This window comes from Nicotiana tabacum, chromosome 18 (genome assembly GCF_000715075.1).
Source record: "Nicotiana tabacum cultivar K326 chromosome 18, ASM71507v2, whole genome shotgun sequence".
Classification (NCBI taxonomy): Eukaryota; Viridiplantae; Streptophyta; class Magnoliopsida; order Solanales; family Solanaceae; genus Nicotiana; species Nicotiana tabacum.
Window position 1 is genome coordinate 142,261,789 of NC_134097.1, and position 144,179 is coordinate 142,405,967.

Here is a 144,179-nt window from a genome sequence, read left to right on the forward strand (position 1 = left end):
AAACTGACCTAAGGAACAATAGTCATCTCTTCGCCATGGTCGTTCCTCGTTTGATGGCGTTTTAGAGTCATAAATAGGAATTCTGCACGATTCCCGGTTTTTCGTGTGGTATAGTCTACACCATCTGCATAAATTCAGGCAACTGGCCCCCAACTCTCCTAAAATTTTGCGGGCCCATCAAAAAAGACCTAAGGAACAATAGTCATTGCTTCTCCATGATCATTCCTCATTTTTTGGCGCTTTAAGGCCATAAACAGGAATTCCGTATGATTCCTAGATTTTCGTATCCTATAGTCTACACCATCTACATGGGCCATAAAACCGATCTACACGATTCTAGATTTTTGTGTGCTATAGTCCATGCCATCTGCATAAAATAGGGGTGATCGTCCCCAGATCTCCTAAAATTTTATGGGACCATCAAAAATGACCTAAGGAACAATAGTCATCGTTGTGCCATGACCATTACTCATTTTTGGCATTTTAAGTCCATACACTAGGAATTTAGCACGATTCCCAAATTTTCGCATGTTATAGTCCATGCTATTTACATGTATTCGGGCGACTGGCCCAAAATCTCCTAAATTTTATGGGCCATAAAATGACCTAAAGAATAATAGTCATCGCTTCGTCGTGACCGTTCCTAATTTTTTTGGCGTTTTAGGGCCAAGATTCCGCGCGATTCATTGATTTGATGTGCTATAATCAACACCATCTGCATGAATTCGTGCGACCAGCCCCGAATTTCCTAATGTTTTGCGAACCCGTCAAAAATGACCTATGTAACAATAGTCATCGCTTTTTCATGGTCATTCCTCGTTTTTTGACATTTTAGGGCCAAAAAACATGAATTCCGCACATATTCCCAATTTTTCGTGTGTTATAGTCCACACCATCTGCATGAATTCAGGTGACTGACCCCGGATCTCCTAAAATTTTGCGAGTCCATCAAAAAGGACCTAAGGAACAATAGGCATCGCTTTGCCATGATTGTTCCTCATTTGGCGTTTTAGGGCCATAAACTAGAAATTCAACACGATTTCCAGATTTTTGTGTGCTATAGTCCACGCTATCCACATGAATTCGGTCAATCGTCCCCTAATATCTACAAAATTTACAGGCTCATAAAAACGACATAAGGACCAATTTCCGTGTGCTAATAGTCCCTAACATCCCCATGAATTTCGGCGATCGGCCTCGAATATCCTAAAATTTTGCGGGCCCATAAGAAATGACCTAAGGAACAATAGTCTTCGTTTTGCCATGATCATTCATCATTTTTTGATATTTTAGGGCTATAAAAGAGGAATTCAGCACGATTCCCAGATTTTCGTATGTTATAGGCCATGCCATCTGCATGAACTCAGACGACCAGCCCCGAATCTACTAAATTTTGGGCGCCCATCAAAAATGACCAAAGAAATAATAGTCATCACTTCGCCATGACTATTCCTCATTTTAGGGGTATAAAATAGGAATTCTGCACGATTCCTAGATTTTTGTGTGCTATATATGTCCATGTCATTTGCATGAATTCGGGCAACTTGCCCCGGATCTTCTAAAGTTTTATGGGCCCATAAAAAATGACTTAAGGAACAAATTCCATTGCTTTGCCTTAACAATTCCTCATATTTTGGCGTTCTAGGGCCAAAAAATAGGAATTCCGCATGATTTCTAGATTTTCGTGTGCTATTCCCCATGTCATCTGCATAAATTCGGCGCGACCAGCCACGAATCTCCCGAAATTTTGCGGGCCCATCAAAAACGACCTAAGGAACTATAGTCTTTGCTTCGCCATGAACATTCTTTATTTTTTAGCATTTAAGGGACCTAAAATAGGAATTCCGAACGATTCACAGATTTTCATGTGGCATAGTCCACGCCATCTGCATGAATTCGAGCGAGCAACCCCTAATCTCTTAAAATTTTGTGGGCCCATAATAAACAATCTAAGGAATAATAGTCATCACTTCGCCATGACCGTTCCTCATTTATTAATATTTCATGACCATAAAATTGGAATTCATCATGATTCCCAGATTTTCATGTGCTATAATCCACGCCATCTGCATAAATTCTGACAACTGGCTCCGAATCTCCTAAAATGTTGCATTCTGATCGCTGCTAACTTTGCACTACTACAAAGTAGGAAGAGAGGGTCGCAATAGCTTTTACCCGATATGAGGGTCGGGATCGAATTCCTCAGGGAGCTAGGAAGGGAGTTGAGTATCTGTCTAAACTAGAGTCGTGTAATTGTTCCAAATGTCACTTCCAAACATCTTTTAATTTTTCCTTAACAAACTAATATTATCAACTAATAATTAGAACTAAATTATGCTAATGAGAAAATTGCTAGAGTTGTATCAAATGGGTAGAAAGGCACTAGGGTAGTGACTTTCATCTAGGTGGCTAATTGACCGGTAAATGCTTCTAAGGTTCGATTGACATGGTTGGGGAAATATGCTATAACCGTTGTACAATTTTACCCACTCTCACACTTCTCGGTAGAGAGAGTGATTTTGCCCAATTGACTCTCTCGAGACCAAATGGGTAGGCAAATTAGCTCAAGCAACTAGGGTTCAAGTCAGGTAATTACTCTCTCGAGGTTTAACCCTTTAATTGGGACTATCAATTCTCTTGAGTCCATCCCAATTCCTTGTTGGGTCAATTTTGGAGACTTAGGATCTCTTTCTCAAGAAGAGCCAAGTCAACTTAGCACAAACCAGTGTTTGCAACCACCAATTCATAGATTAAACCATAAAATTGTCCCAAATAGCAAACACCCATAGTCAATCTAACCCTAGATGGCAACACCCATCAATTACCCATACTAGGATTGAGCCACAACCCTAGCTAATGGGTTTAGCTACTCATGCTTGAAGAAGAAAATAGAGAAATAGATAAAGAACAAGACATATTAATTAAAAGCTGATGTAAATACAGAGAATCTATCGTTAAATCTAAGTTAAGATGCCAAAAATGGCTACACAATAGCTTCTCACGAGTGCAGCCTTGTTCAGAAATTAACTGATACCCTAAAAATGGAAAAATGTTTTATTTATACTAAGCTGGAAAAACTGGACAAAAATTCCCATGCGGGGTCAGTGCGAACCGCACAGAATGGACCGCGGCCGCACTAGGCCCTTGGACTTGAAGTTTTGGCTCTCTGAACTCAGGCTCCACGGACCACGCAGAATGGACCGCGGCCGCGGAGGCAACTAGCGCGGTCCGCACAAACATGATCGCGGACCGCATGGGTTTGAAGTTGGCACTGGACATCTCTCTGATCTTCTCCTCCGCGGACCGCACAAAATGGTAGTGCGGCTGCGGAGCCTTCAGTGCGGACTACGCAAGATCGATTGCGGCCGCACTAGGCTTGTTTGTCCTTAGTTTGCCTTGTCTTTGGTACTTGAGTAGGTTTCACTCCTTTTGAGCCGATCTTTGACATTCTGTCACTTTGTCGATAAAACCTACAATCAAGCACAACTTATGAGCCTTTTGAGAGTATTTTGTAAGAATTTATGATCAAAGCGTAAGCAAGAAGGAGCATCAAACACGTCAAAATCCCTCGTTATCACGGTCCCATCAAAAACGACCTAAGAAATAATAGTCGTCGCTTTTCCATGGTCATTCATTATTTTTTGGTGTTTTAGGGGCATAATACAGGAATTCGGCATGATTTCCAAATTTTCGTGTGTTGTAGTCCACGCCATCTGCATGAACTCGGTCGACCGGCCCCAAATCTCCTAAAACTTGCGGGCGCATAAAAAATGAGCTAAAAACTAATAGTCATTGCTTATACATGGTCGTTCCTCGTCTTTTGGTGTTTTAGGACCATAAAATAAGAATTTCACACGATTTTGAGATTTTCATCTGCTATTGTTCACGCCATCTGCCTGAATTCAAATGGCTAACCTCGAATCTCCTAAAACTTTGTGGGCCCATCAAAAACAACGTAAGGAACAATAGTCATTGATTCTCCATGACCATTCTCTTTTTTTGACGTTTTAGGGCCATAAAACAAGAATTTCGCACGATTTCTAGATTGTCATGTGCTATTATGCACGCCATCTACATGAATTCAGGTGGTCAGCCCCGAATCTCCTAAAATTTTGTGGGTCCATCAAAAACGACCTAAGGAACAATAGTCATTATAGTGTCATGGTTGTTCCTCATTTTTATCGTTTTAGGGCCATAAAATAGGACTTCTACATGATTCCTAGATTTTTGTGTGCTATAGTCCACGCCATCTACATGAACTCGGGAGACCGGCCCCAAATCTTCTAAAAAATTGGGTAAATGACCGAAGGAACAATAGTTAGTGATTCGCCATCATCGTTCCTCGTTTATGGCCATAAAACAGGAATTACATACGATATCTTGATTTTTGTTTGTTATAGTCCACGCTATCTGCACAAATTCAGGCGACTGGTCCCGAATCTCCGTAAATTTTGTGGGCTCATCAAAAACGATCTAAGAAATAATAGTCATCGCTTCTCCATGATCGTTCCTTATTTTTTGGCGATTTAGGGCTACTAAACAGGAATTCAGTACGACTCCCACATTTTTATATGCTATAGTGCATGCCATCCACATTAATTTGGGAAACCGACCCTTAATCTCCTAAATTTTGCAGGCCAATCAAAAATGACCTAAGAAACAATAATTATCGCTTTGCCATGACTGTTCCTCGTTTTGCCATTTTAGGGTCATAAAATAGGAATTTCGCATGATTCCCGGATTTTCATGTGCTATAATCCACGTTATTTGCATGAATTCGGGAGACCGGCCCCGAATCTCCTAAAATTTTGCATGCCCATAAAAACGATCTGAGGAACAATAGTCATTATTTCAACATGATTGTCCCTCGCTTTTTGGTGTTTTAGGACCATTAAACAGGAATTTAACACGGTTCCTAGATTTTCGTGTGCTATAGTCCACGCCATTTGAAATAATTTGGACGACCGGCACTGAATCTCTTAAAATTTTATGGGCCCATCATAATTAACTTAAGGAACAATAGTCATCGCTTCGACATGACCGTTCCTTATTTTTTGGCATTTTAGGGCCATAAAACAGGAATTTCGTATGATTCCCAAATTTTTGTTTGTTATAGTTCACGTCATCTGCATGAATTCGGACAACCGGTCCCGAATCTCCTAAAATATCATGGGCCTTCAAAAAAGACCTAAGGAACAACAATCTTTGCTTTTTGGCATTTTAGAGCCATACAACATAAATTCAGCATGATTCCCAAATTTTTGTGGGCTAATGTTCACGTCATCTACATGAATTCGGCGACCGACCCCAATCTCCTAAGATTTTGTGTGCCCATCAAAAATTACCTAAGGAACAAGAGTCATCGTTTCGCCATAATCGTTCCTTGTTTTTTGGCATTTTATGGCCATAAAACAGGAATTTCAACTGTTCTTAAATTTTTGTCTGCAATTGTCCAAGCCATCTGCATTAATTTGGGAGACTGACCTTGAATCTCTTAAAATTTTACGGGCCCATCAAAAATGACTTAAGTAATAATATTAATCACTTTTCCATGATTTTTCCATATTTTTTAGCGTTTTAGGGCAATAAAATAGGAATTCCGCATGATTCCTAGTTTTTTGTGTGTTATAATTCACGCCATCTGCATGAATTAGGGCGAACGTCCCCGAATCTCCTAAAATTTTGTAGGCCCATCCAAATTGGCGTAAGGAACAATAGTCACTATTTTGTGAAGACCGTTCCTCATCTTTTTGCATTTTAGGACCATAAAACAGGATATCAGCACGATTCCCAGATTTTCGTGTGCTATAGTCCACGCCATCAACATGAATTCGAGTGACCAGGCCCGAATCTCCTAAAATTTTGTGGGTCCATCAAAAATGACCTTAGTAATAATAATCATCATTGTGACATGACCATTTCTCATTTTTGGCATTAGGCGATTCAGAGTCTGTAGCTCGAATTCACGAAGATGACGTGGACATTTAGCACGTGAAGAATTGGAAATCATCCTAAATTCTAATTTTATGGCCCTAAAATACCAAAAATACAGGAACGGTCATGGAGAAATAATGACTATTGTTCATTAGGTCATTTTTTGTATGCCTACAAAATTTTAGGCGAGTCAAAGCCTGTTACATGAATTAATGAAGATGGTGTTGACATTAGCATACGAAAAATTAAAAATCATCTTGAATTCCCATTTTATGGTCCTAAAACACAAAATAAAAAATATATGATCATGGTGAAGCAATGAGTATTGCTCATTAGATCGTTTCTTATGACCCACAAGATTACAAGCGATTCGGAGCCCATCGCCCAAACTTATGAAGATGGCGTGGACATTAGCACACGAAAAATTAAAAATCGTTCTGAATTCTTATTGTATGGCCCTAAAACACTACAAATGAGGAACAATCATGGCAAAGCAATGACTATTGTTCATTAAGTCACTTCTGATAAACCCACAAAATATTGGGCGAATACGAACCTGTCGCCCGAATTCATGAAGATTGACACGCGAAAAATTGAGAATTATCGTAAATTCCTATTTTATTGCCTTAAAATTCCCAAAGACAAGCAACGATCATGGTGAAGCGATAACTATTATTCATTAGGTTATTTCTGATAATCTCACAAAATTTTAGGCGATTCAAAGCCAGTTGTCCGAATTCATGAAAACGACGTGGACTAAAGCACACGAAAAATTAGAAATCATCTCGAATCTATTTTATTGGCCTAAAGCATAAAAATGATAAAAAAAATCATGTAGAAGCGATGACTATTATTTATTCGATCAATATTATGGTCCCAATCGGATCCCGTCACCCGAATTCAAAAGGATGGTGTCGACATTAGCAAAGGAAAATTAAAAAGCATCTTGAATTCATGTTTTATGGCTCTAAAACACCAAAGAATGAGGACCAGTTATGATGAAGCAATGACTATTGTTCATTAGATTATTTTTTTATGGTCCCATAAAATATTATGCAATTCGGAGTTCGTCGCCCGAATTCATGAATATTGCATGACGAACGCACACGAAAAATTAGGAATCGTCTTGAATTCCTGTTTTATGGCCCTAAAACATCAAAAAATGAGGAACGGTCATGGAAAAGCAATGATTATTATTCATAAGTCGCTCTTTATGGGCCCACAAAATTTTAGGCCATTCGGAGCCCACCGCCTGAATTCATGAAGATGTCGTGGACATTAGCACACAAATAATTGGAAATTGTCTTGAATTCCTAGTTTATGGCCCTAAAATGCCAAAACAAAAAATGAGAAGTGGTCATGGAGAAGCAATGACTATTATTCATTAGGATATTTTTGATGGGCCCGCAAAATTTTAGGCGATTCAGAACTCGTAGCTCGAATTCATGAAGATAGCATCGACATTAGCACACGAAAAATTAGAAATCATCCAAAACTCCTGTTTTATAGCCCTAAAATACAAAAAACAAGTAACGATCATGGCGAAATAACAACTATTTTCATTAGGCCGTTTCTGATGGGCCCGTAGAATTTTAGGCGATTCGAAACTCGTATCCCGAATTCATGAAGATGGCGTGGAGTTAGCGCACGAAAAATTAAAAATCATGTTGAATTAGTATTTTATGGCCCTAAAACACCAAAAAATGAGGAACGGTCATGGCGAAGCAATGATGATTATTCATTAGGTCGTTTTTTATGAGGCCACAAAATTTTAGGCAATTCAGAGTCCGTTACCTAAATTCATGAACATTAGCGCACGAAAAATTTAAAATCGTACTAAATTCCTGTGTTACATCCTTAAAATGCCAAAAATCAAGGATCGATTGTGGCGAAATAATGGATATTATTCATTAGGTCGTTTCTGACGGGCACCTAAAATTTTAAGCGATTCGGAGCCCGTTGCCCGAATTCATGAAAAGGGTATGGATATTAGCACACGAAAAATTAGAAATCGTTATGAATTTCTGTTTTATGGCCCTAAAATGCCAAATAACAAGGAACACTCATAGCGAAGCATTGACTATTATTTATTAGATTATTTTTTTATGGGCCCACAAAACTTTAGGCGATTCAAAGCCCGTAGCCTGAATTCATGAAGATGTCGTGGAGTTTAGCACATAAAAAATTGAAAATCATGTTAAATTCCTGTTTTATGACTCTAAAATACCAAAAAGTGAGGAACGGTCAAGAAAAAGCATTAATTATTGTTCATTAGGTCAGACCATGAGCGTAATATACACTACCATCGGAGAGATTTTAGCCACTTCTTAACCCATGGTTGAAGAATGAGGCGATCAAGGAAGTCCTCCTCTGGAAAAAATATCTAAAGATCTTCCCTCAGTTTCTGCTCTCCTTGCTTAACTAAAGAACTACCTTTAACTTTAAGTAGGACTCTAAGAGTTTTACCTTATAATGAGTTAGATTTTCTGTATTAACAAGAAGGAATGGCAAGACACTAAGGAGATGGCTGATGGGCTCACAAAAAAGTTTAGGCGATTCGGAGCCCGTTTCCGAATTATTGAAGATAGTGTGGACATTGGCATATGAAAAATTAGAAATCATTGTGAATTCTCATTTCATGGCCTTAAACGCCTAAAGACGAGCAACGGTCGGAGCGAAGCAATGATTATTGTTCATTAGATCATTTCTAATGGGCCAATAAAAATTTTTAGGCAATTCGGAGTCCGTCACCCCAATTCATGATGATGGCGTGGAATTCATAAAAATTGGAATTCGCCTTGAATTCCTATGTTACGGCTCTAAAATGCCAAAAAATGAGGAACGGTTATGGCGAAGTGATGATCATTTTCAATAGGTCATTTCTGATGGTCCCACAAAATTTTAGGCGATGTGGAGCCCGTCGCCCGAATTCATGAAGAACGTGTGAAAATTAATACACAAAAAATTAGAAATCATCCTGAATTCTTGTTTTATGGCCCTAAAATTTCAAAAAAATGAGAGAGGATCGTGGCAAAGCAATGATTATTGTTCATTAAATTGTTTGTGATGGCCCCACAAACTTTTAGGCGATTCGGAGGCCATAACCTGAATTCATGAAGATGGCATGGAATTTAGCACACAAAAATTTGAAAATCATGTTGAATTCCTATTTTATGGCCCTAAAACACCAAAAAATAAGGAAAAGTCATTAGCGAATCGATTTTTATTGTTCATTAGGTCATTTCTGTTGGACTTACAAATTTTAGGCGATTCGAAACCCTCGCCCAAATTTTTGAAAATGGCGTAAATATTAGCACATGAAAAATTAGAAATCATCATGAATTCTCATTTTATGCCCTAAAACGCAAAAAAAAAAAAAAAAAAAAGATGAACATTCATGGAGAAGCAATGACTATTGTTCATTAGGTCATTTTTGCGCCCACAAAATTTTAGGCGATACGAGGTCCATCACCTGAATTCATAAAGAAGGCGTAGACTAAAGCAAACTAAAAATTTGAAATCATCCTGAACTTCTCTTTTATGGCAATAAATGCCAAAAAACGAAGAACAGTCATGGTGAAGCAATGATTACTGTTCATTAGATTATTTTTTATAAGCCCACAAAAATTTTAGGTGATTCGAAGCTCATCACCCAAATTCATGAAGATAGCGCGAATATTAGCACATGAAAAATTTGAAATCATTGTGAACTCCTGTTTTATGGCATTAAACACCAAAAAACGAAGAACAGTCAAGGCGAAGCAATGACTGTTCTTCATTAGATTACTTTTTATGGGCCCAAAAAAATTTAGGCGATTCGAAGCTCATCGCTTGAATTCTTGAAAATGGTGTGAATATTAGCACACAAAAAATTTAAAATCGTTTTGAATTCCTATTTTATATCCTTAAATTGATACGGAGTCCATCACCCGAATTCGTAAGTCATTGGAATACAGTGACAAATGTCTTTTTATGGCGAATCATCCTGAATTGCTTTTTTATGGCCCCTAATATGCCCAAAAACGAGGAACAATCGACAAAACTATGACTATCGTTCATTAGGTTATTTCTAACGGGCCCACAATATTTTAGGCAATTCAAAGCCGTCGACCTAATTCATGAAAATAGAGGGGGAAATTAGCACACAAAAAAGTAAAAATCATCCTGAATTCCTACTTTATGGACCGGTCATGGCGAAACAATGACTATTGTGCAACAGATCAGTTTGATGAGGGCAGGTTCCTACACATTAATTTTAATTGATTGATTGGGAAAGCTGGTTCTGCAGCACTAGAAGCTTAAGTATTCGGAAAGGAGGAATGAGGATGTGGAAAAGAAGAGACGGTCTTAAACCTTATCTTTGCTGTTTAAATAAAGCAGGGGCTAAGTCTCTATCCATGGCTTCGACGGTCCCCATACCCCCGGCCTGCCTGCCCGCTCTGAAGAATTCATGATTTGTATATGTTTCAGGCCAGTGAGAGGGAGTGTGAAAAAAAGATTGATTTCACTGTATCCATTATAGCCCACGCCATCTACCTTGTGGGCCCACAAAATTTTAGTCGATTCGAAGCATGTCGCCCGAGCTTTTCAAATTCCATTCGGTAAGACACATGTCCTACTATTATACAGCAAAAAGTATTTATTTATTTTTTCGGTGTAATTCAGAATGAATGATATAACTAAAACCAGAAAAGAAGTGGAAGAAACAAAAGGGTACATCTGGTAGTACATAAAGTACATGAGAGAGTTATATGCTATGATACAGAGGATGTACAAATGCTGAGATATCGGCTGCTTCCCTTCACGTGCCTCGTACAAAAATTTTAGTCAGTTCCATGACGGAGATGAAGGTTTGTACATAAAGTCTTGAGATGTTGATCCATAGTTTAAGTCGAGGTTATGGAGTTGCTCCATGAGCTGTGACCGTCTTTCTTTGAAGAAGTCCAGACGCGTTGTTAATTCTACCAAAGTGGAAGATGCAGCTGAGGGATGTTGGCTATAATCCATCGCCTGCTAAATTCATCGTCAAAGATCATCACAACATAACAGTGAAGTTCAAAATAATCGTATCTGCACAATCATCATATAGATCAATGTATTGAAGCTAGATCTAACACAAGTTCGACTAAATCCAGATTCATGCCATAGAAAACCCACTATAGGAGGTTTTAGTGCTCTCTCAAAGACGACTCCATTCTTAGAGCTCGAATTCGAGACCTCTAGTTAAGGATGATCTAACAAAGTTACTAAACAACAAGCCTGATGTTGCTAAATCAAAAAGTGATAAGAGAAAACCATGCTGGCTGAATTCCTATATAAGGAATCCTGCCAAATTATGTTATATCATTTCTATAGCGTTGGAGTCATCCAAGTGTGCATGAGTTTGCATTGTAGCCTATAGTGTGACCGCTTGCTCATGAGCTGTTGAGAACGAGAAACAGCAGAAGCTTTTATTTATGTTACCTCAGCGGTCCTTGAAGTAGAATGCACGGAAGGAGAATCAATGGCACCGAGTTCATCCAAGGATAAACTAGTTGAAGCCTCAGTACTCTTGGAATCACTTAAGGTTGTATCAAGAAATAGCTTTCGAGCAGGTTGTCTACTGCTGGGGCCAGATTTCAGTACTTGTCCTTTAACATTCCTCATATCTGCACCCAGAAATTCCTGCATTAATTTCAGAAGTTTTAGCATTTATGAAAATTTATACACAACTGAAGAATATTGGATGAAAATAGTGATTTACTACCTTGAGGTCAGAATTTCAAGAAGATATGCATCTATCCTTTTTACAAATAATTTTCATTGACAAAAGGAAAAAAAAAGAGGCTTTTTTGGCCCAACAGTTCAGCTCTAACAGCATTAGTTTAAATGCTTAAAAACCTTTTAAGTTTCCTGCAGATTCTAGTGGTTACTAGAGATAATAAATACGCCTGAATATCTGTCATTAGGTGATGAACTTCAATATATAAACCTCACACCCACAGAATATACGAGGCTATCATTGTTTCAGCTCCTAAGTCTAATCTCGGCATAAGACATGTGCATGGATCTAACAAGCTATAAAACTATAGCATGGAACAAAGTAAGAAGTTATTCCACCAATTACAAGAGAGTAATTTCTCACAGCTTGTAGGTGGATATCTGCACAAATGGGAAGAGAGTTGACATTCACATCTTCAGGTACGAAAAGAAGAGGAACTGATGCAATAGCGGTAAAGGTCGAAAGAGCTTTTGAGTGAATCGAAGTATATATTTATGTAAAGATTGATCTTCCATGGTTTTTCAGCGAATCCCATGGTTACTAGCTGTACGTTCTCAAATTATAGCTCATGTAGCACTAAAAGTAAAGCACTCATAAAATATACGGGGCAGGGGTTTAAAATTTGCTCCCTTATAGACAAAAAAAGCAGTGTCTCCAACTCAAAATCCTTAAAACAATGAAGATATGAGATTAAGCAAAAAAGAAGCAAGAGGGAGGGACAAGTTAGGGAGTAGCAGAAGTAAGAAGCCAACTACAGAGTGCTTATCATACAAAATTACAGGAAGAAGCAAGATATATAGCTTAAGAGCACAGATAAGAAGATGTAACGCCAATTACAGCGTGATTAAGAATTCTGAGATCCAGGTCGAGACACAGATATGATGCTGCAAGTTAACCTCTATGTATGAGCCAATATTGTGTAATAAAATGTGTATACCCATCACTATGCTTATTAAACTACAAATGATAAAAATCACCTCACTTCTTTGTCTTCTTTCATGATTACAGAAAGCAAGTGTTGCGTCAAAATCTTGCTGAAAATACTTCCTGCAGATAAAAACACACTTCATAAGGAAAAATTTATCAACAACGTGTTAGATGAAAGATGATTTCACTTCAATCTCCCCCCAATTCTTTCAAATATGCATGCCCAAAGATGAAATGTAATTCCAACATCTCATGCTGAACACTTTCTAAATTTCTATGACGAGGGAAAAAACAATGTGTTGCGGTGTTGTAACATGGAGGCAGTACCCACAACCAGATGCTAAATATCCAAGCTTAAATAATAGGCACATATCCAACTGTTCCATCTCAGAAGAAAACTATTGCCTGTTTTTATTTCCGTAATGCCTAATAATGGCTTAGTTGTTGGACACCAAAAGAAACCCAACTTCCACAGCTGAATAAATTGTTCCTCCCTCCACCCCAGCTAAAACTTATCTACATTTGCAGCTACAAGTCAAAGAACAATCACTTCTCAGCCGGATTATTACTTATCTATCCCAATTTGCAAGACACTTGTTTCCATTTTGGGATTTCTAACGTATTTGATCCTATCTAGTCATAATATTATCTCATACAAATTTCAGAACATTAGATTCATTTAACAATTAAAATTTAAACTTTGATGTTGTATTTTCTCTTCCAAGCAAATCTTTCAAGTACTATATAATTATTTTCTGACATCATTACTTATATGAAAAGATTAACATATAAGACTGTGCTCAGTTAAATAGTGTAACAGAAAAGGGAACAGACAGTGCAATAAAATGACACAGAGTACATTAAACCATAATGCTTCACTAGCTTAAAACTTGCTCAAGCCGTCACTGTAATTAACATGAGGTTATTCCTTGATCCACAACAAAATCACACATTTTCACTAATTAAGACACATCGATCCTCTTTTCCTAAAAATAGACCAAATTATTCCTTCTTTTGCCGTTTTCTCCACCATCTTCTGCTATAGTACATGAGAAAAAAGGCACTATCACTAGCACTTGCAGTGGTGTTAAGTTATTCCTTGCTTGGAACAAAAATACATGGACAAAATTTTTTTTTCGTTCGTTTTAATAGCTTAGATCATCATTTAAATGTTTAATCAAACTGAAATGCACATGATGAAAAGTTGGAAATCCATTGAAGAAATCTTCATAAATAATAAGTATTCCCTCCATCCCAATTTATGTGGTAGTGTGAGACTAGGCACGGAGTTTAGGGAAAAAATAGACTTTTGAAACTTGTGGTCTAAAACAAACCATAGATATTTGTGTGGCCATAAATCAAGTCATTAAGGCTAAAGTAGAAATTCTAAAAATAATTTTTTTCTAAATAAGGAAAGATTTGGGACTGACTAAAAAGAAAAGAGTGCCACATAGAATGACGGAGGGAGTACATTGTTAATGGCTGCATGCAACCAAGAAGTACATGAAATTGAAGCAAGGGGCCTGAAAACATTCAAGACTATTCCAAAACTTACAGTTGAGAATTATGGTTTTGCCCATGTTGAAGTCGATCACAAGCATCAGATAGTGAGCCATAGTGATGCTGCCGTTGCTGATTAAGTTGATGATGCAACTCAGCAACTTTCTGCTTTAATCTAGCCACATCTGCTTCTGCCAGGGCTATCTCTTCGAGCTCAGCCCTAGTCTTTAAGAAAGTACAAGTCCTTTCAGAAACATAACAAAATCAACCAAAACAGGAACAATATAAAACTACCGAATCATCAATACAAACCTTGGAATCCATAGCACGAGAGCCCGACAATTGTCCGGAAGACATGCTCAAACCAACTTCCAGTGCAGCTCTTAGATCCCTCTCAGCTTGTAGCTGTTCTTGTAGTCTTGCAACCTTCAACAAAATCACACAGTATCTCACACATTCGAAGATGCATAGAAGCTTGTGGAACAAAGAGTTTCATCAACTACAAGTGCACAGCACATCCTAAATTAGAATGAACACATAGAAGGAGAAGTAGAAATTTTATCAACGAGAAACCAGCTATATTTTCTATAGTGACCAAATGACTAAGAAAAGTTAGATCAAATAGAAAGGAATGAAATTGTATGGGAAAGGTTAAATAATCACCCCCAAAAAAGGGTATAAATGACAAAAAAGAAAGAGGTCGCCAAGTGTATGGTTTTGTAGTAGTATATATGTATGTAAATCTAGTGCAGCCACTACATATTTAAACAGAGACCCTCCTGGAAAAAGGAAGAAGTTAGCTTGAAAATACACAATTATTTGTAGGCTTTCTAGGAATTTATTACACGGGAAATAAATCATACATCTTGCTCAAGAGCCAAGCGGCGCTCATGCAAGGCTTGCTTCCGTCTCTCCAAGCTCGCCTGCAGAATTGCATTTCCTCTTGCCTAGCAAAAGTTTAAGGTAAATGGTCTCAGAAAAAAGGAATGATAAGATGAATTAAGAGGTCAAGGCCTACTGATGTAACTTACTTCCTTCGCAATCCTATGGCGCAAGTCATTTTTGGTAATCTCAAGTCTCTGTATAGCGAGCCTATCGACAAGTCATCATGGCCCACATTAGAAAGGACAACAACAACAACAACAACAACGACCCAGTATAATCCCACAAGTGGGGTCTGGGGAGGGTAATATGTACGCAGACCTTACCTCTACCCCGAAGGGTAGAGAGACTGTTTCCAGGAGACCCTCGGCTCAAAAAAGCAATAGGAGATGATATATTAGTACCATAAAAATGCGTAATAAAAATAACAACAATATATAAGAGATATAAAATATGAAATACAGAATACGAAATACAAAATATGAAATAGATGGCTGGTATAGTACAACTATAATGGAATGGACATTGAATAATAATGGAATGACAAAAGATTTAAACTAACTCATTAATGTAATAGAATCTGAAAGTGATAAAGCATTTTATCTTTCAGTATTGAATGTATGATCTGAATCCAGAAAAATGTGAATCATACAAATATAGAGAGGCGCACACACATATAAGGACATCACATCCAAAACAAAGAACAAGTTTGTCATAGAACATTAATGACGAATATTTGGACACTTCACGAGAGCACAAGTTTGTACAGAACAATCCTAACACCCAAAACAAAAAACAATAAGGAAGTAAATATCCAAATTGATGCCACAGAGAGATCTGTTAATCATCAATCTTCAATTATCTAATTTAAGTAAAAGGAAGTTGTCATATTCCCCACTTATGGGATTACACTGGGTTTGTTGTTGTTGTTAAAAAGGAAGTTCTCGTATTAACACTCAATTAGATGGAACAAGTTTCTCTAGACCCCACGGGAGATAGAGAGAGAGGGGGAGGGAGGGAGTGAGTGGGAGTGGGGGGGGGGGGAAGAGAGTGAATAATAGAAGAAGCCGTACTCTTCCTCTCCAGAGGAATCAATTGATTCCGTTGATGGCGTTTTTCTGGCCTGTGCAAAAGAAAACAAACAAAAGATCAGATTCCCAATGTCGGCTGTCATCATAAGGGTAACAGACACAACCCTTTCTTTTGTTGTATACTTTCTAGCAAAGTAAGCTAACTAAGCTTTCATGCTACTGATCAATAGTTCTCCCAAGCTTGATTACATATTTAAGGAAAATAGAGCGAATTGTTGTTTTTGTCCGACATATTTAAAGTTCTATTAATATGATTATCTTATCCCAATCAGCAATATCATTTAGCTGTGGTCTCCACAGGTACAGCATGCAATGACTAAGCCTGATGTTTCAAGCCTAAGAAGTTTCCTAATTGCAAGATCTATGTATGCAAAAGGTAACACAGATAATTCTCAAAAATACAAAAGTTTCAAAATTCAATTGTTGTAGACACTAGAGAAACCCCACAGATTTGCAGATTAATGCCCACATAAGTTAAACTAAACACGTGATCGGGAAAAAAAAGCTCCATGTGTTTAAGAAAAGAAACTACGCAACTAACTACAACTGAAAAGGTGTTTAAGCAACAAAAACTAAATAGTTCAAGTGAAATCAGTCGACAAAAGTCAAAACTCACACTGCTTCTCCCCCAAAAGGTTGATCTTTTGACATTCAGGTTAGAAGGAGTTAGCTTGCTGCTAGTCTTGTCTGCATGTGAATCAGGTCCGGAGACACCATGAGGTGGCCCAGGATCCTTAGATGAGAGTATTTCACCCATAGACCGCTGAGACTCACTACTAGCTAATTCACAAGGAACATCAACCTCATTTCCACATCTTTCCAGCTGTTCGCTGAATGGAACATTAGAACCTGCAAGGGGCTGAGTATCTACAGTTGGTTTTAACGTCACTCCTTGTACACGACTATCCCTAGGCGATCCAACATCTGAATCATCACCGCCGAAACCCTGCATATCAAATTAATGCACACCCTAAATAAATATCTGCAGAAATCTAATACACCAAGGGCAGGAAATTCTAGTTGCCAACGGTCCATATAAGAAATTAGCAGAATTCAGGCTGACACAAACCAGAGTAATTATATCCTCGTACAGAAAGAGCCGTAGGACGAATTGACTGCAATAAATGCAGTAGTAGCTAATTTTTAAATAGTTGGCAGACATATATGCACCAAACTTCTTCATTTATTATGTTGGTTTGACTATAACAAATATAAACAAATCATGTACTGCACATATTCCAACACAAATTATCCTAATAAGACTATTCATAGTTAAATCATTTTATCACAATTTACTGAGTAGGGAGATACCTCTTGCCTACTCTTAGATTTGGTCCTAGAGCACCTATAAATGTCTACTTTTAGCTTGGATAGCAACGAGAGAAGCCACACTCATAGCCGAGGATTTGAGAATGAGGACGGTACTCCATGCCACTTAGTGCTCTATGCGGAAGAGACTGGAAGGATGCATTTGTGAAACACAGTTTGGAATATGTTGTCAAACATTTGATGTCAGCTACTGTCAAACAATTGAGGAAGAGGAAGGTAATCCATGCTAATTGGTGCTTTATGTGCAGGAGATTGGGAAGGCTGTATTCTGGAGCAGAGTATGAAATATGTTTAGTATTTAATTGGTAATGCCAGCTACTATCAAACATTTGACGTCAGGCTAGATATTTAGAAGGAAGAGGAGAAGAAGTAAAGTATGGGAAGTGGTCACTGACAATTATGTGTACGAGTTGAAAAGAGAGGAACAACGGAACAGAATTTTTCGAGCACCTACGAGATTTGATTATCAAGGATAAGTGGGTGTGTTTTTCACAGAATTATATTTGTCTCCAGATTCTTTATTTTTGCATGCATATCATCCACAATCATATTAATGGAATAATTGCTCTCAGAAAAATAAAAAAGGTAGTCATAACAGTTCAGATTCAGTAAATAATACAACTCCAAATAATAATAAATGAAGAAGATGGAGAAAGAGAAAAGAAGAAATCAGTAAGTGCAGTGGAAAACGGAAACACTTTATTCATGTCTCAGGAAAGAGGAAGAGAGAACAAGAACCTTATAATCATAGAGATCACTGGCAGCAGAGCCACTGCTTTCGCTTAATTTTCCACTCAATACACGCTCACAATCATCGTCGGTGTCTGGGTCAACCTCATTTTCAGCATCATGATAACCATTGTCCTTCATATCCAGATTTTCATCATCTGACGAGTCTTCACTCCCACTATTTCCAAATTGAGAATCTGCTGAAATAGAGCACCTATGAAGATTATCGTCCTGTAAGCAAAGGCAACAAACAGCTAAGCTCAACCATCACAGTAAATTCTGTAAAAGGACAGAGCTAGTTCAACAAATATGTACGATAGTAGGATAGACCAAGTCAATAAACAGAAAATATTTTCATGAGAAAAAGGAAGTCTTGAACAAACAGACAGAAAATAAATGCAGAGAGAGATGAAAGGGTATCCCATGGGATAAAGATAAATGCAGAGAGAGATGAAAGGGTATCCCATGGGATAAAGATAAACGCCATAAATAAAGGAGAATGGTGAAATAAACTCATAAATAAGGAGAAAGGATAAAGAAATTGCACCGCAAAAGAGGAAAGAAATGAACTCTTAAGCAACTTCAGTGTTTTAATTTTCGGTGAAAGCACTTTTGTCAGTTATTTTGGAGCCACTTACATCAAAAATATTCTCATATTCCTCAAGAAGTGTCGTAATGATAGCCTGGGCATTGTTTGCTGCATTAGCGGCAGCAAGAAGCTGAGCAGAGTTATCTCCACTAACGTCAAAGTCATCTTCCAACTCGCATTCACCCGCTAAAAGAGGGCGTAACAGCAATGGTGCCATACAAGCAGCAACAGCAGATGGAGCCATCCGATTTTCAGATGCATGTGAAGAAATTGTATGCATCATCTTCAGAATTCTACAGGAGGAGGAACATTATAGGTTAGGTTGGTAAACTGATGCATGCACTTGAAGCTAAAAGAAAAACAAAAAGTACTTCTTTCACTAGTATACAGAGTTCATCTTCCTCAAATAAAGGTGTAGGATAACTACTGTGTAAATATGATTCGAGTTACTGTAGAACTGAGACTATAAGAGCATGTCCGTCTCTATCCCTTTTATTTTCCTCACATTTGTCAGAAGTATATTGAAATATCGCATCTTAATAAATAAATAAAAAGCATATGGACAAAGAAAATTAATGAAAGTGGCAAGCTTTGGAAAAAGTCAACCTGAGCCCCAGAGAAACAAAATGCGTCAGACAAAACCCTATACAGATTATAGAATTTTGAGTAATGGAACAACAGCATGCAGTTAGAACTTATCCCCTAACAGTAGTTGAAAGCTTTGGGACAACCCGCTCAGCGCTAAACATTTCTCTGGGATCTTGATTCTAGTATCCAGAGGGATTTTCTTTTTTTGACAGATAATTAATATCCAGACGGATTTTGCAATTCAATTGTCTAAGACTCTGTATATCTATCAGGACGCTGTGATACCAATTAGAAGCAGAAGACAACAGCACCATAAAAGATTCCATGAAAAACTGAAACCCAAGGATCCAATCCGAATCACACGCAGATTAATCAGCAAATACAAAATGGATCTACCTCTGTAATAAGCGCCTATTGGGTTCAGGAAATGTCTCAAGAATGGCAGAGCGCATAGCATTGACCCGAGCTTCCTTCCGATCGATTTCTATGGCCAAAAGTGGAACAACTAGTACTTAGAAAACCAATTGCTTATGTTTCAACAGTCTAAAGAGAAAATATTAACTGATCATAAACCAGTAGTCCATGTAATCACAAAGAAGAGAAACTCAAGCAACCAAGACATGGATCTACAGTAACTTCAACTAAGAAATATAAATAGACTGGTACAACTCGGGAAGTATGTAATGAATGTCCTAATTTACTCACAACTGATAATCTAGCCGAGTTCCAAGAATAATTAACTAAAATCTTAAAGTTGATAATTTATATTATTTGACTGCTGGAAGCAAGAAAATATCATGAACTCGGGGAAAAAAAAGGTGGAAGATCGCAACGCTTTTCTTTTCTTTCTTGGCAGGTGTGGAAGATGGCAAGACATCATTGCCTAAAGCTGAAGCACATAGTTTAAAGTTTCTTTCATATCTGTTCTGGTTGGCATTTGACAGAATTCTCGTCTTTTGTCTTTTAGTTTTTTTTGGCTAAATAGGTAAATAGACACCCGCACTAGCACGGAATTCTGTTTCCCCCCCCCCCCCCAAACTCCACGGGTTCCAGGTTTTCATTGAGACACCTGAACATGTTTGAAACTGCTATTCTGACCATTGACCAAGCTTCTGTGGCATTTATATTGTCGAGTTGGTCATAGTGAGTGCTATACATGACTTTGGGGAGCGTGAAACTAAACAAAAAATTATAATGTAATAAATTTTGTTAGCTTTGAGGAAAGAACATGAGTTTAAGCCCACAACTTGAGCACCTTTTTCTCTATAATTAAACGCTGTGCAGGATAAAGCAAACAAACACAAGTATAAAAGAGACTACAAGGAATAACAAGAAAGAGAGCCACGTGGTGACTACAAGTAACAAGAAAATTAGAAATACTCAGAAAATGGTTACAAAATCTCTTATAAAGGAATTGGAAATTTACTTACTGTAAGCTTCTAACAAAGCGGTGCAACAGGAAGCAGGAACAGGAGATGATGGCAGCTCACGAAGCACATGCTGCATAAATGTAGCACCAATTATATTGTATTAAAAGAGCATCAAGATATAAAAATGAGAAACAACATTAGGGGGGCGCAGCAAATGAGTGGAAGTTCATCAAATATTAACCAATACCTTGACGCAGTCGCCAATTACATGAGCATCCTCCTCCGGCACAAATTCAGTTTTTCCTATGGAGATCAATTTGAAATCAGCACGCGAAGGAGAATCCAATATTTAACAGGACAAAAGGACATATAGTAAACCACCAAAACAAATTCTCCTTCATGTTCTTTTTCAAAAAACAATTAGCTAGACCACATCCACGACACTAAACGAAAGGAGAATAAAAGTAGGGAGAAAACAGAAAGAGATAATGGTCGTACACGAGTTCGTGTGAATAGCAATTATTTCATCATCAGTTATAAAAACTGATAGATCGGACAAATAGATGGGGCCATTGCATTAGAAAACACAGGATTGGACCATTAGTGAGACCCTAGTTCTGTTGCAAAGCACTACATCGACCTTTACTCAAATGCAATCGGCACTCTACACTTAATTAAGGGCATTTCTGCGAGGAGCAATGCAAAAGCAAGTGGGAGGAGAAGTAATGCCGTGAACATTCTGCTCAGCCTGGAAAACACAAGCTCCCCCTAAAGCAGCTAGCTTTGGTTGGACAGCTGCAATGGAAGCTTGCTTGACTTAGGACGAGTTACAAGGAAGGGATTCTCCCTTGGAAACAGATGCTTCTTATGTGAAGAATCCTTGGAATCCAATAGACATCACTTTTTCCGTTGCAACTTCGCTTGGCAAATTTGGCCTCCGAATATATTTGGAGTAAGTTGGATGATGCCACAAGATGTGAAAGACCATCTCACTCTCTGGCAGAATCAGAAGTTGGACATGAGCTTGAAGCCAACGTGGAAGACCATCCCACTGTGCATTATGTGGAGTACTTGGTTGGAGAGGAACAATAGGTGTTTTGAAGGGGAAAAAACATCATATATCTTTCGTAAAGACTAGATGCGTGTCAAAACTTTTACTCGTGGAGTAGGGGCAGTATGCTGAAAAATCCAGCATTTCTTTGGATTTTTTCGAACCTTGTTGCAGCAACTGTTGAGGTTATCTGGTTTGGATCTTCTGTACTTTTGCATACCTTCAGCCCTCTTCATTATTAAAACTATCTTACCGTATCAAAAAAAAATTGCTAAACCAAGGTACAGACTATAAAAATCAGAGATAACATAGAATAGCACGGAATAAATAACCAAAATGCATTCCAGACCTAAACAATACTTCAATTTCTTGAAACATAGTGAAATTAGATGGTACAGATAGACAAGCCTTTTTGAAATGTAATACTGCATCCAACAGATGGCAGTCATGCACTAGAGCAGATGTACCTTGTTCATATTCTTTTACTCTCCGCTCCACTTCCTCGACATCTGCAGATTGTCGCAATATACCTTCGACCTTGGTTCCTAAATAGGCAGTTTATAATTAAAATAATTTACAAATATAACCTGATCATCATTAAACCCATTCAACATCCTCCGTAAGGGAGAGACAACAATGTCAACATCATAATATGTGATTTAAGCAGATATTCAATATTGCAACAAGTATCAGAGGAAAGGAAAATAGGATCAGAAATTAAAGAGAAACAAGAGAGAAACTGGGGCTCTTCACAAACTAAGAATTTCCATCATTCAATTTCCTCAAGATCAACATAACACCCAGAGCTTATAGAACAGCTATTTTTTTTATAAGGTAAATAATTTATTAACAAGTGGGGACTAACCCTGTATATAAGTCGTGTACCAAAAAAAAGAGAGAACCTACACCAAAATATGGTTCTCAACAAAAGAGATCCAATCCTCTATACAAATAGGGACCTCATGAGTACACCAAAAAGAAACTAGGAACGATAGACTACTTTTCAATAATCAACAAAAGAAACTGGAACAACTATATAATCAACAGTTTATATCAACACTCCTCTAATTATAATCAACAGCTTGTAGAACATCGTTATAGCTAATACGTATGCACAAATAAGAAAGAACAAGTTTGGGTTTGCTTCTTGTGTTTAGAATCAATATGCCTGAGCTTTCTAGATTTTCCAAATTTTCTGGCCATAAGTTGTTGGAAAATGGAAAATTTCCAAGCAATATCAACATCAAGTACGCCTTAATCCACGTTTCCAAACACAATAACACATAAAGTTTATCCAACAAAAGAAGATATTACACCAACCGGAAAAGGTTATCCAACTAAAGTAAACATGTAATTTAAAGCAAACAATATTTCAACATTACTCTTGCACAACCCATATTTCAGGAGGGAAAGGGTTGCCTTACCAAACTTCTCAAGAAACCTCAGTGCCTTTTCAAGAAATGATGGGCCTCCATCTATATCTTCTAAGGCGAGCAAAATTGGTCTTCCGACAACTAAAGATTTAACAGGACGTTTATCCCTCCCTGAATAAAAAGAAACCTGGTCAGATTTTTACGCCCTAACAACAAACAGGGAACAAGGCAAGTTTCAACTGGACATAGCAGCCAAATCTCATCTGGAGCATTAACAATGTAAACCGGAAGTCTTGGAAGATAACATTACTAACATTGATGGAAAGACCCTTCAATAGAATCACCAGTGTCATTTCGGAAAATGCCATTGTGTCCCATAACAAGAACAGCACTAGGTGCTTGTGCAAGAGCATGCTCTAGGGCGGTCTTCCACTCGTATAGATCCTCCAATGTCTCTGCCTGCAGTTCAAGGCTCAAAATACTAATTTATGATCCAGGAATAAGTATACTTTAGCAGGCATGGGAGCTTGGTGTTTTTTTTCGGGGGGGGGGGGGGGGGGGGTACACTACTTGCAAGTGGAAGTAGATATGTGTTTAGAACTCAAGTCATTTTGGAATTGTTCCTACTGTTAACTATAACAGTCCATTATACATATGTAGTCATCAGGCTTATCTAAGACTAATAGGCCTGATTATATTGTTTTGCTGAAACAAAATTATTTAAAATAAGTTACTTACCCTTTTCTCAACAAAAAAAAAAATAATTTCAGTTTGGAGCACGTCCTTGAGTTGCATGTTCAGTTTTCTATAATCCTAGAGTTTTAGAGTACAAAGAGACCAGTGTAAAGTAACCCGTGGAGGTTCAAGCTTTTTAGAAAAGAATAACCAGAAATTCAACTTATTTTGCTGCCCAACTCCTCCTAGTAAATTGCTTGTAACATGCATTAAGAGTTCCTGGGATGATATTTGTGTTTAGAAGAGAGAGAGAGAGAGAGAGAGAGAGAGAGAGAGAGAGAGAGAGATACCTTAAGAGTAAAAGCTCGCCCATCACGTCCATCGGGAAACAGCACGGTCAAAAGCTTTTTATCTTCTCTAACGACAACACTAAATAGCAAGGAACTGTAGTAAGAGCAAGGCATAGACTCTGAACATACAAAAATAACAGACCATGATTCATTTATTACCTCCCTGAATTATTCAAGTCAATTCCTCCCAAAGTTAGATTCACTTCACCTCCTCGTTGTGGAAGTGTACTCTACATGAGGAGCGTAATGAATCAGTAGCGTTCAGATGATTAAATCAACAAGAGAAAAAGCTTCACAGCTAAAAGTTAATACATACAGTAAGAGTAAACGAGATTTCCCGACTTTAAGCATCCAAATTACCATTTAAAAGCAGATTAGACCAAGAGTTCACATAGCCTTCCAAGTCTTTTCAATATTAATTGGGGTCGGCTAAATGAATTCTCTATATCAACTTTACTCTATTCATGTCCATTTCATTCCAATACCAAATAACTTCCCTTTTAAGGGAAACTAAGGGTTCTCTAAATATCAGACTTATCACTATATAACTAGTTTAATTCCGATTAATTAGTATTACATATATGGATCCTTAACTTTTATTATGTCCTAATCTTAACTAAGGCTTCACTGATGCAACTTTCCTCCACGTGATTTTGAGAAACCTCATCCCTTTTTAGTACCTTTAGTCATCAAATTAACACACTTGTGAGCTAGTGTATCAGGAGGCCCACATATGACATAGTCAAACAATTTCAAACGAATTTTTCTCTCCTTTTTTTACATGTGTTACTTTCACCCATTGTCGGATGTGATCCTTCCTTTTCTCTTTTCTTTCTTTTCCATAAATGTGGTGTTCGAGCTAGGTTTTGTGCACTTCTACTATTCTATTGCATCACCAATATAGTAAACCTGCTCGCTAAGACTTTAGTAGATTGGGAGAAATCACTTTTACTGCCTCGACTGAGATTCGAAACCTGGTCTCCCATTGGATTCATTGTGCTTAAAGCATTCTGATTAGTTATTTTTAAGATCTAAACCGAAAAGAACCCTTCAAGCAAGATCATGTAGAATAGGCATTTAAGCAAGAAGGACACGGTTCATTCAGGAATGCCATTATTTGAAGACGTATGTGCTAATTTTGAAGAATCTAAAGATAAATCTTAACAAAAGGGATGATGATGATGATGCAATAAAAAGATTTTAAAAAAATGGAAGGAACTAAATAAGCAACTTTTTTTGAAATTACATTCCTCATTGATGTGAATAAGCAACTTGTTAATGTTAGAGTCCAACGAATCAAGACAATGACACTGCTTGCTTTTATCAAATTTGATCCTCCTTTCTTTTTCCTCCTCCTCATTCTTCTTCAATGAAAAAAGTAAGGCTTGAAATGTGATACTTGATTCTCTTACCATTTTCTCATAGTTAATGTTGCTTCTGATTTTGTCCATTTGTTATTCTTTTTGAAATAACCTTATCCTCTAATGTAAGGATTATAACATGACACAAGTTATTATGAGGTCAATCAGTTCTTCTTGTTCAAGTAACATGACAAGAACCTCTTCTTCTTTTTTTTTTATAAGGTAAAGATTTTATTAATAAAGTTACCAAGATGGTACAAAGGTTACATCAAGAGCAGCCAAACACCTGCAGCAGCAGAACTTCAATTACAAGTTTCCTAACGAATCCAAAAACTCTAAATACTGATCCACACTCTCAACTAAACGTCATTTACACCCAAAAAATAATTTTTGCATACAATTATTTTTAATTCTAGAGATGTGAATCCTTCTATTCTCAAAGCAAGCATTGTTCCTTTCTTCCCAAATGGTCCAGAAGATGCATAAAGGAATGGTCCTCCAAAGCTGCTTCTTACTTCTTATTATCTTTTGTCCGTTCCAGCTAAACAGTAATGGATTTATGTCTGATACCATAGTCCAAGAAACACCTCTCAAATTCAAAAAAAGCTCCCAGCACTGTTTAGCAATTTTACAGTGGATAAACAGATGGTTAACAGTTTCCAACTCTTCTTCACATAAATAACACCTGTTACTTGGACTAAATCCTCTCTTTTGTAGATTATCTTACGTAAGACAAGCTTCTCTGATGGCAATCCACCCAAAACAAGCCACTTTGGTAGGCACTCTGGTTCTTCATAACATTTTCCAAGGCCAATTAGAATCATAAGAATCAGATTGTTTCTGGAGACAATCTGGAGAAGGTTATAACAGCTTTTAACATAGTATTGCATATCACTGTTTGCTGTCCATACAAATCGATCCTCCTTGTTTTGCTCTATCTCTGTTGTGCTCAACAATTGGAGTATCTGTCCCACTTCTTCCATCTCCCAGTCATTAAAACCTCTTCTGGAATTTAATTGCCAGCCATTTGTGGAGTAAAACTCGGCAACATGTCCATCTTTGATAATAGAACAATTATATAGGCTTGGAAATCTGTTACTTAACCTCACATCCCCCACCTAGACTTCAGTCCAGAATCTGATTTCACTTCCATTTCCCAGCTTCAGCCTAGTGTGTTGTTGAAATTCATTCCACAGCCTACTAATATTGCTCCAGATATTGCCTTTTGTTGAACTGTGAACAGTTGCAGGCCTCCATGTATACTTCTTCACATATTTGGCATCTATAAGTTTTTCCAAGTGCTTTCCTTTCCATCATTGTATCTCCACAACCATTTATATAGTAAACTCTTATTGTGCATTCTCAAGTTTCTAACCCCCATACCTCCTCCCTTTTTAGCAGTTATTACCTTTTGCTATTTTACCAAATGTAACTTCTTTCTATCTGCATTTCCCTCCCATAAGAAGTTACTCCTCATAGTATTTAACTAGAACCTTTTTATTTGCTAATATGGATGATGGTTCCAACAATGATCCAGCGTAAGTTTCTTTCCTCATTTTATCTCACTATATTTTCGTATTTGATCGTTTCCCGTACTATGCGAATTTCCTTAGGCTCTCGGATGCTTGGTTTATTCTTAAATGGATATTGAGCCAATATCTACACGTATGGGAAAAGATTCTACTAATCTTTTTGTAAATGTAAATTAGCATGGAAAGACTTTACAAAGTAGTACTTATTATTTATGAGGGCAAGGATAAATTTGAAAAAAAAATAATGCCTTCTTGATTAAAATGATATTTATTTTGGTCCAAATTTGTAAGTCCAAAAAGACACTTATTTTGGACATAAACAAAGAATTCTGGAGAAGAAAAGGAGAGGATAAAGGTAAAGGAGTAGTTATAATTAATTGAAAGGTAAGACTTGCATAGTGTCGTGTGTCAAATAAAATAAAATGGCATGGCACAACTGATAAGGAATACGAAAAAATTTCTCACTGCGTTTTGCCTTATGCAATATACAGCACTCATACTACTCTCTCATCAGTTTTGTCACATGAAATTGCTGATGTCAAACCATGTATTGACAAAACCCATGTGAAATAATTACTTTCTAGAAAAAAGAAAATCATTTTAGTTTATCCATATTCCATCAATTACATTTGAGTTTGTACACTGCTACCATGTCAACATAAAGCTTATTTCTCTAGGTCTATCTTAAAATATTTGGTGCCAAACAATAAGTTTTGCAGATCCAACGGAGTCTTCCTAGTGTGTAGATGATAATACTAGAAAGTGCTAAAGCTACAACTGAAACTCTTGATGCTTTGAGAATCTCAGCAGCTACAATGAAAGCAATGCAAAAAGCAATGTAAGTGACAAAACTGACTTTATTTCCTTTTATTGTTTGTTGTTTTCCTATACTTGATACATATGACATGTATCAAGTTTGCTTGTCTCGGAGCAACAGTAAAGTTATCTCCGCATAACCTATATATCATGGGGAATACAGTTTTATTTAACAGATATGTGATCCTATTTGCTTCCTTGTAGGAATACAATTTTATTCAAAGATAAGTGATCACATTGCTCATTTTCCACATAATAGCAATATAGCACGTTGCACATTAATCAGCATGAGGTAAGATATGATGTATTGTGTAGCTAATTAAGTTGGAAAGCGCTTTATGCATCCTTCAAGTATGATTTCTTGTTCCCCATAGGTTCAATTGACAGTCTAGATAAACGGGAAAAAATGCATTCAATTCAGCCAAGGGACGTAGTGCGCATTGGAAGTTGCAGACTTATTGCTTTTTATTTGTCGTGTGGCTCCAAGCAACGAAATTTCAAATTCTTGAAGAATATGTGTTGCAACTTCAAAAGCACACTGCGTTCCTCATCTGAATTGAACTTCAAAGAGCAAAGAGGAGGAAAGAGTAACTTCTAGGTGTTTTTCCTAGAACTTAATCATCAGCTTGAATTCAAGCTACGATTCTCTCTTTTCTTTAGAAATAGAATATAAAACCAAGTAAATAGTGGAACAAAAATATCAACTTTGGAAGTAAAGAACACTCAGAGAAATTATACTGACAGGATCATTCTTGAAAAAGACCAGAGATGTACGTGTAAGGATGAACCAACGCTTTTTCCATGACTTCCAACCTAATCCTGCAGAAAGTTATTCTTTGAGAATTAGATGTCAAGCAACCAAATTGGTAAAAACACAGAGTTTGCTTAATAAATTGGACTGCACAGAACTCAGCATCAACCAGCTAGTGCAAGCCCAAAAATAAGTTCTATAACACTTAGATTGGACCAGCAGCAACTGCAAATCCCAGCATTTCATTTTGTATTTTGTTTTGACCTAATGTATTGAGCATTTGAACTTATCCAAAAAAAAAAATGCACCGAGTATTTCAAACTCCTATTACCCTTTGGACAGTAGTTCTTTAACATATTCATTGTGGTTTGCCGAAGGTGAAGAAAAGCTGATGAAAATAATTGGAACTGACAGTTTTCTTATCATCATTTCATTCAAAAATGTCATTAAACAGTGGTGCACACTGAGTAGTTTCAATCTCATCAATAAATTTTCCCACATTCACCATCTTCATAACTAACATTTTTCAGTTGTCTTCTACAAATATGGGATCAATAACAAATGAAAATAGATCAGGGAAATCTGCCATCATCCTGGATTTCTCCACACCCTCTACCCAGGAAAATTAACTCAGCTTTCTACATTGACTATTCTCTAAAATTTCCTCACAATAAGAGAAGAAAAAAGATGTTAATGGAACCTACTGACCCATCACAATCTAAAATCCTCCAAATATCGGACCAGCCTTCTGAGATTAAAGGCAAAATTACTCTTTTTATTTAAACAGATATTGTTGAACTCTTATAAACCGGAAAAAAAGTGTAGCCCTTAATTATTATAGTATAAAGCCAGCATTAAGTAAAGGATTGTTGACAGAGTTTTAGGCAACTAGTGCATAACAAATAAGCCAAATCATGAGGGACCAGTATAATAATTATCAACATAAAGGCATCAAGGAAACTGGAAAAGCGTTACGGACCTTTTGAAGAGATAAACAGTGGCCCACTCTTGAAAACCTGCAAAAAATTAGCCAGTTAAAAAATTGAAGCCCAAGAATTTTAATTGTAAAGCACGAATAGAAGTAACTGGTGCTAGTTAGACTGTCAGGTCAAAAGTTCTTAAATTTAGATATTTCACGCATTGAACAAAATAACATAATAGATATTGACACCTATAAGGACGTACATGTTCTATTTATCAAATAACCAATACATCTCTCACCTTCTCTTATTATTTCAGATGGTATAGAGCCTCTATAACTTTTCGTAGAGATATAAGTAGCTTTTGCCAACTGATTAGCAGCAAAAAAAATCCTTCTTTTTCAATTATTACTTGGGTGGAAATTCTTTTTCTTTTTCTACTTCTCTTTATAATAATGGTCTGCGTACCAACTTGTTTGCATCTCGCCTACTCCAGCAAGCACCACCTGCTATACAGGATAACTCTACCACCAAGGCTTAGATATATGGCAAGCAATCGCCTAACCTTTTTTCCTCTAGTAGGATTTGACCTTGATCTCCCGTGATTTTTGTTCCACCTGAATCAACCACTATGTCATTATTCACCGAGTCCCGAATTGTAGGTCACTGGCCGTCGGGATTTCTTGATTCTCAAAAGGACTTTGATCTAGCGATAAGGGGACAACACGTGATTTGGGTTAGGCGCACATCACTGTTTCAGATCCTACATTTACTACATCAGACGTAATTTGGTTGTAACTGAGTAATTGACCTCAGAATGAGCCTATTTTGCACTAAATTGCAACTTAAATTTTGGTAAAATAAGTGTAACTCCAACCAAGAGATCATAATTTCTTTAATGCAAATCATTCGACTATAATTGACTTCACGCTGATGATTGACCCAATTTTCATCTTTCTTTAGGTTATCTTTTGGGTAAAACAACTGCAAAAGGAATCAAAATACCCTAACTTCATTAGTTTGACTACAATTGACTTTATAGTAACCCAAAATTTACTTCTCTTTTCTAACTAAGTTTTTGGGAAAAACATATATAACTCCTACTACTTAGAAAAGAAAAGGGGAAAATCATACATTTTACTAAATGAAAATCATTTGACCATCTTTGACTACACAATGATCCAAAATTGACTCTAATCCAATTCAAAAAACATCTCATTTTCTCAAATAAGTATTTACTATAATTGACTTCAAAATGACCCAGAAATTCCTTCCTATCTATCTTATCATCTGATTAAAACAACATTAAAGGAAACTCCTAAAAAATAAAGGAGCATTAAAAAAAATCCCTCTCTTATATTTTTTATCTTAACCATTAGTTAAAACTGGTATAACACCATCAAAACATAATCTTTAATATCATACTATTTCACACTGACCCAATTTTATTTTATTTTTGAAAACTCTTAACTTATCCATTATGCTAAAGAACTCTAAACCCAATTCATAGAAAGTCTCAAATTTTTTCATTTTGACCATTCTTGACTTCACAATAACCCTGCAACTTTCTTCTATATTACCAACGGAAAAATCCTTCTTTTTAACTATAACAATATAGACATAAAATCTTCCTCTCTGTATTTTTTGATAATCAAAAAATAGTGTGAGCTAGTGCAGCAAGGTTAGAACATCCGTGGATAATAGAGCCTCCCTCTACCCTTCTCCACTCAAATATCATGTGTTTGTCTGCGACAAATTTAAAACCCATGATGTGTGTTTAATACACACATCACGTGTTGCAAAGTGTTGCAATCTTACCACTAGAGGCAAAATCTTCTTTTACAATTCTAACTTAGACATTTGGGCTAAAAAAACTCTAACCCAAATCAAAAGTTCCCAATTTTTCAATTTTGACCACCATTGACGTCACAATACTCCACAATTTTCTTCACTATTAGCAGCACCAAAAAATCCATTTTTTAAACAATACCTACATAGACACATTTTTTCTTTTTTGCAATTCTAAGCTCTCCATTAAATTTCCATTTTTTTTTCCATTTTGACCATCATTGACTTCATAATGACCCCACATTTTTCTCCCTTTTTTTTAGATTATGCCATTATAAATAAAACCAATTTTTTTTCTTTTACTATTCTAACTTATCCATTAGGCTAAAAGAAAAACTCTAACCCAGTTCATAAAAAGTCCAAATTTTGGCCATCAGTAACTTCACAATAACCCCGCAAATTGTCTCCTAATCCCAGCAATAAAACACATAAACATTGAAATAAAACATAAAAAAAAATTTAAAAAAAATAATAAATAAGAAACTTTACCGTATTTGAAGTACCAATTCGTGGACGCTCAAATGCAGCAAGTGAAGCCGACATTTTCATAAAGGGATTCAAAATAGTGAACCCAATAAACCCAACATTTCAAAAATATGACAAAATAATAGTATCAAAAACTGAGTTGAACTCGGATCGGGAGTACAATAACTCGGTTTTAACTCAGTAAAGGAGAATCTAAATAGGAGATCTAAAGGGTTCTAATAATAATTTGCTGCTGGTGAAAGTAGATTGATGAAGAAGGAACAAGAACCAAACAAAACAACAGAGAGAGGTTTGTGGGTTGTGTTGCTATTTTTGTTTTGAGGTTAGGGCCGGATGTGGGGTGGGGGTGGGTATTGTTGGGTGGGTTGGGCGGGTAGGGTGAGTTGGTGGAGTAAAGTTGAGAATTAATTAATTAAATTTAGAGACACTGTTTGACTGACTGACCAGATTTTCCATACTACTATTTATTCTTATTCTTATGTTAAATATTAAATTGAAATTATAATTATGGCCACTAATATCAACAATCATCACATCAACTTTTAATTTGATATTTGTTTTAAAAGAAAAGTTTGAATTTGTGACATAATACATGCATTGCAGGAATAAAGTTAATATGTAGTAATTAGATAAAATTAAGGTGTCTAATCGCACGTAATTCAAAATCTAGACTTAATATTAGGGGATAATTCAAAATCTAGACTCATAATAATAAAGTTAATAATGCAAGTTTATACATTAGTGTAAATGATCACATTGAACATAAGATATAATTAGTGCATAAAATGGGATTGAAAATGAAATACATATTTTTCTGTCTCCAATTTATTTCGCTCTTTTTATTTTAATGTTCTGAATATTTGTCATTGCTACATTAACATTATAATTTTATAATATTTTACAAATTTAAATATATATACATATATATATTTATTTATTTAAATTTGTAAAATATTATAAAATTATAATGCTAATTGAGCAATGACAAATATTCAGAAATTAAATAAAAAGAGTGAAATAAATTGGGGACAAAAAAATAATTTAGCATTAGGAAAAAGAAAGAAAGAAGGGGGAAATAAATTGGGTATTTAATTGGTTTTGCTTTTCACCTTCTTTTTGGCCGTGACTTGTGCTCTGCGTTATTGGTTGAGGACTTCAGACAAAGAGAGGGAAAGCAATAGTCAAAATAGCACGGTATAGCCAGTTTTCGGACTGATAATTCAAAAATAATCACCGTTTACTAAGTCAATGAAAAATAGCCACTATTTTGCTGCAACAGAGACCGGTCCCGCATAATATACGAGAGTTCGGTGCATCTGTGGACGCAACTCCAGCATATTATGCTGGACCGGTATACTTTGCTGACTCCTGTATAATATACGGGTGACTGGAGCAACGGTGCTCCAAACTCCAGTATATTATACTGGACATTTATACTTGCTGGAACTCCAGTATATTATGTTGGAGTTCTAGTGTAATTATGGTGGAAATCCAACATATTATGCTGGAGTTCCAGCATAGTTATCCCGGAACTCCCGTATAATATGCTGGAGTTCAAGCATACTTATGCTGGAACTCCAGTATAATATACGGGCATATTTTTCGGGTTTTGAATAGTATTTTCGCTCAGATTTATCTTTACATGAAAAGTAGCTAAATTTTGATTACTTTTGAAGTTGGGCTATTTTTGAATGACCAGTTGTAAATCTAACTATTTTTAAATTTCTTCCAATAGTCAAAATACAGAAATACAATATTTCTGTATTGTATAGGAAAAGTAATACAACGGAGAGAATATTGGAAAAGTAGGAGGGTGGAGCAAAAAAAATACAGAAATACGATATTTTTTTGGTAGTTTTTAACTTTTGACCCTTTCTTATTTCATGCACCTAAGAATGTAAGTTATTATTGGTATTAAAATAAATAACTGACCTAATTCAATTAGTAATAAATTTAGGAATAATAAGGTGTGACGTTTATGCATATATAGAGAGAGAGTACACGAAAGTATATAAGGCGAAGATGGAAAATTATGACTCTTAAAACCTTGTATAAACCGTAAAGCCAAACCTTATACACGGTCCCCAAGAACGGTCCACCGCGGCTAATGATTTTTCTTAATAAATAAATATGCATTTAATAAGAATTTAAATATTATGTAAATACCCCGAAACAAAGGGCCAGTCTGAGTCGTGTCGGGGTATCCCGATCCGGATGCCATGAAAATTTAGGGAAGCCTTTTTCTTAAAAGACTTTCTGCGACCGGTGAGAAAGCGGACGACTTTAGGCCCGCAGCTCCTGATGGGCAATGCTCTTGGTGAGTCACTTCGTTTTTCAGGATCGATGGTAAATCCTCTTGCTTAGTCTATTTTCTTTTCCCTTTGAGTTCAATCATATCAGCCTTTGAGTCAGCGCCTTCACAGCCTGTCTTTCCATTCTTCGCTCTATTTCAATCGTTTCTTTTGGTAGATGGGTATTTTAAGGTCAAAACTTAAAATTAATATTTATGGGGTAAATAAAGGGCAACACTTATAAATTTTGAAGTTCTGCTCATAAGGTAAAAGGAGACAAAAATTCAAAATCATCCACTTTAAGAGCTACTTGTATACTTCACCCGACTAGAGTGGGTACCACAAATAGTAACCTTCGATGTAAATATATGGTACTACATAAATACTTAAAATTTAGTTTGGATGGTCAGTTTTGGATCGTTAAGTAACATTTAGTCAACGTTTAAACTATAATTAAAAAACAGGATATTAAAGGGGAAGAACCATGGAATTTAACACCAATTTTTTATAGGTTTAGTTCATCTTATAACAGTTTTATATATCGCAGGTTCTTTCACATTATTAGATATTTTATGTCGAGATATCAGTCACAAAACTATATAAAATTTTGTATCATAGTAAAAATATTCACAATAATTAAAAGATAAATGCATAGGAGTGTAATAATTTTTTACAAATAAAAGAAACAAAACAGAAGTAATTAATTTTGGAGTTCCAATTTTAATGGGGACCAATTAAGGACCACATAGTGAAATTGATATTGACTATTGTTGGAAATATGGTTTCATAGTCTATTCTTCTCGTGTGACATTTCAGTCCATGTATTTAACAGAATAAATCCAGTTCAAATCTGGTGAATTTAAGGAGGATTTAATTCCCTTAATTGTTGCGTTTGGGCAATTATATGTCCTTTTTGTTTGGTAATCTAAAAAATAAATCTTCTCTTTTATTACTCTTACTAGTAAAGATATTATGTGTTGCGCACGGGCCCAATAACATCGCTAAACAGTAGAGTATAAATTCTGAACAGAACTTGTTTTATGATCAGGTTGCGCTAGATCGCATGACTAATTTCTGCCAAACTTATACATCCTGAAGATATAAATTTTAACATCATAACAAACTTTATTTTTCATATAATAATCCAAATAAAATATATAATTGTTCCAAAAGAAATGCATATTTCAAGTAAAAAGATAACTAGATTTGGTGCGACAACCTAACAATTACTATGAAATTGTCCCCTTTGTTTTATCTTTTATTTTGTGTCCTTTAGATAGAATTCTTTTTTTTTCAATGTTTGATCATCAAATTCTTCTAGTTATTTTTCACTTTTTGTGTCTTCCTGTGATTAGAAATTAGATGGACTCCTGTTTGAAGTTTATGCTCCTTTCTTGAGTTCCCAAATCTCTAAATTTCAAGCAAATTCACGAGATATTAGAAAAAGGATGACATTTTCTAGAAATAACATTTTTTAAAAACTTTGATCATCTTAAATCTCAACTAACCATATCCTAGGTCTTTAAACAAAATCAAAATATTAGAGAAGGGAAGTAATTGAAGAGCCTTTGTTTTACCCTTATTCTATTTTCAAGTTTTGATCATCCTAAATCTCAATTAGCCCTAAATCCTAAAAAAAAAAAAAAAAAAGGAGATATTAGGTAGGCAAATCTAATTTATAATTTGTACTTTTTCTAATTTTACTTAGAATCTTTAGATTATTGGAGTTCACAAGTTTACTCTAGCATCAAACACAACAACTTTACATTTTGTCTATGTATGATTAGTTGGCTATGTTACACAAAGTTTACTATATACTCCATCCGTTTCATATTAAATGAGGTACTTTCATTTTTAGTCTGTTCCAAAACAAATGACACATTTTTAAATTTGGAAATAATTCAACTTTAAACTCTTTCATTTTACTCATTTACCCTTAATGAGAAGCTTTTATAGTCACACAAATATCATGGCCCCACAAACTTTTTACCCCTTAAGCTTTTAAGACCACAAGTTTCAAAAGTCTTCTTTTTTCTTAAATTTCGTGTTGAGACAAACTACCTCATTTAATATCATTTAATATGAAACGGATGGAGTATTTATCTAATATTACTACTTCTTAATAAGAGAGAATAGAGGCACCTCAAGGTCAACATGTTTGCCTGTCAAAATAAGGATATTTTGTAATTTCAATAAATATAGCGATACGATTGGTTGGAAAAAAATTCACTATAGCTGCTACATAAAAGTTTTTGTACTTTTGACGAAACTACCCCTTACTTAATAATATGTATCCAAATGTCAACAATAAAGTATGTTTTTTTATGATATGGAATTAAAATTAAAAAATAAAGTTGATATAGAAATAACCACAAAATTAAATAAAAATACCAATAAAGTCAAAAGTACTACTGGTTGATGATAAGTAAGGGGTAGTTTCGTCAAAAGTACAAAAACTTTTATGTAGCAGCTATAGTGAATTTTTTTTCCAACCAATCATATTGCTATATTTATTGAAATTACAAAATACCTTTATTTTGACATGCAAGCATGTTGACCTTGAGGTGCCTGTATTCGCTCTTATTAAGAAGTAGTAAAGTAAATTTCTTATACCAAACAAAAAAAACGAAATAGCTAGGCCAAAGAATCACATCAAACTTCAAATTAGATAGAAGGCAACTTATAATTTCTCCTCATAATTGGTTGATAGTTCACTATTTTTATCCCTAGAGGAAAGAGTTTAATGCCCGATTTGTTGGAATAAATTGAATAATTGTGCTTTGAATGGTGTATTTTCGGTTTTTGAAGTTGCATGAGAACTTTAGAATTTGAGAATATAAAAAATGGGCAAGAAGTCATCACTTTAGAGCTAAAATTGGAGAAATTTGAAGCAAAAAGATTTTTAGGCAGACCATTGGACACGTTTGCTCCAACCGTTGGACACGGTTCAAGAGAAGCCTGAAGAGTTGAAGAAATGAAGCTTCTGGAATTCATTATGGTTCAGTTACATATAAATAAGTATATATATATATATATATATATATATATATATATATATATTTAAGTGACAATATTCGAAATGTGATTATTCAATTATTTCAGAGTCGCCACTTGGGAGATTTATGGTGTCCCAAGTCACCGGTTGAATCCCGAATCGAGGAAAAGAATGACTTTGTATTACAATCCGCGCACCAGAAATCCGAGTAAGGAATTCTGTTAACCCGGGAGAAGGTGTTAGGCATTCCCGAGTTCCGTGGTTCTAGCACGGTCGCTCAACTGTTATCTTTGGCGTAAATTATCTTATTTTAACAATTATGAGTCTATGTGCAAATTTTAACTTTTGGCCGCTTTTATTATTGTTGTTTTAAAAGAGAATTGCAATGTCGTGAAAACACGTCTCGAATCACGTCACATAAATGCACCCGTGGTTGTTGACACATTTCGACTTCATTGGGATTTGGATCTGAGTCACATAAATGTGCACTCGAGTTTAGGAAGGTAATGTTATTAAAATACGTGTCTAAAGAGACTAATGCGTTATTATTTTGGGGAAGACCGTGAAATTCACTAAAACGGCCACACAATTCCTAATTAAATTATAAAATCCAAATACAACTACACAAATATTAATTAATACTTACAACAATTAACACACAAATTAAACCCTTAAAATAAAATCACACAATGACAACAAATAAAATAAAACGCATATTTTTGTGATTTTCTTTTTTAGAGCCAACTGACGGTTTAAATTAATTCCTAAATGCATAATTAAATCCTAAATATGCATACAACATTTATTTTTATATTATTTGTTTTTTTATTTTTTTCAATTAACTACAACAAGGTAAATATTTACGGACAAAAACACAAATAATTATCCAAAATGTCACGCAAATCCCAAAAAAATTGCACCCCAAGAGAATTTTTTTTTATTTTTGATTTCTTTTGGAGTAGTTTTCGTGAAGCAAAAATCATGTGCTCACAGCATCTATACCGGTTTTGGGGTCACAATTGAGCATATACCTACTTTGCAAAAAAATTTGCAAGTCTACCCACTTTACGATCAATTTCTAACTTATCGGATCCGAAGTTAAAAAAAATTTAGTCTGAAGTGAAAAAATTGCACTTAGGACAAATAGGTCTGAAGTGCAACTAATGGTTTCATGCACTTAAGGCCAATAATTCTAAAGTAAAAAATTGCACTTCAGATGCACTTAAGGCCAAAAGGTCTGAAGTAGGGGTGTCAGTGGTTCGGTTCGGCCAGTTATTTTATAAAATTTGTACCATACCAATATTTCAATTATTCTACTACTTATAATCAAAATTTGACTTTTCGAAACCGTCCCAACTATATTAGTTTCTCCTCGGTATTGGTACGATTCGGTATTTTTTTAAAATATTATGTAAAGGTCACTAGTAGAAGTATAATGCTACTTATATAGGATTTAGCAAAATTCTCTAAACGTTTTTACTATTTAAAAGGTGATGAATTAAGAAAACACGAAAGATGGCCAGAGTATAGATTCATCAACTATTCTACAAATGCGTAAAAGAAACTAAGCAAAGACAAAAAAAAAATATAAATAGCATGAGTGGAAAGATATTAACCAGGCTAGAACTCAAGAATAAAGTCTATAAAAATTAAATATTCAAAAAGATAAATATAAATCATACGAAAGTAAACATATTCGATACATTATAGTTTGCTACTAATAATCGCTGGAATACTTTGTGTCTTGCTAGTGAATATGCTGGAAATAACTTAGTTTCGGTAGGAGTAGCATAATACGTTTGGGAATTAGGAGTTTGAGTTAAATTACTTATTGGCTTGCAATCGTTTTTATAATTTCAAGGCCCAAGAAAGTTTTAATACTTTATTGCTTTTGAATGCAGTATATAAATATATTTTTCAAATGTAAATTTATTCGATTTTTCGGTTTATTTTTATAAAATAAAAAACCTATCCTAATTATCGGTACAGTTATAGATTTATATAAAAACATACGGTTTTATGAAAAGAAAACTAAAAATCAGTTGGCGCGGTACGATTCAGCCAATTTAGTCGGTTTTTAAATATCCATTGACACCTCTAGTCTGCAGTGCAATAAACGTTTTTCTATGCTTAAGGCCAATAAGACTGAAGTGAAAAATTGCACTTAAGATGCACTGCCAATAGGTGTGAAGTATAACCAATGGTTTCATGCACTTAAGGCCAATAGGTCTGAAGTATAACCAATGGTTTCATGCACTTAAGGCTAATAAGTCTGAAGTGAAAAATTGCACTTCGGATGCACTTAAGGACAAAAGATCTGAAGTGCAACAAATATTTTCCTACACTTAAGGCCGATAAGTCTAAAGTAAAAAATTGCACTTCAGATACACTTAAGGACAAAAGATCTGAAGTGCAACAAACATTTTCTACACTTAAGACCGATAAGTTTGAAGTGAAAAATTGCATTTCAGATGCAGTTAAGGACAAAAGATCTAAGTGCAACAAACATTTTCCTACACTTAAGGCCGATAAGTCTGATGTGAAAAATTACACTTCAGATGCACTTAAGGACAAAAGATCTGAAGTGCAACAAACATTTTCCTACACTTAAGGCCAAATTTGCACTTTTGATGCACTTAAGGCCAAAAGGTCTGAAGTGCAAATTGCCTAGAAATAGAAATTTGTTCTTCGAATTTTAAGAATCCAATATATGATTTAATACTTAAATCTACTCCAAATGAGCTCAAATTTGAAACATAACATCCAAATATAATCAAGAACAAATCACAATCATCAATTTGTCAAAACAACAATAAATCTAACGAACCCATTTTACAATTAAGACAAAGAATAAGAAGAAATCCTAAGCAATAGTAACAAAATAAAGCGCCACAACAACTCACTACTGTAAAATATCATAAACTACCTCAAAATATGTTTACAAACACCATATAAAATCATGAAAAAATGATACTACATAGCCTCTCTTAAAATAATAGCAAAAATATATACACACACACACACACACATTCTGTATGTTATATACAAAAATTATGCAATTTTTCGACTATTGAATGTAAATAATTTATGACGCGGGCTAGAAGTGAAAATACCCCTAAAATCATTGTCACCCGAAGAAGAAGAAGAAGAAGAAGCGAGGAAAAAAAACTAAAGTTGTTTAAAAAGTGGGTACAAGTTAAAAAAAATTAAAAACTGAGTATTTAAATGTGGACGACCAAATATGGCGCTAGTGTAATTTTTACCTTTGGCCCGTAACACTATACGATGGGCCATCAACTCTAGAAGTTGGGGGCGAAGTGCAACAATAGCCACATGTAAGCGCACTGTTTAAATTATATCCACAACTTATAACGTATTTAAAGATTAGCCAATTCACCCAAACTTCAGGACTAAGTATCCTTAATTTGGAAATTCAGGACTTAGTGTCCTGAATTTTTGAGCTGTTAATTTGAAATTCAGGACACAATTTTTGAATTTTAAGACACGATGTCCTGAAGTTTGAAGTTTAAACTCTAGAATGTCGTGTCCTAAAGTTTGAGCGAAATTGACTAATTTTTAAATACATTATAAACTATGAATATATTTTAAACAACATACGTAAAAGCGACTACCTGGTATCATTTCCACATAAGTTAAACTATATGCAACAAATGAATCAACCATTTTAATTTGGATCAAGAGTTGGATGTTATTTGAAAGACAATTCACGTGTAAAAGTTGTATTTGCAAGAAGCAAAGTATTTTGCAGATACTGGTGTTATTCTCGAAGCTGTTCAAATACTAAGCAACACTCATAATTCATAAACATTGAAATCATTCAAGTTATACTTATTAAGAAAATTAACTCATTAAACATCCAATTTAAGTATTTTAAAAGTTTATATGACTTTGACATTAAAATCTTTGTCCTTTTTGGATGAGGGTGTTTAGTCTAGTGCACTTCAAATTTATAGACCTGCAATCCCTTTGCACGGGTGATGCCATATAAAGTTTTCAACATAATAATAATACATTAGTTATCTCTCTGGATATATTAATACTAAAGAAAATCTTTCCTTAAACATAGACATCCACACTCAAAAGTACAAAAAATAATAAACTACTTCGTAATCTCAACTTTCTATTTACTTTAAAACTAAATGAACTTATTGTATTCTTCTGTCCTAAAATATTTGTTAGCTACTTGAGAATCAAAATGAAAAACTTTGATTGAGATTTTCTCTGAATAAATTGCAATATATAATTTTTTAAATATCTAGCTTTTACGATTTTATTTTTTTGGTTATGAAAGTTGGTCAAATTGACCATTCCATCCATAAGACCATTAAAGGTTATGCTTAGATGAATATTGATGAAATCGGAATTACGTGAGATATTAGTGAGAGTTAGTTAGTTGTTAAGGTTAATAGTTAGGGGAGATTATTATTGGGTAATTAGTTAATTAGCACACACATGACTCACACGCGTGTATTAGTTAGGCGGTTATTGGGACACATGTATATAGCTAGACGGTTAAGTAATGTAACAGTACACGCTATTCTTCATTTTCAATGGCATAACATAGCTCAGCTGTTCTTTTTCTTTTCTCCCAAATCTGTTTCGTATAATTTCACCTTGAATGTATGATTTGTTCATGGTATCAGAGCGCGATCGCAATTGTGAGTTGAATTCAAAGATCCTGTTGAATTTGCGACAAATTCAATTGTGAATTACATCTGAGAGGGAGATTTATCAATTGGGGGAAAAACAGATCTAGATCACAACCATCATTTGTTCCTTCACCCATCAGACACTACCAGAGCTCCGGTCATCTCGATTCAGGTGACTGGTTCAGAGAATTACTCCACCTGGAGTCGTGCGATGGAGATCCAGTTGTTAGGAAATAACAAACTAGGTCTAATCGACGAAACTCTGAAGAAAGGAGATTTTTCTACTGAACTAGGTCATCAATGGGATAGATGTAATGCAATTGTCCTAGGATGGATTATGAATTCAATGTCCGTGGAACTAATTACTCGAATCCTGTATGCAAGGGATGCAAGAAAGGTGCGGGAAGATCTGAAAGAGCGATTTGATAAGGTAAACACATCACGAGTTTATCAGGTGTAGAAGGCCATAACGACGATAATTCGAGGAACAGACAATGTCTCAATGTATTTTTCTAAACTCAAAAATTTGTCGGATGAATTTGATAGCATGGTTCCTCCGCCATGTGAATGTGATAGATCAAAGAGTTTTATCGAATTTATGAAAAAACAGAAGGTGCTAAAGTTTCTAATGGGTTTGAATGACAACTATGAACAGGCTCGTAGTCAAATCCTCATGACTAGCCCAACACCTAGCATCAACAAAGCATATGCAATGCTTACCGAAAGAGAAAGTCAAAGATCAGTGACTAATGCTTCTACTTTGGTTGAAGGAACTGACTTAACTGCATTACTAGCTGGGAAAGGAGGAAGTCACCAGAATCATCAAAGGCCAAAGAGGAACTAGAATGTACAATGTGATTTTTGTCATATGAAGGATCATACAAAGGAAGGATGCTACAAGATAATTGGCTATCCACAAGATTTTAAGGCAGGAAGAAAGGTGCATATAATGTACAGGTAGAAAATCTTAATCATAATCTTGCAGGAATGGATGATGTAGAGGAAGATCTACCAGAAGCAATGAAGGAAAGAAACTGGCAGAGGGCACCTCAACTTACAGCTGATCAGTATGACCAGATCATAAAGTTGCTCAACAAAGACAAATCCAATGATGCAATGGCTAATATGGCAGATACAGCCTACTCCTTTATGGACAAGATTTCAAAAGGTAATTGGATAGTTGATACATGGTAGCTGATTTAGGGATGTTAACAAATGTTAAAAATGTTGACCCCACTAGAGACAAAAGAGTTCACTTACCTAATGGAGACTGTACTATTGTGTCACATATTGGAAACTGTAAGATTACAGAAACAGGGGAAATGCAGGATGTGTTATATGTTCCAGAGTTTGCCTACAGCCTTCTTTCAGTGTCCAAAATAACAAGGGACTTACATTGCTTTGTCTCCTTTTATCCTGATTTTTATCTATTCCAGGACCTCTCAAATGGGAAAGTGAGGGGGACTGGTAAAGAGAAGGATGGGCTCTACATACTAGTTCCAAGGGCTTGCCTAAACACTGATAAAAGCATACCAACAGTCAAAGGGTTAAATGTACAGACAAAAAAGGAGGACATAGCTCTATGGCACAAAAGATTAGGACATGCATCTGGAGGATCCTTGAAAAAAATTCTGGAATGTAAGCTGGAGGATTGTAAATCTATAATAGATAGTTGTGATGTTTGTCCAATGGCTCGACATGTAAGACAACCTTTTCTATTGAGTACTACTAGAACTACTAATACTTTTCAGCTATTACACTTGGATGTGTGGGGACCTTGCAGTGTACCTACTTTTGATGATAATAAGTTCTCTCTCACAATTGTAAATGACTATTCTCGTGTGACTTGAATTTTTCTCTTGCAATTTAAAAGTGATGTCATAATTGTCTTTAAGTCCTTTCTTAAGCTGGTACAAACACAGTTCAATGGAAAGGTGCAAACAATTAAAACTGATAATGGCGGAGAGTTAAATTCAGCTATGCAGGAGTTATGCACATCCATGGGGATAATTCATCAGAAGACATGTGTTTATACACCACAGGAAAATGGTGAAGCAGAGAGAAAGCATAGACATTTGCTTGAAGTTGCAAGTGCACTCAAATTTCAGGGACATATACCTATGAAGTTCTGGGACACTGTATTCTAACAGCAGCTTATGTTATTAACAGATTGCCATCACAGTCACTTGATGGTAAGTCCCCATATGAGGTGTTCTTTAACAGGAAACCATCAGTTTCTCATTTGAAAACATTAGGGTGTCTTTGTTTTGCAAGTGTTTTGCCTAGAATTGATAAAATTGCTAGTAGAGCAATTATGGCTGTTTTATAGGGTATTCTGGTGTCACTAAAGGATATATCCTATATGACTTAGATGGGGATAGATTCTTTGTCAACAGAGATGTGGTATTCAAGGAATCTACATTTGCTTTTCAAGATACAGCTTATGGTCCTAGGAACCAAATCAAACCTGTTATTACTGATGTTTTTGGCCTTGAAGATACAGATGCAAATGAGCCTGATATTCCAATCATTGAACAACTACAGATTCATGATGCTCATACAGATGATATTGCACAGCCCTCAGACAATTTTGAGCCAGACCTGCACACCATAATAGATTCTGAACCTCATCATACCACTACTGATGGTTCTTCATCTGCACCTCGTAACTCAGTGGGAATACTTTAAGAAACACCATCTACATCTCTCCATAATCATCATGAAGGACAGATACATCATGGTTCCTTACGAAAATCACAAAGAGAGTCAAAAGAGCCAGTCTGGTTGACAGACTATGTAACTACAAGGAAGTCTGGGAACTCTGTCTTATATCCTATGCACAATTATGTCTCATATGCTAAGCTATCACCTTTATATCAGTTTTACCTGGGAGTTTTCTCTTCTATTGTTGAGCCTACTACTTTTCATGAAGCTTCTAAGGACCCTAGATGGGTAGAAGCCATGCAACCTGAGATTCAAGCTCTACAAGACAACAACACCTGGAACCTAGTTCATCTGCATCAAGGAAAGACAACTATAAGCTGTAAATGGGTGTATAAACTCAAGCTTAAGGCTAATAGATATCTGGAGAGATTCAAAACACGGCTAGTAGCCAAAGGATACAATCAAAGAGAAGGTCTTGATTACAATGAGACCTTTTCTCCTGTAGTAAAGATCACCATTGTCAGAACTGTTCTTTCTTTAGTAGCCACGAATAATTGGACAGTCCAAAAATTGGATGTCTACAATGCTTTCTACAGGGAGATTTAAATGATAAAGTGTACATGCAGCTGCCACAAGGTTTTACAAGTTAGGGGGAGTCTAGATTGATGTGTAGACTTGTAAAATCTCTCTATGGATTGAAACAAGCAAGTAGACAGTGGAATTTGAAACTCACAAAGGCATTACTACGGGCTGATTTTAAACAGAGCAATCTAGATCATTCCTTGTTCATCAAGAAGAAAGAAGCAGATTTAGTGATTATACTAATATATGTTGATGATATGCTACTGACATGAAACAACTTGGATCTGATTGAAGCTACCAAAATATTCTTGCAACAAGCTTTCAAGATCAAGGATCTAGGTGATCTAAAGTTCTTTCTTGGCATGGAGTTCAGCAGATCAGCCAAAAGGATTTTAGTTGATCAGAGGAAGTATGCATTGGAGATAATATTAGACTTGGGATTGAGTGGAGCAAAATCAGCTTGGACTCCATTAGAGACAAATGCTAAATTGACAGTTCCAGAACTAGACAACCTTACGGGAACAACAGAGGACCAAATACTGGAAGATGTAGGACAATATCAAAGGTTGATTGGGAAGCTATTATACCTAACCATGTCCAGTCCAGACATTGCATTTCATGTACAAACTCTCAGCCAGTTCATGCAGCAACCAAAAAGATCTCATTAGGATGCAGCTGTAAGAGTAGTAAGGTATGTTAAAAGGGAACCAGGTCTGGGAATTCTATTGAGCAGCAAAAGATTAAATGAGATCAATATATTTTGTGATGCTAACTGGGCCTCATGTCCCAATACTAGAAAATCAGTGTCAGTGTACCTAGTCAAATTTGGAGAGTTTCCAATCTCATGGAAATCAAAGAAGCAGAATACAATTTCTAAGAGTTATGTAGAAGGTGAGTATAGAAGCATGGAAAGTGGAGTTTCAGAGGTGGTACGGTTAAAAACATTGCTGAGGGAATTGGGAGCAGAAGTAAAACTTTCAATACACATATTCAGTGACAGCAAGGTTGCAATGCAGATAGCAGCAAACCCTGTGTTCCACGAAAGAACAAAACATATAGAAATCGATTGTCATTTTATTCGACAAAAGATACAAGAAGGACTGGTAATGACTCGGTACATCCCTCCAAAGGAGCAACTAGCAGATATCTTGACTAAAGGGTTATGAAGACAACAACATGAGTACTTAGTTGGCAAGCTAGAAATTCTCAATATCTTTGCACCCACCAGCTTAAGGGGGAGTGATGAAATGGGAATTACGTGAGATATTAATGAGAGTTAGTTAGCTGTTAAGGTTAATAGTTAGAGGGAGGTTATTATTGGGTAATTAGTTAATTAGCACACACATGACTCACACGTGTATATTAGTTAGGCGGTTATTGGGACACATGTATATAGCTAGACGGTTGAGTAATGTAACAGTACACTTTATTCTTCATTTTCAATGGCATAACAAAGCTCAACTCTTCTCTATCTTTTCTCCCAAATCTGCTTCGTAGAATTTCACCTTGAATGTGTGATTTGTTCATGGTATCAGAGCGCGATCGCAATTGTGAGTTGAATTCAAAGATCCTGTTGAATTTGCGACAAATTCAATTGTGAATTACAGCTGAGAGGGAGATTTATCAATTGGGGGAAAAACAGATCTAGATCACAACCATCATTTGTTCCTTCACCCATCAGACACTACCAGAGCTCCGGTCATCTCGATTCAGGTGACTGGTTCAGAGAATTACTCCACCTGGAGTCGTGCGATGGAGATCCAGTTGTTAGGAAATAACAAACTAGGTCTAATCGACGAAACTCTGAAGAAAGGAGATTTTTCTACTGAACTAGGTCATCAATGGGATAGATGTAATGCAATTCTCCTAGGATGGATTATGAGTTCAATGTCCGTGGAACTAATTACTCGAATCCTGTATGCAAGGGATGCAAGAAAGGTGCGGGAAGATCTGAAAGAGCGATTTGATAAGGTAAACACATCACGAGTTTATCAGGTGTAGAAGGCCATAACGACGATAATTCGAGGAACAGACAATGTCTCAATGTATTTTTCTAAACTCAAAAATTTGTCGGATGAATTTGATAGCATGGTTCCTCCGCCATGTGAATGTGATAGATCAAAGAGTTTTATCGAATTTATGAAAAAACAGAAGGTGCTAAAGTTTCTAATGGGTTTGAATGACAACTATGAACAGGCTCGTAGTCAAATCCTCATGACTAGCCCAACACCTAGCATCAACAAAGCATATGCAATGCTTATCGAAAGAGAAAGTCAAAGATCAGTGACTAATGCTTCTACTTTGGTTGAAGGAACTGACTTAACTGCATTACTAGCTGGGAAAGGAGGAAGTCACCAGAATCATCAAAGGCCAAAGAGGAACTAGAATGTACAATGTGATTTTTGTCATATGAAGGATCATACAAAGGAAGGATGCTACAAGATAATTGGCTATCCACAAGATTTTAAGGCAGGAAGAAAGGTGCATATAATGTACAGGTAGAAAATCTTAATCATAATCTTGCAGGAATGGATGATGTAGAGGAAGATCTACCAGAAGCAATGAAGGAAAGAAACTGGCAGAGGGCACCTCAACTTACAGCTGATCAGTATGACCAGATCATAAAGTTGCTCAACAAAGACAAATCCAATGATGCAATGGCTAATATGGCAGATACAGCCTACTCCTTTATGGACAAGATTTCAAAAGGTAATTGGATAGTTGATACATGGTAGCTGATTTAGGGATGTTAACAAATGTTAAAAATGTTGACCCCACTAGAGACAAAAGAGTTCACTTACCTAATGGAGACTGTACTATTGTGTCACATATTGGAAACTGTAAGATTACAGAAACAGGGGAAATGCAGGATGTGTTATATGTTCCAGAGTTTGCCTACAGACTTCTTTCAGTGTCCAAAATAACAAGGGACTTACATTGCTTTGTCTCCTTTTATCCTGATTTTTATCTATTCCAGGACCTCTCAAATGGGAAAGTGAGGGGGACTGGTAAAGAGAAGGATGGGCTCTACATACTAGTTCCAAGGGCTTGCCTAAACACTGATAAAAGCATACCAACAGTCAAAGGGTTAAATGTACAGACAAAAAAGGAGGACATAGCTCTATGGCACAAAAGATTAGGACATGCATCTGGAGGATCCTTGAAAAAAATTCTGGATTGTAAGCTGGAGGATTGTAGATCTGTAATAGATAGTTGTGACGTTTGTCCAATGGCTCGACATGTAAGACAACCTTTTCTATTGAGTACTACTAGAACTACTAATACTTTTCAGCTATTACACTTGGATGTGTGGGGACCTTGCAGTGTACCTACTTTTGATGATAATAAGTTCTTTCTCACAATTATAAATGACTATTCTCGTGTGACTTGAATTTTTCTCTTGCAATTTAAAAGTGATGTCATAATTGTCTTTAAGTCCTTTCTTAAGCTGGTACAAACACAGTTCAATGGAAAGGTGCAAACAATTAAAACTGATAATGGCGGAGAGTTAAATTCAGCTATGCAGGAGTTATGCACATCCATGGGGATAATTCATCAGAAGACATGTGTTTATACACCACAGGAAAATGGTGTAGCAGAGAGAAAGCATAGACATTTGCTTGAAGTTGCAAGTGCACTCAAATTTCAGGGACATATACCTATGAAGTTCTGGGACACTGTATTCTAACAACAGCTTATGTTATTAACAGATTGCCATCACAGTCACTTGATGGTAAGTCCCCATATGAGGTGTTCTTTAACAGGAAACCATCAGTTTCTCATTTGAAAACATTAGGGTGTCTTTGTTTTGCAAGTGTTTTGCCTAGAATTGATAAATTTGCTAGTAGAGCAATTATGGCTGTTTTATAGGGTATTCTGGTGTCACTAAAGGATATATCCTATATGACTTAGATGGGGATAGATTCTTTGTCAACAGAGATGTGGTATTCAAGGAATCTACATTTGCTTTTCAAGATACAGCTTATGGTCCTAGGAACCAAATCAAACCTGTTATTACTGATGTTTTTGGCCTTGAAGATACAGATGCAAATGAGCCTGATATTCCAATCATTGAACAACTACAGATTCATGATGCTCATACAGATGATATTGCACAGCCCTCAGACAATTTTGAGCCAAACCTGCACACCATAATAGATTCTGAACCTCATCATACCACTACTGATGGTTCTTCATCTGCACCTCGTAACTCAGTGGGAATACTTTAAGAAACACCATATACATCTCTCCATAATCATCATGAAGGACAGATACATCATGGTTCCTTACGAAAATCACAAAGAGAGTCAAAAGAGCCAGTCTGGTTGACAGACTATGTAACTACAAGGAAGTCTGGGAACTCTGTCTTATATCCTATGCACAATTATGTCTCATATGCTAAGCTATCACCTTTATATCAGTTTTACCTGGGAGTTTTCTCTTCTATTCTTGAGCCTACTACTTTTCATGAAGCTTCTAAGGACCCTAGATGGGTAGAAGCCATGCAACCTGAGATTCAAGCTCTACAAGACAACAACACCTGGAACCTAGTTCATCTGCATCAAGGAAAGACAACTATAAGCTGTAAATGGGTGTATAAACTCAAGCTTAAGGCTAATAGATATGTGGAGAGGTTCAAAACACGGCTAGTAGCCAAAGGATACAATCAAAGAGAAGGTCTTGATTACAATGAGACCTTTTCTCCTGTAGTAAAGATCACCATTGTCAGAACTGTTCTTTCTTTAGTAGCCACGAATAATTGGACAGTCCAAAAATTGGATGTCTACAATGCTTTCCTACAGGGAGATTTAAATGATAAAGTGTACATGCAGCTGCCACAAGGTTTTACAAGTTAGGGGGAGTCTAGATTGATGTGTAGACTTGTAAAATCTCTCTATGGATTGAAACAAGCAAGTAGACAGTGGAATTTGAAACTCACAAAGGCATTACTACGGGCTGATTTTAAACAGAGCAATCTAGATCATTCCTTGTTCATCAAGAAGAAAGAAGCAGATTTAGTGATTATACTAATATATGTTGATGATATGCTACTGACATGAAACAACTTGGATCTGATTGAAGCTACCAAAATATTCTTGCAACAAGCTTTCAAGATCAAGGATCTAGGTGATCTAAAGTTCTTTCTTGGCATGGAGTTCAGCAGATCAGCCAAAAGGATTTTAGTTGATCAGAGGAAGTATGCATTGGAGATAATATTAGACTTGGGATTGAGTGGAGCAAAATCAGCTTGGACTCCATTAGAGACAAATGCTAAATTGACAGTTCCAGAACTAGACAACCTTATGGGAACAACAGAGGACCAAATACTGGAAGATGTAGGACAATATCAAAGGTTGATTGGGAAGCTATTATACCTAACCATGTCCAGTCCAGACATTGCATTTCATGTACAAACTCTCAGCCAGTTCATGCAGCAACCAAAAAGATCTCATTAGGATGCAGCTGTAAGAGTAGTAAGGTATGTTAAAAGGGAACCAGGTCTGGGAATTCTATTGAGCAGCAAAAGATTAAATGAGATCAATATATTTTGTGATGCTGACTGGGCCTCATGTCCCAATACTAGAAAATCAGTGTCAGTGTACCTAGTCAAATTTGGAGAGTTTCCAATCTCATGGAAATCAAAGAAGCAGAATACAATTTCTAAGAGTTATGCAGAAGGTGAGTATAGAAGCATGGAAAGTGGAGTTTCAGAGGTGGTACGGTTAAAAACATTGCTGAGGGAATTGGGAGCAGAAGTAAAACTTCCAATACACATATTCAGTGACAGCAAGGTTGCAATGCAGATAGCAGCAAACCCTGTGTTCCACGAAAGAACAAAACATATAGAAATCGATTGTCATTTTATTCGACAAAAGATACAAGAAGGACTGGTAATGACTCGGTACATCCCTCCAAAGGAGCAACTAGCAGATATCTTGACTAAAGGGTTATGAAGACAACAACATGAGTACTTAGTTGGCAAGCTAGAAATTCTCAATATCTTTGCACCCACCAGCTTAAGGGGGAGTGATGAAATGGGAATTACGTGAGATATTAATGAGAGTTAGTTAGCTGTTAAGGTTAATAGTTAGAGGGAGGTTATTATTGGGTAATTAGTTAATTAGCACACACATGACTCACACGTGTATATTAGTTAGGCGGTTATTGGGACACATGTATATAGCTAGACGGTTGAGTAATGTAACAGTACACTTTATTCTTCATTTTCAATGGCATAACAAAGCTCAACTCTTCTCTCTCTTTTCTCCCAAATCTGCTTCGTAGAATTTCACCTTGAATGTGTGATTTGTTCATGACCTTCCATCGTTAATTAGACGTCTCGAGTTTGAGTATTGAAAATAGAAAAAATTCTTAGTTGGTGCAAATTTGAGTTAGTTTTCAATGCGAGTAACAACATCGGATGAGAAACAAAAAAGACAATCCATAGGAAACTTCAATTGATGTTCTATCATTTCACAAAGTTTTGGGGGTCAAATTTCATATTTATCTACTTAACATTTCCATTTGCAGCACGTGCAAAAATCTTTGAGAAACCTCGAACTTCCCTTTCAGACTCACTGAGAAATTCCCGTTCTCCGGTTGCCGCCTCTCCGACATCTACCGCCGGCGGCAAGTTTCCCGGTTCGCCACCTTCGTCATCACCTAGGTATTCACCTTCACGCACTCAAAAATCTAACTGAAATGACGTAAATATCATTCTTTATTGACCTTACTCATCATCCCTACACAAGCATAAGTATTAATATTTAGTTTATAAAATGATGATTAGAAAGAAATCATCTAACATCTGTGTTTGTTTTCAAGCACCCTTTAACCCCCAGAACGCAATTTTTTTGGAATATTTGTGTACAACAATACAAGCTAGAGGTACAACTACTAGTACAGGTTGTTCAAAAAATGTTCAAGAGTTGGATGAGAAGTGTTGGCTTTATAAAAATGTTAACTTTCATTGTTTTGGAATACCATTTAATCCCCAGAAAGCAATATTTGTGAAAAACTTGTATACAACAGTACCAGCTGGAGGTACAGCCGCTGCTGCAGGTTGTTCACATGTTCAAGAATTGGATGAAAAGTTAAAGTGGCTTTGCAAAAAGCGTAATTTGCATGGTTTCCGAGTAGCTCTTAACTCCCCAAAAGCGAGTTTTGTGAAATATTATTGTGCAAAAGCAGTTACAGAACATGCTACAATGGATGTACAAGCATTGGATGCAGAGTTGAAGGGTCTTTGTGAAAAGCCAAATCCTCAGTATGTTAATGCTTTTGAACTTTTTAACGACGCGGTTAATTCGGGTCGAATACCTTCTGAGTTTACTTGCAATTTTCTTGTTGCAACAATGGCAAAGAATAAGGAGTACAGCTTGGCTTTTAAGGTGTACGGTAGGATGAGAGAGGTCGGGGTATCCCCGTGGTTTTTATCGTTAGCTGCTTTGATTGAATGTTTAGTGCATGCTCAAAGGCCAAAATTGGCGATTGCTGCGTTGGGATTGATTTTGAAGTATGGTTTGAGGGTTAATGATTACCTTGTTAATATTGTATTGAAAGGATTGTGTGAAAATGGTATGGCTATTAAGGCTATAGAAGTTTTTCAGTGTTTATATATGAAAGAAGTGACTCCTAATGTCGTTAGCTTAAACACCCTTATGAAAGGACTTTGCAGAGAGAGGAAATTGGAGGCGGCTTTAGATTTGAGGAGTAGAATGGAAAAGGTGAATGTAGCTCCAAATATGATTACTTATTCCATTTTGATAGATGGTCTTTGTTCAGAGAGAAGGTTGGATGAAGCTATGGGATTGCTGGAGGAGATGACAACTAAGGGTTTGAAAGCTGATGTTGTAGTGTACAGTTCACTCATAAATGGACTTTGCAACAAAGGATGTGTTGATAGAGGGAAAGAGCTCTTGAATGAGATGTTGAAGGAAGGAATTTTGCCAAATGTGGTTACTTATTCTTGTTTATTACATGGCTATTGTAAGCAGGGCCAATTAAAAGAAGCAACTATGTTATATGATGATATGCTGAAGCGCAAAATCCATCCGGATGTCATTACATTTATCAGTATGATTAGTGGGCTTTGCAAAGGTGGAAGGGCCGTGAAAGCAGTGGAATTGTTTAAATTGACGGTGGAGAAGGGTGAAGAGCCTGGAAACATACCTTACAATATTCTTCTGCGTGGACTTTGCAAGGAAGGGTTACTTTCTGATGCTTTTAACATTCTGCAGCAGATGATAGAAAAGGGCAAGAAGCCTGACTTGATTACTTACAATACACTGGTGAGAGGACTTTGTGAAAATGGGAAGGTGGACGATGCCTTGACAATGTTTAATTCAATTTTAGCTGATGAGACATATGTTCAGCCAGACGTTACGACAATGAATGTACTGATTCAGGCGCTTTGTGAAGAAGGACATCTTAGTAATGCTGCCAAAATTCATGAGAAGATGGTTGCTAAGAAGACACTGGTTGACATGAGAACTTTTACTGTGCTTATTGGAGCTCACATAAAAGCAGACAATGTTGCTAAAGCTATGGAACTCTTGAAGCAGGCAAATGAATTGGGTTTTATTCCAGACTCATTGACCTATGGCACTATGGTTGATGGTTTTTGTGAGTTGAATGTACTAAATATCGCGAAAGGTTTGTTTCTTCGGATGAGAAATAGGGGATATTGCCCAACCGTGATTGATTACAACATCTTGATGGAAAGCTTATGCAATGAGGGTAGCTTGGAACAAGCTAGGAGGTTGTTTCAAGAGATGTTAGATGGCAATTGTGAGCCAGATCTTGTGTCATACAATATTATCATTGATGGAACGCTCAAAGCAAAAAGCTTAAAATCTGCTAAAGAGTTACTTGTTCATATGCTTCATATGGGTTTGAATCCAAATGCTTTCACATATTCCATATTAATAAATAGGTTTTCAAAACTAGGGCTGTTGGATGAGGCAAAGAATTTATATGAGAGGATGAATGCATCTGGCTTGACACCGGATAACTCTGTGTATAATTGTTTACTGAAAGGCTTTAGCTTGAATGGTCAAACTAGAGAAATTATTGATTTGCTTAACCAAATGGCTGCTAAGGGCATTGATCTAGACTCAAAACTCACTTCAACAATCTTGACGTGTCTTTGCAATATATCTGAAGATGTCAATGTGGCAGAGCTGTTGCCAAATTTCTCCGGAGAAAAATCAGAAGTATTTAGCATTCCATGCAGTGAATTGTTGAACAAGCTTCACAATAGTTTATCCAAGCTTCAGTTGGATTCTGCTCAGCAGGTACTATCTCAGAAAGCTCCTAGTGCGGTAGACGTAGCTATTCCCTTCACATTTTATAGTTATTAATTTTTTTTAAAGTTTTTAGAGGACATCGGTATGTGTTGTTATTCCATGAATAGCCTCATGTTTCCCCTTAATATTTTTTCATTCTTGAAACAGTAGAAAGTTATCCTTGGTTACGCGTTTCATGCGATCATGGGAATAGGCTATTTTTTTGTAACTCCTTTTCGTTTTTTGGGTGATGTAACTCTATTGTTTCTAAGTTCCAAACTTGGTGGATAATGGGTGCACACATCTACCTTTCGCCACAAGAACAAGTATCTGTTACTCATCAGGATTCAAACTCGTAATGTGCGCCTATCAGACATCTACATTGTATTACCTTCTTGTTGAACCAATGCTTTACGAGAAATAAATAGATCAAGTGATATATCATCTTCAGGCATTTGTCCCTCATGAGATGAACAGAAAATAACGTTTCACTTTTTTCTTGCTTTTTCACGAACCTAATAATCAACTGCCTGCTGAATCTCACTAGTCACTAAACCCTTTTATGCCTTGTCAAATACTCCTTTCAGTCACGGAAAGAAGCAATCTTTGAACCTAGTATATTGTTTCCCATCTAATGATTCTTCTTTTACTGAACTTTTCAGTGCCAATGATAAGCTTCAGGGATTGGGGTTCCTCCACAGGCAAAATTTATTTTGCCTGCAAAGGTGTGTGAGCGAGAGGCTTCATGATAACATCTTACATACGATATGTGACATACTCAAAGGTATTTATCCCTGGTTTTTCTTTCCGTGAGTTCAGATTTTTATAGGTTTGTGTTTGTAGCTTAGTGTAATGTTTGATTAAGTTATCGTGCTGGCTCGTGAGTTGCTTCTAGCTGAATTTGCATGTTGTCTTTGGATCAATCCTAGCTAAAAGTCAATATAATAAGAGCATTGAAGGACTGGAGTGATGTGAATGAGAAGTTAATTGATGCAGTTATGTGGCCTTGAAGAAGTGCACGACTTTATGTGTAGCAGCTATGCAGCTATTGTTTATCTCTGTTTTATGTTTTATGTGTGCCATAATAGCAATTTTTGTCTTGCTGAAGCAAGTAAATTCAGTAATATTAGCTTCTTTTGCAGTTTTGGATGCGAATCACATCTGCAATCAACAGCAACGGGAATGATGGTTCCCCGCTTTCTCACGCTTGATTTGCATTCATACCTCAAACTTGTTTCGGTTGCTAACTATGGAGCTGCTTATTTAGCTAAAGTAGCTCAATCAAAAGTTCTGAATAAACGTCTGTATTCTCTTATCAGCTGGGGAGCGGACCTCCCCTGGACCCTACGTGAAGGTGGGATGCTTCGTGCATCGGGCTGCCTTTTTTTATTCTCTTATCAGCTGCCTGCCCTAGTCACTTGCCAGTGTAGACCATTGTTTACAGGTGAGATCATATCATGTCAGTCAAGAAGCTGCAAATAAGTTATCAGGTGATAATTGTATTTGATTAGATCAACTTCAAGAGATGAATTTAACAGCTGGCGAGTCATATATTGAAAGCTACCTTTGTATTGTGTCAACTAAGTTGTGTTGAAAATCAACTTCAAGGAGATGAATCTTACAGGTAAAGATCTTCAGATTATTGATCCAAGTTGAAGTTATTTATCAACTTCCTTGAATAATATATCTGCATTAAGTGCACTTTGGGTGTATCGACCAAAGTTCGCATTGTTCATCACCTTCCTATAGCTTTGCATCTGCGATGAGGAAGTAAGTGCTTTACTTTTGAGTGTTCGTCTGGCTGGTCGCCATGGACATCTCTGGCAACAAGGAGGCTGCTCCTAACTTATGGTCTTTCCCATTTTTTTTTATCTTGTACGCTGGTCTGCTAATATATCCCAAAAGCAACGAATATTCAATTTTTTTTACTAATACAAAGAGAATTCCATTCTCCTTCATAATAGGAAGTTCAAAATTCAAATTGTAGGTTAGTCATCCTAATCCGTGTAGAAAACTTTTTTCTTTTCGACTCAAAATACTTGTGCTTGTAAGTAGCGTATAATAGATTGTTTTGACTAATTTTTTGTGGGGATGGAGCGTGTGCGCGCTCAATTTTTATGCAACTTTAACTGTCTATAAATATTTACTGTAATTATAATATTTGATAAAATATCAAAAATTAAATACTCATGGGGCTTACGCCCCCGTGCCTCGGGCCTTACGCTTCGCTGAAGCACATGTAAAATGTCTTGCCTTATGTACACATTTTTTAAAACACTGTTAATTAATAATTAAAAAAACAGATGAAATTAAAAGTTGTTGGGTCATAATTTATTTATAGTGAAATTAACGGCTTAGAGTTGCATTCAATGCTTGCTTACCTACAATCCTCATGAATTATGTAAATCCACTTGTGGTTACGTAGATAGATGATTATTAAATGCTTAATTTTACTAAAATCTAAAAAAAAAAAGAGTTAGTTTTCTTAAAGTAGCCAAACAAACATGCTCATTTTTGTAGCATGAAATATTTCAAATGAAAGCGTTGGGCTATAGAATATTATTTCAGTTTAGTATTTTGCGAATATCGAACTTTAATTTTTGCCAATATAATTTGGTGTTGATTAAATGTTAAAATTCAATATTTGAACTTCCAACGAAATACATATCTCTTGTTTTACCATATTTTCACACCTTAAATAATGCAAGGCGTATGTTGAACGAATATTGTTGTACCGAAAGTCAACCCAAAAGGAAAATAGATAGGTTTGCTTTGTTGTATTAAAGAAAAAATTATTTTTATAAGATCCAAATCAAATTTGGAATAAATGAAAGCCAACGACTTTATATCTCATTTAATGTTCAAAATATTCGATGGAGATTTTGTTCAAGGACCATATACAACCCAAGTGGTGTTCTCATAATTGTTCTGGGAGACTATTTTATCGCCTTAACATAATAAAAAAAATTATATTACATTAAATTTAAAAAATATTGCGACACTAGATAATTTGAAATAAACGAAGTGTCTTATAGTTACAAAAAGCTTTGACATTAATAGCAACTAAATTAATTAGTTGGGCTGATTCAGGAATTGATGGAATATTGTAGCGTTAATAAAAACCAATAAAGATTAGTGGAAGGATGAGTTCTCTCTTTCTTGTGTTGTAGAAAGAAGTACAAATCGCTATATTTCTAAAACACTCTTTTGGCTTTGATGTTGTTCGTAAATTCACAAATACCATTTTGATTGTCGCATACGATAAGATGATGATATACATTAAATCTAATCAATGATGAAATTGCTATATTAGTGAAAATTTAAAAGTTACTAAAAATGTACATATTAGCCCATCTAAGCAGTACGACATAATTAAATAGAGTTATAATATTACATTCAATTTTAACGGTTTAGATGACTTTAAAATACAATTCGTGGTTTAACTGTTAATAAACTTTACGATAAATATCTAATTAATTACAATTTAATTTTTACGAGGCACACAATTATACCAACAATAATATCATTCATACTCGACCTTTCAAGCATTTTTTTTTATTATATATACACCAACTTAATAATATCATTGTTTTGTGGCCAGATGGATAGACAATAGATTATGGTCTTGGTGTCTTAGAAAAATATGAGGAGAAAAAGGGTGTTTAATGTCGGTGGAAAATAGGAAGAAAAAAGAAAAGCACCAAAATAGTACATTAATTATAATTTTATACATAATAGTAGTTGTCCTAGTAACTGAGTAATATCAAATATGCACACACTGAAAAAGGGATCTGTACAAACACATCTTTTTATTTTTTTTGCTCATCTCTCTATCTTCCTCACTATATATACACATTTTTCACTTTCTTGATCTCTTTTTCTCTCTCTATATCTCAAGAAAATTACTCTTAACTGGACCTTTTTTGACTCGATCAATATTCAAGAAAGCTGCTTTTTGGTTAGTTACTTTCCATTTTCTTGATGTTTATGGTTTTATCTCTTAACCTATCTGAAGATTGATGCTTATTTTTATGCGGGGTTGTTGTTTTGTGATGCTTTATGGTTTTTGTATTTGGGTTTTGTGCATTAGTTTGAAAAGATTGAATCTTGACTTGGGGTTGACTTGTATGATGAGTTTTTTCAGGGTGGTTTGAAATTGGTTTGTGCTAACTCAATTGAAAAAAAGTGGAGCTTTTGGGAGAAAGTTTGTAGCTTTGGGATTTGTATCAAGTTTTTGGATTGACTCAGATTTGAATCTATGCTAAAGGTACTTTTTTTGGTTGGGTTTATGCTCTTTTTTCTTGATTCCATTTTTGGTCTTTGCTTTACTTGTGATGGAGCTGAAATATTATGTCTATGATTCTTGTTTTATGGGTATTTTAACTTTTTGATGTGTAGTGAAGTAGCTGTATTTTTGGAATTACTGTCCACATCTTTGAGTTGTGGATTGCTAATTGCATAGACTATTGTGTACTTTGTAGTTTCTTTGAGTTGTGGAAAGCAGAATCAATGGACTGTTGTATAACTTTTGGTGTGTACACCGAGAATTTTGTGTTGCAAGTTTTCAAACTTATCTTTGTTGTTTCCAGTTTAATGACAAGGATCTAATTTTTAAGAACCAGGATATGATTTTGTATTGAAAAGCTTGCTTTTGGACCCAAATGCAGATCTTTTAAGCTGCAGAACATGTGGTGGTTGTGATACGGACACAAAGTTGCCGTTAGAGCTCTAAAGTAGGGGGGGGGGGGGATGGGTTGTGAGTGTTCTAAACTTGCCTCGTGTTGTTGGGCTGGACAAAATGGACCCGTTCACGAGGCTAAAAATCCTGGTATGTAAAGCTGTTTTTTTTTTTTTTTTTTGTGGGGGTATTTTTCTATCATCATCTGAGGACAGTTGAATTCAGAATTATAATTTTGTTGGATTTCCTTCTTCTAATAGATGACGAGGAAAAAGATGAAGTAAGTGATTTGCCTACATTCCGCGAGTTTACTGTTGAACAGCTGAGAATAGCTACTTCTGGATTTGCCGTAGAGAATATAGTTTCCGAACACGGTGAAAAAGCTCCAAATGTTGTTTATAAGGGAAAGTTAGAGAACCAGAGGAGGGTTGCTGTCAAACGCTTTAATAGATCTGCATGGCCTGATTCCCGACAGTTCTTAGTAAGTTATTCTAAAGAGCATTTATGTAAATACCATCTGGTAATTAAGTTTCTATATTCATTTCACTAGCTAGGATAATTAGTGTTTCTTATGTAAGACAACCGAGCCATAAATGGGAAATTGAAGTATGACACTTTACACGTCTTATTCTTTGTCCTTAGTGCATGCACTTTTTTCGATGTATTAATAGCTCGAAGCTAAGTATTTTGTCTTTCTCCTGCTGACAAGCACTTTACTTCGTTTAAGCAATAGACTTTTAACTTCCTTTTCCTTATCCTCCAAATTGAGAACTTCAGGAAGAAGCAAGATCGGTTGGTTCTCTCCGCAACAACAGGTTAGCAAATCTTCTTGGTTGTTGTTGCGAGGGTGATGAGAGGTTGCTTGTGGCAGAATTTATGCCCAATGAGACACTTGCAAAACATCTTTTTCACTGTAAGTTCAACTATATTTTTACTTTTGTTTTCCATCCTCGTCCTGGAATTTAGGGCTAGATTGATTCCCGAATTCTCTTTTTGGCGTAAATATTGTTGTTTACTTTGTTAATTATCGTCGTATCACATCACCTCCACAATAACTTTCCATTTTCATCCTATTTTAATTTTGTGCGTTACATTTCCACTTACCGTGCTATTTTCTGGGTAGATCTAGCTTAGATATCTAAATTGTCCGTATATAGGTGCCCCAATCTCATCTAATCTCATTTCAGTTTGTTTTTTATGGGGGGGGGGGGGTATAAATTTCATAAGCATATGTTCCTTGTTATACTTATCCATAAAACTCTTTATCTCTAAAGTGATCTTTCATAGTTTCAACTTTTGGTTGACTAGCACTAGTTTCATTAATTAACAAAAATATCATTTGCCAAATAACTTGCACAATAAACTCATCGTGTATACTATTGGTTAGCTCATCTATAAGTTGGGTAAACGAGTAGACTCATGCCAAATTTTTGGTGCAAGCCCATAGTTTGTAGGGAAGTCCTCAGAATCTCTGTTTTCAAATTTAACCGGTCTTTCATATTTATCATTTTTTATATGTTTGATATTCTTCTTCTGAATCATCCGAAAAGGGGTAATCTATCCCGCTTCTTTGGGGGGGGGGGGGATTGTGTCCCGATATCTATGGTTTGTATCATCATTACTTGGAAGGGAGCGTTGGAGCAACGGTAAAACTGTCTCTGTATGGCCTATAGGTCACACGGGTTCGAGCCATGGAAGCAGCCACTAATGCTTGCATTAGGGTAGGCTGTCTACATCATACCCTTTGAGGTGCGGCCCTTCCCTGGACCTGCGTGAATGAGGATGCCTTGTGCATTGGGCTGCGCTTTTTGTGTCCTTGTTACTTGCAAGCTATATTGTATGCTTAAGAAAATTATAGTTAGGTTACATGATGTTGATGCTCAATCATGATGAATTTTCTACAGTAGTTCTAACGTGTGTCAAGTGTTAAATCGACATGATGAAAGGAGCAACCTGAGTTATATTGAGAAGAGATGGAAGGAGTAACTGATATGTTATTCTTATTCAAGGGGCAAGGGATAAGTGATAAAGATGATTCATATAGCTTACCCAAACTAATTTGGAATTTAAGCTGGGTTGATTGATTGATATAATATATCAGTATATATATTTTTTTGCAATTATTCTTTTTTACACCATCACTTGTCCAGAAAATATGAAGATTTTCAAAATAAACCTAATTATGAATTTATCTGATCACCTAGAAAGTCGGTGAAAATGAGGTTGGACGAGATGGGAACACTCATATTTTTACTGCTTTAATGAAGGAAAACGGGAATCACGACTTTTGTGAAGATTTAAGGAAGATATGTATATCTTTGTGATTGGTGAAAATTCAAGTTGACTTATCATATTTACATATCCAGGGGAGACACAACCCATGAAATGGGCAATGCGCTTAAGGGTGGCTTTGTATCTTGGACAGGCTCTTGAGTATTGTACAAGCAAAGGGCGTGCACTCTATCACGATCTTAATGCTTATAGAATATTATTTGATGAAGTAAGTACATAGTTCCATGGTCATTCTTTCGTTGTTTATTGGTAAGTATAAGGATTTAAGTGCCTCTAATGATATACCCTTTGGCTATTTCTCAGGAAGGTGATCCCCGTCTCTCTTGCTTTGGTTTGATGAAGAACAGTCGAGATGGAAAAAGTTACAGCACGAACTTGGCATTTACTCCTCCTGAATATTTAAGGACGGGTAAGACCTCTGGTAATTGCTGTGTATCGACAATTAGTATTTAATAATTAGCTTGGTTGCTTAACACATTTTGCTTCTCGTTTTATCTGTTTCTGAAATTTCAATAACATGTATATCTGGTAAAGCGGTAACATGAGTACTGCTGATAGATAGGTGCAAACAGGAGAAAAATTTTCTGCAAGGACAGCAAACACTTGACTCTTCAAAAGTCGCTCTCTCTCCTTGAGTTTTCCTTAAACTGTGTGCAGCTTGTTTACAATTATACAAGTGAAATAAGCTGTTTAAATCTAACAATTTTAGACACATGGTCACTTTGAGTGGTGTTGGATGAATCTTGGATGATCAAAATGCTTGGTACCGTCTTAACTTCTCATCTTCCAACATCAAGTTGGCATTAGGTAGTAAGTACAATTGATAAATGCTCTTATATGCATGTGCGTTTATTTATATAATGGTGGTGGCGAGACCAGCTTGTGGTGGTATTGCATCTGATCTAACGAATACCTACTACCTCCCACCAACATACATATCGGTAAAATCGTCGACAAAGACTTACGCAAAGAGAACAATTAAACTAGTGTCGCCTCTGTTGAGATTTGAGCTTTGGTTAAACTTGAACATCTTCTAGTTATACAAAACCGAGGTGACTGATTCATAAAATGCGATATTAAAATTTAATGTGTAACGTGTTGACGAACTTCTTTTCTGATGAACTCGTGATATTCTCTCCTTGATGACAGTGGTTTTTGTTATTTGAAACTTCCCCTCCCATCCTAAAAGGGGAAGGAAGAAGGGGGTTTTGGTTTTTTTTTTGGGGGGGGGGGTGTGGGGTGGGGGAATAGAGTGGGGAAGGTTGAAGAATCTTGCATTTACCTAGTAGATTGCTTGATTGTCTTTCTTTGTTCTTAGAAGGCTAAAGGGGGATGTTCTTTACAAGCAATTTTTACCTTATGCCGTCATTCACTCAGTTATTCTGAAATTTTTGTAGGGAGAATCACCCCGGAGAGTGTCATGTACAGCTTTGGGACACTGTTGCTTGACCTTCTCAGTGGAAAACATATTCCTCCAAGCCATGTATGTTCTTTGCTGCTAATTTTGAAGACGATATTGTTTTACTTTCTTTGGGACAAGAATGCGTGACATATTAATGTGCTTCATTTGTTCTAGTTTATGTCCGACACATCTTTTATATAAACGAGTAAATCTTTATGATCCAAGCTGGTTTGAGTTTAAAGATATTGTTATTGAAATTTAATGATGACTATATTCGAAAAGCTGTGATTTTCGATTTGTTGTTTTACAGATGATCTTACCCTAGGAAAAACAACAGTAAGATGCAAGGGTGGGCAGGAAAATATTGTTACTCCCTCCGTTTCAATTTATATGACATTTTCCTTATTAAGCGTTCCAAAAAGAACGACATATTTCTATATTTGGAAACAATTTAACTATATACTTTTCATTTTACCCGTTTTTCCCTTAATGAAAAACTTTTATAGCCACACAAATTGAAAGCTCCACAAAACTTTTACCCTTTAAGCTTTTAAGGCCACAAGTTTCGAAAAGTCTTTCTTTGTTATCTCTTTAAACTTCATGCCGAGTCAATCTACATCACATAAATTGAAATGGATGGAGTAATATATATTTACCAATTTTTTTTGTTAATATAAGGGCTCTCTGAGCTCAGATGCAGCACTTCCTAACATAACTCAAGAGATAGAGAAATCCTGGCTGTATTATTCTCCAGAATGCAATGGACATTCAGGAGCTATTTGTACAACAAAGCTGGCAGTTCTGATGTCTAGACTCGAGTAATATTCATGGTTGTCTTCGTTGATTAGGTTCCTAGAAGAGCTATTACTGAAACACCATGGGCATCTTCTTCTTGTTCGTCTTTTCCTATTCCTGCCTCTATCTTGTTCAATCTCAGCACTGATGCTTAGACTGCTAATTAAAAGTTATCCGAACAGTCTGAATCATGTTTAGACACTAATTGTTATCATATAATTTTATAGTTATGTACCTGTAAGAAAATGGAAAAATGAGAATTTCAAGCTTGAAAAAATTGTTTAAACCAGGCATCAAATTCAATTTGGGGTTGGGGGTTGGTTTTCCCGATTGTTGAAGATGATGAGTGGTGCTACAATAACTAAATTTTTGTAAAGCAGGATTGATTTTATCAAGTATAACTGTTATGACAAAGGATATCTGGTTGCTGTAATCATTGATGAGGCACTCTTTAACTTTTATTTATTTTCGGGTGCTCATCCTCTTCTAATGCTCTTATATGTTTGTTTTTTTCAGGCCCTTGATTTGATTAAAGACCGGAATCTTCAGATGTTAACTGATTCTTGCTTGGAAGGCCAATTTTCTTCTGATGATGGAACTGAATTGGTACGGATAGCTTCAAGATGTCTGCAATATGAGCCACGTGAGCGGCCAAATCCAAAGTCACTAGTCGCTGCTTTATTTCCTCTTCAGAAAGAAACCGAGGTCTTGTACTTTCTTGTCCTGATTATCCATTAGTGTCTTTAAGGTTTATACTGAGTTGGAGTATGTGTTTTTCTGCCTATGTACTTTTCTTTCTTTTGTTTGGGTGGGGTGGGGTTTGGTGTGTTGGGGGAGGTTCTGAATTTGAGTCATTCAACCACCTCATAATCACTACCAGGCACCAACCACCTTCACCACTACTCACCGCCTCCAATTGTCTCTACCATCAGTCTCCACTGCGCATGTACCACCGCCAATCACCTTTACCTCTAGTCACCAAACACCTGTACCACCAACTTTTACTGCACAACCATCACCTCCGCCATCAGCCACCACCATCAGCCACCACTGCACAACCACCATCTCAACCTCCGCACAACCCCGACCACCGCCCGCTGCAGCTAGCTTTTAGAGTGCGCTTCATCAAAGAAACATTGTATATAAACTCTCTATTTATTAGGTCAATAACAACAACAAACCCAGTATAATCCCACAAGTGGGGTCTGGATGCTGTAAGCACAAAATCTTAAGTATTCAATGTTGAGATTGAGACGTCTTAATCGAATAAAATCAAATGGAGTGTAAGTAGTTCCATGGCACTAGTAATGTCAAAAGAGTAGTTCCATGACAGTAGTTTCTTAAAATTAGTAAAAACAGTAATTTGGATAAGGTGAGAAACTTTTTTTACATTATTTTCCTTAATATTAATTTTCTACATTTTGCCGACTGTAAAATGCCAAAAATCACATTAATGATAGAACTTAGCTGAAATAAACTTTTTAAGCTTGTTCTGCAGGTTCCTTCTCATGTGTTAATGGGTATATCACGCAATAGTGAAACTATGGCTCTGTCTCCACTTGGTGAAGCTTGCTTGAGAATGGATCTAACTGCCATCCATGAGATTTTAGAAAAGCTTGGGTACAAAGATGATGAGGGAGCAGCGACTGAGGTACATGCATGTTATCAGTCTTTTATCTTTTATCAATCTTTTTGGCGTAAGTTTCCAATGCAAGTAGAATGATTGTTCTCAGTTCTCCAACACGTGAGACAATTTGAAGTATCAGTCAGCTCCTTAGCAGTTTCATTTTGTAACTTATTGCTTGTTCATATGGTTATCAAATCCAAATTACTATACACCTTCGGAAGCCAATGATCAAAGTCTCATGATATCCATACACCTTCGGAAGCCAATTATCAAAGTCTCGTGATAGCCTCACTTTTCAATGTTGGTTGCAGCTTTCATTCCAAATGTGGACAAATCAGATGCAGGAAACATTGAACTCCAAGAAAAAGGGTGATGCTGCTTTCAGGCACAAAGATGCTAAGGCTGCCGTCGAATGCTATACACAGGTTGGAAATTATATTCTCGATTGGTTTTAATACTTTTAATCATTTCACTAAAGTTAGAATATGATACCTATATTGCGTTGAGGTTCTGATTCATTCTTTACAACTGTGCTTTCTTAGGGGAGATATAGCTTGTAGACTAAGGCTTTATACACTCGGGTAACGGGGTAAATAATAGTGCACCAAAATGGTTATGGTAACATATTCTTGAGATTGCTACTGAACTCTTAGGACTGATTATAATGATATCATATTCTTGAGATCGTTACTGAACTCTTAGGACTGATTATTGTAGTGCCGATTAATGTTTACAGGGAAAGTGGTGGTGGATTTAATCTATTTATGAAGTACATTATTCATTTAGTATGTTGCTTGGTTTTGCAGTTCATCGATGTTGGAACAATGGTCTCCCCAACTGTATATGCTCGACGTAGTCTGTCTTATCTCATGAGTGATATGCCGCAGGAAGCCCTTAATGATGCAGTACAAGCACAAGTAATATCTCCTGTTTGGCATATTGCATCATATTTACAAGCTGCTTCTCTTTTTGCGATGGGAAGGGAAAATGAGGCACAAATTGCACTTAAAGAGGGTTCTGTTCTTGAAGAAAAGAAGAACACAACCTCCTGACTGTGGCGAGCTGGACCAGTGTGATCTTTACTTTATTGCTCCGTTCCAGGGGTTTGGACATAGATCACAAAAGTGTCTTGTTTTTCGAGCAGAGGCTGTTCACTCTGTCGCCTTGTGCATTCGATGATTAAGTAGGTTTGGTTTACTTCAGAGCATTCTTTGGCAACATATAATTGGATGGGGTTGGTTTTGGTCACAGCTTTTGTGAGAATGGATTGGCCTTTTCCAATAACAATATTCTCTGGAAATAATCCAACACCGTTGGTTCCTAAAGGATCCAAGATCTGTGGAAAAGGAAAGCTGGAGAAACTTGATGTGCTGTAATTTATGTACAGTGCTGGCTGCTCAGCTAAGATGTTTTGATTCTCTCTTAGTCTCATGTTATCTTTTTCTTGAAAATCCTTCCTTTTTCTTTCTTCTCTTGGAGTTGGGGGGGTCAATATCCTTTGTTTGTGGTGGTAATTTATCTTGCAGTACTTATTTTAAGTATTTGTTACTGGTCTAACTTGCAGAATATTGTTTGTAATGTTTGTATCTTATTTCAAGAATCAAGTTTGAAGGCTTGTGGCAAATTATTTATACAGCTAGTAGCTCATTCATATTTTGTTGGAATATAAGTTCTCCTATTTTCAAATTTTGTTATATTGTCTCATATAGGTTAAGGGAATCAATTATTGTCTCCTTCTCCTTATGTTATCTGGAGTTTTCCCACTTCAAGAGTTAACCTTTGTGGTTGAGTTAGGCGTAAAGTCCATTTTCTTTACATGTATAAGAGTTGAGTTATGCATGGTAGTTTTGAGTTGATACCTAGTTGGTATCAGCGTCGGATCTATCAGTATTCTTAGTTTATTCAATGTTCGGCCTCCATCTTATGTTGTCCGCTACCCAATCCGGTGCATCTGGGGTGTCGGATTATTCCACATTAGTTGAGAGAATGAGCTGTGTTTTCTTATATGGTCTTAGGCCTTTCTCATATCAGTGTCCATTATTCCACATTAGCTGAGAGAATGAGCTCGTGTTTTCTTATATGGTCGTAGGCCATTCTCATATCAGGAGTCGTCTCATGGGATTGAGTCGGGCTTAAGGTCTGATTTTTTAACTAGCTTTTTTCCAAATAACCCTAAGCTTTTCATTTTCCCTCCTAGGGTTGGGAGCTTGTTAATGAGGGGAGCAGTTCAAGTTATAGCCATTTTCTTTCGTTTGTTTTGCATGGAAGTGTAAGTCATAGCTTACAAGTACAATTCACTTGATGAATAGATCATACTAATTCAATAATCTTGATTAATACAACTATATTATTTTTAATCTCCCTCTCAATCACTAATAATACTTTGAGACTACATATCCCTCACCATCATAATATTATCATGTTTTGACTCCTCTTGGTTGAGACCTTAGAGCAATGGTAAATTTATCTTCGTATGACTTAAAGGTCACGAGTTCGAGCCGTGAAAACAATCACTAATATTTACATTAGACTTAGTTGGATGCGGGATCTACTCCATGAAGAGCGGTACGGGCGTAGATGATATCATCAAGACCCCTCTTTTTGTACCGCTAGAGATGCTTAACGACACTTCACCAACTGGCATTACCTGCACTTTCGTGTCTCTTAATATGGTCAGCAGACTACATTGGGTGTTTTCGAGCAGCGAGGCTTACACCCATTCGCATGTCTTTCGTGTCTCTCAGTGTGGTCAGCACTGGGGCTTACACCCATTCGCATGTCTGTATCACATCCTTTAGGGTGTGACTCTTTCGCGGACCTTGCTTGAATACAGGATGCCTCGGTTGCCCTCTGGCAAAAGTTTTTGGAGGTAGTTGATTACAAATGCAACAATTAGTATCTATTTCTAATACTGTACAAACTATATAGCAATACTGATAAGAAATCCATTGTCTCTAAATAATAATCAAGCATCAACCAGACAACAATTTTTGGCAACAAAAGTAAACTATTAACAAAAGGATTTATCTTATATATACATAGATAATACAAAGAATATCTTCCACTCTTAACAAAATCCCAAAAAAAACTCATGAATTCTACAAACCCATTTTTTCAAATTTGCTTTTAGGAAAAATGATTGTTATTTAATTTACATAATCATCCATGAACTTTTGTAAATTTCATGAATGACTCTTAAAACTTTACAAAATAAGCCATTGGTCTTCCCTCCAAGAAAAATACCAATGACTTTGATGCATTTTTTTCTTTAATTTTGAATTCTTTTTATATTAACAATGAAAATTTATGCAACAAATGACTCCCTTCTTTTCTTTAGATTTGCTGCAGTTTCTGGAGTTCCTTTTCTCATCATAGCTACAAATTCTTCATAGTTAATTCGACCATCCTGCAAAAATAAATAATGGTATTTATTCATAAATTACAAAATATCTGAAAATTTAATGTTTGGTATGAAGGGAAAAATATCTTTTGAAAAATGTTTTCTAAAGAATGGTTTATTTTTAGAGTAGTTATATTTCGGGGTTGTTTAGTTGGAGAGTGAAAAATACTTCAAAAAAAATAACATTAATAATAATGTCAGCAAATCGTATAGTATTTTGATAATTTTTTTTGCATATATTATATATTGATAATAATGTCAAATGTGTAACTATTGGTTGAAGCAATGACATGAAGTTTCTTGATGAGATGGTTGTGAACGAAAATGACTTTAGCCCGAAATTTTGGAAATTCATTTCTCATGTGGAAAATGGTTTTCCTAGAAAATATTTTTTGATAACCAAACATCAGAAAATGACTTATTGCCCCGAAATCCTTTTTAAAGAAAAATTTTGGAAAATAATTTCCGTCATACCAAATATTTCTACTGATTTCATAAAACATATATGCATGTTTTAAGCTTACATTATTAGAGTCAACTTCAGCAACAATTTCCTTTATATCCTTTCCATCAGTCATTCCAAATTCTCTTAAAGCTTGTTCTAACTCTTCTACTGTAATGAACCTGGCAAAATTAAAAGAAAATAAATTAGTTATATTCTAGGAGAAAGTTGGTTGCAAATATTACAGAGGTAACTGATTCTTTTACGCGGTCAGTATATATATAAGTTAAATTCTCGAACGGGACTTACCCGCTATTATCCTTGTCAAAATATTGAAATGCAGTGTAAAGATGTTCTTCTTTGTCCATTCTGTTCATGTGCATTGTTGCTGTAATAAACTCTTCATAATCTATGGTTCCATTTCCATCAGCATCAGCCTAATTCAATATATTCAAAGAAAATTAACATTAGCTTGACGTAGTGTGGAAGCAGGATTTTCATCAAGGAAACATAAAAAATAGAAAAAGAACTGACAAAGAAGCTAAGAGGATTCAACACCTAATATATATACATAAAAAAATTTAATATATAGTCTAAATTATTTTAAAGGGGATTTCGGATGACCCCCCATCCCGCCACCTAGCTTCGCCCCTGGCTTGACGAATAAGAAACTTGCAAGTTGCAACATTTCCAACAATCTTTATTGCAGAAAGATTACTGGAGGGTGAGGTGTACGCAGACCTTACCCTTACCTTTTTGGGATAGAGAGTCGGGGAGAGGGGGGTTATCTGAAATAGTCTCTCTACCTTCACAAGGTAGGGGTAAGGTCTGCATACACATTACCCTCCCCAGACCCCACTTGAGGGATTATATTGGGTTGTTGTTATTGTAGAGACTGTTTCCGATAGACCCCGACTCAAGATGTTTTTTAGGTCCCCATTGCCATAAATTATGACATAAGCTCGACCACTTGTTTTGACCTAAGGTGGACACTCTCCTAAGTGCAATGGATATTACTAACAACTTAATTAGGAATTAACAAATAATTTGGCATTGGCAATAAGAAGTAATTAGAGAACTTACAGCTTCCATTAACTGTTGAATCTCATAATCAGATAATTTTGTGCCTTGTTTAGCAAGTCCTTGTTTTAGCTCTTCAAGTGTTATTGCTCCACTGTTATCAGTATCCATGCTTTTGAACATTTGCTTCAATCCCATAATTTCTTCCTCTGATAGACACCCTGCAATTACCTGTAATATATTCCTCCAAGTGAATATTTTGGTACATTGATAATTAATTCTTAAAACGTACTTGACGTCGAAACTTATGTTACTCAGATTCTCCAAAAATGCCGTCACATCTGTGTCGGATCATCTAGAAGTAATGCATTTTTTTGAAAATCCGACATGGATGCAGCAACATTTCTTGAGGATTCGAGCGAATATATTACCCGGAGAGCAACTTTCTTGAAGTTGTTCATAGCTCTGAATTGTTTGAGCCTACTCAAAACAGCATTATCAAGTGGTGTATCTGGTGCTTCTCCGTCTTCCTTGATCCATGGATGATCTTCATATAGAAAGTTCGTTAGATATCATATAAACTATGTTGCTCGGACTCTCCAAAACTGCTGTCGCATGTGTCGGGATCCTTAAAAAATGCACTACTTTTGAAGGATCACGCACCTGACAACATTTTTGAGGAGTCCTTTCGAATATTCGCAGATAGATTCTATTGAAGACACTTACTTAGGACTTGGACTGCTGTCAACCTCTGCTTGGGGTCTATGGTCAACATCTTCTTGACAATGTCTTTGGCACCATGGGAAATTGCAGGCCATGGATCACTTGAAAAATCAATATGTCCTCTCAATATTGCATTGAATATTCCATGTTCAGTTTCTGAAAATAAATTAACAATAATCATTCATTAATCTCTAATTAATCTCACTCTAAAGTAACATAAACTATTCTTTCTCTACATACCATTACTAGGATTTTCGTAGTCCATGAAGTTCATTTCCACAAATATATACTAATATTTTCCTTTTTTGGGTTCCTACCCGGTGCCCGGTACCTGCATTGAGGACCGGCTAAATCCGGATTCGCACTGGAAAGTCCCACATTAGGGAGTAAAGTGCTCCTAACAAAGGCGAGTACATACATAGGGCTTGATTTTGAGACCGCTAGTTAAGAATGAAGGAGTATTTTTCACTTCACCACAACCCTTGTTGGTAAAAATATACTAATATTTTACGAGTTCAACATAACACACGACTTTCGATTTGAACTTATATATATATGAGTAATCTAAATCCTGAATCCGGTACTGAGGTATAATTACCAAGGGTAGGGAGGAGATTTTATTATTTACTTACTTTAAGCGACTTGATATCTCCTTTTACTTTCAATACCTATTCTCTTCCACATGATAGTATATTTCATGTGAACCGATGACCCACAAATCAATAACAACATACTCAGTGTAATCCCACAAGTGAATTTTGGGGAGAGTATTGTGTACGCAAACCTTATCCTACCTTGTGAAGGTAGAGAACTGTTTCCGATAGACCCTCGGCTCAACGACGACGACCCACAAATCAAATACTAAAAACATATGTGTTCATTTTGCCTCTTATTTTCTAACTTAAAGAATATTCTAAGGTTTGTTTGGGTGATATACCTGCCCAGAAAGGAGGAACACCAGAAAGAAGAATATATAACATAACTCCCACACTCCATATATCAACTTCTGGACCATATCTTCTTTTCAAGACTTCAGGAGCAATGTAATATGCACTACCCACAATGTCCTTAAACACATCTCCTGCACAATACAAAATTTTAAGAGAAATATTAAAATTACATAAAAAATGCCAAGAATTAATCATTCTAGCTAACTATATTCCAAGAATCATACAAACAAAATATAATCAATGAATCATGCTAACAAAATATAATTCCAAGAATCAAGCTAATTATATCATAACACCCTTAGTACTTATCTGCACTCCGTGTTTATACAACATCGAACAATATAACCATAAGAGTCACAAATTAAATTGAGAAAAGAAAGGGCAGCCTGGACGAAACATCCCGTATTCACGCAGGGTCCGGAGAAGGGCCGCACCCAAGGGAGTGTGATGTAGACAGCCTACTCTAATACCAACATCAATGGCCGATTATATGGCTCAAACCCGTGACCTATAAGTCACACGGAGACAACTTTTCCATTGCTCCAAGGCTTCCCTTCTCAAGTGAGAATACATCAGTATTTATATAATTATATCTTATGTTCAATTACTTGGTGTAAACATTGAGTAAACAACAACAACAACAACCCAGTAAAATCCCACAAGTAGGGTATGGGGAAGGTAGTGTGTATGCAGACCTTATCCCTACTCCGAGGTAGTAGGGAGATTGTTTCCGATAAACCCTCGGCTCAAAAAGAGGAAAAGAGACAATATATCAGTACCAACAACAGAAACAATAGAAATAGTAACAACATCATAAGAACCAGAAAATAGATGAAAAGCAATAAAAGGTATAAACATTGAGTGCGAATAAATCACACGGATACAACTTTACCGTTGCTCTAAGGCTCCCTTCTAAAGTGAGAATACATCAGTATTTATATAATTCTATCTTACGTTCAGTTTCCGATGACTCTCGATTCAAAGAGACGAAAAGAGACAATACCAGCAATAAAAATCATAGAAATAATAACAACATCATAAGAACCAGAAAATCGATGAAACACAATAAAAGGTATAAACATTGAGTGCGAATAAATTTTTTACCTTGTTTGTAGAATACAGAAAGACCAAAATCTGTAGCTTTGAGAGGTGAATCTTCATCTTTATTAAGTAGGAGGAAATTCTCGGGCTTAAGATCTCTATGAATAACACCCATAGAATGACAAGTATGTACAATTTGCACAATTGTTCTTAACAAAGTTGCAGCTGCCCTTTCAGTATAATGTCCTTTAGCAATAATTCTATCAAATAATTCACCACCAGCACATAATTCCATAACCAAATGCACTGAATGTTTATCTTCATAGGCCCCTTTTAATTCAACAATATTTTGTTGGCCTGTTAGATGATGCATAATTTGTACTTCTCTCTTCACATCTTCAATATCTTCTTTATTAACCAATTTCCTTTTTGCTATAGTTTTACATGCAAATTGTTCACCACTTTGTTTATGTGTACATAAATGTGTAACACCAAATTGACCCCTCCCTAATTCTTTACCTATAGAATATGTTTTTCTAACATCTTCCATTGGTCTGCCTAAAACTGGACCAATAGGGGAACTTTTTGATGGTTTTGAAGAAGGATCAGGTGATTTTGGTGGTGTAATTGAACCATGATTTTGTTGTTGAGAATTATTTGAAATTGATTGATCATTTTTGGTATTGGATTTTTGTCTAGTTTGATCATTATTATTATTTGTATGTTCATTATTATCAGGTTGGCCCCTTGAACAACAGTTCCCCATTGTGTAAAAGGGGGACTAAAAGAGGCTAAAGAAATGAAGATGATGAAGAAATAAACACACAATATGAAAAGAGAAAGAGAGTTAATTTAGGAGAAGGAAAGAAAGAAAATATAAGTTTGAAAAAAATTAGTGAATGAAGTAAAGTGATGGTGATTGGTTACAAAGTGTTTCACAATCAAAATGACTTAGAGTTGTCGAGAAATATATATATATTTTTAATTTTTATTTTATGACTTTGAGTCGGTTTTTGATAAGATATAGTCAACGAGTTTAACTTATATACACTGACGATAAAAAAAATTCACTCTATCAAGTCGTTAAAAAATAACTTAGATAATTGTCCGTAAAAAATAAAATTGCTGACATATAATAAGTATGTTACTATATGTTACAACCTATGGCGAAGTTAGAAATTTTTCCAAAGGTGTTCAAACTTGAAAGAAATAAAAAAATTCCTCGAAAAAGGATATTCAATATATGTTCTATACCTGTAAAATTTAATATTTTACCTATTTACACTGCATAATTTTTCGATAAAGAATGGTCAATTAACCACCCTTTAAAACATGTAGCTTCGCCCCTGATTACAACATATTAAAATATACGAATATATAAATTCTTTGAGAGTTGATGTATATAAGTTTATTAGTCCATAATTAATTGGCTGCGACTATGCTTTTTCTGAGCCAAAGATTTATCGGAAACAACCTTTCTATTTTGCAATGTTGGGTTAAGGCTGCATACACACTCTCTACTTGTAGAAGTACACTAAGTTTGTTGTTGTTATTATCGTATTAATTAAGTTGTCAAATATGTGCTTAAGAATTCTTTGGATGGCTTAGATTAGTCAACACTTTGAATGGTAAATGTTGTTTAGAGATAACTTTGTGAGTAAAGGAGGCTCATAGTATTTTTTGGAGAAATTTAACAAACTATAATTGTTGGTAATTATTGTTAGTTTAGTTACACCATAGAAGTTTACCTAACTAATTAGCAACTGCAAATCTACTGATAATACACATGGAAGGAGGAGAATAATTTATCCTACCAAGAAATGCTTGCATTATCTTAGTGGCCTTTTGGACATAAGAATTGTAAAATTCCAAAAAAAAGTAAAAAAAATTTAAAGTGAAAATGGTATTTGAAATTTAGAGTTGTGTTTGGACATAAATATAATTTTGGATTGTTTTTGAAGTTTTGTGAGTGATTTGAGTGAAAATTTTAAATAATAGTTTTTTTGGAGTTTTTCAAATTTTCGAAAATTTTCAAAATATATTTTCAAGTGAAAATTGGAAATTTTATGAACAAACGCCGATTTCGAAAAAAAGTAAAATTTTTTTGGAAAAAAGAAAAAATTTCTTATGTCTAAACGGGCTCTAGTTTTACTATATGACTCAAATAAATTTTATCGTTATAGTGAGCAAAATTCAGTTATCTTACTCTTATAATAGATAAACAGTTATTTTAATGTTATAAATATAATTTTATAATTGTCACGACTCGGATTTTCCACCCTCGGGAGTAGTGATGACGCCTACTAATGTGAGCTAGGTAAGCCAAACCTTTAATCTAATTACTTCATTAACCAATTATTTCTTTTTAACAAATATAAGACGATAACGTGGTAACAACAGAAATTCAAATTTAAGCGGAAGACAACAATTAGATATATGGAAACTGCATCTATTACAAATACTTAAGCCTTAACCACCCAAAACCTAGTGTCACAGTGTCACAGACTGTCTAAGATTACTACATACAAAGTGTGAAGAAATAACAGTACACTGTTTTTGAATAAAAGGAAAATGAAATAGGAAATAGGGACAGAGGGAGACGCCAGGGCCTGCGGACGCCTGCAGGTCTACTGGGTCTCCGGATGGACTGAAGGAAGCCTCCAAGCTACTGTCCAAAAGCTGCTCCGGGATCTGCACATAGTGCAGAGTGTAGTATCAGCACAACCGACCCCATGTGCTGGTAAGTGTCCAGCCTAACCCCGGCGAAGTAGTGACGAGCCTAACCTCGGCAAAGTAGTGACGAGGCTAGGACTAGACTACCAAATAAACCTGTGCAGTTCAAATATATATACAGCGGAAAAGAAATACAGAAATAACCAGTCAAGTATGGGAGGGGGAGCATGATGCGGGGGAAGATATCAATTCTGAATGGAAAGACAACAAGTAAACGAAAGAAAATAATATAACGCGGATATCAACAAAGAATCAGTAATCAATAAATGCATGGCATCACCCTTCGTGCTTTTACTCTCTTTCTTCACCATATAATCAATAATAAAATGTGCACGGCATCACCCTTCGTGCTTTTACTCTCTTTCCTCACCATATAATCAATAAAATTGACATGGAATGGTACATCGTGCGGCACGACATCACCCTTCGTGCTTTACACTCTTTCCTCACAAAACAAACAATGCACGGTATCAACCTTGGTGCTTTAACTCTCTTCCTCACCCAAACAACAATCACAAACAATAGGGCAAGGGAATAAAGAAAATTTGCAATAAGAATCCCGGCAAGGGAGAAACAAGTCAACAATTAAATCCTGGCAAGGGAACAACATCAATAACATCAACATCCCAGCAAGGGCGATAACAAAAAAGTCAACAAAAGCCCGGCAAGGGTGACAACATAATAATCTCTTCTCCTTCTCACTTTTACTTCACGATTCACTTTACAACTCGAGCCAGTGCTCCAGAGGTTCAACTATCGCTTGCAGTTTCACAATTCGTTATGCAACTTGAGCCAACGCTCCTCAATGTTCATAGGTCACAATTCCTTCCACAATATTTGTACAACAAATAAAAGCTACCACTAAGGCATGAAAGATACACCGAAGTCATGATAATCACAATATAAAGACTCACGGGCATGCTAGACACCAACGTATAGATACTCGTCACCATGCCTATACGTCGTACTCAACAATTACCACATAGCAAATAGGACTCAACTCCTAATCCCTCTAGCTAAGGTTAGACCAAACACTTACCTCGATGCCACGAACACAATTCACTATTCAATTATAGTTTACCTCTTGATTCCACCACCAATTCGCTCGTATCTAGTCACAAGTTACTTAATTACATCAATACACGCCAAATGAATCAATTCGAATGCATAAAAATGAGTTTTCCAAAGTTTTGCCCAAAAAGTCAAAAATCGCCCCCGGACCCACATGGTCAAAACCCGAGGTTCGAATCAAAACCCGATTACCCATTCTTCCACGAACTCAAATATTTAATTTGTTTTGAAATTGGACCTCAAATCGAGGTCCAAATCCCCAATTTTTGAAAAACCTAGGTTCTACCCAAAACACCCAATTTTCCCCATAAAAATCATTGATTTTGAGTTGAAATCATGTTAAAAGATGTTAATGATTGAAGGAAATGAGTTAAAATTAACTTACAATCGATTTGGAAGAAGAGTTGTTCTTGGAAAATCGCCCAAAGGAGTTTGTGTTTTGAAAAGATGTGAAAAATGAGTTTAAAATCGTCTAAGTATAAAAGTTGCAGGCCTCAGATATGGGAATTGCGAACAGGGATTTGCAATTGCGAACCTCGACCTCTGCTGGGTTGGGAAATGCAAAGGGAGGCTCGCATTTGCGAGCTGGGAATTGCGAAGAAAGAGTCGCATTTGCGACCCAAGGCTGAACAGGGGAATTTCGATCTTTTGCGATCCAGCCTTCGCATTTGCGAGCTCGAATTTTCGAGTGCGAAGCCTGTAGGCCTGGGCACACCAGCTAAAATCTGAAACTTTCTAAGTCTAAAAATCCACCCCCTGGCCTATCCAAAACTCACTCGAGCCCTCAGGGCTCTAAACCAAATATACACACAACCTCAAAAACATCCTACGGACTTATTTGTGTAATAAAATCACCAAAATAACATCATGAACATCGAATTAAACCTCAAGATCAATGAAATTTCCCAAAACTTCTTTAAACATCAAATTTTGTATTTAAGGTCCGAATCACATCAAACGGATTCCGTTTCTTACCAAACTTCACAGAATTATCTTAAATCATATATAAGACCTGTACCGGGCGCCGGAACCAAACTACGGGCCTGATACCAATATGTTCTCCTCAAAATTCATTTCCAAACCTTATAAACAATTTCAGAAAATAATTTTCTTCAAAAATTTATTTCTCGGGCTTGGGACCTCGGAATTTGATTCCGTGCATACGCCCAAGTCCCATATTTTCCTACGGACCCTCCAGATCGTCAAATTACGGGTCCGGGTCCGTTTACCCAAAACGTTGACCGAAGTTAAATTAATTCATTTTATAGTCAAAATTTATCATTTTCACAGATTTTCACATTTGGACTTTCCGGCTACTCGCCCGGACTGCACATGCAAATCGAGGTGATGCTAAGAGAGGTTTTTAAGGCCTTGAAACTTTGAATTTCATTTTAAAACAAGTGATGACCCAAACATTCTCCACCTCTAAAACAACCGTTCATACTCGAACAGACAGAAGAAAGAAGTACCTGAGTTGGGAGAAGATGGGGATAACGGCTTCGCATATCAGACTCGGACTCCCAGGTTGATGCCTCAGGAGGCTGACCTCTCCACTGAACACGAACAGAAGAAAAACTCTTCGATCTCAACTGACGAACCTGCCGGTCTTGAATATCTACCCGCTTCTCCACATAAGACAAATCCTTGTCCAACTGGACAGTGCTGAAATCTAACACGTGGGATGGATCGCCGTGATATTTCCGAAGCATGGACACATGAAACACTGGATGCAGGGCTGATAAGCTCGGCGACAACTCAAGTCTATAAGCCACCTCTCCCACTCGATCAAGAATCTCAAACGTGCCAATGAACCTAGGGCTAAGCTTGCCCTTCTTCCCAAATCTCATCACGCCCTTCATAGGCGACACTCGAAGCAATACCCGCTCACCGACCATGAGTGCCAAATCTTGAACCTTGCGGTCGGCATAACTTTTTTGCCTGGACTAAGCTGTACGAAGCCTATCCTGAATAATCCTGACCTTATCCAAGGCCTCCTGAACCAGATCCGTACCCAACAACCGAGCCTCTCCCGACTCAAACCATCCAACCGGAGATCGACATCGCCTACCATATAAAGCCTCATAAGGAGCCATCTGGATACTCGACTGATAGCTGTTGTTGTAGGCAAACTCTGCTAAAGGCAAGAATTGATCCCACGAACCTCCGAAATCGATGACGCAGGCTCGGAGCATATCCTCCAAACCATCCAATCGACGACCGACACCGCCTACCATATAAAGCCTTATAAGGACCCATCTAAATACTCGACTGGTAGCTGTTATTGTAGGCAAACTCTGCTAAAGGCAAAAACTGATCCCACGAGCCTCTAAAGTCAGTAACACAAGCTTGGAGCATATCCTCCAGAATTTGAATGGTCCGCTCGGACTGCCCGTCCATCTAAGGATGAAACGGTGTGCTCAACTCAACCCGCATGCCCAACTCTCGCTGAACTGCTCTCCAGAAGCGTGAGGTAAACTACGTACCTCGGTTCGAAATGATAGACACGGGCACACCATGAAGGCAAACAATCTCCCAAGATATAGATCTCAGCTAACCTCTTAGAAGAATAAGAGACTGCCACAGGAATGAAATACGCTGACTTGGTTAGCCTACCAACAATAACCCACACTGCATCGAACTTTCTCCTAGTCTGTGGGAGTCCAACAATGAAATCCATAGTGATCCGCTCCCACTTCCACTCAGGAAGCTCAATCCTCTGAAATGAACCATCGGGTCTCTGATGCTCCTACTTAACCTGCTGAAAATTCAAACACCGAGCCACATATGCAACGATATCCTTCTTCATTCTCCTCCACCAATAATGCTGCCGCAAATCCTGATACATCTTCGTGGCGCCCAGATGAATAGAGTACCGGAAACTGTGTGCCTCCTCTAAAATCAACTCTCGAAGTCCATCCACATTAGGCACACAAACTCGACCCTACAATCTCAAAACTCCATCATCACCCAAGGTAACCTGCTTGGCACCTCCGTGCTGCAGCGTGTCTTTGAGGACACACAAATGAGGATCATCATACTGCCGATCTCGGATACACTCCAATAATAAAGAGCGAGCAACTGTGCAAGCTAACACACGACTGGGCTCAGAAACATCCAACCTCACGAACTGATTGGCCAAAGCTTGAACATCCAAGGCAAGCGATCTCTCACCGACCGGAATATAAGCAAGAGCCCATACTGGCTGACTTCCTACTCAAAGCATCGGCCACCACATTGGCCTTTCCCGGATGATATAAGATGGTGATATCATAATCTTTCAACAACTACAACTACCTCATCTGTCTCAAATTCAACTCCTTTTGCTTGAACAAATACTGAAGACTTTTGTGATCCGTAAATACCTCATATGCCACGCCATACAGATAATGCCTCCAAATTTTCAACACGTGAACAATGGCTGTCAACTCCAAATCATGAACCAGATAGTTCTTCTCATGAATCTTCAACTACCGTGAAGCATATGCAATGACCTTACTATCCTGCATCAACACTGCACCGAGTCCAATACGAGATGCATCACAATAGACTGTATAAAGCCCTGAACCTATGGGCAAAACCAACACCGGTGCCATAGTCAGAGTTGTCTTAATCTTCTGAAAGCTTGCCCCAAGGGTCATCATAATAATTATATGAAGTTTAGTGCTTATACGTGAAATTAGTCCAATAATTATTATAAAATAATAAAAGAAGAATATTGCAAAGATACTTGATAAACAAATCAGCCATATTAATTTGAATGAATTTGTTTCACCTTGAAATCATCATTCTTGATAGATATGTATTGTATTCATATGATCTTGTTGAAATCGTCATTTCAATATCATCACATAGGGGCAAAACTCATGCTATCATATTATCATGCGTATAATTATAGCAGGATACATTTGTGCACAAATTGCACTAAGGATGTGGTACTTTAAGATCAAGAATTGTATATGCTTTAAGAAATTTAAATCCTTTGGGAATTGTCATATAAATATAGTCAAATAAGCCATTTAAATAGACTTTAGATGCATATCAAATTTTTATGTCATGCTAGACATATAAGATAAATAAAAGTGATTGCACATACCATTGACTTTATACTTTCAAGTGTTTGAACTGAATGTCCAAAACGACATGTCTTTCATATGAAACCAATTCTACTTGAATTATTTCTCTAGACTTAAGATGCTCATATATATATTTAGCGCTACCATAGATGTTGTCGACGAACATTTTATATCGGTTCCAACCTCCTTATTTTTCATAAAGACATAACATAGAGATCTCTTCATTCATATATTCAGGTACCTGAATCTCTCATGAGATTTTATGAAGTGTTATGTCATGTGACCTTCTAGATCACTTGCCTCCTTTATTATGATCATTTAGATCATTTGCTCATCTTCTTTATCAAGAAGTTTATTTGAAGCCGATTTGTCTATACGCTTTAAGCGTACCATAGATTTTGTCCTTCTAGGACTTAATATGAGCATTTGCAATAAGAATATAATTATTTTCTTTAGATCAACAAATGTGTCTGGCATGCTTTGCAATATATTGCAAATGAATTATTATTTTTCTGAACCTAAAGTTCATATTATATTATTGTGACGACCCGGCCGGTCGTCTTAAGATTTATGCCCCGATCCCCTATTAACTACTTTCCCCGAGTTTATTTCTGCTATTTTGATTTGCCGGGATGTTCGGTTTTGAGTTTCGAAGAGTTTTGGGACACTTAGTCCCTAAATGAGAGCTTAAGTGTTGGAAAGTTGGCTGTAGTAGGAACAATATGAAGATGGCCTTAGAATGGAAATCTGATGGTTCCGTTAGCTCCGTTGGGTGATTTCGAGGTTAGGAACATATTCGGATTGTGTTTCAGATGTCCGTAGCTAATTTAGGCTTGAAATGCCGAAAGTTGAATTTTTTTGAAGTTTCTGGTCCGGTAGTGAGATTTTGATCCGAGGGTCAGAATGGAATTTCGGAAGTTGGAGTAGTTCCGTAGTGTTGAATGTGGCGTGTGTGCAAAATTTTAGGTCATTCGGGCGAGGTTTGATAGACTTTTTGATCAAAAGCGTATTTTTAGCATTTTTGGAATTCTTAGGTTTGAATCCGATGAGAAATAGGTGTTTTGATATTGTTTTGAGCGTTCCGAAGGTTGAAACAAGTTTGAATGATGTTTTAGGGTTGGTTTGCAGGTTTGGTTGAGGTCCCAAGGGCCTCAGGTGTGTTTCGGATGCTCAACGGATCATTTTAAGTTGTAAAAAAATTGCAGATTTTGTTCAGCTGTTGCAGAGGAATTTTACTCTTCGCGTTCGCGAGTGGGACCTCGCGTTCACGAAGAGTCAGTTGAGGAAGGTGAAAATTAAGCCTTCACATTCACGAAGGGATAAGTGTTTGTACATCGCGTTCGCGTGGGTGGTGTCGCGTTCGCATAGAAGAAAAAGAGCGGCTGAGTTTTAGTAGATTTAATGCATCACGTTCGCGATAGGTGGAACACGATCGCGAAGACCTGTCTGTGCAAAGCATCGCATTCGCGAGGTATTGTCCGCGATCGCGTAAGAGGAAAAATGATCAAAGTCATTTTGTGCTTCGCGAACGTGAGGGTTTGACCGCATTCGCGAAGAAGGAATTACCTGGGCAGATATACGATTTCAAAAATCGAGGGTTTAACCATTTTTATCAAAACTTAAGCTTGGGAGCTCGGATTTGAGCGAGACTTTGAGGGATTTTCAGAGACATCGATTGGGTAACGATTCTAGACTCCTTTTTGCTTGTAACCCATTAATCTAAACATGAATTTATCCTTTAATTTCGAAATTTGTATGAAAAGTTCTTAGACCAAGAAATTGAGTTTTGATTGGGTATTTGATATTGGATTTGGATAATTTTGATATGGTTAGATTCGTGAGAGTCTGAGGATTCTGAAACTATAAATTTTACCCGATTCCGAGATGTGGGCCCGAGGGGCGTTTTGGTCATTTTACCTAATTTCACGTATTAGCTTAGAATTGACTTGTAGAATTAATTACTTGAAGTGTTATTTACATTATGAAATTGAATTGAATAGATCTGGGCCATTTGGAGTTGAGTACTCGTGGCAAGAGCGTGGTTTCAGATTGATTTTTGAGCCAGTTCGAAGTAAGTGGCTTGTGTAGCATTGTGTGGGGGACCTTCCCCTTAGGATTGGTATATTTGGTAATTGAAATGCCTTGTACGTGAGGTGACGAGTGCGTATTTGTGCTGATTGTTGGAAATCCGATTTTCTTTAAGTAATTACTAGTATGTTTCCTTTCCTGTTTCTATTACTTGCATTATTAAGCTTGTTGTTAGCTTAGGAAAGAATGCCTAAGTGAATTAATTGCTTATTTGCTGAACCTGCCTTACCTGAATTCTGTGCAGCATGATAGGCTAGGATTACTTGTTGCCTTAATATGAAACCTTGCCATTTCTATATATTTTCCTGTTGCTGTTGTGTATTTATTTTGGGGCTACGGACGTGGGACTCCGGTAACTTCCCCTTGTCTGTTTATTTTGGGACTACGGATGTGGGATTCCGGTAGATTCACTGCACAATTATATGGAACTATGTGAATGTACCCGATAGATTCCCCTAGTATTGGGTATTTATAGTTGGGACTACAGAACGATTCTGGTAGATCCCTGCGCACTATGAGTTGGACTATGGGATGGGATCCTGGGAGATCCATTAGATATGTACATATGGGACTACATGACGGTATCCTGGGAGATCCCTAATTGTTATTATTAGTGCTGAGCTATATTTCCTTTCCGTGTTTACCTTGTTTCTGTATAATTGTTGCTGTCGTGTACATCCTGTGTTATTTCACTACTGTACTTATTTATACTGTTTTGTTCTATACTGTTGACCTTATTATTTTATTTAACCTCAGTAGGGTCCTGACCTTCCTCGTCAATGCCCAATCGAGGTTAGGCTTGGCACTTACTGAGTACCGCTGTGGTGTACTCATGCCTCTCCTGCACATGTTTTTCATGTGCAGATCCAGGTACCGCTACTTAGGCCTACCATCCTTGAGGGGGGCGACTGCTTTAGAAACTTCGAGGTATATCTGCCGCATTCGCAGATCGAGAAGTCCCTTTCTATTCCTACTTTTAGTATTTAGCCTTTCTATATTTTTTTCTGTTCTATTTAGACATTCCAGAGTTAGAGTTATGCTTTGGTATTGAGAGTTGAATATGGTGTATGCCGAGTGGCACATTCAAACACTGTTATTACTTTATTACAGTTTAAAGTTGTTTTACTTCCGCAATTTTGGTTTTCTTCTGCAATTTAGGCTTACCTAGTCGTAGAGACTAGGTGCCGTCACGATGGTTTATGGAGGGCGAACCGGGGTCGTATTATCTTATTCGAGGATCTAGATGTACAAATGATAATTCATTCCACGTAACCTTTTCTCAACTATTTATCTTATCTCCCCCTCATGTTAGAAAAACTAACTTGTTCCCTCAACTTTGAGAACTCATCTTTGTGCGTTATGGTGTTAATCAAAATATACACCGCACATCAATAATAATAAGATGAAATTATTTGGTTCCTGACCCTGAACCACTTGTGAGGGGAGAATGTAATGTACTTTCGTATATAACCTATATCAAACTGATATAGATAACTTTGTTCTCACAAGCAATAGTTTAGCTATTAAGTGAAGGCACTCAATAAATTATTTTGCTAAACCAACTGTGATGTAGACCAACTTATCAAGATGAACTTCTTGAATAGAAAATCTGGAAATTATGCTCGAAATTAAATTACTGAGCAAGTTACCTCGCAAACACCGGCCAGGTTGCGGGTTAATAATAATCGCACATGTAACCATCTTATATATATGCATCTTACGTGGTATGCATGTCATGTGAATGAGCCCATATTCACCTTTGATATTTTCAGTATTCATGGGATTCAATTCCAATTTTAGTTGGTCTATTAATTAATAAGAACAAGCAACATAAGAGAATTCGTAAATAACTTTCTAGTTCTTTAATATTTACCCATGTGAATTCTCTTTCATTTTTGCACATCATACTTAAATTGATATGGCTAAATTAATTATGTCAACTAGATAAATTATCAATATTGATAAACTTCAAGTTTACACATGACATGTGCAATTATCAATAAACTTCAAGTTTATTATGATATGAGTTTTTATATCAATAAACTTCTACTTTATTGTGGTATTATTTTATTTATGTAGTACAAATTGGAAAATAAAGCGGGTAGCTTTTCACATACATATTACCCCGCTACAAGTTGTAGTAATAGAAAATATTAAATCTTTCCTTTATTTATAGTCTCAATATAATCAACCGCTTTTGCGCATACTTTGAAAACTGAATAAGTTTCTTTGAGACTTACTACAACACAATACCTTATTGGTAATCAATTGTGTTTCTCCAAAATAGTATAATTGGCTCTTGCAGAGTTCTCAATTAATTTTGTAGTACCACGTATTCATCAACATCCATATGGTGAATATCTCTTTTAAAGAGAAAGTTATATCATTATGGTTATCGTCAAAATTATATGCAAGATCTGTTTCTTGCATTACCGTTGTCTTTTAATAATCACAATGCCAAAATATTTTGGCATACAATAAGTACGTGACCAATGACCATTTATGCTATAATAATGACATTATTTTCTTATTTTCTCTCAAGCCTCCTTCTAGAGGTGAGTGTGGTATATACCACTAGCACACTAATATTCTTCCAAAAATGAATATATATTCATAAATCACATGTTGTCACACTTACATTATGAATGAACCATAATCATTGATATGTGCTTTACAAAATCTCATGTCAAATCGATGACAGACATTACTTTCACGGAGTGAAAGATTATTTTGAGAATCCTTATTATTGTCATTACCATAATGATGACGATTATAATTTCGTCTATTGTCACGTCCACATCAATTGATACCTTCACGGTAATAATTTTGTCTTCTTTCAGACTTATTACATATTGCTACCTTATTCTCTTAAGGGAATGAGAATGAAGCAAATTCAATGGGACGGGTTTCCACTTCTTGTGCTCACGATCATACATGACTTTGATCATGGCAAGACATCAAAATTTTACCACTTCGAGTGGTTATAATTTCTTACTAACTCTATTAGAGTTATAATCAAAATTTATTGTCTTTGCTTGTATTTAAAATTAAATTATAGAATAAAAGAGAAAAATACGGTAAAATACATACCTTAAATCCAGAATTTAATCATGAAGGAAGTTCATGGAACAATTGACAATCATTATGCTCAATCCCAAACTTCTACTCAATTGGTTAGAGTCTCGTGCTGATAACGTGTTATAAAATAATAAAAGAAGAATATTGCAGAGAAAGAGAGAGTTCTTATTGTTTTGGAGATGAATTACAATGGAATAAAACCCTCTATTTATAGGAAAATAGTGACTTAGCCACCAAATAATAATTCCTAGAATCTCTCTAAATATAGGCAATCACCATAAATAAAATTTTATTTATAACAGTGCGGCAAATAATTGATAGTATTTGATGAATAACTAGATAACCCCAAAATTAATTCTAATTTTTGTATTTTCCACTTATCCTAGTTGACTTGGTCAAACTAGGATGAGTCGTTTAAAGCATCAATTTAAATCATCGATACAAATAATTAGGTTTATGAAGACCCTTAATAAAGAATTTAATGGAAAATTCAGATAACTTCAAAGTCAAAGAGACCAAAATGAGAAAATCATTAATGACCTTTTTATAAAAGGTCAAAAATAGAATATTATTCACTTTAAGTACTTTATTCTGAAAATAAGCATTAAATTCACTGTAAAATAATTTGTGTTCAAATGCGGGCGAAGTGCAGCAATAGTCACTTTTAAGCCCCGTTATTTAAAATATATTCAAGATTTACAATGTATTTAAAGATTAGTTAATTCACCTAAATTTTAGGACTAAGTATGTTGAATTTGAAAATTCATGATGTAGTGTTCTAAATTTTGGAGCTGTTAATATGAAATTCATGACTAAGTGTCGTGAATATCTGAACTACTAGTTTAAAATTCAGGACACAAAATTCGAATTTCTGGACACAATTTTCGAACTTTAAGACACGATGTCCTGAAGTTTTAACTTTGAGATTTAAACTCTAGGACGTCGTATCCTGAAGTTTGAGTGAAATTGACTAATCTTTAAATATATTGTAAGCTATGAATATATTTTAAACAACATACTTAAAAGTGGCTACATGATATTATTTCCACTCCAAATGTCATTAAATAGTACTTTCCCTATCCCAATTTACCTAATATTATTCTTGTTATGCCACATTCCAACTTCCAACAACTCATTCTAATAATATATTTTTATAAATAACATTTTAAGATCAATTATTCAAATTCATTAAATTAAACAAAACTCACCTTTGATGTGACATTTCCTTCATAAAACTAGTATTTTACTTGTTACATTATACTTTCTTTTACTATTATTTATACAATAGACAAGTTAAATAAACATGTAAAATTTTAAATTTAATTAAATAATATTACATAAATTGGAACACGAAAGTCCTTTTTTCTAGCATTTCGATCATATATGACATTATTACCCAAAAAAGATCATAGATGAGATTATTAAAATAAGATTTTTATTTTGTTTTATATTATCCTTTTCTTTGATATTTTAACTTTTTTCCTTAATCTCGTTCTTTTTTTTAACCAAAGAATAATAAGTGAAATATTTAATAAAGAATATTCTCAATACACTTTTTTCCATGTGTTATAGACCGTTCAATCAGTGCAAATAAGAAAAGTAGAATTCACTTTTTTCTATGATTAATTTGTTCTTTTTGCTGGGTTTACCCATTCGGTGTCTGGTATTCATATTGGAGTCCGATAATATTCGGATTCGTATCACGCAAGATCCATTTAAAAGAGAATTACTTCCTAATAGGATTTTTTCTATAAATTTAAACTCAAAACGTCTAATTAAGAATGAAGAAATCATATTTATCTTATCACAAACCATGTTGGTTATGATTAATTTGTTTATCTCACTTGTCTGTGTGATTAGATGGCAATTGATATATCCTCCACCTTGGTCACTTCTAAATACAAAAATCACTCAAGACAAAATTATTTAACTTTTTCACTTTTTATGTGTCAACTTGACCACCTTTAGATAATAATTTGACATGAAAATTTCTTTTACTCTACAATAATAATAACAACACAATTCCAATCGCACTCCTACTAACCATATGATTATTGATACGCACGACCCTACCAAATATTCTACTCCTTCTGCTCCTAAATCATATCTTCATATCCTAACCTCTCATCATGATACCTATACACCATCTACCTAAACCTTTAAACCGTGGACTGGTGCTTGATGATGAACTCGAGGCACCCGCTGATGCCTCAAATTTCATTCCACTTTCTCTTAAAGAAAAAAGTAGGATTTACAAACCTTGGGAACATGCAGTAATTGTTAAGGTTTATGGTTGTAAGGTTGGACATCAAATACTTCGGCAAAAAATTTATACTTTATGACAACCCACTGAAAATCTACCTCTCATAGATTTAGGATCAGATTTTTTTCTTCTTAAATTTCAAAAGGAGGAAAACAAGACTCACGCTTTACATAATGGACCTTGGTTCATTTTAAATCACTTTCTATCCGTTTGTCCATGGAACCAAAGTTTATGGCTTCTGAAACAACAATTAATTACTCTGCTATCTGGTTGCGATAACCTGAATTACCTACTGAATTTTATAATTTTCAGATTATTCAGAAAGTTGGTAATAAAATTGAAAAATTATTTACTGTTGATACTTGTACATCCTCAACAACAAGAGGAAGATATGCCAAGTTATGTGTGAAAATACCATTGGATCAACCATTACGAACACATATTTACATTGGAAATCATAGGCAAAATATCCTTTATGAAGGATTAAATTTGCTATGTACTAAATGTGGTTGGATGAGGCATAATCAAAGAGTTTGTACCTACCAACTTCAAGATGAACATCCTATTGCTTCTGCTAATATCAACCAATCAGATATTCCTAATCCTAACCTCATTCCATCAGCTGAAGAATGGAAGACAGTGCAATTTCCAAAAAGAAAAAATTTCATGAAATTTATTTCTAATGATGTAAATCAATTCCAACAAGTACTTCCTTTAGCTACTAATCCTACGAGTTCTTCAGGTAAGCCTGCATCAATTACTCCTAATACTCTTCCTTTTACAAAATTAACCATTACTAATCCTACTCCTAATCCTCATCCTCTAACTAGAGCTAAACCACCTATAAATCCTATTTTAACCACTAATCAATTTGCTACACTACTACCTAATGATTTTGATAAGCCTAATCTTTTGACTCATCAGGCTGAAAATAGCCAATTAACTTCTTCATCTTCCACTCAAGTATTTTCTCAAACGACCCAATTAAAAAATGGCCATCACTCAATACCTATCCTAAGCCATGCAGATAGCCACGTTAGCCAATCACACATGCATGGCACAATACACTGTTCCAATACACCTTATTCACCACCCACACAAAATCTAATACAACATCTACCCCACTATCCCACATCCGGTATACCATTATCTTTGCCTAACCCTAATTTTGTAGTTCCCATGCAACTAGGCAGTGATAGTTTTCCCACCTCTTCAAACTCTTCAAACAGACAAGCAACACATCAGTCATTCCAACCTCCCCTCTCCACCATTGATCTCGACTCTTCTATAGCTCTATCAAATCTGGACCAAACTACTACAATTAAACCAAATACTACACTCAAACCATTATCCAAGTCTCTCATTTTAGAGTTCTCCCCAAATCTCAATGACCTACGCAGACAAAAACATACACCCAGGCAGATCACTCATCGTCTCCAACACAACCACACTCCATACTCCATCCCTCCTCCACATCTGATAATGGAACCCAACACCATTGTCTACACTGCTCAAACTCCTCATGCACCAACCCATCTCACCTCTTGGCTCGAGACAGGATTACAGGATCACGCTCTAACCTTCACGATGGAGGTCAACCATCAAGAGGTGACAATTCTCATCAACAATCCATGGGACCTTGCACAAATAGTAGCGGAGGGCATGCAATTAAGGACAAAAATATACAGAAGGTACCACTGGTCCATGACACAGACTCCTTATTTTGCACCATACCATCCACCTCCTCTCCGAACCCCATATTGGGATCCCCTCTATCTTCACCCACACCTTCTTCAAATGCCCTTTTACCCCACTCCCACTCTTGCCACCCCATGGATCCAACTATATTAGGATCCACCACCACCTCCAACCCCAGCTCTATTACCCACTCACTCACCACCACACAATCCCAATCTAGTAGAACAAGACCTCAACTTTCAAGCAGAACTAGAAGTAGCAGTCATTTACAACAGAGAAACTCGTCCAATTCATGTGTGTCTAGATGGAATCAGGGTCTTTGTTTAGAAGGAGGAGTACGAAAGAAAAATATACATAAGGTGTCCTCCGAATCTACTAACAACATCATTTTGTCTAAGGCCAACTACAAATCTAGACGTGGGGAAGTATGCCATGCTTCTACTTCCCATGTTTCTTCTTCGACTAGGATAGACAAGCACTCACAGGAATCAAAGGAGCAGTCAACTGCTTGAACCAACTGACAATCATATGAATTTTATTATCTGGAATTGCCGGGGTGCTCAGTCAGATGATTTCAAAAGGAATTTTCGTTCTTTATTGGACTACAATCGACCATCTTTGGTTGTACTACTGGAAACACACTGTCAAAGCCACCAAACTGTCAAGGAGGATTTTAATTTCACTGGCATGATTGAGGTTTCTGCTATTGGCCAGTTTGGAGGAATTGCTATCTTATGGTTGTCAGACGTGATTCATGTGGAACCAGTGGCCACCACTCCGCAGGAAATACATTGCCATATTCAGGTTCTTCCTTTTCCCTTTAAATGTTTATTTACTACCATATATGCTAGTACTGACTTAGCAAATAGATAATCTTTATGGAATAACATCATGTGTGTTTATGATAATTATAAGGGCCTTTGGTTAATTGGTGGTGACTTTAATGAGACTCTACATACAGATGATGAATTTGGTGATTTGTCTATTAATAATTCAAGATCTAATAAATTTTTAGACTGTATCAATTATTGTCATCTAACTGATTTGGGATATAAAGGTAGTCGTTATACCTGGACGAATGGTAGACATAATAGTATAATATACTTGAACGTATTGATCGTATTATGGCTAATTATGACTGACTTAAACAATACCCTGATGCTCTGGTTACACATCTTCCCCGTACACACTCAGATCATTGTCCTATTAAATTAGAACTATAACACTACCCCTTACCTCGAAATATTTTTAGGTTTGAAACTATATGGATTACACACCCTACTTTTCCATCCTTAATTCAACAAGTATGGCTAGACAATTTACATTTGATACCTGCTATTAATCGGTTCACTACTATAGTACAAGAATGGAATAAATCCACTTTTGGTAATATTTTTAAACGTAAAAAGAAAATACTAGCTCGTCTAAGTGGTATTCAATCCTCTATCAATTATCCAACTAGTACTTTTTTACATAACCTAGAACATAAATTAACCTTGGAATTTAATAAAATCCTTAGGCCTGAGGAGGGTTTTTGGGAATTAAAGTCACGTATTGACTGGTTAAATGATGATGACGCAAATACGAAATTTTTTCATCTTAGTACTCTCAATCGTAGGAAACATAATCGTATAACTGCGATTCAAGATCAAGGGGGAAATTGGATAACATACCTTATTCACATCAAAGATCATATTACACAGTACTATCAATATCTCTTTACAACTCAAAAATCACTTCTTCTAGAAAGAATAAGTTACAGCCTTTCAATGTTTTAACATAGCATGATCAATCTCGTTTAACAAATCCATTGCAAGACTAGGAAATTCTCACTGCTATTCAATTTTTTAAAGCCCTCAAAACACCTGGACCGGATGGACTTCATCCTTTATTTTATCAGAAATATTGGAACATAATTGGTAACTCGGTAAAATTTTATTGCCATAAAGTATTCAACGACCATCAGATTGACCCTTCTATTAATACCACTTTCATTTGCTTAATTGTCACGACCCAAAATCTACTAAGGGTCGTGATGGCGAAGGACACCGCTGTCAGGCAAGCCAACCAAGATACTTAATTAAATTCTCGTTTTAATAATTTTGAAAACTATGATTTTCCTTCAATTTTACCAGTAAAAGATATTCGTTTCAAATCAAATATAAATGTTAAGAAGTTAATACAAGATACCCCATAATCATTTCAGAACCCGGTGTCACAAGTGCATGAGCATTTACTAGGAATGAAATAAAATACAGTAACTGTCCGGAATACAAGTGGACAGAAATGAAAATACGATACAATACTCTGAAAGAGACTCTGCTGGCTATGGTTGTCTCAATAAATGCAATTCACCTAAGTTTCCGTATTAACCATGCCGCTATGCCACTAGCCACATTCAAACCTGTGCAACAAAAATGCACAACAAGTGTAGTATGAGTACGAAAATAATGTTTACTCAATGAGTATCCCGTCTAATCTCGAAGAAGTAGAGAGGAGAGGTCGACTTCGACATTTACTAGTGGTCCAATAGTAATATATTTTTAATGCGAGTAGTCATGGATTTATTAAAAACGACAGTAATTTCAAATAAGTCACGAACAGTTAAAAGTTTCTTTTTATATTAAAAGTCTCCGGTTTTATAATCTATTAATTAACAATTATCTCAAGTCGGGGAGAGTAAATATCAATATCAATAAATCTCCAGGCAAGCAATACAAGCATGCAAAAATCATGCCAAGGTCGTACGGCCCGATCCAACAATATTTAAACTGTGCACTGCCATAGGGTCGAATGGCGCGAACTATAGATGCATCTATTTAATCTACCATGGCGTTCGGCCAGTTCCGAAACTAAACACATACAGACAGTCAATCAAGAATTCAACAGGGAACAATTATCCAAAGAAAAGCCAATTCTCTTTTAACAATTTTATGAAATGAAGTTTAATCCTTTTAGAAATTAATATACCAATTCGATAGGATTTAAGCACTTTAAACAGTTAATAAGATTACAAATATATCCAAGTACAACATGCTTTTGGGTCTTAGACTACCCGGACAATAACATAATAGTAGCTACGTTCAGACTCTTGTTACCTCGTACGTACGTAGCCCCCACAAATAGGAGCACATAACCAATTATTTCACCTATAGGGATAATTCCCTCTTACAAGGTTAGAAAGGAGACTCACCTCACTCCGAAGATCCACAATCGATATTTCTCGTCCTTCCGAAGACTCGAATCGATTTACAAAGATCCAAAACTAGCCAATAATAATACAAATTCATTAATATATGCTCAACTACCCCTAATAATCCAATTTATAACAATTCCTAACCCCGATCGAAAAGTTGACCAATACGCCCTCGGGCCCACGTACCCGGATTCCGAAATTTTTCGAAGAATAAGTTTACCCACAACCTCACGAGCTCAAATATATAATTTACTCTCAATTTTCTACCCAAAATCGCGGCCAAAATTCAAAAATACCATTTCTAGGTCTTCCCACCAACCCCAAATTTCTACCAAATTTCATGCTCAAAACCGTACATAATCAATGTATTTAACTCAAGATAGGTGGGGATAGCTTACATTGTCGTTGATGGTGAAAACCCCCTCTTGAAACCCTCCAAGAATTGCCCAAGCCAAGAGAAGGATGAAAGAAAATGGCCAAATCCCGACTTTAAAACAACCCACTGCCTCCAGCCCTTTCCGCACCTGCGGTCTCTTGACCGCTTCTGCGGTTCCGCAGGTGCGGACCAAACGCTGCCTCTGCGGTCCAAGGCTCCCAGCCTATTCCGCTACTGTGTCCTCTCCTCCGCAGATGCGGTCTCACATCTGCGCTGAAATGACCGCATCTGCGGTCCCAGCTCTCCCCACCAATTTCACATCTGCGACCATAGGGCCGCTTCTGCGGCTCCGCACCTGCGGCCCTAGTCTCGCAGGTGCGGTTACACCAGTAACCAGCAACTTCAGCCTTTTCCAAAATTCCATTTTCGATCCATTAACCACCCGGAATCCACTCGAGGACCCCGCGACCCCAACCAATCATACCATCCAGTCCCAAAACATATTAGGGACTTGCTCGAGGCCTCAAATCATATCAAACAACGCTATAACCATGAATCGACCTCCAATCCAAGCTTTATGAACTTTAGAATCTCAAACTTCTACTTTCGATGTTTAAACCTATCAAATCATGTTCGATTGACTTCAAATTTTGCACACAAGTCATATTCAACATTACAGACCTACTCCCACTTTCGGAATCGAATTCCGACCTCGATATCAAAAAGTCCACTTCCGGTCAAACTTCTCAAAAACCTTCAAATTTCTATCTTTAGCCAAATGACCCACGGACCTCCGAATTTACTTCCGATCGCGCTCCCAACACCAGAATCACCATGTAGAACTACTCTCTAACTCGGAATCCCAAACGGACACCGATAACACTGAAATGCGTTTCAACCCAAACTTATGAAATTCCTTCAAAATGCTAAATTCCACAATAGGCGCCTAAACATTTTCGGGTCTTTCAAAATCCGATCCGGACATACGCCCAAGTCCGAAATCATCATATAAACCTGTTGGAACCTTCAAATCCCGATTCCGAGGTCGTTTACTCAAAAATCCAATCTTAGATAATTCTTTCAACTTAAAGCTTCTGAAATGAGAATTCTCTTTCCAAATGAACTCCGAAATTCAATTCCAACCATGCGTACAAGTCATAATACCTGAAGTGAAGCTGCTCATGGCCTTAAACTACTGAACGACGCACTAGAGCTCAAAACGACCGGTCGGGTCATTACATTCTCTCCCACTTAAACATACGTTCGTCCTCGAATGTGCTAAGAACTGCACTGGAGTTTCCCAAAATCACTGTTTAACACCTTGTGAACCTAGCCGTGCTACCACAACTCAGTTGAGCACATTAGCTCGATTAATTCTGAAGATATTCCCTTTTATTCAAGCAAATAAGCTTAGTGCCCAATTCCAACATCTGAAATTCTCTGCCAGTCCTGCTTCCAATATATGAACACCGTATCAATCACTAAATGAGGTACAAGAACATGACTGCATGCCTTTGCTGAATTCTCACCATGCATCACATTATTCACAGGACCATAATAACATTCTCTAATCATAATAACCAGCCTTCCCTGAATCAAATTCCACAAATTTGATGTTCCAAATGCACCTCATGATATATGTAAGTCTTGCTCTAACTCTTACAATACCGCCACGACAGAAGAGATGTGTAGAAATTCATAACCAACTGCCGAATCAACAATTCATTGGGTCTATACTCCTGACAAGAGCCATCACCTCATTCTGAACCAAATAATGGTCTTTGCTCTTTAATATACTTCATATAATCCGACTGCACTGTTCCTAGATCCAATAACCTCGTCTCACTCAGTATGAACTACTTAGGTAATAAGCCACCCCGGACATGACCAAAAGCCTCATATGATACCGCAATGTGCCGATAGGCTACCAATTCGAACATGATACAAAGGAAAACGGACTCTGGAAGGAACTACTCAACTCACGCACTAATATGGATTTTCCTTAGAAAATGGGAAACAAAGCATACAAAAATAGCATATAGAAAACTGTACTCATCATCACACTGTTGCGGTGCAACCCGATCCAAATAACATACCTATGGCGGCGTGCCACCCGATCCACACATAGAATTCACATAAGGTGATATACATCGAGCTAAATCGCTTATCACAACGTGAGCACGTAATTTTTGCCCTACATGAAATACTCCTATAAAATTAAAGAAAATAGAGTTTTTCTTAATTATTTGCCAATTCAGGAATTTTTGTAGATTTTTATTAATTGTTTGCATTTTTCCTGCACATTTAATTTTTATTTTAATCATGAAAAAATACCAAAATATCATGCATTGAATTTAGGATTTGTTTTTACATTTTTAGAATTAACCAGTAATTATTTGTTTTATAAAAATTAAAAATCACAAAAATTGCTTCATTTTTACACTTTTTCCTTTTATTGATTTTTCCTCTTTTAATTTAGGATTAAGTAGATTTTATAATTTTTATAATTGACTTAATTCATATTTTTAGATAATCTAGGATTTTAATTTTAGGATTTTTAAAATCAAAGGAAAAGAAAAATAAAAAAAATTTGATTTAGTCTTCCTACCCCAAAGTTAACTAGCCCAAATTCATGAACCAAATCCCTTCAAGCCCAAAAACATTGAGCCCATACCCTTTCCCCATTTGACCTAACCTAATTCCTACCTTTATATAATAATGTTAACTCCTAAAATAATGAAGGGATTCCCTAACCCCATTCCCAATGGCGCTCCCCTCAACAGACTAAAATCATACCCCTCTCCTTTACTTTCTCTCAGCCTAACAGAGGAAAAGAAGAAGGAATCAAGTCCAAAATCAGTTGGATTGAAATCCAACGTTAACAGAAAAATGCTTTATAGATTGAAATCCAAAATCAATTCACGTTGAAATCCCTTAACATTCCCGCCTAATTGAAATCTCCCTAAATCTCCTTCCAAGTACTGCTGAAGCATCACCATCTTCGAAGTTGGTTCTGATTCTCATCGTGTATAGAAGGTTTGCAAATATGGAGTCGATTGCAATTCGCTGTTGCTGGTGATTGTTGAGTAGCTGAGTTCCGTCCTCTATCTTTGTCCCGTTGGCCTAGATTTAGTCTTTACACTATTAGGTATGTCTTTAAAAAACTTGTATTTTTTCCAGATTTTGCCTAATATGAAGTCATGCTTGATTTTGATGTTTATCCTATGTTGATTGGAAATGGTTGTTTCAATTTGTTTCAGCATGAACAAGTGTTATTTATTTTACTTGAAATGTGGTGAAACGATTAAATTTATCTTTCAAACGAGATCCATAATGTGGAAACTGATAGTTTTTTTTGTTATTTGATTTAGCCATTTAATCACTGGGCTTGTAGTGTTACAAGAAAAATTAGAATGTTTTTTTTGAAATAAGAAAAAAAAAGGAGTTCATGTTGGGTTGAGATGTATGCGACGCTAAAATCAGTTACTACTCTAAATTGATTACTGTTGTATCTATTTTGGCATGGCTTGGGATTTTGTGCCTGCTAGTGAAATTATTGTTATTAGAGTTGACATTTGTTTGTAAAGATGAGTTACACTCTTATATTTTTAAAACTTGGCATTCGTTGTTTGGAAAAATAAAGTGTGTATGCATTTCACGTTTCGGGTCCTCGAAATGTTCCTTCGCCGAATTGGAGAGATCTTATTAATTCAAGTTGTTGAGCTCTCTATCTATCTATCTATCTATCTATCTATCTATCTATCTATCTATCTATCTATCTATCTATCTATCTATCTATCTATCTATCTATCTGTGTGTGTGTGTGTTCATTTTCTTGATTTGTATTTAGAATTGCAAGCTTTAGTCTTTAGCTGATCATATAGATTGTGATTTTTTGTTGGGGGATTTTAGACAGTGAATTTTTGTGACTTTTCTTGATTTCCGATTTCATTGTTTTCTAGCTTTGTATTTGGTTGATTTTTGTGGTCTAACTCCTGAAAAACAATTGCCATTAGAAGTGTCATACCAATAATATTCTTGGGTGTCATGTATCTAAAAAAAAAAACCCAAAAGGATAACATACTTTTTATGCCACAGTATATTTTCAATGGCGATTGAGGTGTGCTATGTCGAATAAAATCTCAAAACCCATCCCCCTCATTTAATTAATATTTTTATCCTTAGAAATCGAGGCGCACCATTTAGCGAATTTTTCGTGGCCCTCGCAAAGTTGCAAATGTGTAGTTGCTTTAGGCGCGTTATTTTAATAATTTACCTTCCTAAACTCGGGTGCGCATTTATGTGACCTAAATCCAAATATCAACAATGTTATATAAAATGTGTTGCGGACTGTGGGTGCATTTATGTGATGTGGTTCAAGACATATTTTAAATGACGTTGCAATCTTCCTAAAAATAATATAAAGTTAAAATCGAACCATAGGCTAAAACATGTAAAAATCAGATAATAGGCCAATTGTAACAGTTGAGCGACCATGCTAGAACCACGGAACTCAGGAATGCCTAACACCTTCTCCCGGGTTAACGGAATTCCTTGCCCGGATTTCTGTGTTCGCAGACTGTAATACAGAGTCAATCTTTTCCTCGATTCGGGATTTTGAACCGGTGACTTGGGACATCATAAATTATCCCAAGTGGCGACTCTGAAACGTTTAACAACAAATCCCGTTTCGATTGTCCTTTAATTGGAAAAACTCCCTTATACACCCTCCCTCTGGGAGTGTAGGTGAAAAAGGAGGTGTGACAACAACAAATACCAAATATTGGTCACAAGCACGCTAAGTGCATAATACCATCCCTGGGGAGGCATACAACGCTATAAGCTACAAACTCAAGCACAACTGAGGTGCGATATACGATCTGAATCTCAAGAGCTATTCTGCTCATATAACATCATCTATACACAGAACCTCAACAAATAAGAAATTCACCAAGCGGTCTCACGACTCACACGACGCAATACTCATTACATGAAATAGCTGACGATGAAATAACACCCCGACTACTCTTCCATAAGGAGCGCATTGCTGAAATGAACACATCTGGCCTGATATAGAGCCCATTCACAATTAAATCCATCCACAGACCTCAAGCTGATTCTAATCGCACCGAACCAAGCTAATAACCTTTCAAGGTCCATAATCACCCCTTTTTTTTCTCATAACATACAATAACAACCATCATAACCAGAGTATTCCTCTTTTTCTCATAACATACAAGAACAACCATCATAACCGAAGTAATCTTCCACAGTCCGCAATCCAATAAACTGTGTGCCCTCCAGGCATCAATTCTCAATTTAACGACATCCCTACAATCTTCATATTTGATTTAACTCTTCAATCAATCAAGTGGCCACATGCCACACTAATACAATCTTCCCATGGGGCACGCTCCCACAACCTTCCGTAATATATAACCGGTCTGTACATCCAAACCACCAGCCGCACTAACACTAAAAAGCGATCAAGAATCCTTAACCATGATACAAAGCCTTTTTCACAAAACACCGATCTCAGGTGATGCTGAAGACAATACTAACTTACCTTAAACATCAAAACTCCTTTTCTGCTCATCCGAGCTCGTGACATCCTTGCCAACACCGAACTGAAAACCTTGATCCTCACTTTAAATTCCATACCACTCACTTATATAACTTGATCACGCTGAAGGAACTGATAACTACCAGCAATATGCCAATTCAACTATGGCTAACCGACCTATATTCTTTCCAATTTATCCTTGATTGCCTTAGAAATAATACTAACTCCATTCAACACATAACACACTCCCTCCGCACTCATTCCGAGTGACCTTGAATCACGAGACCATGCTGTCTCAAATCCCACGAACCATTTCATACCTCCCAAATGCTATACTGCAAGTCAAAATTAAACATCACAGAACATTCTGGGCCTCTTCTCATAAGCTGCTACAAAGCTTGATTTTTAACCGTACCTATAGGCTCGAAATCATTAGGCACCACACTTTACCTCTTTGAATCTACTAGGACCGTTGTTGAGAGCCACCTGTTCTGACTTGGCCCCGAATATAATCAGCCCCATGAATCTTCTAGCACATGAATACCCTCTCAGCGAAGCGCCCGACAGAATCACTCCCCTCGAAACCCGTATCTATACAAGGCATAAATCCTGAATCCTTCCCCAAGTCTGAACATGAGCCAATAAGGCTAACCATAGCACACCTTTAACAATTCCTTTACTCAAATTACCACTTATGTTCTTTTCCCGTAGTTGAAATAACCCGTCAATATGCTAATAACCAGAAACCTCGCAAGTAGTTAACCGTGCAACCCAATCATAGGCGGTGGGACTCTCCCACTTAGCTTGGAGCTACTACTACACAACTTTGGAACCCGCCAAGATTCTTTACTTTTTTTGACATAGCCTTGCAAAATCAATTGCCAAATTCCTAGAAATCCTTCCGTTAGCATTTCATGAACACCCTGAATCTCTCACAACATTCCCATATTTGATTTCTTACTAGGTAGCCAGTAGGACTCTTCACAGAAGCTTCGCCAACCATGCGACTGCTGATCCGCTCACAGAAGATAACCCACCTGAGTCCGAACTCACTCTCTAGCTGCACAAGTCCCTTCACCCCTCGTGGGCATCAATTAAATGTACGTCAACATCTTTCCAATTTAAAGTTATGTTGTACCCTTCTTCATTTCGAGCAGCTCCTTTCCGTTATATCAAATCTCCTACCGCATAATAGCCCATACTTCAGATTAAATCCGTAGACACCCAATCACCAATCACTAAAATTCCTAAATCATTCCAAACGCTCCTTAAGGTGCATAGTCACCCTACCACAAAGCTCATATATAACTCCACCACTCTCCCACTTTGGCGGAACTCACCCCTTTAATCGACTACTCGACCCTTGCTTCTTATACCTGGCCTTCTAGAAATTTTAACCACCGCCTGACACTCCCCATATGTCCTTCCTCATCCTTTGCTGCTCAGCTATTGCCTTAAGTAAAATCCATCTTTGTAGCGCTTGAACCCACGAACCGCTACTAACCTTAAACCTCCCTAAGGTCATCTTTCTTGGGCCATCAACACTAGATATACCGATTTAATCCTGAACCACCGCACATCGCGATTTCTAACAGTCGCTTATCCATTATTGTCTTACAATATCCTACCCCAAAGGCAAATTGTTGAAGGTATTAACACTGGCGAACTTAGTACATTCAACAAGTACAACGGCACCTCATTATAGATGAAAATTCCACCACACTCAAAAATACCAAGCCTCGTTACTCCATCAACCCAAATATGAACATCCTTAGACCGACTGCCTTTCCCCCGCCGGGAATAAAATACAGAACCTCTAAATCATGCACTAAGTAAACCTCCTTTCAGATCATTCACTGCTTCCACGCATGGACAAACATCCCACCATCACATCAAATACCGTGCGATAACCATTCATGAGCATCATATCAACCTGTGCATAGCATCAATGTTCTCAGAAGTGCAACTACGGAGCTAAAATGACTGAATATCCTTTCGCAAGGCGATGACAATAGCCTAAACAACCACGCGGGGAGAAATATCCCGCACCACATCTGTAGTACCATTAAAATTCCTGATTTATAATAAGCGCTTCGAGTCGCATAAGATCAAGTAGGAAGGAAACAAAGGCATAAGCCTCAAAGGAATCAAATTGCACGATGAGGAATCAAGAAGAAAAGTTCTCCTAATAGCCATGTAGCCTCCCGAAGATAAGTACATACGTCTCTGTACCGATCCACGAGACTCTACTAGACTTGTTCATGAGACCTAAGGGAGCCTAGTGCTCTAATACCATGTTGTCACGACCCAAAATCCACTAAAGGCCGTGATGGCACCGGACACCGCTGTCAGGCAAGCCAACCAAGATACTTTATTAAATTCTCGTTTTAATAATTTTGAAAACTATGATGTTCCTTCAATTTTACCAGTAAAAGATAATCGTTTCAAATCAAATATAAATGTTAAGAAGTTAATAAAAGATACCCCATAATCATTCCAGAACCCGATGTCACAAGTGCATGAGCATTTACTAGGAACAGAATAAAATACAGTAACTGTCCGGAATACAAGTGGACATAAATGAAAATACGGTACTCTGAAGGAGACTCTGCTGGCTACGGTCATCTCGATAAATGCAACTCACCTGAGTCTCCGTATCAACCATGCCGCTATGCCACTAGCCATACATAAACATGTGCAACAAAAATGCACAACAAGTGTAGTATGAGTACGAAAACAACGTGTACCTAATGAGTATCCCGTCTAATCTCGAAGAAGTAGAGACGAGAGGTCGACTTTGAAAGTTACTAGTGGTTCAATAGTAATATATTTTTAATGCGAGCAGTCATGGATTTATTAAGAACGACAGTAATTTCAAATAAGTCACGAACAGGTAAAAGTTCTTTTTTATATTAAAAGTCTCCAGTTTCATAATCTATTAATTAACAATTATCTTAAGTCGGGGAGAGTAAATATCAATATCAATAAATCTCCAGGCAAGCAATACAAGCATGCGCAAATCATGTCGAGATCGTATGGCCCGATCCAACAATATTTAAATTATCCACTGCCAGAGGGTCGAATGACGCGAACCATAGGTGCATCTATTTAATCTACCGAGGCGTTCGGACCGTTCCGAAATTAAACACATATAGACAGTCAATCAAGAAGTCAACATGGAACAATTGTCCAAAGAAAATCCAATTCTCTTTAAACAATTTTATGAAATGAAGTTTAATCCTTTTAGAAATTCATTTACCAATTCGATAAGATTTAAGCATTTCAAACTGTCAATAGGATTACAAATATATCCAAGTACAACATGCTTTTGGGTCTTAGACTACTCGAACCATAGCATAATAGTAGCTATGCGGACTCTCGTCACCTCGTGCGTACGTAGCCCCCACAAATAGGAGCACATAACCAATTATTTCACCTATGAGGATAATTCCCTCTTACAAGGTTAGAAAGGAGACTCACTTCGCTCTGAAGATCCACAATCGGCATTTCTCGTCCTTCCTAAGATTCGAATCGATGTACAAAGCTCCAAAGCTAGCCAATAATAATACAAATTCATTAATATATGCTTAACTACCCCTAATGATCAAATTTATAAAAATTCCTAACCCCGATCGAAAAGTTGACAAATACACCCTCGGGCCCGGATTCCGAAATTTTTCGAAGAATAAGTTTACCCACAACCTCACGAGTTCAAATATATAATTTACTCTCAATTTCCTACCCAAAATCGCGACCAAAATTCAAAAATACCATTTCTAGGTCTTCCCACCAAAACCCCAAATTTCTACCAAATTTCATGCTCAAATCCGTACATAATCAATGTATTTAACTCAAGATAGGTGGGGATAGCTTACCTTGTCATTGATGGTTAAAACCCATCTTGAAACCCTCCAAGAATTGCCCAAGCCAAGAGAAGGATGAAAGAAAATGGCCAAATCCCGACTTTAAAACAACCCACTGTCTCCAGCCCTTTCCGCACCTAAGGTCTCTTGACCGCTTCTACTTTTCCGCAGGTGCGGACCAAACGCTGCCTCTGCGGTCTAGGGCTCCCAGTTTATTCCGTTTCTGCGTCCTCTCCTCCGTAGATGCGGTCTCGCATCTGCCACAAAATGACCACATCTGCGGTCCCAGCTCTCCCCCACCAATTTCGCATCTGCGACCATAGGGCCGCTTCTGTGGCTCCGCACCTGCGGCCCTAGTCTTGCAAGTGCGGTTACACCAGCAACCAGCAACTTCAGCCTTTTCCAAAATTCCATTTTTGATCCATTAACCACTCGGAATCCACCCGAGGCCCCCGGACCCCAACCAATCATACTATCCAGTCCCAAAACACATTAGGGACTTGATCGAGGCCTCAAATCATATCAAACAATGCTAAAATCTTGAATCGACCTCCAATCCAAGCTTTATGAACTTTAGAATCTCAAACTTCTACTTTCGATGTTTAAACCTATCAAATCATGTCCGATTGACTTCAAATTTTGCACACAAGTCATATTCGACATTACGGACCTACTCCCACTTTCAGAATCGAATTCCGAACTCGATATCAAAAAGTCCACTTCCGGTCAAACTTCTCAAAAACCTTCAAATTTCTATCTTTAGCCAAATGACTCCAAAATGACCCACGGACCTCTGAATTCACTTCCAATCGTGCTACCAACACCAGAATCACCATGCGGAACTACTCTCTAACTCAGAATCCCAAACGGACATCGATAACACTGAAATGTGCTTCAACCCAAACTTATGAAATTCCTTCAAAATGCTAACTTCCACAATAGGCGCCTAAATGTTCCCGGGTCTTCCAAAATCCGAGCCGGGCATACGCCCAAGTCCGAAATCATCATATGAACCTGCTGGAACCTTCGAATCCCGATTCCGAGGTCGTTTATTCAAAAATCCAATCTTAGTTATTCTTTCAACTTAAAGCTTCCGAAATAAGAATTCTCTTTCCAAATTAACTCCGTTATTCAATTTCGACTATGCGTATAAGTCATAATACCTGAAGTGAAGCTGCTCATAGCTTCAAACTACTGAACGACGCACTAGAGCTCAAAACGACTGGTCGGGTCGTTACATTCTCTCCCACTTAAATATACGTTCGTCCTCGAACGTGCTAAGAACTGCACTGGAGTTTCCCAAAATCATTGTTTAACACTTTGTGCACCTATCTGTGCTACCACAGCTCAGTTGAGCACATTAGTTTGATCAATTCTGAAGATATTCCCTTTTATTCAAGCAAATAAGCTTAGTGCCCAATTCCAACATCTGAAATTCTCTGCCAGGCCTGCTTCCAATATATGAACACCGTATCAATAACTACATGAGGTACAAGAACATGACTGCATGCCTTTGTTGAATTCTCACCATGCATCACATTATTCACAGGACCATAATAACATTCTCTAATCATAGTAACCAGCCTTCCCCGAATCTGATGCTCACAATACATCTTAAGATATATATATATATATATATATATATATATATATATATATATATATATATATATATATATATATATATAAAAGTTATATTCTCTAACTCTTACAATACCTCCCTGACAGAAGAGATGTGTAGAAATTCATAACCAACTGTCGAATCAACAATTCATTGGGTCTATACTCCTGACAGGAACCATCACCTCATTTTGAACCAAATAATGGTCTTTGCTCTTTAATATACTTCATATAATCCGACTACACTGTTCCTAGATCCAATAACCTTGTCTCACTCAGTATGAACTGCTCAGGTAATAAGCCACCCCGGACATGACCTAAAGCCTCATATGATGCCGCAATGTGACGATAGGCTACTAATTCGAACATGATACAAAGGAAAACGGACTCTGGAAGGAACTACTCAACTCACGCACTAATATGGACTTTCATTAGAAAATGGGAAACAAAGCATACAAAAATAACATATAGAAAGCTGTACTCATCATCACACTGTTGCGGTGCAACCCGATCCAAATAACATACCCATGGCGGCGCGCCATCCGATCCACACATAGAATTCACATAAGGTGATATACATCGAGCTAAATCGCTTATCACAACAAATACCAAATATCGGTCACAAGCACGCTAAGTGCATAATACCATCCCTGGGGAGGCATATAACACTATAAGATACAAACTCAAGCACAACTGAGGTGCGATATACGATCTGAATCTCAATAGCCATTCTGCTCATATAACATCATCTATACGCAGAACCTCAAACAAATAAGAAATTTACCAAGCTGTCTCACGACTCACACGACGCAATACTCATTACATGAAATAGTTGACGACGAAATAACACCCTGACTACTCTTCCATAAGGAGCGCATGGCTGAAATGAACACATCTGGCCTGATATAGAGCCCATTCACATTTAAATCCATCCACAGACCTCAAGCTGATTCTGATCGCACCGAACCAAGCTAATAACCTTTCAAAGGTTCATAATCACCCTCTTTTTCTCATAACACACATGAACAACCATCATAACCGGAGTATTCCTCTTTTTCTCATAACACACAAGAACAACCATCATAACCGGAGTAACCCTCCCCAGTTCGCAACCCAATAAACCGTGTGCCCTCCAAGCATCAATTCTAAATTTAACAACGTCCCTACAATCTTCAAACAACCATCATAACCGGAGTAATCCTCCACAGTTCGCAACCCAATAAACCGTGTGCCCTCCAGGCATCAATTCTCAATTTAACAACATCCCTACAATCTTCATATTTAATTTAACTCTTCAATCAATTAAGTGGCCAAATGCCACACTAATACAACCTTCCCGTGGGGCACACTCCCACAACCTTTCGTAATAGATAACCGGTCTGTACATCCATACCACCGGCTGCACTAACACTGAAAAACAATCAAGAATCCTTAACCAGGATGCAAAGCCTTTTTCACAAAAAACCGATCTCAGGTGACACTGAAGACAATACCAACTTACCTTAAATATCGAAACTCCTTTTCTGCTCATCCGAGCTCGTGACATCCTTGCCAACACCAAATTGCAACCTTGATCCTCACTTTAAATTCCATACCACTCACTTATATAACTTGATCACACTGAAGGAATTGATAACTACCAGCAATATGCCAATTCAACTATGGCTAATAGACCTATCTTCTTTCCAATTTATCCTTGATTGACTTAGAAATAATACTAACTCCATTCAACACATAACACACTCCCTCCGCACTCATTCCGAGTGACCTTGAATCACGAGACCATGCTGTCTCAAATCCCACGAACCATTTCATACCTCCCAAATGCTACAATGCAAGTCAAAATTAAACATCATAGAACATTCTGAGCCTCTTCTCATAAGCTACTACAAAGCTTGATTTTTAACCGTACCTATAGGCTCGAAATCATTACGCACCATGTCACACCTACTTTTTCACTACACCGGTAAGGGCGTAAAGGAGTTTTTCCAATTAAAGGACAATCAGAACGGGATTTAATTATTAATGATTCAGATCGCCACTTGGGATATTAATGGTGTCCCAAGTCACCGGTTGAATCCCGAACCGAGGAAAAATATGACTCTGTTAACAGTCCGCGAACCAGAAACCTGAGTAAGGAATTCTGTTAACCTGGGAGAAGGTGTTAGGCATTCCCAGGCTCCGTGGTTCTAGCACGGTCGCTTAACTATTGTATTTAATTGTATCTGATCTTAACACATGCTAGCTTATGTGCCTTTTACTTGTGAAACCGCTTTTTATCATTATTTATTTTAAAAGAATTGCGACGTCGTGAAAACGCGTTTCGAACCACGTCGCAATCAATGCACCCGTGGTTATCAACACATTTCGATTTCGTCGAGATTTGGATTTGAGTCGCATTAATGCGCACCCGAGTTTAAGAAGGTCATTTAATTAAAATCGCGCCTAAAGACTCTAATGCAATATTATTTTGGGGAAAAGCCGTGAAGTTCGCTAAACGGCTCATCCCGAAGTCTAAAATATTTTAATCAACCATTTATTGAGGGGCCCACATTTATTTATTTTTGCTCGGTGAGGCTCATCTCAAAACTATTCAACTAAATAAACTAAGGAAATTCATAAGTAAAAAAAAATTGATTAAACTAGTTCATCTATGTTTGCGAATAAAATACCATGATTTACAAGAACCTCGTTTTCACTGAAGGACCCATGTCACCTTATAGCAGCTTATTAGCAACTCAACAACCCAATTTGACTTCACATGCCATTTTAAACCAAAGCTTAATTAGAAAATAACCAAGCAATCTGACAGAATCTTGCATCAAAAGAACTTCCATAACGCATTTGTGTCGAACTTCACTTAGCAAATAGAAACATCCATGACAATCACCAACAAATGAATGATCGATTCGCCTTTATGCCAACGGCCGAAAATGAATAACTAGAGTGCAATTCTAGATCACACAGGTATTATAAAATCAAAAGAAACAACATAAAGAGTAAGCTACAGGGAATCAATCCTTTAAGTTGAGATAGGAAATTTCAGCGTATGGATCCACAGTTAATGCAAGCGTCTGAATTCCAAACTAGGCACACAGAATCTGACTTGGCAAAAGCCTGGTCAAAGTGACCCTAACACTTCTAGCAAACTGCTCATTTGAGAACTAAAGGGAATCAGGAAGGACAAACTCTTAATGAATCCAATTATTCAATTTCAGACTCGGCTCACCAATACTGAAACATTGATAACAAGATTCAAAAGGATCTAGGCTAAAATTGAGAGGAAAAGAATTTAAAGGAGCCCAAATTTCCACCTAGTATATATAATTTGAGCAGAAACCAAACGAACCATTGATTTACTGGAAAGGCACTTCAAAAAAAACCCAAAGAACTCTATGAAAGGAAACTGGTGAGCCAAACCAAACACCAAACTGATGCAACCAGATGCTAAAATATACAGCCACGAACTAGGTGACCCATATTCTAAACAACATTACCAATTTCCTAGCTGCCAATGCAAGCCTTTCATTTCAGTAGGTTATGCACACAGTGAACAGAAGAATGAAGTGCAACAGCCCTATTCACAATCTGAAATCTGGAAGGAACAAATGATGCACAACTGCTAACCAGCTTCTACGCAGAAACTGGTCTGCTGAATCCAGCTGTAACTGGAGTTTTACACGCCAGGCATCATGAGAATGCCAACAGGGGTCCTCTGAACCCTCAGACAAAAGGCAACTCAGGATTTGTGATAAGAAACTCCCAATTCAAAGGAACCAAATTAGTTCAAACATTTTAAGAATAGCAATTTGAATTTGAGTCGCTGCTGCTACCATCGACTAAAATGCATTCAATAACAGTCCCCAAAACATTTGATTAGAAGTAAAATCATATCCCCAACAAGCAATTTATGTTCGAACTCATATTTCAGCTACAATGCATCGGAAAAATCGACACAACCTGAACAGACTTTACCTTAAAATCTCAGCTAGTCGCAAATCAATAAGAGGCTAAGTTGAACTTACTAATTTAAGAATGAACTAAGCACACAAGTTACTTGATGCTTAAACTATGGCCAGACCAACAAAATGATCAAACAAGCAGGTTTCAACCCTTAAAACCTCATGACTCTGTTTCGGTGCTCAAACTTATGAAAGAAAAAAAAACGAGTGAGATGACTTTACACAACCACAACCATTACATCAGTGTATGCAATCACTCATCTAATGTAGAATAACCAAGAATACGAAAAAACCTGAACCAAGGCCAACAGAACTCAGCATTCGAAACCAAACAACGAGCACTGACTTTCAGGTAGTCTTAAACAAAATCATAACAAACATGAACACATGAAACAGAACCATGAGTAATGGAGAGACGGAGAAGAAATGAACCTAAAATTGCAAATCTCCTTTATAACAATTACAGACTCGACAATACACCTCTCGACTCCAAATCCTAGCAAGGTTCAACACCAAATCAGCAAGACGACAGTAGAAAATCCAACTTGAAATTCAATTTTATCACTTTGGAACTCAAATCTGAATTCCGAAAAAAAGAAAAATTTGTATGCATCTTTCTCTGAAACTTTGAAAGGATTCTTCAAAGAAGAAAACCAACCCCCAAAACCATCAGTTTGAGAGCTTTTTTCCTTTTTCTTTTTCAAAATCATTTTTTCCGTCCCCTCACAAAATCGGATCAGTTCCTTTTGAGAATGAACCTCTTGATGAATGTGGGGCTCGGATTGAGTGAAATTAATCCAATGCCTCACACTCATTCAACGAATCCCCCTCCAGAACCTTCCAATCGTTAGATAAATCCAAATTTGGGCGAGTGAGAGAAGAGGGGAATCTTGGGTCAGAAACCGTTAGTAACAGTGAGATGAGAGAAGGAGGAACGCGTGAGTTAGGGGTTTGATGCTTACTCGCCATGGATTTGCCTGAATTTGGGGCTTGTTCGCGCGAGTTTTGAGAAGACGAACAGTAGCGTTCGTCGTTTGAGGTCTCTGATTTTTGCTCTATATCTAGGGTGTGTATTTTTGAGGAGTGGGTCGAGTCAGGCGGGTTTGGGCCGGGTTTCTGTGTGATTGGGGCGGGTAGGCAGATGATGTAGGTTTGGGCTGGGGGTTGGGATTGATTTTGGCCCAAATTTCCTTTTCATTATTTCCTACCCCCTTTTAATTCATTCTCTTTTCAATTCACAATTCCTTTCTTTTCCCAAAATCAAAATAAATCCTAGATTAATTAATACTAATTTTTAAACTGAATTAACTTACCATATTAAATTAATTAATTAATTCTAATAATTGTTACTACAAAATAATTAGAAACCCAATTAAAAAAACTACTAAAATTCAAAGTTACAAATAAAAAGTGCAAAATAAACTATTTTTGTGATTTTTCCTATTTTTATAAAATAATTTGTCAATTAATCCTAAAAATATAAAATTAAGTCCTAAATGCAAATGCAACATATTTTATTATATTTTTTTGTATTTTTAATTAATTAAACAAAAATAAAAATGCACAGACAAATGCAAACAATTATCAGAAAATGCCACCAAATTCTAAAAATTCCAAATAATGAAAAGAAGTTATTTTGTTTTGAATTTACGGGAGTAATTTATATAGGGCAAAAATCACGTGCTCACAGCTGCCCCTCTTTGCCCGAAAACACGAAGAGTTTACGTGCAAAGATAAGTGAGCGGACACGAGCGATTTTTGCCCGTTTGAATACTCCGTGGGAAGCATCTTTTGAAATATTTGACCGCACCTTACTTCCAAGGTTGCCTACATATCCTTGGCTATAAAGGAATCAGGTCAGTGTAGTTCGAGAGTGTTTGGTAGTTGGGACTACCATGAAGTTGGGCTTCCACTGTTGCTGCTGCAGCTGCTGCTTACTGAACCCCCTTATTACACCATGTCAAAATAAAACAAAAAGCTATACTAGACTATGATCTATGGATTACAAAAAGTCATATATGTATCTTCAAACTTAATCTTGTGCTTCTTGTTGCCTTGTTGTTCTCCATTCTCTCGGAGACATCCGTTTGTTGCCATCTTGAATTGTAAACTGAGATGTTTTTCCTCTCCTTCAGACTGCTGAACTTGATACGTATCTCCTCTGTTATACGGGCGGGCTCTCGACGGCTGAAACTTGAAATGTATTCCTCTGTTCTCCAGGCGGGCTTCTGACTTCTGACAATTGAAATGTATGCCTCTGTTCTCCAGGTGGGCTCCTGACTTTGTTCTTCAGGCGGGCTCCTGACTGCTAAAACTTGAATTGTATGCCTCTGTTCTCCAGGCGGGCTCTTGACTGCTGAAACTTGAAATGTATGCCTCTATTCTCCAGGCGGGCTCCTGACTTCAAAATAGACAAAGAAATTAATGGAAAACTAAAACTTGAATTGTAATACCTCTGTTCTTCAGGCGGGCTCCTGACTGCTGAAACTTGAATTGTATGCCTCTGTTCTCCAGGCGGGCTCCTGACTGCTGAAACTTGAAATGTATTCCTCTGTTCTCCAGGCGGGCTCCTGACTTCTGACACTTAAAATGTATGCCTCTGTTCTCCAGGCGGGCTCCTGACTGCTGAAACTTGAAATGTATTCCTCTGTTCTCCAGGCGGGCTCCTGACTTCTGAATTTGAAATTGAGTGTCTCTATTCTCCAGGCGGTCCCCTGATTGCTAAAATTTGAAATGCATGTCTCTGTTCTCCAGGCGGACTCCTGACTTCAAAATAGACAAAGAAATTGATTGAAAACTAAAACTTGAATTGTGTCACCTCTGTTCTTCAGGCGGGCTCCTGATTGCTAAAACTTAAATTGTATGTCTCTGTTCTCCAGGCGAACTCCTGACTATCGAAATTTGAAGTACATGTCTCTGTTCTCCAAGCGGACTCCTTGACTTCTAAAATTTAAACTGTATGTCTCTATTCTCCAGGCAGACTCCTGACTTCAACAAATAAACAACCAACGAAAATTTTCTACCCCAGTTTGGAAGCTGGGTGTATGGGTGAGCATTAAACTGAATCATATTACCACATATTACTAAGAATTGAAGGCTAAATCCAATTATCCAGGGAGGTCCTGACAACTCCTAACAATTACGAACCTAAGGTATTACTCTTGCTACATCATGTTATCTACAAGGGTTTTAAGCTACATCCTGTTATCCAGGAAGGTCCTAACAACTTGCATTTTATCCTAAACATGCAAACTTTGCAACCAAATTATATTCCCCTATGCTATTCATGATTATTTTGTGTTTTTAATCCCACCATACTTTGCGGTTAAATCTGATTACTGCTTGCTTTCCCTTTATGGAGAATTCCTCCTGAACAACCAACTTTCTGCCCCTGTTTCAATCAAAGAAAATTCCGTTAGTTTAAAATGGTGGTTAGTTGATGGCATTCTTGCTGAAAAATCCTTCCCCTGTATTGCTTTGTGTTGACTGACTTCCACGCACTGACCCTGAACCGCTTGACTTTCTGACCAACTTTTAAATTCCCCAACCTCTGGCGACCTAAATGTTTTACACCCATGCTGTTATTTCACTTTTCTGACCTTTTTGTTTGAACCTTTGCATTTCCCACGATATTTTCCAATCATTTCACCGATGAAACTTCCGTTAATTCCCTGTATTCCACTTTACATCATGTTGTTTTTGACATGCTCTGACCACGTTGTGCTTTACAATTCCAGAAGTTGGTAGTGAGCCTTGAAATCCTTTCCCACTTGCTTTTGAACATAACTGACATTAGAACATTTAGACAAACAAAACCCCCAAAAGAGAATGAAATGCAATGGTTTTACGGGTTAAGGATAAGAAGAATCCAAAACCGGATGACTACTAAAAATGAAGTAAAGAAAAGAAACTTATCTGACCGGAACAGTTAGCACCAATGGTCATGACATGCATTTCGGACTAATCGGCCCAACCGATCCAACTAAACAACTCTCAGTTGCCATACCTCATTACCCAGAAATTCCATCAATTGTTTGAATTACCCAGACCTTAACCTTGTTTTCCTGCGGTACCACAAAACGGTTTCCATCAACAGACCTTTCTCAGTTTGCCATTTCTCAACTCACTTTCGCCTTGAGGTGCCCGTGAAGGTTTTCACCACTAAGACTCTCTCATTTTATTTTCTCTCAGCTCCCGTCGCCTTACGGTGCCCGTGAGGGTTTTCTCCCATAAGACTCTCTCATTTTTATCTTTTGTTCTTCTTGCTTGAACCAGAGTGTTGCCACTGCCATGAATTTCTGCTACCTGCTCGACTTGGCATTTATCAAAAATTGATCAGAAGGTCTTTCTTTGGACCGTAATGTAGGCTTTTGGATTGGGTTAGAAAGAAAGGTATAAAAGGCTCAAAACAATTCAAATGGGTTCAAATTACAACTTTCGAAATCCAACTTTTCACAACAATCACAACTTCTGCCCAGTTTCTTGCTTGGGGATTTTTTGGGTTTTTATTTTTTGGTATGACTGAACCTCTGAGTAAGGATGTCTACGTACCCTTTCGGGATCAAGTCAAACGTAGTTCACGTCATAGAAATTATTTTGTTGTTGTAATTTTCTTTTCTCTCTGTCTTCTTCTTTCTCTCTTTTTCTTCTTTTTTTCCTTCTCTCTTCTGTTATTATTTTTTTTCTTTTTCTCTCTTTTCTTTTGCTTTTTTCTTTTCTTTCTCTTCGTTCTCTTTCCTCTCTCCTTTCATTTTTCTTTTCTTTTCTTTTCTTTTTCCTTTTCTCTTTTTTTTATATGTCCGGCACCTGCGTTTCTTGATTGTGTCGTTGATTCCGAAAGAGGGATATGAACGAAAATAATTAAGGCTCAAAGGGGATGACAAGGGATAAAAGTGTTTGGATAGCAGGATAAAACGCCTTCATCATTTCAATCTTTAAGATATGCCAAATACCAACAGATACATTCAGAAATAAAGAAATCATACATAATATCTCTTGGCTGCATCGGAATTGATGGCCATTTCTATACATTTCCCTTCTACATCTGTCAAGTATAATGCCCTGTTAGACAACACTCTGGTTAATACAAATGGTCCCTGCCAGTTTGGGGCAAATTTTCCTTTTGCTTCAGTCCAATGAGGCAAAATCCGCCTTAATACTAACAGTCCGACTTCGAATTTCCTTGGACGCACTTTCTTGTTATATGCTCTTGCCATTCTTCGTTGGTACAGTTGACCATGACACACTAATGCCAATCTTTTCTCATCAATCAAACTCAACTGCTCAAGGCGGCTTTTCACCCATTCATCATCATCGATCTCAACCTCCACAACGATTTGCAGAAACGGGACTTCCACCTCTGCAGGTATTACTACCTCGGTGCCATACACCAGTGAATAAGGAGTCGCCCCCACCGAGGTACGAACGGTGGTGCGGTATCCTAACAATGCAAAAGGTAATTTCTCATGCCACTCTCTAGATCCTTCAACCATCTTCCGGAGTATTTTCTTTATATTCTTATTGGCTGCTTCAACCGCACCATTTGCCTTGGGACGGTATGGAGTAGAATGCCTATGGGTAATCTTAAACTGCTCACATGTCTCTTTCATCAAATGGCTATTAAGATTAGCTCCATTATCCGTGATGATTACCTTCGGAATCCCAAACCGACAGATGATATTTGAGCGCACGAAGTTGACCACAGCTTTCTTAGTCACAGACTTGAACGTCTTAGCTTCCACCCATTTGGTAAAATAGTCTATAGCTACCAGAATAAACCTGTGCCCATTTGACACTGCTGGATCAATTGGCCCAATAACATCCATGCCCCATGCAACAAAAGGCCATGTCGCGGACATCGTATGTAGTTCTGATGGTGGAGAATGAATCAAATCTCCATGCACTTGGCACTGATGACATTTACGCACAAAACTGATACAATCCCGCTCCATAGTGAGCCAATAATAACCTGCTCGAAGAATCTTCTTTGCTAGAACGTACCCACTCATATGCGGTCCACAAACTCCGGAATGTACCTCAGTCATGATAGATGTGGCCTGTCTTGCATCCATGCATCTCAACAACCCGAGGTCTGGAGTTCTTTTGTACAACACTCATTCACTAAAGAAAAACCCGCTTGCCAATCGCCGAATCGTTCTTTTCTGATCACCGGTGGCCTGTATCGGGTATACTCCCGTCCTGATGTACTCTTTGATATCATGGAACCACGGCTCGCCGTCGATTTCCTCTTCTATCCTGTTACAGTAAGCATGCTGATCACGGACCTGAATATGCAACGGATCAACATAAGCCTTGTCTGGATGATGCAACATCGACGCCAAAGTAGCCAAAGCGTCGACAACCTCATTGTGAATCCTTGGAATGTGCCTGAACTCTATAGCCTGAAATCGCTGACAAAGCTCATGCAGACATTGCCGGTACGGTATAAGTTTTAAATCCCGTGTTTCCCATTCTCCTTGAATTTAGTGTACTAGTAGGTACGAGTCACCCATGACCAAGACTTCCTGTACACCCATATCTACAGCTAATCTCAATCCCAATATACACGCCTCATATTCTGCCATGTTATTTGTACAGTAGAAACGAAGCTGAGCTGTAACAGGGTAATGCTGACCTATTTCAGAAATAAGTACTGCTCCTATTCCCACGCCTTTCATATTTGTAGCCCCATCAAAGAAAAGTTTCCATCCCGGCTTCTCGGCTTGTTCCAATTCATCAATGTGCATCACCTCTTCATCAGGGAAATAAGTTTTCAAAGGTTCATAATCTTCATCGACGGGGTTCTCAGCCAAATGATCGGCTAATGCCTGTGCTTTCATCGTAGTCCGTGTCACATAGATAATGTCGAACTCTATAAGCAGGATTTTCCACTTTGCAAGCCTCCCGGTGGGCATGGGCTTCTGAAAAATATACTTCAACGGGTCCAAGCAAGATATGAGGTAAGTAGTGTAGGATGACAAATAATGTTTCAACTTCTGTGCCACCCAAGTTAGGGTGCAACATGTCCTCTCCATATGAGTATACTTAGCCTCGTAAGACGTGAACTTCTTGCTGAGATAGTAGATAGCCTGCTCCTTTCTACCCGTAACATCGTGCTGCCCTAGTACACAACCGAATGAATTATCCAAAACCGTCAGATATAGAATCAAAGGCCTCCCTAGTTCTGGTGGGACAAACACGGGTGGGTTCGACAAATACCCCTTTATCTTATCAAAAGCCTCCTGACATTCATTAGTCGATTTGACCACAGCGTCTTTTTTCAACAATTTGAAAATCGGCTCACAGGTTGTCGTGAGCTGAGCCATGAACCTGCTGATATAGTTCAATCTTCCCAACAAACTCATCACCTCGGTTTTGTTTCTTGGAGGGGGAAATTCCTGAATAGCTTTGATCTTCGACGGGTCTAATTCAATACCCCGCCAACTGACTATAAACCCCAGCAACTTCCCAGATGGCACCCCGAAAGCGCACTTTGCAGGATTGAGCTTAAGATTGTACCTGCGAAGCCTTTGAAAGAACTTTCTCAAATCTCTGACATGGTCGGATTGCTGTCTAGATTTCACGATCACATCATCCACATACACCTCGATTTCTTTGTGTATCATACCATGGAATATGGTTGTCATGGCCCTCATATAAGTTGCCCCAGTATTTTTCAAACCAAATGGCATGACCCGATAATAATACGTTCCCCACGGCGTGATGAATGCCGTCTTTTCTGCATCTTCCTCGTCCATTAGAATCTGATGATAACCCGCGTAACAATCCACAAAAGAACCAATATCATGTTTGGCACAATTGTCAATCAGTATATGGATGTTGGGCAGTGGAAAATTGTCTTTTGGACTTGCCTTGTTAAGGTCCCGATAATCGACACATACCCTGGTCTTGCCATCTTTCTTCGGCACATGCACAACATTAGCTAACCAAGAGGGATACCGTGTAACCTGAATGACCTTTGCGTCAAATTGCTTGGTAATTTCCTCTTTGATCTTCACACTTATGTCCGTTTTGAACTTTCTCAACTTCTGCTTGACATGAGGGACTGCCGAATCAGTGGGCAACTTGTGGACCACCAAATCGGTGCTTAGACCTGGCATATCATCATATGACCATGCAAAAACATCTTTGTACTCACGCAATACTCTAATTATCTCCTTCTTGAGTTATGGCTCTAGATGAACACTTACTTTAGTTTCCCGCACATTGTCTTGATCCCCTAGATTAACTGCTTCTGTGTCATTTAGATTAGGTTTGGGTTTTTCTTCAAAGTGGCTTAATTCCTTACTAATTTCCTCATAAGCTTCATCGTTGTTACAATCCACCCCATCATCACACTCGATTTCTTGTATTATTATTTCTGAGCTAGATTGGCTTTTAAAACTGGGCCGAAGATTCCTCATGCATGTCATATCATTGATATCAACATAAAAAGAACTGTACAAAAAAGGGAAAAAATGGAAACAAAATTAGGAACGAAGAAAATTGCATTTCATTGAATGTAAAGATAACAGGGTTTTTAACTCATCCAAACGAACGGAACATAGCAACTGGATTACAAACCTTGGAATAATCCAGGTGACAAAAGGAAAACAAAACCCACTACCACGACTCCCTCCAAATTGGAAGAGGAGTAGCTTCCCAATTGTTGATGTTAGCATGTGGTCCGATGTACTGTATGTCTGCTCCGCTTGACCCTTTCTCTGCCTGAACCATGTTCACTTCAGCAAATACTCTCTCAAACACCTTATCCAAATTCTTTTCTGCCCCCATCAGTGGACCCGACACCTTTGCCAATGACTGCTTCTTGCTACCCGGCCTGACGAAAGACCTGGACAAGCGTGGAATCGGTTTGGGGAGAACCCAAGCTTTTTTTTTCAATTTACGAGCCCTTCTAACATCTGCCACTGTTGGTTTGAACCCTAATCCGAAGGTGTCCAGATTTTTGGTCAGAGAAACAGGTTGAATAATGCCCTGAAGTTCAGCCCCCAGACCTTTTCTTGGCATGAACCCGTTACTCAGCATTTATGATACTACCATGACGGTCGCAGCTGCCATCCTGGGATATGGAATGCTTTTACCCTCGGGCACTCTGCTCACCGGGACCGTGTCGAAGACCTGATAAACCCATGGTCCCTTATCATCTTCAGTTTCTATAAAGGTCACAATGGCATCACTCATGGCGCATGTGGGATCTTCCCCATATAACATAATTTCTTGTCTGTCCCACTCGAACTTGACCATTTGGTGCAGTGTGGAGGCACTGCTTTGGCCGCGTGGATCCATGGTCGACCCAACAAAAGATTGTAGGACACTGCAGCATCCAACACCTGAAATTCCGTAGTGAACTCGACCAGGCCAATAGTCAATTCGAGTACAATATCCCCTACTGTGTTTGTTCCCCCTCCGTCGAACCCTCGAACACAAATGCTATTTTTGCGGATTCTATCATCATCAATCTTCAACTTGTTCAATGTGGACAACGTGCAAATATTAGCACTCGACCCGTTATCGATCAGTGCCCGAGTAACCATTGAACCTTCACACTTGACCGTCAAGTAGAGAGCTTTATTGTGTTCTGTGCCTTCCACAGGCAATTCATCATCAGAAAATGCTACCCTGTTCACTTCAAAGATCTTGTTGGCAATTGTCTCCAGATGGTTCACTGAAATTTTGTCGGGCACATGAGCTTCATTCAATATCTTCATCAAAGCTCGGCAATGCTCATCAGAATGGATCAATAACGACACAACGAGATTTGGGCCGGTGTTTTTCTCAATTGTTCAACAATGGAATAATCTTGCACTTTCATCTTTTTCAGAAACTCTTCTGCCTCTTCTTCCGTCATAGCTTTTTTGACTAGCACTGGATTGTCTTTAGCGCCCTTAGCCTTTCTCAACTCTTCGGGAGCAAAACAACGTCCCGACCGAGTTAGTCCTTGTGCTTCACAACTCTCTTCCTCAATTTCCTTTCCTTTGTATGTCACCACTACCTTGTCATATTTCCACGGTACGGCTTTGCTATTAACCACGGGTAATTGGACTACCGTTTTTATGACAATTGGTTCTATGTAGGCCCCTTTCACAACAACCACGGGTGCAGATGATGACCCTGGTACCACTAACTTGACTGGCTCTGACTTTTTTGCAGCAACAAATGGTCCTTTTCCCATTACCAACAATGGCTTATCTTTTATTGCTTTTAGCTGAACCACTGGCCTTGCGCTCACTGTATTTTCTTTAACCTTGGCTTGCGTAGAACGGATCACCATAATCGTCTGCGAGGGTTTTTAGGCTCTATCCCCTTATGTATCAGTTCGATCATATTGGCTTATAATGCGCTGGTAACGGATTTTGATTGATGTTTGGGGCCTCTGGAGCCTGTACTTCAATACGGCGATTATCAATGAGTTCTTGTATCGCATTTTTCAACTTCCAACATTTTTCAGTATCGTACCCCGGCATCCTTGAGCAATACTCGCAGCTAACAGAGTGGTCCAGGTTTCTGGGAAGGGGGTTTGGTGCTTTGGACTCAATTGGGGTCAACATTCCTATCTGTTTCAATCTATGGAAGGGAGCGGTGTAAGATTCTCCCAGCGGAGTAAATATTTTTCTGTTTGGGGCCTTCTCACTTCTAAAAGCTTGGTTTGGGCGGAAGATGGTTCCTGGTCTGTTTGCCCTGGGGGGGTGGATAGGTGTTTTGCGGGGGCGGATGTGTGTTTTGAAGATTCGTTGCACACCATTGCGAGTGCACCGGAGGCTGAGTGTAGGTCTGGGCGTGGTGGATAGAAAAATGTGGTTCTGGTGGTGGATAGTAGTGTTGCAGTGGGCTATATGGGGTATATTGGTAGTTTGGGTGGTGGGATCTGGGTTGGTTGTAGTAGAGTGGAGGGTTATTGGGCCTGGACCAAGCACTAGCTTCAACCGTAGCAACTTCTTCCTTCTTCTTCTTTCCAAGCACACCACCAGTACCGCTTTGGATGGCCTGGGTAGTTGCTTTCAATGCCGAGTAGCTCAAGATCTTATTAGATTTCAATCCCTCTTCAATCATGGCTCCTATCTTTACCACTTCATTAAACGACTTTCCGATAGATGTCACTAGATGACCAAAATAGGTAGGCTCCAATGTTTGCAAGAAGTAGTCTACCATCTCACTCTCCCTCATCGGAGGATCAACCCTTGCTGCTTGTTCCCTCCAGCGGAAACCAAACTCTCTAAAGCTTTCCCCAGGCTTCTTTTCCAGCTTCAACAATGACAGATGGTCGGGGACTATCTCAAGGTTATACTGAAAATGGCCAATGAATGCCTGTGCCAAATCATCCCATGTATACCAGCGGCCGGGGTCCTGTCTCGTGTACTATTCTAGTGCGGATCCACTCAGGATTTGACCGAAATATGCTATCAACAATTCATCCTTCCCCCCAGCACCTCTCATTTTGCTACAAAAACCACGCAGATGGTCTACTGGGTCACCGTGCCCCTCATACAAGTCAAACTTCGGCATTTTAACCCCGTAGGCAACTGAACATCAGTGAAAGGGCACAAATCTTTGTATGCGACACTGACTTGGTTACCTAAACCATGCATGTTCCTGAAGGATTGCTTCAGGCTTTTGACTTTACGAATCACTTCCTCCTGTTCTGTATTCTTAACTGGTTTCTCAACCTCTCCCGGGATTTCAAAATGGGGAGAATAGGTATATGGCTCAGGCGCTTTGAAAGTGGGTTCGGGAGGGTAATATTGGGTGTTGTGAGCTTGGAATAGCGGCTCACTGGACGATCTATGTAATGGGGCTGGGGGAGGTGCCACAAAGACTGGAACCATGGGTGGGGGAGGGTTCTGTTTGGGGGGTGGAGCTGGGGGAGCGTATGAAGTGGTACCATAGCCCTGGGCGTGATAGGGGAAGGCTGAAGATACGTGGGGAGTGGTGGGCTCCTGAGCTTGAGCCATGGGTGGGATGTAAGATGGATTAGCGGGATATAGTGGTGCCGGATGTCCCTGAGACCATGCCCGATGCATTTCAGCCATTTGTGCTTTTAGTTTCCTCATCTCTTCTTTTATAGCACCCACATCTGTTACCTCAACTTCATTTGAAGGGTATACAATGCTGATTTCCGAGTCCTGCCCTATCATTTTTACTTTATCTTTTGACCGGATGTTGTATGGGTGAGTTGCCAGAATTGCCAATCAACTAACCACCTGCCTGAACTCACACATTTAGACAACCACTTTGTTAGCGATTAAGTTTTAGCAGATTTGACAACCGCACGTTGGCATGAATGCACTTATACAGTTAATCATTTCTATTATGCGTTTGCTCGATTGCATGCGTCATCCCGGCACTTCGTTCCTTGTTTCTTTTTACCTTTCTTTCAAATTTTATCACCTCATCCCTCTCTTGTGCTCTTCTCTTTCTTTTATTTCTTTTTCTTTTTGTGTTCTCGCTCATTTCTTGCTTTCTCCTTCTTTGTTTTTTCTTCTTTTTTATTTTTCTTACGATTACGGTCGAATCCTATGGAGATTGCCTACGTATTGTGACCCCGCACAAATCAGACCAAGCGTAGTTCGTGAAAATAAATGCAAAAATAAAGGGTGGAAATAAGATTTTTTTTTTTGAAATTTTCAATTTTCATTACTAAAACAAACTATTACAAACTAAACACTTTTCGGAATAAAACTAACAGACGCAAATTAAAAGCAAACACAGACTCTAAGACTGCAGACATACTTGACCTGAAAATATAACGGACATACGAAGACTGACTCAAAATTGTAGAAAATTACAGACATGGACTATGCATACTCTAGTGCTTCAACCTTAGGTGTCTGCGGGGCGTCGTTCGGCCTCGACGCGGGCCTAGGATCCAAATCCCTTTCAAGCTGCTCTAATTCATTCATGGTTCGCTTCACATAGATCATTACTGCTGAGACAAAAGTAGTGTAGGTCATGTCTTCACAAACCCGGCATCTCCTGAAAATGGCATGAGCAATGGCTCTAATCCTGTCTTTTGTTTGCTTCTTTTCTATAAGCAAGCGTCTTATCTGATCGTTGCACGTCTTTAAAGCTCGAGAGTCCTGCAGGTGTTGATCTTGCAACTGCTGCACTTCTGCCTCCATTTGGGCCAACAAGTCGTAACAGTGTCCACTTTCAATTCCAAAATCTCTAGCCTGCCTAACCGCTTTACCCTCAAGGGCAACCACTTTTCTCTTTAAATTGGCAACAATTTTCTCATGGTCCCTTTTCAACTGATTCAAGTACTGGCGACGCTCCTCTGTTCTTGTAGCCCACTGCGCTTTAAGCTCTGCCATGATATTCTCAGATTTTTCTAATTCATCCCGCCATTCCCTGACTTCGTTTTCCAGCTATTTTATCAATTGCTCATCTGATTGGCTCCTTGGTTGCTTATCGACGATTATCCTCAATTGCCTAATTTGGGCCCTAAGCGCCTCGTTTTCTCGAGCCAGTCTGTTCTTTTCACCTTGATCTGCGACAACCTGTACACTGTTCTCGAATTTCAGACTCTCAACTTGCTGCTTCAGTTTACCAATCTCAACTCGATAGCCTTCTTCCTTTGCTAACCAATCCCACTGCTCTTGGGATGACTTGGCGAAATCTTCGAGATGAGGTCTTTTAGCCGGTCTCCCACATGCCACGTCACCTCTGAACCAATCATGATACCCTGGGGTAACTTTCCCTTTGACCCTATCTGACACACAAGTGTTCGCCATCAAATGTTGACACTCACTCCAGATTTGGCGAACCTCTTCCTCGGGGAACCGACCGTCAGGACTAATTTCGACCACTTGGGTACTCAGATCTTTATCTCTCGGTACTACTTGATACCTCCTGAGTTGCCTCAGAACCCGATATGGTGCATAGGGTTGGATGCTTTTGAGTCCCATCAACAAAAAATGCGGCCGTGCTACTGGCATATATATGACTTCCTCGACAGGCAACCATCCAAGCACCCACTGTATCTGGCTGGCAGTGAGGTTCCGAAATAATGATGTCCAGGCCGTGACTCCTTCAGGTAGACTAGCCCCTTTGATTCTTGTGTAAAATTCTCCTATACAAGTTTTCTCAACCGAACCATAACTCAATAGCTGAGAGCGAGGGCACAAATGCTCAGTCATCCACATTTGTAACAACAAGTTACATCCCTCAAAAAATTTGCCCCCAGCTTTGCACGCAGTGAGAGCCCGGAAGATGTCAGCCACGATCATAGGTGCTAAAGTGCTTTTCCCCATGGTTTGCAAGGTATTGACGACCCCCGCTACTTTCAAATCAATATTATCATCTTTCCTTGGGAATATTATGAGGCCCAAAAATTCTATCATAAAAGCCACCCGTCTGTGTTCCTCCCATTTTTGTCAGTTACTTTTACTGCATAGCTTAAAGTCTAGATTATTGAACCCGCCCACGTGGCCATATCTATCATATATGAAGCGGAAACTGCAGAAACCCTTTGCAAAATCTAGATGATGAACTGTTCGGGGTATTTTCAAGGAATCCAAGAACCGGTGTATGGTAATGGCCCTAGGAGCAATCAAGTATTTGAACCTCAATGGAGCTTGATCACTTCCAATATACCCCGCTATTTCTTCCAATGTTGGGGTGAGCTCAAAGTCCGAGAAATGAAATACATTATGTGCCGAATCCCAATAAGCGACCAATGCCCTGATAATATCCCCCGAGGCTGAATGTCTAATAAATCCGGAAGATCTTTCAAATATTTCTTCACTTCGTCTTGCCCTTCTTTGCCTAAATCATTCCACCATAATTGCAGCTCAAAAGGGATTTTGGTCATTATTGAAAAAGGCTCATTTATCATCGTGCTCATCCTGCACATTTATTAAGGCGATTAAGCAAAACAGAAAAACTTTTATTCGACTCCAAAAATACTATCTACATTGCCGACTCAAAATTATCCCTATATTTTCAAATGAAGAACTCAATTCTCAAACGCGGCCTTTTAGTACTTCGGGAACCAAGATTTTAAGGCTGCGAAAGTCAACCGGTCAAATCAAAAATTGACCAAGATGGCCGTTTTTGCAAAGTCAGCCTTCCAGCGTCCCTTTTGGGGACATTCGACTATTTATGACAAGACGGATCTACTTGACTTATTTACAACTCTTTACTTGTTTTTTTTAAAGACCCGGTATTGCAACACGGCCTTTCAACGCCTCGAGGATGAAAGCTTAAGGCTGTGAGGGTCGAAAAATGAAAACATGACCAAAGGTGGATATTTATGCAAGGTCAGCCTTCCGGCGTTCCGTTTGGGAACATTTGGTTATTTGACAAAACAACATCACCCAACTTCGTTATGACGAAAAATAAAAATTTTGACACATTTTTTTTTTGCTATTTTTGCAAAGGAAAGGTTGGACCCGATGAGGGTTGCCTACGTATCCCACACCCTGCGAGAATCAAACCGGTGTAGTTCGGGCAAATTAACCGACCTATTTTAAGGCAATACTCTTTTCATTTTCATTTTTCTTTTTCAACAAACAATAAACAACCTATTTTCCAAACTAAGAATAAAAGATTTTTTTTTTCAACAAACACTTCCAAAAATAAAAGACCCTTTTTTTTCTATTTTTCTTTTGCTTATAGTAAAACAAACTATAAGAAATAAAGCAATTCTTTTTTTTTATTTTCTCAAAATTTCGGCAGAGTTTCGACAGTGTTTGGGCATGGGTTTTTCTAGGATAATCAATTAACTCCCTAACTGTTATTTCCTTTTTTCTTTTTCTTTTTTCAATTTTCCAATATTTCCGAGATGCAGAAACCGGTCAACATGCAGGTTCGGAACAAATAAATGCACAGCGCAAGAGCATGCATCAGGATGGTCTTTTCATTTCAGGTTGCTAGTCCTAGACGGACCCAACCCCTGTGTTGAGTCCCCTAAGTCAAATGCAACGTGATGCAAATAAGCGTTCCTACTAGGGATCCGGCATGAAGTCACATTATTCTATGTTCAAAACCTGGGTCAGTGTTCTATATTGTGTACCCGAGCGGACAACTCGAGTCGAGGAAGGGGCAACTTACCGGGAACCAAAAGGCCATCCGGCTTCGTAACTTGTCCGACCTCTATCTTATTACAAGGTATGACACTAACAGAATAGGGAGTCTCAACCAGTAAGCACATCCCCGGAGGGGAAGAGAGAAGGGTGTCGGCACAGTTTATATACAGTTCAAATAATATCAAAGCGGTAACATTTAGCACATTCAGCATAAATCATGTAGGAAAATCATATACAATTAAATACAACAATTTATCTAAGCTCGAATTCTGAACCCTAAACCAGAGATTCTGGGTTCGTTCCCCAGCAGAGTTGCCAGAGCTGTCACACCTCCTTTTTCACTACACCGGTAAGGGCGTAAAGGAGTTTTTCCAATTAAAGGACAATCGGAACGCGATTTAATTATTAATGATTCAGAGTCGCCACTTGGGATATTAATGGTGTCCCAAGTCACCGGTTGAATCCTGAACCGAGGAAAAATATGACTCTGTTAACAGTCCGCGAACCAGAAACCTGAGTAAGGAATTCTGTTAACCCGGGAGAAGGTGTTAGGCATTCCCGGGCTCCGTGGTTCTAGCACGGTCGCTTAACTGTTGTATTTAATTGTATATGATCTTAACACATGCTAGCTTATGTGCCTTTTACTTGTGAAACCGCTTTTTATCATTATTTATTTTAAAAGAATTGCGACGTCGTGAAAACGCGTTTCGAACCACATCGCAATCAATGCACCCGTGGTTGTCAACACATTTCGATTTCGTCGAGATTTGGATTTGAGTCGCATCAATGCGCACCCGAGTTTAAGAAGGTCATTTAATTAAAATCGTGCCTTAAGACTCTAATGCAATATTATTTTGGGGAAAAGCCGTGAAGTTCGCTAAACGGCTCATCCCAAAGTCTAAAATATTTTAATCAACCATTTATTGAGGGCCCCACAATTATTTATTTTTGCTCGGTGAGGCTCGTCTCAAAACTATTCAACTAAATGAACTAAGGAAATTCATAACTAAATTTTTTTTGATTAAACTAGTTCATCTATGTTTGCGAATAAAATACCATGATTTACAAGAACCTCGTTTTCACTGAAGGACCCATGTCACCTTATAGCAGCTTATTAGCAACTCAACAACCCAATTTGACTTCAGATGCCATTTTAAACCAAAGCTTAATTAGAAAATAACCAAGCAATCTGACAGAATCTTGCATCAAAAGAACTTCCATAACGCATTTGTGTCGAACTTCACTTAGCAAATAGAAACATCCATGACAATCACCAACAAATGAATGATCGATTCGCCTTTATGCCAACGGCCGAAAATGAATAACTAGAGTGCAATTCTAGATCACACAGGTATTATAAAATCAAAAGAAACAACATAAAGAGTAAGCTACAGGGAATCAATCCTTTAAGTTGAGATAGGAAACTTCAGCGTATGGATCCACAGTTAATGCAAGCGTCTGAATTCCAAACTAGGCACACAGAATCTGACTTGGCACAAGCCTGGTCAAAGTGACCCTAACACTTCTAGCAAACTGCTCATTTGAGAACTAAAGGGAATCAGGAAGGACAAACGCTTAATGAATCCAATTATTCAATTTCAGACTCGACTCACCAATACTGAAACATTGATAACAAGATTCAAAAGGATCTAGGCTAAAATTGAGAGGAAATGAATTTAAAGGAGCCCAAATTTCCACCTAGTATATGTAATTTGAGTAGAAACCAAACGAACCATTGATTTACTGGAAAGGCACTTCAAAAAAAACCCAAAGAACTCTATGAAAGGAAACTGGTGAGCCAAACCAAACACCAAACTGATGCAACCAGATACTAAAATATACAGCCACGAACTAGGTGACCCACATTCTAAACAACATTACCAATTTCCTAGCTGCCAATGCAAGCCTTTCGTTTCAGTAGGTTATGCACACAGTGAACAGAAGAATGAAGTGCAACAACCCTATTCACAATCTAAAATCTGGAAGGAACAAATGATGCACAGCTGCTAAACAGCTTCTACGCAGAAACTGGTCTGCTGAATCCAGCTATAACTGGAGTTTTACATGCCAGGCATCATGAGAATGCCAACAGGGGTCCTCTGAACCCTCAGACAAAAGGCAACTCAGGATTTGTGATAAGAAACTCCCAATTCAAAGGAACCAAATTAGTTCAAACATTTTAAGAATAGCAATTTGAATTTGAGTCGCTGCTGCCACCATCGACTAAAATGCATTCAATAACAGTCCCCAAAACATTTGATTAGAAGTAAAATCATATCCCCAACAAGCAATTTATGTTCGAACTCATATTTCAGCTACAATGCATCGGAAAAATCGACACAACCTGAACAGACTTTACCTTAAAATCTCAGCTAGTCGCAAATCAATAAGAGGCTAAGTTGAACTTACTAATTTAAGAATGAACTAAGCACACAAGTTACTTGATGCTTAAACTATGACCAGACCAACAAAATGATCAAACAAGCAGGTTTCAACCCTTAAAACCTCATGACTCTGTTTCAGTGCTCAAACTTATGAAAGAAAAAAAACGAGTGAGATGATTTTACACAACCACAACCATTACATCAGTGTGTGCAATCACTCATCTGATGTAGAATAACCAAGAATACGAAAAAAACCTGAACCAAGGCCAACAGAACTCAGCATTCGCAACCAAACAACTAGCACTGACTTTCAGGTAGTCTTAAACAAAATCATAACAAACATGAACACATGAAACAGAACCATGAGTAATGGAGAGACGGAGAAGAAATGAACCTGAAATTGCAAATCTCCTTTATAACAATTACAGACTCGACAATACACCTCTCGACTCCAAATCCTAGCAAGGTTCAACACCAAATCAGCAAGACGACAGTAGAAAATCCAACTTGAAATTCAATTTTATCACTTTGGAACTCAAATCTGAATTCCGAAAAAAAGAAAAATTTGTATGCATCTTTCTCTGAAACTTTGAAAGGATTCTTCAAAGAAGAAAACCAACCCCCAAAACCATCAGTTTGAGAGCTTTTTTCCTTTTTCTTTTTCAAAATCATTTTTTCCGTCCCCTCACAAAATCGGATCAGTTCCTTTTGAGAATGAACCTCTTGATGAATGTGGGGCTCGGATTGAGTGAAATTAATCCAATGCCTCACACTCATTCAACGAATCCCCCTCCAGAACCTTCCAATCGTTAGATAAATCCAAATTTGGGCGAGTGAGAGAAGAGGGGAATCTTGGGTCAGAAACCGTTAGTAACAGTGAGATGAGAGAAGGAGGAACGCGTGAGTTAGGGGTTTGATGCTTACTCGCCATGGATTTGCCTGAATTTGGGGCTTGTTCGCGCGAGTTTTGAGAAGACGAACAGTAGCGTTCGTCGTTTGAGGTCTCTGATTTTTGCTCTATATCTAGGGTGTGTATTTTTGAGGAGTGGGTCGAGTCAGGCGGGTTTGGGCCGGGTTTCTGTGTGATTGGGGCGGGTAGGCAGATGATGTAGGTTTGGGCTGGGGGTTGGGATTGATTTTGGCCCAAATTTCCTTTTCATTATTTCCTACACCCTTTTAATTCATTCTCTTTTCAATTCACAATTCCTTTCTTTTCCCAAAATCAAAATAAATCCTAGATTAATTAATACTAATTTTTAAACTGAATTAACCTACCATATTAAATTAATTAATTAATTCTAATAATTGTTACTACAAATAATTAGAAACCCAATTAAAAAAACTACTAAAATTCAAAGTTACAAATAAAAAGTGCAAAATAAACTATTTTTGTGATTTTTCCTATTTTTATAAAATAATTTGTCAATTAATCCTAAAAATATAAAATTAAGTCCTAAATGCAAATGCAACATATTTTATTATATTTTTTTGTATTTTTCATTAGTTAAACAAAAAATAAAAATGCACAGACAAATGCAAACAATTATCAGAAAATGCCACTAAATTCTAAAAATTCCAAATAATGAAAAGAAGTTACTTTGTTTTGAATTTACGGGAGTAATTCATATAGGGCAAAAATCACGTGCTCACACACCACACTTACCCCTTTGAATCGACTAGGACCATTGTTGAGAGCCACCCGCTCTGACTTGGCCCCGAATATAATCAGCCCCATGAATCTTCTAGCATATGAATACCCTCTCGGCGAAGCGCCCGGCAGAATCACTCCCCTCGAAACCCGTATCTATACAAGGCATAAGTCCTGAATCCTTCCCCAAGTCTGAACATGAGCCAATAAGGCTAACCATAGCACACCTTTAACAATTCCTTTGCTCAAATTACCACTTATGTTCTTTTCCCGTAGTTGAAATAACCCGTCAATATGCTAATAACCAGAAATCTCGCAAGTAGTTAACCGTGCAATCCAATCATAGGCGGTGGGAATCTCCCACTTAGCTTGGAGATACTACTACACAACTCTAGAACCCGCCAAGATTCTTTACTTTTTATTGACATAGCCTTGCGAAATCAATCGCCAAATTCCTAGAAATCCTTCCGTTAGCATTTCATGAACACCCTGAATCTGTCGCAACATTCCCATGTTCGATTTCTTACTAGGTAGCCAGTAGGACTCTTCACAGAAGCTTCACCAACCACGCGACCGCTAATCCTCTCACAGAAGATAACCCACCTGAGTTCGAACTCACTCTCTAGTTGCACAAGTCCCTTCACCCCTCGTGGACATCAATTAATTGTACGTCAACATCTTTCCAATTCAAAGTTATGTTGTATCCTTCTTCATTTCGAGCAGCTCCTTTCCGTTATATCAAATCTCCTGCCGCATAATAGCCCATACTTCAGATTAAATCCGTAGACCCCATTCACCAATCACTAAAATTCCTAAATCATTCCAAACTCTCCTTAAGGTTCGTAGTCATCCTACCACAAAGCTTATATACAACTCCGCCACTCTCCCACTTTGGCGGAACTCACCCCTTTAATCGACTACTCGACCCTTGCTTCTTATAACTGGCCTTCTAGAAATTTTAACTACTGTCTGACACTCCCCACATGACCTTCCTCATCCTTTCCTGCTCAGCTATTGCCTTAAGTAAAATCCATCTATGTAGCGCTTGAACCCACGAACTGCTACTAACCTTAAACCTCCCCAAGGTCATCTTTCTTGGTCCATCAACACTAGATATACCGATTTAATCCTGAACCACCGCACATCGCGATTTCTAACAGTCGCTTCTCCATTATTGTCTTACAATATCCTGCCCCAAAGGTAAAAGTTGAAGGTATTAACACTGGCGAACTTAGTACATTCAACAAGGACAACGTCACCTCATCATAGATGAAAATTCCACCACGCTCGAAAATACCAAGCCTCGTTACTCCATCAACCCAAATATGAACATCCTTAGCCCGACTGCCTTTCCTCCGCCGGGAATAAAATACCGAATCTCTAAATCATGCACTGAGTAAACCTCCTTTCAAATCATTCATTGCTTCCATGCATGGACAAACATCCCACTATCACATCAAATACCGTGCGATAACCATTCATGAGCATCATATCAACCTGTGCATAGCATCAATGCTCTCAGAAGTGCAGCTACGGAGCTGAAATGACTGAATATCCTTCCGCAAGGCGATGACAATAGCCTAAACAACCATGCGGGGAGAAACATCCAGCACCACATCTGTAGTACCATTAAAATTCCTGATTTATAATAAGCGCTTCGAGTCGCATAAGATCAAGTAGGAAGGAAACAAAGGCATAAGCCTCAAAGGAATCAAATCGCACGATGAGGAATCAAGAAGGGAAGTGCTCCTAATAGCCATGTAGCCTCCCGAAGATAAGTACAGATGTCTCTGTACCGATCCACGAGACTCTACTAGACTTGTTTGTGAGACCTAAGGGAACCTAGTGCTCTAATACCATGTTGTCACGACCCAAAATCCACTAAGGGTCGTGATGGCACCGGACACCACTGTCAGGCAAGCCAACCAAGATACTTAATTAAATTCTCGTTTTAATAATTTTGAAAACTATGATTTTCCTTCAATTTTACCAGTAAAAGATAATCGTTTCAAATCAAATATAAATGTTAAGAAGTTAATAAAAGATACCCCATAATCATTCCAGAACCCGGTGTCACAAGTGCATGAGCATTTACTAGGAACGGAATAAAATACAGTAATTTTCCGGAATACAAGTGGACATAAATGAAAATACGGTACAATACTTTGAAGGAGACTCTGCTGGCTACGGTCGTCTCGATAAATGCAACTCACCTGAGTCTCCGTATCAACCATGCCGCTATGCCACTAGCCATACATAAACCTGTGCAACAAAAATGCACAGTAAGTGTAGTATGAGTACGAAAACAACGTGTACCCAATGAGTATCCCGTCTAATCTCGAAGAAGTAGAGACGAGAGGTCGACTTCGAAAGTTACTAGTGGTCCAATAGTAATATATTTTTAATGCGAGTAGTCATGGATTTATTAAGAACGACAGTAATTTCAAATAAGTCACGAACAGGTAAAAGTTCCTTTTTATATAAAAGTTTTCGGTTTCATAATCTATTAATTAACAATTATCTCAAGTCGGGGAGAGTAAATATCAATATCAATAAATCTCCAGGCAAGCAATACAAGCATGCGCAAATCATGCCGAGATCGTATGGCCCGAGCCAATAATATTTAAATTGTGCATTGCTAGAGGGTCGAATGGCGCGAACCATAGATACATCTATTTAATCTAACGAGGCGTTCGGCCGTTTCAAAATTAAACATATACAGACAGTCAATCAAGAAGTCAACAGGGAACAATTGTCCAAAGAAAAGCCAATTCTCTTTTAACAATTTTATGAAATGAAGTTTAATCCTTCTAGAAATTCATTTAACAATTCGATAGGATTTAAGCACTTCAAACCGTCAATAGGATTACAAATATATCCAAGTACAGCATGCTTTTGGGTCTTAGACTACCTGAACGATAGCATAATAGTATCTACGCATGGACTCTCATCACCTCGTGCATATGTAGCTCCTACAAATAGGAGCACATAACCAATTATTTCACCTATGGGGATAATTCCCTCTTACAAGGTTAGAAAGGAGACTCACCTCACTCCGAAGATCCACAATCGGCATTTCTCGTCCTTCCGAAGACTCGAATCGATGTACAAAGCTCCAAATCTAGCCAATAATAATACAAATTCATTAATATATGCTCACTTACCCCTAATGATCCAATTTATAACAATTCCTAACGCCGACCGAAAAGTTGACCAATACGCCCTTGGGCCCACGTACCCGGATTCCGAAATTTTTCGAAGAATAAGTTTACCCACAACTTCACGAGTTCAAATATATAATTTACTCTCAATTTCCTTCCCAAAATCGCGGCCAAAATTCAAAAATACCCTTTCTAGGTCTTCCCACCAAAACCCCAAATTTCTACCAAATTTCAAGCTCAAATCCGTACATAATCAATGTATTTAACTCAAGATAGGTGGGGATAGCTTACCTTGTCGTTGATGGTGAAAACCCCTTCTTGAAACCCTCCAAGAATCGCCCAATCCAAGAGAAGGATGAAAGAAAATGGCCAAATCCCGACTGTCACACCTCCTTTTTCGCCCCCGCGAGGGGTGAAGGAGTTTTTCCAATTAAAGAACGATCGAAACGGGATTTATTTGTTTATTTTAGAGTCGTCACTTGGGAGATTTAGGGTGTCCCAAGTCACCAATTTAATCCCGAATCGAGGAAAAGAATGACTCTGTATTACAGTCCGCGAACCAGAAATCCGGATAAGGAATTCTGTTAACCCGGGAGAAGGTGTTAGGCATTCCCGAATTCCGTGGTTCTAGCACGGTCGCTCAACTGTCATGTTCGGTTGATTATCTGATTTTTATACAAATATGAACTTATGTGCAGATTTTAATTCTTTACCGCTTTCATTATTATTTATTCTTATTATTATTATTATTATTATTATTATTATTATTATTATTTTTACAGGGAATTGCAACGTTGTGAAAATGTATCTTGAACCTCGTCACAATCAATGTACCCGTGGTCGTCGACACACTTTGACCCCGTTGAGATTTGGATTTGGGTCACATAAATGTGCACCCGAATTTAAGAAAATTAAATTATTAAAGGCGCGCCTAAAGCGACTAGCGTATCATTTACTTTGGGTAGGGCCATGAAATTTTGCTAAACGGTCCATCCCGAAGTCTAAGCAATTTTAAAGCAACTATTTACTGAGGGCCCCGCAGTTTTATATTTTTATTCGACGAGGCTCATCTCATTCTTATTTTTTAAAGGAATTTGCAACATCATGGACACGCATCTCAAACCACGTCACAATCAATGTACCCGTGATTAGAGACACATGTCGATTCCGCTGAGATTTGGATTTGGGTCACATAAATGTGCACCCGAATTTAAGAGAGTAAGATTAATTAAGACACGTCCTAAAGAACTTGCGTGTTGTTATTTTGGGTAAGGCCGTGGAGTTCGCTAAGCGGCCTATCCCGAGTTCTAAGTAATTAACACATACATTTTTTGTGAGGGCTCCGCAATCTGTGCGTTTTATTTGGCGAGGCTCGTCTCATTTTTATTTAAAAGGTCGTCCTATAGTGGCTATGTTTTCTATTTTTGTTTGTATCTAAAATAAATGAAAAGGTCCTACTTTATTTACATACTTATGAGTTATCATAGTTAAGTTTCGAACGTGATTTGTTGAAAGAGGGACGTGATATGGGCAGTTCGTTTGGCAGTTATGGGCCCAGGCCCAGCGCACACTGTATGGACTGGACCTGGGCCATTCCTTTTCCGATAAGGGCCTGTTAATTCATTCGACTCAGGCCCAACATTTATAAGGCTGAAATAGGAACCGGTGTTATTTTATTTTAACGGTATTGTTGCAATTTATAACGAGACAGCCTACCAAATGAAGTGAGATTAACTAGCAATGGATAGTTCAGCACTTAACATGCGTTAGAAGATATGCTAACCATAAACACAGCTAAAATTCAAGATATTGCTTACTACACTATCACCTTCTTTATCTACCAGCATACATACACAGTATGACATTAAGTTGCCATACATGACGTCTAGTTTTACATGATGACTGCCTTCATTATCCTAGAAGATATGAACTATTATGCATAACTTAATGTTCAATATACAGGCTATGTATGATTCAAAAAAACAACTTCAACTCTTCCTTTTTTGTATTCATGTTTCAACTTTCAGCTTACATTGACAGTGTATCAGTGGTATACCTGGTATTGAGAAAATCAAGAGAAGAAAAGGAATGATCAGTGGAAGCAGTAGCATACACAACAACAACAGCAACAAGAGAGGCAGCACTCAGCAGCAAACAACCTAATAGGCAGATTTTTAAAACCAATACAAATCCAGCAAGAAAATCCAATAATAACCAGTAGGAGGATTTAAACCAAACAGGAGTCCAGTGAACTTTCAGAAAACCCACAATACCCAGCTGAAACAGTGTTGTACCAGCAGGGAAACCAGGGAAAACTAGGCTGAAAACCTAGCAGTGTACCCAACAAAGACAGGCCAAACAGAGAGGGAAAACAGGTGCAGAAACACAATGACTTCTGCTTGTTATGTTCAGAAATCCAGCACTCTTTTAACTCTCAACACTTAAAAATTGTCCAACCTCTGATTTCTGATTTTTTTCCCCTCTTAAACTCTAATGTCTAACCTTAATTTCTGATTTTTCTAATCCCTCTTAAACTCTGATGTCTAACCTTAATTTCTGATTTTTCTCACCCCTCTTAAACTCTGATGTCTAACCTTAATTTCTGATTTTTCTAACCCCTCTTAAACTCTGATGTCTAACCTTAATTTCTGATTTTTCTAACCCCTGAACCTTACCTTAAATGAGCCTATTTATAGGCAAAATACAGGCAAGCCCCAGGCTGCCTTGAACCCTTCAGCCTTTTCCTGCCCATACCCCTTTAATTCCCATGCCTAAGTGTCTTTTATTGATCCCCACTATATTGTTCCCCATGCTTGTCCTATTTGTTTTAACCAAGAGTCATGGGTGTATTATAATATTCACTTAATTCCCATGCTTTGTTGTTTTGTTCCCCATTGTCATTAAAATAAGTTTAATGAATGACCCCTAGGCAGACCCCAACTTTAACAGCCTGTTAACATGTTACTAAACTCCCAAAACTACCCCTTAACCCTTGCATATTACAGTATTACCCTAACCCTTAACAATCAGTATATAAGCCCCTCTGAATTTAGCTAATAATTACTGACGATTAGCTAATCAGCTTAAGCCTAACACTGATTACTAAATAGTCAACTTAAACTCAATACTGGTTTTAGGTTGGTCTGTTAGATTTCTGCAGCTATACCCAACTCTCTGCCTAAGTTCAGCCAATGATTCAAACACAATCAAACAAGGGTGTCAATAATGGTATGAGTTGGTCATATTGGGAGCCAATCCTGACCAACTCACAGCTAAACAATGCAAAAGACAACATCCCACAGGCTAAGCTCGAAGCAGTGATGAGTAATGAACAGGCTTCTATGAAAATCATGAGGTTACTGCCTGAATGAGTAGTCTAATTCACAGAAAAACTGAACATATTCCAAAGATTCATTATATGCTAGCATACATATTTAGATGAGCTACTGTCCTGGCAAACATACATGGTTAATGAGCTACTGTCATGTTTTCCTCTAATTTTCAAACAAATTAATTGACGACACTAATTTAAACGACTATACAAGCTATAATATACAGCAGGCAATCAAATAAAACAACAAAACAAACTAAACACTATCTCAGGGTTCACAAAATTGACAGAAAAATCAGAAACAAACCAAACCAAACATAAAAGACAGATAGAATCTATAGGAGAATAAAAGAAAAGGGAAAATTACCTCAGGAATTTGAAATTAAAACTGACCCAGGCTCGGACTTGGGATCGACCATTTTTGGGGTTGAATGGACCTTAATCGAGTGTTCTCAACTGAGAACACTTCGACTAAGGTCGATTAGACCCCATATCGTCTTTCAATTCGGACAGACCTCCACTTTTGGTCTTTTTTAGGGTTCTTGGTGGTCTGATTTGGGATTCATTCAATTCTGGTCAGATTCGAACGGAACCAACAACGTTTACGGTATGAGGGAGGTCAGGAGGTGTTGTGCTATGAGTTTGGGGTCTTTGGGTGTAGATCCGGTTTTTGCTCGAATCTTCGATTGAAGATTCGAGAAGCTGCAGGGTTATTCGTGGTAAACGGTTAGTGGATTCGTGTTCAGGGTGGTTGGGTGCATCAGGGGTGTTGTTTTGGTAGCCATCAGAGTCCGGGTGGCCGGGTTTATGGTGGGGGAATCCTAAGGCGGCTAGGGTTTGAGAGGGGGGGGTTCTGGGGACGAAGGTGAACAGTGGGCGAAAGGGGGGTTTGGTTTGGGGTGTGGGGTAACAGATTGGCCTTATATATGGGGTGGGTGGTTTAATCTTGGCCGCTGGATCAATCAAGATCGATGGCCAGGGTTGGGGGAGCTTAACAATACGGTGTCGTTTGGTTAAGTAGGGGGTCGGTTTAAGACGGGAGTGGGTCGGGTCATGAGGGAAGCTAGAGACCGTTGGATCAATGTAGATGAATGGCTCAGATCAACTCGCCTAAAACGGCATCATTTTGACTTAGCAGGGGCTGCATTGGACCATTTGATTGGAACGAATCAACGACTCAGATTGAGGCGCCAAAACAGCATCGTTTGGTGCCTCTAAAGGATGGGCCTGATTTTCAATTGAATTTTTGGCCCAAATCCGGTATTTTCTTTCCTTATAATTAAACAAAAAATTCCTAAAACCAAAATTAAACTACACAAATATTAATTAACACCTAACAACAATTATCACACGAATTAAAACATTTAACAAAATTACCATGACGACAAATAGAATAAAAATGCATATTTTTGTGATTTTCGCTTTTAAACCCAAATTATGGTTAATTAATTCCTAAATGTACCATTTATTCCTAAATGCATGCAACATGTATCTTTGTATTTTTAACTATAGCAAGGCGAGCATTTATGGACAGAACAATTATCAAAATGTCACGCAAATTCTCAAAATTGTACCCGAAGGCAACTTGTTTTATTTATTTTCGATTTCTTTTGGAGTAGTTTCCGTGAAGCAAAAATCACGTGCTCACAGCTGCCCCTCTTTGTCCGAAAGCACAAAGAGCTTTCGTGCAAAGATAAAGTGAGCGGATACGAGCGATTTTTGCCCTGTTGGAGTACTCCGTGTGAAGCATTTTTTGAGGAAAAGATTTAACCGAACCTTTGCTTCAAAGGTTTCCTACATATCCCTGGCTAAAGGGGAATCAGGTTAACGTAGTTCGGGAAGCGTCAGTAGCTGGGACTACCATGGGACTGCAATGTTACTATTGTTTCATGTTGTTATCACTGCTTACCGATCTCCTTGTTACACCATGCTTAAAAGAAAACAAGAAGCTAGGCTAGACTATGGATCATATGATTTCATCTATCTTCAACTTGTTCTTGTTGCCTTGCTTTCTTGTCGGCTTGTGTTTCTTCCGGTGCTTTTCTTCCGTGAATTTGGGGATGACACTGGCCTCTTGCCTTTCTGAATACCAGTTTTCCTCATTTTGTTCGGTCCGCTGGGAATATGGCTTCCTTCATTAAGCTTTTTGGTGGTTGCTCTGGGGATACAACTTTCTTTATCAGATTTGTTATGCTGGGCATAATTTAATGTTTACAGGCCGCTTCTTTCAAGATGCGTCCTTTCTTCCTTTTGACTCATGCGCTTGAATTTGTGCTGGGACCTCTTGTTGCAACCTTCTGCTTTCCGGTGCTGGGGATTTTTTATTTTTTTTATTTTTTTATTGTTTCCTGCTGGAGATTCCTGTCGTAACCTTCTGCCTTCCGGTGAGTTACTGATTTCAAGATCTGCAATATAAGACTGAAAAGTATTCCTCTCGTTATACAGGTGGGCACCTGAGACACGAAATGTAAAGACTGAAAAGTATTCCTCTCGTTATACAGGTGGGCGCCTGAGACATGAAATGTAAAGACTGAAAAGTATTCCTCTCGTTATACAGGTGGGCGCCTGAGACATGAAATGTAAAGACTGAAACGTATTCCTCTCATTGTATAGGTGGGCGCCTGAGACATGAAATGTAAAGACTGAAACGTATTCCTCTCGTTATACAGGTGAGCGCCTATTTAGCTAAGACATACAAATATTCCTCTCATTATACTGGTGGGCGCCTATTTAACTACGACATAAAATATTCCTCTCATTATACAGGTGGGCGCCTATTTAACTACGACATAAAATATTCCTCTTATTATACAGGTGGGCGCCTATTTAACTAAGGCGTGAAAATATTCCTCTCATTATACAAGTGGGCGCCTATTTAACTACGACATAAAATATTCTTCTCATTATACAGGTGGGCACCTATTTAACTACGACATAAAATATTCCTCTCATTATACAGGTGATCGCCTATTTAACTAAGACATAAAAGTATTCCTCTCATTATACAGGTGGACGCCTATTTAACTAAGACATAAAAGTATTTGAATTTGTTTCCTCGTTCCTTCGAAATTTTTTTTTGACAAAGGCAGAAAAGTTTTTGCCCCGGTTTTGGTGACCTTCCTTGTAGCGTGTCTTTCTGCCATCATCAACCTTTATTTTCCTGTAGCAATCAAAGAAATTTTGTTAGTTTTAACATGGTGAGTGGCCGTGTCACTCCCTCTGGGGAATGATTTTTCCTTTCCCTTTCCCTTGCTCTGTGCTCCCAAAATTGGTTGGGGATAAAGTTGCTTGCTGGGGATGATATGTCTGCTGGGGATGGTATTTCTGCTGGGGATGGTTTTCCATTTATCCCTTCCCCGCTCTCTTGTTTCAAAACAAGTTGTGGGAGTCCTCTTCAACTCCAAAACTACTCTCTTAAAAGTTTATTTCTTCCCAGCACTGCAGGGCATTGAATGTTATCACCTGGGGATAACGTTATTGAGGATATGACTGTTAGGGTTATCTTGCTGCGGATTAATTCTCTCTTCCTCCTTCCCCTTTTCTGTGGTGTCTAACCACCTTGGGCCTTGGTTCGTGATCTATCGAAGTTCTGCTGGGGATTTTCTTGGAACTTGGTCCATAAGTCCCTCAGCCGTCGTTTTCCGCTTTTCTTCATGTCCCCCTTAATTTTCTAGGCCAGTTTGTCATTTGGTTTTGCAACAAACACCTTTTGTCTTATCGCCCCGGCTTTGGCCTGTCCCATTCGCATTTTGCTTTGTCCCATTTTGGCCCCTGGTAGTAAACTCTGAAAATCCCTTTCAAAACAAATTTCTGGAAAAAGTCTTTTTAGACAAAGAAATGAAAAAGATAGAAAAAGAGAAAAATCTTTCTGAACGAATGCTGGGGGAGAAGAAAAAGAAAGAACTTATCCGGACGGTAGGACTGGTCCCAACGATCATGTCGCGCATTACGGATTAATCGACCCAGTCTATTTGTATCAATCAATCTTCCTGATGGCCTCGCTCGCTGGGGATAAGCAGGTGCCCACCTCTTCGCAAGTGCCCTTTTTGCCAATCTATCTTGCGCCTTATAGTGCCCTTCGAGGGGTTTTCACTAATAAGACTCTCTCCTTTCTCTCAGCTCTCGTCGCCTTATGGTGCCCGTGAAGGTTTTCGCCGATAAGACTCTCTCATTTTATTTCTCTCATCTTTCATCGCTTTATAGTACCTATGAAGGTTTTCACCGATAAGACTCTCTCATTTTATTTTTTCAGCGGGGGATTGGAGTGCTGCCGATATGACTCTCTCTTCTGGAGATTCTTCTCGGCTATCAATTCATTTCCAGTTTATGACCCTCTTCTTTACTGGGGATCAGTGTATTATTCTCGGCTGTCATTTGCCTGACTGGGCACCTCTCGGATATTGATCGGGAGGTCTTTTTTTGGACGTCGATGTTGGATTTGTGTGGGTTTAAAGAAAGGCTAGCAAAATCCAAAAATAACTTCGACGGGGGAAACGCTACAACTCTTGGAATCAATCCTTTTTGAAACTTCAAAAGCATAACTCATGCCCCAGTTTTTCTTGCTTGGGGATTTTTATATTTACACTATGTGGAGCTACGCACACTATGGTGCACTATGACCGGGCCATGAGGCGCCTACGTAACCTCTTTGAGGAATCAGGTCAAACGTAGTTCCTACGGTTCCTCTATTTTCTTATGACCTTTATCTTGTTTTCGTTTTTCTTTTATTTTCTCTTTTTCCATATATTTTTCCGTTAGTGATTCCAAAAAAGGGGTATGAAAGAATAAATAAGGCTCAAAGGGGGGAAGCAAAGGTTAAAAATGTTTGGATAGAAGAAAGAATTGTCTCCGTCATCTCATTATCCAATAAGTACCAAGTACAAACAAACGAACCAATAACTATCATATTCAAAGAAATTACGCATAATATCTTTTGACTGCATCAGAATTGATAGCCATGTTGACGCATCTTCCTTCGATATCTGTTAGACATAAAGCGCTGTTGGACAACACTCTGGTCACGACATAAGGCCCTTGCCAATTTGGGGCGAACTTGCCTTTTGCTTCGATCTGATGTGGGAGGATCCGTTTCAATACTTGCTGCCCTACTTCGAATTTTCTGGGGCGCACCTTCTTATTGTATGCCCTTGCCATTCTCTTCTGATACAACTGGCCATGACACACTGCTGCCAACCGTTTTTCATCTATTAAGTTCAACTGCTCCAGTCGAGCTTTGACCCATTCATCGTCGTCAATCCCGGCTTCAGCGACAATCCGGAGGGACGGAATTTTGACCTCTACCGGTATTACTGCTTCAGTTCCGTATACCAACAAATAAGGAGTTGCACCTATGGAAGTCCGGACTGTAGTGCGATAACCCAACAAGGCAAAGGGTAATTTCTCATGCCATTGTCTAGATCCTTCTACCATCTTCCTCAGTATCTTCTTGATGTTCTTATTGGCTGCTTCAACTGCTCCATTCGCCTTGGGGCGATATGGGGTGGAATTGCGGTGTGTGATCTTAAACTGTTGGCATACCTCCCTCATCAAATTGCTGTTAAGATTTGCACCATTATCCGTGATGATCACTTTTGGGACCCCAAATCTGCAGATGATATGGGAGTGAACAAAATCCACCACTGCCTTCTTGGTTACCGACTTGAAAGTTTTAGCTTCCACCCACTTGGTGAAGTAATCGATGGTCACCAGAATGAACCTATGGTCGTTGGTCGTTGCCGGCTCAATAGGCCCAATGACATCCATGCCCCATGCGACAAATGGCCACGGCACTGACATTGCATGCAACTCCGTTGGCGGAGAATGGATCAGATCTCCGTGTATCTGACATTGATGGCATTTCCTCACGAAATTGATACAATCATGCTCCATAGTGAGCCAATAGTACCCTGCTCAAAGAATCTTTTTTGCCAGTACATATCCGCTCATATGTGGCCCACAAACTCCAGCATGCACCTCCGCCATAACCGTCGTGGTTTGACCGGCGTCTATACATCTTAGCAATCCCAAGTCTGGGGTTCTTCTGTACAACACTCCTCCACTGAGGAAGAATCCATTTTGACAAACGCCGAATGGCTCTTTTTTGGTCTCCGGTGGCCTGCTCCGGATATATCCCCATCTTGAGGTACTCCTTTATGTCATAAAACCATGGCTCGCCATCCGTTTCCTCCTCTACCACGTTGCAATAAGCATGCTGATCACGAACCTGAATGTGCAACGGGTCAACATACATTTTGTCGGGGTGGTGTAACATTGATGCTAAGGTGGCCAATGCATCGGCAACCTCATTATGAACTCTCGGGATGTGTCTGAATTCCACTGATCGAAATCGCTTGCTCAGATCGTGCAAACATTGCCGATATGGTATGAGTTTCAAATCCCGTGTTTCCCAATCACCCTAAATCTGATGCACCAGGAGGTCCGAGTCTCCCAAGACCAAAACGTCCTGTACATCCATGTCTGCAGCTAGTCGCAAACCCAAAATACATGCTTCATACTCGGCCATGTTGTTGGTACAATAGAAACGTAGCTGAGCTGTAATAGGATAGTGACGTCCTGTTTCCGAAATGAGTACCGCTCCTATTCCAACCCCCTTCGCGTTTGCGGCTCCATCAAATAAAAGCTTCCAGCTTGGTTCCTCGAGTAATTCCAGCTCACCTGTATGCATTACTTCCTCGTCTAGGAAATACTTCCTCAAAGGCTCGTATTCTTCATCAATGGGATTCTCAGCCAAGTGATCGGCCAGCGCTTGGGCTTTCATGGTCGTCCTCGTCACATAGACGATATTAAACTCTGTGAGCAAAATTTGCCATTTTGCTAACCTCTCTGTAGGCATAGGTTTTTGTAAAATGTACTTTAATGGATCCAAACGAGAAATGAGATAAGTAGTATACGAGGACAAGTAGTGCTTCAACTTCTGAGCCACCCACGTTAGGGCGCAACATGTCCTCTCGAGTTGAGTGTACTTGACCTCATACACTGTAAACTTCTTGCTAAGATAATAAATGGCTTGCTCTTTCCTTCCTGTAATGTCGTGTTGCCCTAACACGCAGCCAAACGAATTCTCCAGGACCGTCAGATAAAGAATTAATGGTCTCTCCAGCTCAGGTGGAACCAACACAGGTGGATTGGACAGATACCCTTTGATCTGGTCGAAAGCTTCTTGACACTCCGTCGTCCAGTCTACTGCAACATCTTTCTTTAGCAGCCGAAATATGGGTTCAGAAGTCGCTGTGAGTTGAGCGATGAACCTGCTGATATAGTTTAGTCTTCCCAACAGACTCATTACCTCCGTTTTATTCTTTGGCGGTGGCAAATCTTGGATGGATTTGATCTTGGATGGGTCCAACTCAATACCCCATCGACTGACGATGAATCCTAACAGCTTTCTTGATGGAACCCCGAAGGCACATTTGGCCGGGTTGAGCTTAATATCATACCTTCACAGTCTTTGAAAGAACTTCCTTAAGTCTGCTACATGGTCTTCCTGACGCCAAGACTTTATGATCACATCATCTACGTACACTTCAATTTCTTTGTGTATCATGTCGTGAAACACAGTAGTCATTGCTCGCATGTACGTTGCCCCAACATTCTTCAATCCGAATGGCATTACCCAGTAGCAGTAAGTTCCACATGGTGTAATGAAAGCCATATTTTCCGCATCTTCTTCGTCCATTAAGATCTGATGATATCTTGCATAGCAGTCCACAAAGGATCCGATCTCGCGCCCAGCACAATTATCGATCAGGATATGGATGTTGGGCAATGGAAAATTATCCTTACGACTTGCCTTGTTGATATTGTGGTAGTCGACACATACCCTGATTTTTCCATCCTTCTTCGACACTGGTACCACATTGGTCAACCAATCGAGATATCGAGTGACCCGAATAACTTTTGCCCGCAACTGCTTGGTCACTTATTCTTTGATCTTCACACTCATATCCGTCTTAAACTTCCTCAGGTTTTGCTTGACCGGAGGGTATGCCGGGTCAGTGGGCAATTTGCAAACCACTAGATCGGTGCTTAATCCCGGCATATCATCATACGACCATGCAAAAACATCTTTGAACTCAATGAGGGTTTTGATTAATTCCTCCCTGACGTTTGGCTCGATGTGGATGCTGATTTTGGTTTCTCTGGCATTATCTGCATCCCCTAGATTTACAGCCTCGGTGTCACTCAGATTAGGCTTGGGTCTCTCTTCAAATTGGCACAGTTCTCGGTTTATTTCTTCGAAGGCTTCATCCTCGTCATGTTCCTACTCATCGTCATAACTGATCTCTTGTATAATTAAGTCGGAGTCAGATTGATTTATTAGACTAGGTCGAAGATCCGCTGTGCATGCCATGTCATTAGAACCAATAAAAAGAGAACTGTTCAGAAAGAGAAAAGAACAAAGCAAAATTAAAATGAGACAAGGAAAGAGAATTTTATTAAAAATGCGGGATAACAGGGTTCACACTTTTACAAAATAAAATGAGATTTGGATTACACCCTGGAATAATCCGAAAAACAAGAAAGAAAAATCAAAGCCTACTACCAGGACTCCCCCCGGGTAGGAAGAGGAGTAACCGTCCAATTGTTGGTTTTGGCCTCAGGCCCCACAAACTGTATGTCTGTTCTGCTGGAACCCTCTCCAACTTCTATCACATGGACATCAGCAAATAGCCTTTCGAAGCTCTGATTCAAATCCCCGTCCATCCCAATCAATGGTCCGGGAATTTTCGGGACTGGTGACCCCTTGGCACTTGCTCTAATAAAGGATCTGGAGAGGCGCGGAACTAGTTTGGGAAGAAACCAAACTCTCTTCTTCATTTTCTGCACTTTCTTTACATCTGTCGCAGTAGGTTTGAACCCCAATCCAAAGGTCTCCAAATTCTTGGGCAAGGAGACAGGATGAACAATCCCCTGAAGCTCAGCCCCCAGGACTTTTCCTGGCACAAACCCATTACCCAGCATCTCTGAAACCATCATGACCGTTGCGGAGGCTACCCTGGGGTGTGGAATGATTTCACCCTCAAGAATCTTGTTTACTGACACTGTATTAAAAATCTGGTAAACCCAGGGACCTTTATCATCATTGGTTTCTATGAAGGGCACAATGGTGCCTCCCATGGTGCACGCAGTGTCTTCCCCATGCAGCACGACATCTTGTCTATCCCATTCGAACTTGACCATTTGATGCAAGGTGGATGGCACCACTTTGGCCGCGTGGATCCACGGTCGTCCTAACAATAGGTTATAAGACACCGCGACATCCAATACCTGGAACTCCATAGTAAA

The 144,179-nt window shown here is 37.8% G+C and overlaps 4 protein-coding genes and 3 pseudogenes across 15 annotated transcripts; 5 read left to right on the forward strand and 2 right to left on the reverse strand.

Moving 5' to 3' along the window:
- Nucleotides 1-10,558: 10,558 nt before the first annotated feature.
- LOC107813169 (rho GTPase-activating protein 7-like) lies at nucleotides 10,559-32,188 on the reverse strand. 11 transcript variants are annotated; one of them, XM_075237374.1, is made up of 23 exons: nucleotides 31,867-32,152; nucleotides 30,095-30,235; nucleotides 29,589-29,625; nucleotides 28,601-28,677; nucleotides 24,309-24,379; nucleotides 24,150-24,228; nucleotides 23,439-23,583; nucleotides 23,176-23,295; nucleotides 22,219-22,296; nucleotides 20,948-21,003; nucleotides 20,761-20,830; nucleotides 19,727-19,814; nucleotides 18,792-19,035; nucleotides 18,163-18,384; nucleotides 16,712-17,041; nucleotides 16,078-16,127; nucleotides 15,154-15,214; nucleotides 14,986-15,069; nucleotides 14,435-14,548; nucleotides 14,178-14,347; nucleotides 12,673-12,742; nucleotides 11,398-11,598; nucleotides 10,559-10,944 (listed from the first exon to the last, which is right to left on the reverse strand). In XM_075237374.1, the coding sequence occupies exons 7-23, from the start codon at nucleotides 23,500-23,502 to the stop codon at nucleotides 10,762-10,764; spliced, it is 2,205 nt and encodes a 734-aa protein (XP_075093475.1). In that variant the 5' UTR covers nucleotides 23,503-23,583; nucleotides 24,150-24,228; nucleotides 24,309-24,379; nucleotides 28,601-28,677; nucleotides 29,589-29,625; nucleotides 30,095-30,235; nucleotides 31,867-32,152; the 3' UTR covers nucleotides 10,559-10,761. The 11 variants fall into 11 exon arrangements, 8 of the variants coding, with proteins under 8 accessions (XP_075093475.1, XP_075093472.1, XP_075093471.1 ...); XM_075237371.1 differs by having other exon boundaries at nucleotides 10,559-10,947; XR_012702355.1 differs by lacking the exon at nucleotides 30,095-30,235 and having other exon boundaries at nucleotides 12,678-12,742; nucleotides 31,867-32,188.
- Nucleotides 32,189-44,654: 12,466 nt separating this feature from the next.
- Nucleotides 44,655-46,327, forward strand: LOC142172743 (uncharacterized; annotated as a pseudogene).
- Nucleotides 46,328-47,593: 1,266 nt separating this feature from the next.
- Nucleotides 47,594-49,294, forward strand: LOC142172744 (uncharacterized; annotated as a pseudogene).
- A 147-nt stretch (nucleotides 49,295-49,441) lies between these two features.
- On the forward strand, nucleotides 49,442-51,115 carry LOC142172745 (uncharacterized; annotated as a pseudogene).
- A 482-nt stretch (nucleotides 51,116-51,597) lies between these two features.
- LOC107813185 (uncharacterized) lies at nucleotides 51,598-56,531 on the forward strand. Its single transcript, XM_016638416.2, has 3 exons — nucleotides 51,598-54,361; nucleotides 55,015-55,136; nucleotides 55,495-56,531. Exons 1-2 carry the CDS (start codon nucleotides 51,845-51,847, stop codon nucleotides 55,021-55,023), a joined length of 2,526 nt encoding a protein of 841 aa, XP_016493902.2. The 5' UTR covers nucleotides 51,598-51,844; the 3' UTR covers nucleotides 55,024-55,136; nucleotides 55,495-56,531.
- Nucleotides 56,532-58,100: 1,569 nt separating this feature from the next.
- Nucleotides 58,101-66,777, forward strand: LOC107813161 (serine/threonine-protein kinase BSK7). 2 transcript variants are annotated; one of them, XM_075237376.1, is made up of 12 exons: nucleotides 58,122-58,310; nucleotides 58,497-58,619; nucleotides 59,020-59,180; nucleotides 59,291-59,511; nucleotides 59,808-59,943; nucleotides 61,397-61,530; nucleotides 61,626-61,731; nucleotides 62,720-62,805; nucleotides 64,036-64,224; nucleotides 65,018-65,170; nucleotides 65,458-65,571; nucleotides 65,953-66,777. In XM_075237376.1, the coding sequence occupies exons 3-12, from the start codon at nucleotides 59,102-59,104 to the stop codon at nucleotides 66,196-66,198; spliced, it is 1,464 nt and encodes a 487-aa protein (XP_075093477.1). In that variant the 5' UTR covers nucleotides 58,122-58,310; nucleotides 58,497-58,619; nucleotides 59,020-59,101; the 3' UTR covers nucleotides 66,199-66,777. The 2 variants fall into 2 exon arrangements, with proteins under 2 accessions (XP_075093478.1, XP_075093477.1); XM_075237377.1 differs by lacking the exon at nucleotides 58,497-58,619 and having other exon boundaries at nucleotides 58,101-58,310.
- A 1,377-nt stretch (nucleotides 66,778-68,154) lies between these two features.
- Nucleotides 68,155-73,552, reverse strand: LOC107811038 (calcium-dependent protein kinase 17-like). Its single transcript, XM_016635884.2, has 8 exons — nucleotides 72,786-73,552; nucleotides 71,669-71,812; nucleotides 70,735-70,887; nucleotides 70,440-70,555; nucleotides 70,072-70,239; nucleotides 69,298-69,425; nucleotides 69,071-69,170; nucleotides 68,155-68,552 (listed from the first exon to the last, which is right to left on the reverse strand). Exons 1-8 carry the CDS (start codon nucleotides 73,486-73,488, stop codon nucleotides 68,451-68,453), a joined length of 1,614 nt encoding a protein of 537 aa, XP_016491370.1. The 5' UTR covers nucleotides 73,489-73,552; the 3' UTR covers nucleotides 68,155-68,450.
- Nucleotides 73,553-144,179: the final 70,627 nt, after the last annotated feature.

Bases quoted from the DNA above. Each gene is read 5' to 3' on its own strand.
- LOC107813169 (XM_075237366.1), bottom strand. From the start codon at position 31,926: ATGAAAATGTCGGCTTCACTTGCTGCATTTGAGCGTCCACGAATTGGT. The intron at 24,380-28,600 runs GTCAGTATAATT...CTCCTCATGTAG, and splicing joins TCTTTTTCAAGAATGATCCT to AGTACACTTCCACAACGAGG. The intron at 19,036-19,726 runs GTAGATCCATTT...CTCCTCCTGTAG, and splicing joins AATAGGCGCTTATTACAGAG to AATTCTGAAGATGATGCATA.
- LOC107813185 (XM_016638416.2), top strand. From the start codon at position 51,845: ATGATGATTAGAAAGAAATCATCTAACATCTGTGTTTGTTTTCAAGCA.
- LOC107813161 (XM_075237377.1), top strand. From the start codon at position 59,102: ATGGGTTGTGAGTGTTCTAAACTTGCCTCGTGTTGTTGGGCTGGACAA. The intron at 59,181-59,290 runs GTATGTAAAGCT...TTCTTCTAATAG, and splicing joins TCACGAGGCTAAAAATCCTG to ATGACGAGGAAAAAGATGAA. The intron at 61,531-61,625 runs GTAAGTACATAG...GCTATTTCTCAG, and splicing joins ATAGAATATTATTTGATGAA to GAAGGTGATCCCCGTCTCTC.
- LOC107811038 (XM_016635884.2), bottom strand. From the start codon at position 73,488: ATGGGGAACTGTTGTTCAAGGGGCCAACCTGATAATAATGAACATACA. The intron at 71,813-72,785 runs GTAAAAAATTTA...TGTATTGTGCAG, and splicing joins TTCTGTATTCTACAAACAAG to GAGATGTGTTTAAGGACATT. The intron at 69,171-69,297 runs GTAAGTCCCGTT...TAATTTTGCCAG, and splicing joins TTTGACAAGGATAATAGCGG to GTTCATTACAGTAGAAGAGT.